The following is a 144,179-nucleotide window of genomic DNA, read 5'->3' as shown; positions in this document are numbered from 1 at the left end:
CTCGTGTTTATCACAGCATCTGGTACACAGTAGGAGCTAAACGGATGCTTATTGACTGGCCTACCAGTTTCCGTCTTGTAGTAATGGACCTACAATGCACAAGCCTCTTGCTCCAGCCATCCCAGGGAGAAGTCTCAATGACAGTGACCTTTAAATTCAGTTTAAAAGGGATGGTAAGAAAAGATTCACTTGGATTTTCAATGAGGGAATGCAGATTCAGGCTTACCTACCTAAACCTCACTTCATACATAGGAATCACCTTATCAGGCACCTTCAGAGGGTCTAACCTTTTAAAGTATATATTTTTAATAACAAAATTTCTCTGGACCCTTTCTTCCATAACATCTGTATGATTGTATTTATTGACTAAAAGAAGACAAAATGACAATGCTTAGAAGGTGCACATATGAATTTGAGGACCTCTTGAAAATTAACTCTAACCCCCCCCCCCCACCTCCAGATTGGGAAATAAAGATTTACCTAATTTAAATATCTGGGAAAGTGACTGTAGGTTTAACCGTCAGACCATGGAAAGACACCAACGACCAAAGAATGCAAGAGCTGGGAGGGTCCTTAGACCATAGAATATCAGACCTGAGTGAGTCCTTAAAACAGAGAATGTCAGAGTTAGGAGGAACCTTAGACCATAGAATGTAAAAGCTGGGAGGGACCTCAGAACAAAGAATGTGAGAGCTGGGAGAGACCTCAGAACACAGAAGATCAAAGCTGGGAGGAACCTTCGACTATAGAATGTCAGAACTGGGAAGGGACTTAGAACAGGGAATATTGGAGCAGAATAGCTGTAAAGAACCCAATGTTAAAGCATATAGAATGTCAGATCTGGAAGACCCTTAGAACACAAAATGTCAAAGCTGGGAGGAATCTTAGGACCCAGAATGTCAGAGCTGGAGGAGATCTTAGAATGGAGAATGTCAGAGCTGAGATGGCTTTAGAACAAAGAAAAATGTCACAACTGGAAGGGCCCTTTAGAACACAGAATGTAAAAACTTCAACGCCCCCCCCCCAATATAGATGAGGAAACTGAGGTTCCCAGAGTTCCAATCAATCAACAAGTATTTATTAAGTGTCTGCCTCAGCTAGATTCTATGAGCACAAATATGAAGACTAAAACAATTCCAGCTTGCTAAGGTGAAGGGCAAACAGATCTAGGACTAGAGTCCAGGACTCTCCGTCCAGTGTTCTTGGCTGCTTCCCACATTATAATTGACACTGTCCACTCTAGAATAAATTTCTGAGTTCTCTTAGTTCATCACTTGCCTTTGCCCTGTTCCACACTTCCCTATCTCTGATGAAAGCAGGGCCATTCTCCCAATGACCTTGGTCCATAACCAACCTCAGAGTGATCATTGATCTGTCTGACCTCAGATGCCACCATTAATACTTTCCACATGGCCTAGAGGGTGATGACCTTGGCCAGGATGCAGCTGCTGCCATTGTGCCAATGATAACAGCCCCAGTTAGGCCAGAGCTCAGAGGGCGGGGATATTCACTTCCCTCCGTGTTCCCCCCTATCTCGGCTCTGTTTACAAAAAAGGGCCTGGACTGGGCAGCTTCCCATCCTCTCCGGGCCTGAGCTGTGCTAATGGGAACACCTCTCTTGTTCCCAAGACTCCCCTCCAGCCCTGGCACCGCTGACTCCAACACTCTGGGTCCCATTAGGTCCAAGTCCATTTTGAGAAACCTTCCAGCATGGATGGATGGCCCAGTTAAACTCACCCTTCTTTCAGAGAATGTGTGGAGGAGAGGAGGTAGGGGAAGAAGGGAAAAGTTAGGACAGAGGTTGAAGGAATTTTCTCTTTTATCTCCTAATGGGCCAGAGAAGATGACAGATGGGGTGTCATCCCTCCTCACATCCATTATATAAACAGCCAATTACCGTATTCTGCAATCAGCTCCTTTGGGTCTTAGACTGTCAATGTTTCACCTCGGGTCATGAGACTTGGGCTGAACTGAGCCTCTCTTAGAGAAAGAAGAAGCCGATGAGTGAAGAAACACTAAGAACTGCATTTCCACAGCACTTTTAATAGTACAAAGCCCTTTAGTCTCCTCTCCAAAAAGGTAATGAAAATATTCTTAGTTCCATCTTATAGATGAGGAAACCATTGCTGTTTGTCCTTTGTTCTGGAAGAGGACCATGACACCAGGGAGGTGATGCCATGACATTCAAGTGAAATGCATTTAAATGAGGAGAGGCTGTGCAAAGTCACCAGCCTCACTTTCTCCCCCAGTTCTGTGGGTCCAGTTGACCAGATAGAGATCAGAACAACTGCAGATGGCCCTGGGAGCAATGGGAGACCTTGACCTTTTTAAACTAAGCTCTTTACAGATTCTCAGTTTTGCTGAAGCAACACCCAGTCAGTGATAAAGGCCAGTAAGAAAGGAGGCAAAGAATGAATACTGATAACTGGCATTTCCACAGTACTTTTAATAAAACAAGTCCTTTAGCCACAACCACCCATAAAAGAAAGTGAAAGTATTCTTACTTCTATCTTACAGTTGAAGAAACTAAGGTTCACAGAAATATGAATTGTCCAGGGTCTCGAAGCTAGTGAAGTGTTTGAACCCCGGTCTTCCTGTCTTCCAGGCCGGGTGCCACTAGCTTGCCCAAGTTGTTTTATGTCCACTTTTATGTTTTAGCCCTAGTGTAGGACTGGATGAAATAAAATATCAGTTCTGAAGCTGGGAATCATGGAGAGATCTGGGAGAAGGAAGGAAGCATAATATCTTTATTTTTACTAATCTTTAATTGAAATTTAGCATTTATTTCCATTATTTTAAAAAATCATTCTGAGAAGGAGTCCCTAGGCTTAGCCAGACTGTCACAAGGGTATGTGCCAAAAAAAGTCTTTTTAAGAAGGGACTATCCTAGGAGGTGAAAGACCCAAATTCAGGACCAGGTTCTGCCATTTATTAGTTGAATCAAGTTAGGCAAATAATTTCCCCTCCCTGGACCTCAAATTCCTCATCTCTAAAATAAGGCTATTGATCCTCTCCTTGTCAGTCAGAATCAAGTCAATCATTTATTCTTCATTCACTGGAAACTATTAGGCCAACATAAGGAATTATTATAATCCTTTGATGTTTAACTGCCCATCAAAGGATCACAGACATTTCTGTGAACTTTAATTCCCTCATCTGTAAAATGGAAGTAAGAATACGTTCACTCCTTTTGCGGGTAGATGGTGGCTAAAGATTGTACTATTAAAAGTACTGTGGAAATGCAGTTATAAGTATTCATTCTTTGCCTTAGAAAACCTAAGAAACCTTAGAAATTCTCCAATCTCGCTTCACATTCTCATTGAAGAGGATAAAAAGCCCTTGGGAGAGTCCATTGAATGGCTGGAGGAGCCTCAGCTGGTTAGCCCAAAAGCTGAAGGAGATTCAAATCCAGGTCCTCCAGATTCTGAACCTCCCCCCCCAACTTTCTGCCCTACTCCACCCCAGGACCTCACCAACACTTGCAGGGAGGGCAATGATCACTCCCTTGGACCCATTCCCAGGCCCCCTAAGTCCAGGCTCCTCCTTGTTCACAAGTTTTTTCTTAACACTCACATTGGACCCCATAGTTTCTGTAGCACAAAGCCATGAGCCCGAGGTCCTCCCAACCAAAGGCCCAAACCACTAATCTGACCTCTAAGCTGTTGTGGTCCCATGACAGAGACTGAGTAGCCAAACCCTGGAGTCCAGGCCCTACCCGGCTCAAAGGACAGATAATTCACATCTATGCGACCATTACCTAACACCCTTGCACCTTGGGGCTCTGCTGCAACCTCAAAATAGCCTCTCTGACCTTCCCCCTCAAACCCACACCCCCACTTGGCTGCTACCCTACCCAGGCTCAGGGGAGGCTAGCTGCTGCCCTCTCCAACCGCCTTCCTACTTTTCTTTCTATCTGCCAGTCCCCCAGCCACCAACACAAGGAGGCCTCTGGGGCTGCCTGCCTGTCAGAGAGAAAGAGAGCTGCCTCTCCTCCGCCGGCCCCCAGCCCCCAACCCCTCACCCTGACCCAGTTTGTATAATGACTGTTGAAAGCTCCCAGGGTTATATCAAAGGTCGAGGACAGCCCATGAGACCCACAGATGCCAAAGCTCTTGGATCTCTCAGAAAGAGAGAAAACAGGGAGGCAAAGATCAGTTGGCCCCCAGGACGCAGCACAGGGCTCCCGTCCAAAGCTTAAGCCTGAATCTGGGGCTCTGTCTGACTGCTCCCCATTCTCTCCCTCTGGCACTACCGTCCTCATTCCTGCTTCAAGACTTTTTTCCTCTCTCCCACTCATCCTTCTTTCTTCCTGCAGTCCCTCCTTCCTTATTCCTCCTTTAAACTCTCCTTCCTTTCTTCCCTCCTTCCCTTATTCCTTTTATTCTCTATCCTCTTTTCCCTATCTTATCTTTTATACTCTCTTCTTTCTTTCTTCCCTCTCCCTTATTCCTCCTTTATTCTCTTTATCCTTCCCTCTTTTATTCCTTTTACTCTCTGGTCTGTCCTTTTGTCTTTTATTCCTCCTTTATTCTCTATCCTTCCCTCTGCCCTCTCCTTTATTCCTACTTCATTCTGTTCTTTTCTCATCTTTCCTCTCTCTCTCTCTCCCTTATTCCTTCTTTACTTTCCCCTTTTCCTTCTTTATTACTTTTTTATTCTCTTTATTCTTCCCTCCTTTATTCCTTTATTACTTTTATTCTCTATCCTTCCCCTCCCCTCTCCCTTCGTCCTCTACTTTCTGCCTTTCTTCTCTCTCTATTTCTTTTGCTCTTTATTCTTCTCACCTTTATTCTTTTTATGCTCTATCCTTCCCTTTGCCCTCTCCTTCCTTTCTTTCCTCTCCCTTATTCCTCTTACTCTTTTTCCTTCCTTTATTCCTTTTACTCTCTATCCTTCTCTTTCCCCCTCATTTCTTCCTATATTTTCTTCTTCCTTTCTTTCCTCTCCCTTATTCCTCTTACTCTTTCTTTCCTTCCTTTATTCCTTTTACTCTCTATCAGCCCTTCCCTCCTCCCTTATTTATTCATTCTTCTATTTTTCTTCTTCCCTCTCCCTTATTCCTCCTTTATTCTTTCTCCTTCCCTTCCCTCCCTTATTTTTACTCCTTATCCTTCACTTTATCCCTCTCTAACTTATTCCTACTTTATTCTTTTTATTTTCTCTTCTTCCATCTTTCATCCCTTCTTTACTCTTTCTTCCCCCTCTTTTATTCTTCCTTTACTCTTTTTATCCTTCCCTTCTTCCTTTTCTCTTTTATTATTACTTTTCCCTCACCACTTTTACCTTTTTTTGACCTCTCTTTCTCACCTGTTGGATTGTTTTTTCTCAGCTGAATTTAATTCATCAATCAATTAATTAGTATTTGTTAAATGTCCATGTATTAGTCCCTGTGCTAAGCCCTGGGAATATAACAAAAACATTCCTTGCTCCCAAATGACTCCCAGTCTTATGAGGAAGAGAACCTGCCAACAACTTCAAAACCACAAGATCTATAGGGATGAATCAAGAGCAGTCCCCCAGGGAAGGTTAAGAAGGGCTGGGAAAAGCTTCTAGGAGAAGGTGGGACTTTAACTGGGCCTTAAAGAAAGCCAAAGAATGGTTCTTGTCCTTCATTATCAAAGAAGACCAAAAAATAGCATCATATTGGAGACTTGGGGAGAGAGAGAAGGAGGAAGGAGGATCTTGATGATGGAGCCTCAGACAGCTTAGGAGGACCCAATGAGGTGGGAGATGGAGTCTCTCCAGTACAGGAAGATAAGGGAGGTCTGTGTCACTGGATCCCAAGAGTACAAGGAGGAGAACATGGTGTAAGAAGACTAGAAAGGTAGGAAGAGGCTAGATTATCAAGGGCTTTAAAAGCCAAATAAAGAATTTTAGATTTGATCCTAAAGCTCCTAGGAAGACACTGAAGTTTACTGAAATATTTATCAAGCATCTACTATGTACAAAGTGTTGGGATAGAAAGGTACTTTTTGCCCTCAAAGAGCTTACATTTCACTAGGGGGAGGTGCAGGAGAAAGAATATGTTCAGAGGCAAATAAATACAAGATCATTTCTAAAAGAAGAGAGCATTCCCAAGTCCAGGGAATCAGTTAAGGCTTCCTATGGGATGTAGTCCCTGGCCTAAGCCTTAGAAGAAACCAGAGAAAGATGGAGATGAGGGACAGCTAGGTGGCATAGTAGGGGAGGCTAGGTGGCGTAGTGGATAGAGCACTGGCCTTGGAGTCAGGAATACCTGGGTTCAAATCCAGTCTCAGACACTTAATAATTACCTAGCTGTGTTGCCTTGGGCAAGCCACTTAACCCCATTTGCCTTGCAAAAATCTAAAAAAAAGAGAGAGATAGAGATGAACATGAGGATGGAGCACCTTCTAGACATGATGGGTAGTCAAGGCAAAGATAGAAGGCTGAGGCTAAGGACAGTTATTAGACTTCTATATGGAAGTTGAAAGTATAGCAGGAAATGTGGATTAAGTAACAAAAGGTAGTCTGGAGCCACACAGAGAAGTATCTGAAATGCTAAAGGGAGAAAAATAAGGGATCATGGATGGTTTTCCAGCAGAGGAGTGAAATGGTCTGGCCTGTGCTTTAAGAAGAATATTTTGGCCACCATGTAAAGGAGGGATTGAGGAAGAAAGAAGGGGGTCTATGGCACATCCAGGTGGAGATGTCCAGGAGGCAGTCAGCTATGTACAAAGGGATGCTTCTCTTTTTCCTCACTCCCCCTATAGCTTCTTAATTTTCTCCTTCCTTTTCAGTGACCTTCCCTCTTATCCTCATGGTTTTCCTTTCTCTCTTCTCTTTCTCTTTGTCTGTCTCTCTGTATGTCTGCCTGTATCTGTTTCCCTATCTGTCTATCCCTGTATCTGTTTCTGCCTATCTCCCTGTTTCTGTCTCTGTCTCTCTTTATGCCTATGTCTCTCTTCTCTCTGTCTCTGCCTATCTCCTGTCTTTCTTTCTCTCTGTCTCTCTGTCTCTCTCTCTCTCTCTCTCTCTCTCTCTCTCTCTCTCTCTCTCCTCCCCCCCCTTCTCTGGATTTCAAGAAGAGGGTAGACTCACCAAACAAAAATCATATGGAAAAGTCTGGAGAGAAGACCTATCACCAAGGAACCTGATGAATGCCTTGGTCTGGGGCCAGAGCTGTTTTTCCCTATGAGGAAAGGGTTTCCTGTACAACACAGGGGCTTTCTAACACAAATCCCTTAATGCAACAGCCCACGGATTACAAATGAGTTGCATTACCCAGGTTCATTTCTAAGTCAGTTTTTTGGAACCCAAAATATATTTTCTCACTGAAACAATGTTATCAAGGTTAGCTAATTTCTCCATATACTTCATATAATCTTATCAAACTTATCAGGTAGTCAAAACACTGTCCATTTGCAATTTTTATTAAAAAAATTGTGGAAAATTATATTGTGGCAAAAAAAATAGTTACTTAAGAGAACAATGATAAAACATGAAGTAATACTTTTCTGAATGCTGTTTGTCTGAGGGGAAAAAAAGCAAATTTAATTGAAGAAAGGTAATGAATTTCAGAATTACATAAAATCCCAGAGGTCATACAACCTGGCCAGATTCCTTTATAAGACCCCAGAAGTCGCCTCAGAGATCTGATACAAGATCTGATACAGACCTGACCAGAAATCCTCTCTAAGTGATCCTTTCATCTCTACTTGAAGGCCTCCAGGAGTAAATGGAGGCTTCACTATCTTCAAAGACAGTCTATGGAATATTTTCATGATGGAATATTTTTAAGAACTAGCAAGTTTTTCATTTCTATTCATTTGGCCCCTTTGCAGTCAAATTGAATAAAGCTAAATAAACCCTCTTCCCACATGACATCCTTCCAACTATCTGAAGACAGTTATCAAGTCTTCCCTAAACCACTAGGCTACACTTCCATTTTCTTCAACTGATTCAATGATAGTGGTCTCTAGGCTATGTTACATACAAGATGTTCTATTTTTCTTAACTCTGGCCATTCTGACTGTCTACTATGTTCCAGCTCTCTCTCTTCCACTACAACTACTGACCTTCCTGGCTTCCTTTAAGTCCCAACTAAAATCCCATGTTCTAAAAGGAAGTCTTCCTTATTCCTCTACATTTTGATGCTTTTCCTCTCTTAATTATCTCTTATTCATCCTGAATATAGTTTACTTTGCATATATTTGTTTACATTTTATCTTCCCCATTTGACTGTAAGCTCCTTGAGGGCAGGAACGGTCCTTTACCTCTTTTTGTATCCTCAAGCATCTGGAATGTAGTAGGTGCTTCGTAAATGTGTTCTGATGGACTGATCTCCCTTTGGCATAATCTCAAAACTTTTCTCAATTTTCATCACTCTCTTCTGGACATACTCTAGTTTATCAACATACATCTTAAAACGTGTTTTCCAGACGTGAGTTCCAGATGTGAAATGACAGGGCAGAATACATTGGACCTAGCACATCTCTCATTCTCTAGGAAGTGAATTAAAATGACAATTATTAAGGGAAAGAATGGAGCTTCTTATGGGTATACTTCTGCCAAGGAAAAAGAAAACCATACATTCTGAAGCAGACTTAGCCAGAATAGAGTGAGGTCTGCCAACCTTGAAAGCTTTCAGAGGTAACATCATAACCAAAAGAAAAATCACAATGGATAATAGTTCTACGGTCTCTATTTAGCCATGCTTCTTCCATTCAGACATTCGATTTCCATTTCTCCATCTGTAAAATGTGGATATTACTATTCAAATTACCTACTTTGCAGGTCGTTGAAAGAAAACTATTTTCTAAAATATGAAGTTCTGTAGAGCTGGGATTAGAATTTGCAATCTATTTCTGACCTACGATGGTCTACTATGTTTCAGGGTCTCCTCTAGGAAGTAGGAAGGCTAGAGACATGACTGGGATGGTCAATACGGGCTACTTTATGGGTCATTCAACTTTCTAACTTAAAAGCATGGGTCAGCTAGAAGAATTTGACTAGCCTCTAAAAAATGATGCAAAGTGATGGTACCTTGAGAGGCATAGCAGAAAAGGTCTCAGATTTAAAAGTCAGGAAGATCCAAGATCAAATCCCAACTCAGTCACTTATTAGCTGTTATCCCTGGACAAGTTACTTAAAGTCTAGGAGCTTTAGTTTACTCATTATACAATTTAGGTTCTTGACAAGGGGGGGGGTGGTCTTTCTGGTTCCTTCCGACTAAATCTGTAGTCCTATGATTCCCATTTCTGGGTCTTGGTTCTTCTCCTTTGAAAAACAAATAGCTTGGCCAAAATGACCTTTAAAAGTTCCTTCCAGCTCTTATGAGTTTATGATGACATAGTGGGGAAGAGTGGGTCTCTAGCAGATCTAATTTACTTCTGAATCACCAGCTGGTCATCTCCTTTATACCCAGAAGATTAAAGCATCACACTTGTATCCTAGCTTCTAGGTCAAGGTATCTTGGAAGGTAAAGGGCTCAGAAGTAGTGGCTTCTCTCCGGTGCACTCTAAATTGACTATACTGGTATATCCAGTCTCTTCTAGTCAATGCCCTAATGAAGACCAGTTTGATAGTTTCAAATTGTAATGTGTACAACACCCAGTACCCACAAACTCACACCAAGTAACCTCACCAACAGGAGAAATAAGGGGCCAACTTTCCTAGTGTCACTGGCTTTATTTGCCAACTGGGAGCCCTGAGACATGCAGTCATATTTGTCAGGCAAGCCACCTCTGAGTTTGTTGGAGGGAGAAAAGAGTCATACTTCAACATCAAAGAGATTTATTTTTCAGTTTGGTCCCATATCCCAAATAGATGATGTTTCTGAGAGGCAGCGGAAAGATTAATAGACTTTAGAATAAGAAAGCAGAAATTACCAAATCTGAGCATTAGAAGGGACCTCAGAGGTCATCTCCTAGAATAAAAATTCCTTCCACAATACCTAGCTTTCACCAGAAACAAGGAATCCATGATCAGTTCTACTGGCCCCCTTTTAAGAGGGATGGAAACAAGATGGCACTAGTTTAGTAGAAAAGAGGGTATGCAGGAGCAGAGAGGAAAGTATGTTGCATGAGGATCAGTTGGAAAAACTAGGGATGACTAGCCTAGAGAAGAGAGAGGACTCTGGAAGAGAGAGAAAATAGCAGTCTTTCAGTATGTGAAGGATTATCACATGGAAGGAGGGTAGGTTTTGGTGCCAGAGGGGTAAAACAAATAGAAAAAGGTATAAGTTGAAGAGAGATAGACTTAGGCTTGGGGTAAAGGAATCAGCTGCTTCCAGGGGGCAAGGGTCTTTCCTCACCCTCTGAAGGTCCTCCAAGCAAGAGGTTCAGCAATGTTGTCAAAAGAATCCTTGGTCCAGGTTCGTGTTGGACAGGATGGACCTCTGAGAATCTTTTGGGTTCTATGATCTCTATCACCTGACATTTCACCATACAAAAATCTAGAAGTCTGTGGTTTTATTTAGTTGCTCCTCCTTCCAGACCCTTTGTAAATTAGTGCATATAAGAGTTCAATCGTAAATGCCAACAAGAAGGCAGATCTACTACAAAATGAAGCCTCTTTTTCTCCCTGCAATTTGCAAAACACCTCTCTAAAATAAGGGAATTGGAAGGAATGATAACTAAAGTGCTCTCTGATTCAAAAATGTTATGATCCTGGGACATGGGGAAAAGTTCCAAAGATATGATAAACCATAAACTGGGACAGCAATGCTGTAGTTTATCAGGCAAAATGATCTTTCTACCTAAGGAAAATCAGGAATAGTAGAGAATTAACATCCTCTATCTCCACCAAAGGTGAGAAGCTTTCTTAGACCCACCTCACTCAACATACAATGTATTCATAGAAATATAGACTACCTTCTAAAACAATTGAAATATATTATCTAGGCACACTATGAAAATAACTACATAAAGTGGAATCTCAGACCATTCTCTGGGTCTCAGTTTTCTCCTCTGTAAATTAAAAAGCCCAGGATACATGACCTCTGAGGTTCCTTCTAGCTTTCAAATTTGCCTTAGAGTCTAAGCCAAGCCCAGACAGCAAAACCAAACCCTAAGGCCTCCAGACTTATCCTGATTGCATAGAAAAGCTATCAGTTTTTGCTCCAACCAGAAAAGAAATGAATGAGTCAAAGAGGAGACATTTAAAATTTTTTGCTCTGTTGTGTTCTCCTACTAGATTTCTCCACAAAGCCTCTCCCCCCCCCCCACACCTTCCCAGTGCCTCATCTTCTAGAAGGGCACAGCGAGTCTCTGGGGAGGCCCAGGGCTGGCTTTCCAGAATGGAAGCCTTAGGAAGAAGGAGAGAGGAGTCCCTGGCACCCATGCCACACTCCAGGCTGCAGAGGACTTTGCCCAGAGGATGAATTCACCAGGATGTGGATTTGGCAAAAGGCTAAGAAAGGCCTACAAGGAATGAGAAAACCAGCAAACGAAAACATTTCCCTTAACATCCCGGGTAATTATTTTTATATGCAGGCGGGCGAGAAAGGATTTGCCACAGACTGCCATTTGTGAATGTGTTACATGAGCAAAACAGGGGTGACATGTGCATGGGGTTTCCAGAGAGCACGGATGTTTTGGGACAAGTTTTCCAAGGGGGCTTCCAAGTTTGCACAGCTGAGCTCTCCACAGGCTGTTCATCCAGCCCTGTGGCCTCTGAGGAGGGGAGATACCTTCTTCTTACACTCCTTCACGCCACCTCAACACAGGACTTGCATAACCAGGAGAACAGATTGTCAAAAAGGAAAATGGACAGCCAAGATCCCCACAAAGTTTTGAGAAGGTGGTGCACATAAAATCCATCACATATGCTGACATATGTAAGACACATTGGGTCTGAGTTTCCTACATTGCAAAAGGAGGGGCCAAATTTGGCTCTGATGTGCTCTCTTGGTGTTCAAACATCCTGTGCTCTAATGTTTTTATGTTTCTTCTAAAAATTATTGATAGCTTTGGTTTTTAGATTAATTTCCCAATATATCTCTACCTTCTGGACACATCCCCAGAGAGCACTCCTTTATTAAAAAAAAAAAAAAAAAGCCAGTTCAGTAGACCTAACCAACAACTCAACCAAGATGCACATCTGAAATATGTTCTAGATTCCTCCACTGCCTCCAATTCTGCCATTCTGGATTCCTCTGTCCTCTCCAGCTCTGCCATTCTGGGTTCCCTCATCCCTTCCAACTCTACCATTCCAAGTTTCTTCATCCCTTCTTTTTTTTTTTTTTAGGTTTTTGCAAGGCAAATGGGGTTAAGTGGCTTGCCCAAGGCCACACAACTAGGTAATTATTAAGTGTCTGAGGCCAGATTTGAACTCAGGTACTCCTGACCTCCAGGGCCAGTGCTTTATCCACTACACCCACCTAGCTGCCCCTCTTCATCCCCTCCAGCTCTGCAATCTAGGTTCTTCCATTGCCTCCAGCTCTGAAATTCTAAGTTCTTCTGTGCCCTGTAGCTAGGTTCTGCTATCTCCTCTACCCCAAATTTTATTTTCTAGTATCTTCTCTAGACCTGGCAATCTATGGGCCTATGATCTGCTTCTAAATAATCTCAGTTGATCATTAGGCAAACATTTCTTCAACTCCAGGGAAGATACAACTATTCTTCTATCCAGGGTGGTTCTACTTTCTTCCATGGACTTCAAAAAATAGACAAATTCCAAACTGTTTTTTAGCCTAGAAGTAGGAATCTATTTCCAGAAGGGCTTGGAGGGTGCTGGGGACCAAGGAGTAGGCTGAGGGTGCTGCAACTTGGTTGGAGAGGACAACTGAGGTAGCAGCAGCAGGCAAAGCATCACTCACCATATCCCTGAGTGAATTAGAACTTGGCTGTAATATCATGGTTGTTACAAGCAGGGACCAGGAACAACAAGGGCCAAATGTGTAGAATGGATTTTAGAGAAAGAGAAACTATGTTTTCTCTTCACCTTGCTGTCCATTTTTTCAGGTGGTTGTCACAGACTCTCAAAGGGAGAAATCTGACTTTGCAAGCTATGGCTCCATCTAATAAATGATACAAAACAAAACTATCACTATTCCAAGAATAGACTGACTGGTCTTCAAACATAGTTACCAAATGTTTACTATAAAGCACAGAAAGTCAGAGTTGTAAGTAAGGACCTCAGAATATAGAACTTTAGAAGCCATGAACATCATTTAGTTTAATCCCTTCATTTGAAAGAGGTCCAGAAGAGGAAAGTCATTTACCTAGGGTTGACACCATCCAAAGAGTTAGAATCTTTATTCCTGACTTCCTGGCCAATGGTCTTTCCCTGCATTATAAAAGCTATCATTCCATTCATGCCAGGCCTTTAATTAAATGTTTTCTGCCTCTCTGCTTCTTCCCCTAGACCCCATCTCTAATTCATGCTACACAGTGTTAGCTAATATGGGTCCAGGAAGATTTCAAGTTTCTCTGTTCCATATCTATTTGAAAATCATATTATTCTGGGAAGGCAGAGAAAATTTCAGCAAGTATAGGAAGCTGAGAAATTACATCTGTCTATCTAATTCTCTCTGCAGGAATATGAATGTGTATATGTGTATATATACCTCTCTGTAGGTGTATATGTGAATATATCCTATGTCTTTGCTTAGCCATTTACAACTTGAGACTATTAGGGAGCAAGGGGGTTCAAGTGCTGGTTCTAGGCTCTTCATGCATCTCTCAATTCCACTCCCTCTTAATTCAGAATATGACATAGTAGAAAGAGCTTTGGATTAGAAGTCAGGCCCCCCATTGGTTCTTGCCTAATTTGACTTCTAATTAGTTGGATGATTTTGAGAAAGTCACTCCAATTTTCCTGTATATAGTTTGTTGCTACACAGTTTTTGTTTTATGTTGTCTACCCATTAGACTGTAAGCTCCATGAGGACAGAGATTGATTTTTTGACTTTCTTTGTATGCCCCACTGCTAAGGACAAGGCCTTGGCAATAGATGGTGTTTAAATAATGCTTCAGTTTCCCCTTATGCAAAATGAGGGAGCAGGAGGAGGGGGAAGACAAAGTAATGGCTAAGGTCCCTTCCAGCTCTAAAACTTAGGATCCTAACAGTTTGGTCTGATTAAGAACTAATTTGACTAATCCTGTCTTCATCTTTTTCCTTCAAGACTTGTCTTTGAAGCTAAATTTGGGGGAGGATAAATAACACTTAATCTTTGTCACCCACTTAAGGATTGAGCAACTCCTTCTCCGCTCCAATACCTTTGCCAAGAAAACCCCAAATGGAGTCATGAAGAGTTGGACACAACTGAAAAAGGGCTGAAGGATTAAGTGTATGAACAGGTGTTACTCCTAAAAAAAACCTTTATTTTACATTCTGAGATGTCCTTTAAAATAACAAAACAATTCTAGCTTTTAAATTCTGTCCCATAGGAATTGTTAAGAAGGTCTACTAAGCTGTACCAAAGAACATTCTATGCTCTTTGTTCTACCATTCCATGTTCTAAAAACGTCCCTTCCAGTTCTATTGCTCTATATCCTAAAGTATCTTTTTTTTTTTTTTTTTTTTAGGTTTTTGCAAGGCAAACGGGGTTAAGTGGCTTGCCCAAGGCCACACAGCTAGGTAATCATGAAGTGTCTGAGGTCAGATTTGAACTCGGGGTACTCCTGACTCCAGGGCCGGTGCTCTATCCACTGCGCCACCTAGCTGCCCCCCAAAGTATCTTATAAATGTAATATCCTAAGTTCCAAGGTCCCTTCCATCTCTAACTTTCTAAATCCTAGGCACAAGATACCTAGTCCTAGTTACACAGTAAGTGGTTCAATAAATATCTGAGTGGATCATCAATCCAATGCCTGGGAGCAGGGTGGCTTGGACACCTGTCCTGTCTTATTTCTAACCTCTTTCCCTATTTTTGCAGAAAAAAAAAAATGAGAACAGCATTATAAAAAACAAAGACAGAAATAGCTATAGGTAGAAATGAACAGAAAAAGAGATTATATATAGAGATAGAGACAGACAGACAGTGTAGTGGGAAGGGAACCAGCTAGAAGTCAGAAAACTTGAGTTCTAGTCATATGGCCCTAGTTAGGTAAGTCATTTGGCTTCTCTGTGGAGCCTCAGTTTCCTCATCTGTAAAATGTAATGATAATATTTAACAGAACCTCACAGTGTTTTTTCTAGCCTAGGGATCAGATTTTGTAAACCAGGAATTCTTATAGAAATGGAGGCTAGTCCTAAATTAATAGGTGTGAGTTAATCATTCCAATGAAAAGCTATTACTAACCATGCTACTTCTTTCTTGACCCTGCATAATTCCAATCAGATCTACTCTGTCCCTATTTGAACTAATTACTGAGAAAATCCTTTATTGATGGTCAATTCTAATGTAACTCAAAGAGAAGACTTCTCTACAGATAGCACAAAGAATGCCTGGATTCAGGAAGATTTGCATTCAAATCAAATTGTAGATACTTCCTAGCTGTGTGACCTTGGGCAAGTCACCTAATCCTCTCTGCCTCAGTTTTCTCATCTGAGGTATGTTGAACTAGATGGCCTCTGAGGTCCTTACAAACTCTCGATCTAAGATCTAAGACCTTCAATGCCACAACACAGTAAAGTTACATCAACAATAAGAATGGGGGGCTGAGGAGGAGAATATATTCCCTATTACTGAAGTCAAAGGGCATTACTATCTTCTCTTCTTTTCCCCCCTCTCCTTTGAGGACTACAAACCTGCCCTGTTGAAAAAAGTCTTATGTAGCATTCTCCATTCCCATTTGCTTTCTTTCTGTAAATAAGGGAAACTATATTTATTAGTCTGGAAAGACTTATAAAAGGGGACTATGGTTCTGTAAATCTTCTGCCCCTCTTCCCGTCTATTCCCCTCCCAAATCCTGCTTTTAGAGAGTCAATGTGGGGAGACCAACTGGCAGCTGGATGTTGTCCAAGGACCACCTAGCAGGCAGTGACTTAACCCTTTCTGACTTACTGTAAAGTACATGTTTGGATTCTTAGAGGATCTGGATCCAGCAAGAAATATGGAAATCCAGGCCAATGTATTAAATGGCTAACGAAGTTCCCAAGGCACTTTGGCCACACCAACCTTGCCACATGTTTTGTTGTTGTTCAGTCATTTCATTTGTGACCAACTCTTTGTGACATCATTTGACAAAGATACTGGAGTGATTTGCCATTTCCTTCTCCTGTTCATTTTACAGATGAGGAAACTGAGACAAACAAGATGAAATAACTTGCCATGGGTCACACAGCCAGCAAGTGTCTGAGGCCAGATTTGGCCTCAGGTCTTCTGGACTCCAGGTCAGGCATAGCTATAGTCACTGCACCATTTAACAGCCTTCAATCTTGTCAAATAGGATGTGCCCATATCATTTTCCTTCTACAGAGAAGGAAACTGAACCTCAGGTTAAGTATCCGTGATCACACGGCCAATAAGCTCCAAAGGTAGGTTTCAAACCCAGGTCTTCTGATTCAAAAATCCAGTGCTACCCCTTGAAAAAAAGACCAAAAAACCCAAAAATACAGAGCAAGTTTTTTTAGAGAGACACTGAGAAGAGGAAAGAAAGAAAACCTAAAATCTCTATACCTGGAAGTTTAAGCTAAGATGTATGCAAGCAATTATCAGCAGCCACCTGAAATCAGTTCAAGCTTAATAACTAGAGAAAAAGAAGAAAAACAACTTTAAGATATTACCTTTAGCCATTAAATTAATAAAGTCAGTTTAAAATAATAAAAATTCAATTCTGGCAGGGCTGTGGATCAATAGGCACATAATTCTGATGCTATATTTTTGGAAATCAATATAAAAACATGTGATCAATCACAAAAGCTACAAAACTCTTGACCCAGTGATCCCATTACTCTAAGGAATTATAAGGATTATACTCTAAGGAAATCTTAGGGTGAGGGTGAAAGGAGAACACTTCTGCATAGTATTATATACAGTAAGGGAAAAAATGAAAACAACTTATGTTCCTAATATTTGCAAAATGTTTGAACAAATTGTGGTTTATAAATGTAATGCAATATTATTATGTCATAAGAAATTACAAAGATGAAGAATATAAGAAAATACAGGAAAACATATGAAATGATAAATTTGAACAAAGTAGATTCAAAAACCACAAAATGCCCACAGACCATATATGACTTTAGGAAAAAGTAAAAATAAAAATAAGAAAAAAATACACAGAAGAATGAGTTCAGAAAAGGAGGAGTCAACCAAGATGTTTTTGTTAAAATATACAATTTTAAACAGACAGTAAAGTTTACAGTTCATATAGAATCATGCTTTGTTTGTGTGTTTGAATGTTTATATTTATTAGTGGTTACAAAATGGAAATTGGAAATAACATACTTTAAGTTTTTAAATGAACAAATACACAAAATCCTTCATTCCCTGCTTCCTATCTAATTTCATAGCAGCTTTCTATATATTGAGTTGGCTAATAATGAAATTGAGATTTGCCTACAACAAAATTACCTCTCTTGATAGGTTTATATTTACATGGCTAATTAGGCAGTTATAGAATTCAGGCTTTGACCTAGAGAATGTTGCTTCTCTGGACTACTAAAGTAAGTAGCAGGCCCTCGACAAGATGGAGACATTGTCTGATAGCAAGGGGGGAAAATCTATTTCAGAATTTCTCCATGTTATTTTCTTTTCTCTGATTTTTCCAAATTCTTTTTGACCTTCAAACTTCTCAATTCTACTGATGTTTTCCCCTTGGAAGATAAAATATACTGGAAGTCCAGGAAACTAAGTCAGTCTCTGTGTCTGTGTGTGTGTGTGTGTGTGTGTGTCTGTCTGTCTCTGCCTCTCTTTCTCTCTCTGTCTGTCTCTGTCTCTGTCTCTCTCTGTCTCTCTCTCTCTCTCTCTCATCCTGTCTTCTCCCTCTCTCTTCCTTTATCTCTCTTTCTTCCTCTCTCTCCCCCACTTTTCCTGTCTCATATATTATATGTTCACTATATGTATGTATGTGTGTATATGTATACACACTCATATGTGCACACATTCATACACATATATGGGGTAGCTAGGGGGCACACTGGATAGAGTGCTGGCTGAATATGGGATCAGAAAGACCCAAGTTCAAATCTAGTCTCAGATAATTATGATCCTGAGCAAGTCACTTAACCCTGTTTACTTCAGTTTTCTCATCTATAAAATGAGTTGGAGAAGAAAAAGCCAATCACTGCAGTATTTTTTACAGTATTTTTTCCAAGAAAAACTCAACTGGCTTCACGAAGAGTTGGACAGAACTGAAATGACTTAAAAACAATATGGATTTTTGCAAAGATTCACATATGCAAATAAATACACTGAATTTATATACATATTATATATGTGTCTATATATCTTATCTGACAGAAGCTGTTAAACACGGGACTTGAAGTTGGATATCCTAAAGAAATCCCAGGAGATGTTACTTGCTTTGCTTCAATGTCTAGGTGTTCTTATTAAAAAGGAAATTGCTCCTGGCCTTCATTTTCCAGATCTTCTTAAGGTTTCTTGCCTTTTCTGAATCTTAGTTCAGTTTCTGGTTGAAGTGGTTAATCACAGGACACCACAGAAATTTCAATAAGGAAATGAGAAATTTTTCTTGCAAAATCTACTCTTCTTTTGATCAAAACCCAACAGAAAAGGCCTCCAGCTGTGAACTGGTCCAGCCACTCTGAAAAGTAATTTGGAAGAATGCCCAAAAAGCTATTAAACTGTGTATACCCTCTGACCCAATGATGCCAGGTCTATATCCCAGAGAGATCAAAGAAAGAGGAAAAGAACCCATATGTACTAAAATATGACTTCATATTTTGTCCTTTTAAAAAAAATTTCTTTCTAAATCCATCTGAATCCTAGAAATAACCCTCTGAGTTATGCAGAGTGGCTGTGACTATCCCCATTTTACAGATATGATAACTCAAACACAGAGGTGTATAATAAGTTAGCAAGAGATACAGACAGAATTAGAATCTTGGTCTGCCAGTCCAGGGGCTCATTCCAACTATTATACAGCATTTGTGTTTATGCTGTCTCCTCTTCAATGATGCCACTACTTTTCTGATCCTTTCTTTGGTTAGTATCTGTCCAATTAAAACAATATGGTAAACAAGGGGGCAATGCAGGGATGGGAATTCGAGTTCTGGGTTAACATATAAGCTGCAGATTCTTGAATAACTGATTTCATCTATCATCTGCAAAATGGGGGCAAAGATATTTTCATTATCTGCTTCACAGGATTTTGGGAGGATAGTACTTCATTACTATCATTAACTTTGCACATCCCAAAGCATCTTAATCTCTACATTAGGAACTGCTTAAATAATATTTAAAAGTAGTTGAAATATAATAGTATAATGACCAATATCTATCCCAGAAAAATAAAGATAAAACACATATATGACTTATTGGAGGATTCAATGAAGGGAATAGAAACTTAAAGGAAATTTTTTTTAAAAGAATTGGTTAAACTTTTAACAAGAAGACATGATAAGATTAGAAAATTGCATTTCCAGGTTTGATCATTCAATAAACAATTATTAAATGCCTACTACTGTATCAGACACTGTGCTAGGTACTATCATGCTTTAAAATTAACCCTAAGAAAGTTATTTTTGATTTTATTATCCTCATTTTACAGCTGAGGAAACTGAGACTCAGAGAAGTTAAAAGATTTGCTCAAAGTCACATATCTGGTTAACTGGCAAAGCTCCATCCAGAAACAGTGTTCTTTCCATTAACATCATGATGTTCCCAAGGAACTTACTCAAAGGCAAATAGAATTAATTGGAACCCAAGTTTTTTTTAAATTCGTACCTTAGCTTTCATTCCACAAAATCATTCTTGGATTGGGAAGGAGCTTATTTTAGGAATCCCGTGGGAAATAATCAGGACCCCAAGCTTAAGGAGATAAAAGCAAGTCACTCTACTGGGAGGCAGGTATGTGATATACAATGAATAGTATAAACCTAGAGAGTCAGGAAGACCTGAGTTCAAATGTGGTCTGACACTTGCTAACTGTGTGATCCTGGGCAAATCACTTAATCCTGGTTACCTTAATCTATTTGAAAATGAGCTGGAGAATGAAATGACAGTATCTTTGCCAAGAAAACTCCATATACGGTCGAGAAGAGTCAGATAGGACCGAAAGGAACATTGTATAAATAAGGTGCTGTCCCAGGTGCTGAGTGAGACTACAAGGTGGTACAAAATATAGTCCCTGCTTTCAAGCAGTTTCCAGTCTAACTGAGAGATGGACATAAAAAAAAATAACCAGCAATTTAAGGTAGTATGAATTCCAGCTCTGCCACTTAATATCAATGTGACTTCAGGCGAGTATCTCAGCCTCAGTTTCCTCATCTGTAAAATGAGGAGATTTGACTAGCTGTTTTCAATCGCCTCTTCCAATTCTAAAACTTTTAAGTCACATACAGCCAAATGTGCATGGTCAGAACCAGGTTAAAATGTAACTGGTAAAGACTGAAAATAAGCATACAAAACATACAAAAAAGTATATATGACATCGCTTTTTAGAACAGTCATTATGTGACCCTCAGGAATCCTTTGGTAGAGAGTCATGGTTTCCATTCCTAGTTATTTGCCTCTCTCAGTTTGGAGCCTGGAATAGGAGAAAAAATACAGGTAATAATCAGTGGCGCTGCCCTCCAATATTGCTAGGACATGATGCCTACCTAATTGAGAGCAGAGAAAAGGAATTAGAGATGATCCACCTGCCCACTTTCACCCTGGGTTCTAACATGAATCATGACAGAAGAGTACTCGAGTTAGCCAGCCCAGCCTGGACTGAAGCCTTCTGACACTGTTTTTTTTCAATCTGATGTAAAAACACAGATCTTTCCTGATCAGACCACATTTGGGAGATTATGTTTGGATGTTAGAGACATGGTTTAGGAAAAACATTGACAAGGTGGAGAACATCCAGAGAAGACAAAGCAGGCCCTCTGAGATCATGCCAGGTGAAGGCTGCCTGGAGAAGAGAGATGCTGGGGTGGGGGGGGAGTAGCATCTGTTTTTAAGCATCTGAGGGATTTTGTAAAAAGAACTAGACTTAGTCTTCTTGGATACAGGGGGCAGGACAAAAGTATTGGGTGTTAAGTAGCAGAGAGATAAAAAGAAATCTTCCTGTAAATTTAGAGAGAATAAGTTCATGACCTACAATATAGGTTTGTTGTGTCCTGGCAATTGAAAGAATTTCCCTCGATCTCCTTGAGAAAGAGGAACTGTTCCTCTGCCCCTCCATCTTTTCCAAGGTTTGACACAGGGTTAGGCCGTCTGGGCCCCTGGCAGGCAGGCCAGCCAAGATGCTCTGTCTGGATAAAGGACGCACAGCTTATCCATCTGCACTGCTGTCACTGCTGAACAGAAAACAGCTGGGAATCAACCTCTTCCCCACCCAAGTGAGACGAGACAATGGAGAAGACCCACCCTTTGGATCTGGCACTGATTATCCAGCCCTGGCCGAGGCAGGGGGTGGCCCTCTGGGAAGCAGCTGCCTTGAACCAAGCTATGATAGCCACTGGTCAGTGTGGGAATAACTGGACCAACCCAGTTTTCACTGTGTGCATGGGTCCCCAAGGATTTTTAAAGAACCATCTCTTTGTCACCTCTTATTTCTTAAAACAAACTTTCTTCTCAGCAATGGCCTCCCCAAAAACCAACCTGCTATAGTCCAGCAGGTACTATTGCCTCTGACTACCTGATGTACCTTGGGCAAACCACCCAGCCTTTCTGGACCTCAGTCTCCCCATCTGCAAAATGGAGAAGGTCAGAACAGATGATTCCCTAGAGTCACTTTCACTTCTAACTGCAACTACTGCTTTATCCCCAGGAATTATTTTCTACTTGAGGACAATATTCGTCTTCCCTTTTTTATATGAATAACCCCAGAAAGGACACTGGGACTGGAGTCAGGAGACCTGAGTCTTTGCCTTAAGCTCTGCATTTAACTCAATGTACGAGTAAAATTAGGATGAGTGTTTTTGTACTACCTACCTTCCAGCAGGGCTGTAAGGATGGTGCTCAATAAATCTAATGGGCTACCAAGATGTGCATTATTCTCTTTGAAATGAATAGAGCGTAAGCTCTGCCCTGTTGACCTCAATGTAGAGGGAGGGGTGGATTATGGAGATAAAAGACTGAGAAAGAGTCTTACAAGGGTCAGGATATATATATATATAGATATAGATAGATATGTATGTGTCTATATATAGAAATTTTTATATGTATGATATAAACATGTATGTATATATTTATCTATAGTGCATATCACATATATTTAATATACATGCATATATTATATATAAACTATATCTTATATCTACATACAAGTAAAGGATAATTACCATTATTCTTCCTTTCTTTCCAGAGGATTTATGATCAAGGAGGTGAATGAGGACTGCCCAGGATGAGAAGGTAGAAAAAAGCCTCCATGGTGTGATCATGGGGCCAGTCCATCACACAATTGTTATCGCCTGTCCTTCATCTTCAACCTAGGTATCTCTTTTTATCCAAGGACATTAAAGCAAAGCAGGCACCTCAAAGTGCCTACAAGCCAGTTTCTTCCAAAAAGCTAAAGGCATTAAGCAGACATGACCCGTGTTTACTTCTGGGGAAGCCAGACCACATGGGATGCTGCTGCTAGTTGCTTCAAGAACCAGTGGGGCCTTTCAATTCCCAGCTTTTTTGCCCTATGCTACAGACTGCTATGCTCCTGGGGGTGTTTTCGAGGATTTAATGCTAAGCACATTTTACATGGGAGCCATGCCAAAGTAATAAAGAAACACAAAAAAATTTACCAAAAGGAAAAGATAAAAGCAGTTTTCTAGTAAGGACTTTCATAGTTTGCAAACCTTGGTACAGTTAAATGAGATTGGAGAAGTAGTCTCCCATTTGAGCCCTGACAGCAGTTACCTTTCCGGCCTTGAGGGGAGTCCTTGGACTCCCCTGGGCCTCAGTTTCCACATCTATAAAGTAAGATAGTTGGACTGAATGAGCACAAAGGTTCCCTCCAGCTTTCACAGCCTACAGTACAGCTATGACAATAGCCTTATGGAGGAAGCAGGATGACCACTTCAATGACATTCCAGGGGATAAAACAGGACCTCTCCAAGGGCCTGGCACAGGATCTTATTTATATTCTTCAACTGACAGATTCTTATTATTCATCGCTGATCTCCCATGTCTTCTACTTCACCAAATCAGACGATGTCAGATGGAAAAGGGACCCCAGAGACCATTTGATACAACCCCACCCCCTCAACTCCCCTAGCAGAAGAAGAAGGAATGGAGGAAGCGACCCTGCCCACACACAGAGCCTGTGAGGGGCATGATGTGTGCCTCTCATCTGGCCCTTATTACAGATCCCCTTGTGGAGCTGGACCATCAGGCTTATAGCCTGGATTCCAGAGGCCCACAGGCAGCCAACCAGGAGGACAAAAACACAGCAGGCTATCTGTTGTTTTGACAGAAATGAAAGAGACAAGTAAAAGAAAGCTGAGTTGGCTTTCAGTGGATCTGCCCTCCCATTCTATGGGACATTAATGGACCCAAGTGGATGAACAAACAAATGGAAGGTCAATTGTCTTTTCCTGTATGTGTGTATCTAGATAGGCTTTGTCTCAGCAGCTAAATTGAAAAGTCCTTGAAAAGTCTTGTTTCTTTGTGTTTCCCTTCCTTTCCCTGACAGATTCCCTAGAATCTTATACATACACATACATAAATTTATATAATATAATATAATATAATAATATAATATAATATAATATAAAATATAATAAATATATCATATCGTATATTATATATTATATCATATCATATATTATATATGTTATATATAGGATTCAGGAATTCTTTCATATAAACCTCAGCCATTATCTAATATTTCAAGATTCACACATGGAAAAAAGTGATAAGAATTACTGGGACATCTCATCAGAGCTATTAAGGAGTATTTGACATTATAGACCCCTTTTTTAAGTTAAAAAGTCATCCTTTATGACAGCTGATGAACTAGAGAACTATCTGTTCCCAATTTTTTTAAACTTCACACAAGTAAAAGTTTTTAACTTAAGATCCATGAACTCATTTTTTTGTGTTTTTAACATTTTGGTAACTATTTAATAGTAATAATCATTATTAATTAAAATTATAATAGTAATAAATAATATTACTTATGCTTCACAATTTTTATATTGGTTCCTGTCCTTCATTTTAGAAGACAAAAATGCCATCACTATATTTAAAACAAATTACAATGTGTCTGTTGTAGCTAATCGGACCAATATTATCTAGAATGCTCTGCCACAGGTTGGGCACAATTTTTATTTATGTTGGTCCTCACAACATGTCTGGGAAGTAGTGTTATCATTATAATATCCATTTGATAGGAAATTGAGGCAAGCACATGTTAAGTGATTTGCTCAGGGTCACACATATAGAAAGTGTCTGGGCAGATTGAAACTCAGGCCTTCTTAAATACCCACTATGTATCTTGATATAATTGATCTTCTTTGGAATCTTAAGTATTTTATCTAAATATTTTTAAAAACATGATTCTTAGAAGGGTTTCATCAGCTTTACCAGCATGACTGTCAAGGGAGTCTATGATACACCCAAAGGTCAAGGGTAAAGCCCTTTGCTGGGAGATAGGAAAAATAAGAGTTGTCTACCACAACTTGATCCTGTATTCACAGAATTTACAGGAGGTCTCATGCCCAGCCCTTCCTTGCTAAGAAAATAATACCAAGCAAAGAGAACAGAACTTGTATACTGACTCTGAGATAACAGGCTCCTCCCGTTCTAAGGCAACTGTCCCTTCTACACCAGCTCCCAGTGACTGAAACTGGCTGATGATGGATGACAGTGGTCAGCCTCACCATCCTGGACCCCAGCACCCAGCCTGGCCACAGCTCTGGGCTGAAATGAGCTAAGAGAGGGATGACTGCCTCAGCCAACACACTGACTCATGTTGCTATTCATTCCATTCAAATGAGGTTGCTGGCATCTTTCTGATGAAACCCAATCTAAGAACAGATTTCCAGGGAGGTTCTCCCCCAAAGCAGGTTTGGGTGGCAAAGGCCTAAGGGTGGGAGGTACTATGGACTGATCCTGGAGCTGATGGGGGAAACCCCATCATAAAGCAATACTTTATTCACAGCTTCCATCCTTCCCCCAGCTCACCCAGGAGGTCCCCTACTTGCTTCCAGGCCTTCTCACAATGCTCTGGCATGCTCATAAGACTCCGTGGCTCCTCCCTGAAAGACACTCTGGCTCCTTCTAAGCCCTGGGAACAAGGCCGGCCTTGGGTGGACTTGGAAGGTAGGTGACTAGTCTGTGGAGCAGCTCAGCCTCCCCCCACAACGCACCCCTCTCCTTCTGTCCTCTCCTGAAGGGCTAAACTAGAAGCTAAGAAGTGAGCCAACAAGAGTTGGTTCAAAGCGGACTCATGAATGCCAGAGACTCAAGGAAAGAAACTCTAAGGGTGAAAGTTTAGGCTACATCAGCTTAAAGGTGAAAATTCTAGCAAGTGGGAAAGGAAGGGAAAAATCTGGTGCCAATTTTTCCCCTGCCCCTTCCCCCCTCACCATGCCCTCCACCTCCCCACTGGCATATAGTAGGTGCTTACATTCTCTTACTCTCCCTCCCAAGATATATCCTAAAACTTGGCTCTAAGATCCTACCCTCTCCCCTTCAAAATCTCTACCCTGTCTTTCCCTTCCAGGAAGTAGAAGAGATACCATGAATTCCCTGAAACAAAGGATCAAAGAAATATTATAAACATCAGAGCTGGAAGGGTCCTTTGAACTCAACTGGCCTTGGGAACCTCACTCTAGACCTCAGTTTTCTCATCTGTAAAATGATCACATAAGGGAGTGAGTAGCAGAGCTGGGATTGGAACCTATGTCATCCTAGGACTTCAGATTCAGGTCTCTTTTAACCAAACTACACTGCCTATCTTCCTCAGCTACCCCACCCTGACACCTCTCCCTCCTCGAGAAGGAAAGCATTAGGCTGCCTTCCTGTTTGCTGGGGTTCAAAGTGGTTGAAGCTATAAAGTTGTTTTGAGGATCAAGCAGGATATCTCTTACTATAAAGGCCTTTTGAAACCTTGAAGCATTGTACAAATATCATCTATGTCTCTGTCTCTCTCTCTCTATCCCCCTCTATGTCTCTCTGTCTCTCTGCCTCTGTCTCTCTCTGTCTCTGTCTCTCTGTCCCTGTCCCTTTCTCTGTCAGTGTATCTCTCTGTCTCTCTTCTGTGTGTTTGTGTGTGTGTTTGTGTGTGTGTTTGTGTGTCTGTGTGTGTGTGTATCTCTCTCTCTTTGGGTCTCTTTCTGTCTCCCTGTCTGTCTCTGTCTCTGTCTATTTGTCTCTTTCTCTGCCTCTCTCTGTCTCTGTCTCTCTCTCTCTGTCTGTCTCTCCATATCTCAGTCTCTGTATGTCTCTCTGCCTCCATCTGTCTGTCTCTGTCTCTCTCTGTCTCTGTCTCTGTCTCTCTGTCTCTCTCTCTCTCTCCCCCTCCCTTTCTCTCTCATTCAGCTCTAATGAATGCTTGGTAGCTCTTGGGTTAACTACAAACTAAATACAAACTTATCTCCTCTGCATATAGAGCCCTCACAATCTGGATCCTACCAAATTTGAAGCCTTCTCCCTGCACTCCAGCCACCCGGCTCTCTTCCCCATATATACCATCCGCCACTGTGTCTTGGCATTGAGGATCTCCCATCCCTAAAATGGACTTCCTCCTCAAAACTGCTTCTTAGAATCAACCAAGAACTGCTGAAATGTCTCCTAGTGTTGGGCACTGCACATGAGACAGAAGTAAAAACCCAGTTCTCAGCCTCAAAGAGCTTACATTCTAATGGGTGACAACAGGAAAATGCACAGAAGTAGCTATGATACTTACAAAATGAGAACAAGATCATTTGGGGAAAAGGGAATAAGCATTTATTTAACACCTACTATATGCTCTTCTTTTAAAAACAAATATTGTCTAATTTTATTCTCATGACCACCTTGCAAGGCAGATTTTGCTGTTATTCTCATTTTACAATTGAGGAAACTGAGGCAATCAAAAGTGAGTGATCTGTATACAGTATAACTAATAAATGCCTGGGACTGAATCTGAACTCATATCTTCCTACTCTAGGTTCAGAACTCTATCCGTTATGCCATTTAACTGGGGGAGACTTCCTATAGAATGGGCACCTCTTTTTGGTGTGTCTTGAAGGAAAGCTAAGATTCTTACAGGTGAAAGGGGAAGGGAGGAGATTTCTGGCATGGGAGATGGAAATGGAGATATAGATGGGAGATGAAGCCTCATGTATGCTGTGAAGAGATCTAACTTACAAACAAGTTTCTATTTGGTCCTAGGAATACTAGGGAGCTTCTGGCATTCATTCAGTAGAAGAGATAGGATGGTGCTGTGTGTAATCTGGTCAGTTCTTCACATTAGGAAATTCACCTTGGCAGCTATGTGAAGAATGGTTTAGAGTGAAAAGAGGCATGAAGCAGGATGTTCAAATAAATAATTATTAAAATAGTCCAGATGAGAGACGATACAATCGTGACTGTGATAGTGGAGAGGAAGAGATGTGTGTGTGTGTATGTGAGATAGGGAGACAGAAATGAGATTTGGCCACAGGATCCGGTTTTCTAGAGAAGTCATGGGTTCCCTCTCCTTGAGAGTCTTCAAGCAGAGGACAAATGACACCTTGTAGGATATATTGTGGAGCAGTGAGGTTGCACAGCAGTGGACAGCACATCCATCCTGGAGTCAGAAAGACTCATCTTCATGAGTTCAAATCTGGCTTCAGATATTTCCTAGCTTTGGGACCCTGGGCAAGAAATTTTACCATTTGCCTCAATTTCCTCATCTGGAAAATAAGTTGGAGTAGAAATGGCAAACTACTCTAATACCTCTTTCAAGAAAACTGCAAACAGGGTTACAAAGAGTCAGATACAACCAAAACACCTGAGCAAGAAAAAGAAGTATCAGGACATAGTAGCAGCATCAAAAACAAGCATGAAGAGAAATCCATTGAGGAAAATTCTGCAGAAAAATCAAGAAGAATGAGGATTGAGAAAAGGTCCTCAAGTTGGGCAATTACAACATCACTGGTAAAGAAGGGTTATTTGAGTGATGAGGTTGGAAATCAGATTGTAGAGCATTTAGAAAGGAATCAGTGGAAGCACTGAATGTAGATGGTTTTTCCCAGAAGTTTGACTAAAAAAAAGAAAGGACAGATATAGGACAATAGTTAGCAAGGATGGTAGGTTCTGAGGGCAGCTAGGTGTTGCAGTCGATAGAGCACTAGCCCTGGATTCAGGAGGACCTGAGTTCAAATCTCACCTCAGGCAATTAATAATTACCTAGCTGTGTGTCCTTGGGCAAGTCATTTAACCTCATTGCCTTGCAAAAAAAATTTTAAAAGCCAAAAACAAAAAAGGATAGTAGGTTCTAATCAGTGGGGTTTTTTTAAGGATATGAGACTTGGGACATGCTTTTACTAACCTCTGTCTCCCTCAAATTATTCATATCCATCTATCTATCTATCTATCTATCTATCTATAAGAGTGTAAGCATATAAGTATCTATGTATTTGCACACATATAAGGATATTTATGTGCATGTATCTTTATATTTTATATTTTGTATACATTTTATATGAGAGACATCGATGTAGTGGTCAGAGTGAAGAGAGCTGAGTTCCAGGGCTCTGACACATACTGGTTATATGACTCTGGCCAAGTTTCTTATCTTCAAAGGGTTTTAGATAACTCTGTACTATTATAATTGCAGAAATTCTTCTGTGGTGCAGAAGAAGATTTCCTCATCTGGAATTCCCTATAAGAATGAAATAATAGGGCAGCTAGGTGGCGTAGTGGATAAAGCACTGGCCTTGGAGTCAGGAGTACCTGGGTTCAAATCCGGTCTCAGACACTTAATAATTACCTAGCTGTGTGGCCTTGGGCAAGCTACTTAACCCCATTTGCCTTGCAAAAACCTAAAAAAAAAAGAATGAAATAATAGATCCAGTCCAAAAGAAATATTTGAATATATTTATGTACATGCATATAGTCTCTTCACTCTGCATACTATACCAGATGACCTCTATTTTAATTCCAACCCAAAAAATGAAATTTCAAAAATGCTTACACCTTATGCTTAGGGTATAAAAGTATTCATTTCGGGTATAAAAAGTTATTCACTACTTTATCCTCCTATAGGGAAATACTTTCCAATATAACCAAAGGAGGAAAGGACTGACAATTCTAGTCTTACAAACAACTAAGGATAAACATTTGGCAAGTCCCTGCTGTGTACAGAACCCTACTAGGTACCAAGAGAAATATAATGTTTAGATAAGGCACTGTTCCTGTTTTATAATCTAGTAGTCTTAAATCTCTGAAGCATCATAAGGAAATTTCAGATCATTTAAATATCCCTGGTTCAATGGTAGAATTCTCTACCTGGGAATGAGGAACAGGATGAGGGTTGGGCTCAATTCCTAGTCAATACAACAGTTGCTCAAATCCTTGTTTGCTCTTTTTTGAATAGAAATCTCCTAAGGACAGACCTGCTTTTATTTTTTTTTTAATCTTTGTCTTCCGAGTTTATACAAAGAAGGTGCTTAGTAACTACTTGTTGAATTGACTGAAGTGAATCCATAATACTCAAGGAAAAAAAAAGGTGAGAAAGTGTTAAACTCATCCAGAATCTACAACTTTTCCACAGATACCAAAAGCCAAAGAGAGTGCACGTGTGTGAAGTGGGAGGAGGGGCGTAAAATGGGGGAAAAGCCAAGGACCAGGTAGTGTTCCCATTAGGGTCTCTGGAAACTGTCCAGCCCTCACAAGCCCTACTGCTGTTCTTGGAGCTATTTATTTTGGGAGCTTTTGACTTCTTTCGTTTCTTCCCTCCCAAACCTCCCAAATCACCTCCAGATTTGGGACAGGCCTTCATCTGGAAAGTTTGTTCAGTTGCTGGTCTCTCAGCAGATGGCTTGCCACTTTGCCAAAATAAGTCTGGAGCTCCCGCTCAGCTGGGGTGATCCCAGTTTGGGGCTGGGGAGTGGTGGGCGGAGTGGAGAGGAAGAAGGAATCTGATAATGATCATTGGTTTTACATGTCTCCTCCCCTCTCTGGGTGCCCACAAGGACTCCTTCCATGATTTCTCACCAAGTGACCCAAAAGAATGAGAAGATGGAAGCCTCTGAGAAACATGGAGCTTTGTTGTCTGTAGATAGCCAATGTTACACAAAGCACAGGAAACAGATGTGTGCATCTGCCCTGACAGCAGAGTGATGACAGGAGGACTCTGGAACAGCTCATATGTCAGAGGGGTTGGGGTTTTTTTTTCATTCTTTCCTTCTTTCTTTTTTAAGAGGGGAACAGCAGCAGCACCTGTTCTTAGTGCCTGTGGCAACAATATTGAGCACTTTAACTAGCTATGTCAACCATGGTAAAAAAAGAAATGAATGAATGACTGAATGGATGAAGTACTGGCTCTGTGAACAGTTTCAGGGAGGCAGTGACTAGCAAACAAGAGGCAGTATGGTGTAGTGGGCAGAGCTCTGGGCCTGGAGATGAGAGCCACAAGTTCAGAGCCCCTGCTCTGCCACATATCAGATCTTTAGGACAAAAAAAAATCACTCTACCTTTAGCTTTCTCATAAGTAAAATGGGCTTAAAACACATGCTGCTAACTTCAGAGGGTTGTAGGGGGGGAACTGAAGAAGATCTAAATGGGAACTATGAGGTTTTGGGGGGCAGTGTGGGATAATGGCCTAGATTTAGAGAGAAGAGTTAGATTCAATCCCTGTCTCAGACACTTATAAACTGGGTGGCTTCAGGATAGTCACTTAACTTCTCTGTGACACTGTTGTTCAGTTGTATTCAACTCTGTGACCCCCATGTGGAGTTTCCTTAGCAAAAATACTGGAGTGGTTTACCATTTCCTTCTCTAGATTATTTTATAGATGAAGAAACTGAGGCAAACTAGGTTAAATGACTTGCCCAATATCACCCAACTAGTAATTGTCAGAAGCTGATTTTAATTCAGGAAGATTAGACTCCTGACTCTAACCACTATACTATCTAAGTGCCCACTTTATTTATTCATCTGGAAAACAAGAAGGGTGGCTTCAGTGACCTCCAAGGTCCTTACACAACTAACAGTTAAGAACACTGGACTTGGAATGAGGAAGAACTGAGTTCAAATTCTGCCTGAGATCCTTAGTAACTGGGCCACCCTGAGTGAGTCACTTAACATCTCAGTTTCAGTTTCTTCATCTATAAAATGGAGATAATAATAATAGCACCTATATTACAAGGATACTGTGAGGGCCAAATGAGATTTTATATATATAAATATATGACATTCTCCAAATCTCAAAGTATTATATAAATAATGATGCTGATGCTGATGCTGATGCTGATGCTGATGCTTCTGCTGCTGATGATTTCAGTCCTAAATCTACAATACTATCATGGTGCTAGGACCAGGGGCCATATCCTTTATACTCTGGATAGCAGTCACTCCATTGAGAGGCAGAACATAAAGGAACAACTAGTCTCACTCCCAAGTGTCATTGGAAGACCCAAAAGTTAATAAACTGACCATGGCTGGGGACCTTCAGTCAAAGACTGGATGATCATTGGTTGGGGATGATGTTGGAAAGATTCTTCAAAAAGAACAAGCTGAACTATATGGACTCTGGGATTCCTTCTGATTCTGAGATGATGTGAGGTCATATCCCCCACTTTCAGCAAGGGAGGTACAGAGGACCAAGAGACCCTGATATCCTTCACAGATGCCTCCAGAAGTAGCCTCTACCTGGTAGTATGGTATACTTAGGCTCCCCCTCTCCCAGCATCATCATTTTCTGAAATAAAGAGAAATCCCATGCCCAAATAACCCCATTCCACCAGGAAAGGAGATAAGGAGCAAGTACAAGATAGCTATTCTGTCTCTTCCTTGATTCTGGAGCTTCTTTAGCTGGGACCCTAAGATTCCTAGTCTTAAACTGGGTGACAAGAAAGCTGATGATCTTAGGGAAGGGACAGTTGTGCTTTATTCCAGTTGCAGCTCCTTCCATGGCACAGATATTGCCTCCAAGGAACCAAGAAAAAGAAAGTGGACATTGGCCTGGAAAGAACCATATCCTATTTCTCTACCCCATTCATCAGAAAAGACAAGGGAAGATGGTTGATTTTGCATGTATGTCATGTCATGTATTTTGTATGTCATGGCTTCATCTCTCTAATGTCATAGTCTTCTTCAAGAATGAAGAACAAACCATAACAACATATAACAATGACAGGCTATGAATATCCAGCACCAGGGGAAAAGAAATTAGAGGCATACTCTTTGCCCTTTGGCGGGGGCGGCAGGGGGGGAATGTAGGGAGAGTCACTTATAAACAAGTTGGGTTGAAAAGACACAGAAACTGCAGAAGATGACAAATATATGTAATTGAACCCTGGATATATTCTTTGATGCCCATCATACCCTACCTTGCTCCCTCCAGGTCCTATCTCTGCTGTTACCCAGAAGTTCAAAGATCCAATTCCACTTTGGTAGCTGAAGAACTTCCAGGTCCTGAGCTATTCTATATAACTGCAGACTCTGTTTCCTTTTTTGCACAAGATAGTGCTGGGCTAGACAGTCTTTTTTTTTTTCCCCAAAGGCCCTTCCAGTGCTATATCATTGAACCTGGAATCATAAAGACCTGAGTTTGAATTTTGACTCAAATCATTGCTTCCTATGTGACTCTGGACATGTCACTTAACCTCTCTCAGCCTCAGTTTCCCTATCTGTAAAACAGAACAGCAAAAAATGTTCAAATCTGACCTTCAGACATTTTCTAGATCGAGTGACCCCATCAAGTCATTTCCACTCTGTCTGCCTTAGTTTCTTCATCTGTCAGATGAGCCAGAGAAGGAAATGGCAAATAACTCCACTATCTTTGCCAAGGAAACCACAAATGGGGTCATGAAACATCAGACACAACTGAATAGCAATAATATAATCAGGATAATAATAGCACATACCTTACAGACTTGATCTGAAGACCAGATGAGATAATGTTAAATGCTTTGCAAACCTTAAAGCTCCTTATTAATGCTACTAATTATTGCTAATCATACTGTTTCCATTTCTCCAAAAGGATTTTTATCACTTGCAAATTCATTTCAGAGAGGATGAGTAACAGAATAGTTTTATTTGCAGTTATTAAACCCTGGAGATTGACCTTCCAATAGCATCCTCACAATTCCCAAAACCAGATTAGCTCCATTCAGGTAAAGATTTTTAGCCCCAATAATTTATCAGGATCACCAAGCAGGGTACGGAAGTGCCACTAGCTACATTGGGTGAGGGAGTACATTAATCCGAGAAATCTTGGGTCCTCAAAGTAATCCAGAAGCTAGAAATCGCTTTCCTCTCCTTTGTCCATCCTCTTATAGATTCAATGCTTCTCCACAAGCCCGCACTGTATCACATCTAGATTACCACAATAGTCTCATCACTCATCTCTCCTGCTTGTATCTTCTTTCCATCCATTATATATACACAGTCCTGCTAGATTAGTCTTTGGAAAATCTTGCTTTTATTAGAAGACCCTCCAGGCTCTGACTCCCTACTGCCTACCAAATGCAAACCCTATGCCTGACATTCAAGGTTCTGCCTTAACTTATTTCAACCTTCTTTCCAAACATTCCTCCAGTATTCCTTCTGCTCCAGAGTGCAATCTGAACCAAATTAAAATGAAATTGGGAAATGTTTAACAAAATAAAAATACAATAAAACACAATGTTAATTTTTTTGCTCTCTAAATCAGTTTATAGCCTGCAGGTAATCTTATTTCTTCTTAAAGTACTACACAGATATTATTATATTTATATCTATATTTCTATATTGTAGTTATATAACTATACCAAATATTTATGTTAAAAGATATGGGTAATATACTATTATGTAATACATTGTATAGTATATATTTATATCTGTTACATATAATTATTATATATTATTGTTGTTATTGTTATCTCTATTATCATTTCATCCATGCTTACTTCCCCCATATCCTTGAGCATCCTTCTTCTCTTCTGATAATATCTGGGTGGACCTGTGTTAAGTCCCTTTTCTGGCCTCCCTCAGTCTTCCCCAGGTGAACTCTGGAGGGGCAGGAGACAAGGAAGACAAGTTTCTCCCTATACTCCAAGGTCTCCAAGGTCTCTGTTTATTTACCAAAATACCAGTGCTTAAATATTTCTCTAGTCTCTAATCCACTCCCACTCCCATGGCACTTAGTAAGATAAGGCGCTGGTACTCAAGGACAGGTGAAGATAATTTACAGTGCTCCCATACACAACAGTCCCTAACAGACCTAGTACTCAAGTCTTCCAATCCCACCCTTATTCATTGTGTGATTTCGGGCATATCACTTAACTTCTCTCTGCCTCAATTTCATCATATGTAAAACCAAGATAATAATAGTGCTTCTACCTCCCAGAATTGTGATGAGGATCAAATGAGGGAGTAATTCTAAAATACCTGGCACAAGTGCTATATATAACTATTACTATTTTCATTACATTGTAAATCTCTTGAGGGCAGGGATTTTTTTTTTTGCTTCTTTTTTTACCTCCAGTGCTTAACATAGTGTCAAACATAGGAAAGATACTTTATAAATGTTTATTGAACTGATTTTATAAGATCCAATGATACCTGTTAAGTTCTCTGCCAACCTAAAACTTCTATATAAATGGTAACTCTGATTTGCAAAGCCTACACATTCTTCAATAGCCAATTTAGGTTCAATCTCCTCTGGGAAACTTTCTCTTAAGGTTTCATAAGAATCCAGACTATACTAACCTTAGTAGTTGGACATTGAACTGTTTCAGAATCATCTCCCTAACTAGACTGATAATAATAATAATAATAATAATAATAATAATAATAATGTTTGTCCTTCATTTTCAAAGACTACAGCCTCAGAGAAGTGATGCCATAACAAACACATGAATTTGACTGGAGTGAGGGGGGTGCTGTGCTAAGTGACCAGCCTCACTTTCTTCTCCAGAGCCATCTGGGTCCAGTGGCCAGATATGAATCAGAATGACTGGAAATGGCCCTGGATAGGAAGCAATCAGAGTTAAGTGCCTTGCTCAAGGACACACAGCTAGTAAGAGGCAAACATCTGAAGCTGGATTCTAACACTGGTCCTCCTGATTCCAAGGTCAGCACTCTATCCACTTCACCATCTAGCTGCCCCAGCCCTTCTACAGCAGGAACGGTAACTTAGAAACATGGCCAAGTAGGGAGTGAAAGCATCTTCCTTCCCATTTTATAGATGAAGAAACTGAAATTCTCAGAAAAGTGAAATGATTTCTGGGATCATAAATCTGGAGTTAAAATGGATCTTTGACATCAACTAATACAACCCCCTCTTTTACAGATGAGGAAACTGAGGCCCCCTCACTGATTTGCCTAAGGCTACAGAGGACTGTACTGGGAATCTAACTTAATGTCCCCTGGCTCCAAGCTCATCTTCCTTCCCCCTGAGCCACGATACCTCATCTGGGACCACCTCCAATCATCCTGATCTATATATGGCCATTAGATCCCAATGACTCCAGAGGGGAAAGAGGCTGGTTAACTTTGTACAACCCTCCCTCACTTGAATCCAATTCATTTGCAAGACATCACCCTCCGGATGTCATTGGTCCTCCTCCAGGAAGAAGGACATACAACAACCACAATACCTGATTTGAGCATCTCCCTCAAGATTCCCAAATCATCCGCTCAAGGACCTAGAATCACACTAGAACCACAAGTGCTCGATATTTGTTGCTGGATGAAAAACTAAATATGAAGAATTCATGTAATGACTTCTTGCTTGTGTCTGAATCATAAAAGAGCATAATGGAGGAGACTAGCTGCAGCCAAGCCTTAAAAATTCTCCACATCCCTGAATGACCTACAAGCTGATGGGTCACCCTAAGATCAGGAGCTAGAGGAGGGGTTGGAGCCACGAACCCAATACAAACCCAGCTTCCTTTGAGTCCTGCTTGAGGGGTGGGTTAGGGCCTGCTGCTGGTTCTCCCAAATCCGTTCTCCCCTAACAAGTCAGATGCAAAAGCTCATTTCAGAAGTTTGGAAACTTTCAGAAATTTACAGATTGTGTGATTCACAGTAGCCAATGGGAGACATCAATTTCTATATCATTGAAAACAAAATGTCCAGAGACCAGGTATGGAGGAAATATGATGGTTTTTGACAAATCATTTGAGTCTTCAAAAGATAACAAAAAACTAGATTTAGGGTAGCAAGGACACCAAACATCAAGACTGAGAGGGGGAATGTAAAAAAAAGTGTATATGTAGATATAGTCAGATATACACATATATTATATATATATATATGTATATACGATGTATCTGTTTCTATCTATGTGTCTATGTATCGATCTACGTATCTATATCTATATCTATATATATGTATATGTATATGCATTATGGGATATCCTATGGCATGATCTTGATGTGCCCACTCAGAGATGTATAGAACATGTATAACATATAAGAAAGACGTGTACACGAAGATTGAAGCTTGCTATCAACATAAAACCCTTCCACGTGGATGAGGAAATTATTTCATGGCCAAAAAAAAAAAACCAAAAACATTTTTTAAGTTCCACTCAACCAACTCCATGGCTCTGTGCTCCCAACCTGGATAAGACCTAGTTCTTTTAGAGATGGATAATGGCAAGACCAAGGGGAATTAAGACAAGCTTTAGAGATTTAACAACATTTACTTAAAAGTAAGCACTATCATAATTTAATTTCAATGACAGCAGGCACCATCTATCCAACAGAGCAATGTCAGCAACTGTCCTGAGTCACTTCATCCTTTTGAGATGAGACTATATTTCCAGTCCTCCTCTCTGCATCTCAGCCCTATCCAGCCCCAGAGTTCTGTCTGATGGCTGTTTCAGATGCAGCAAATCCAGCCCTGGCTGGATGACCTGCGAAACTATTACCAATGTTGCTAGGATGCTCACAAGAGACCCGGTGCTCTCTCCTTTTGACAGGATCTAATGCACACACACCTGACTATGGATTTCAATGCCAGCTGTTATCGGATGAATCCTAACCTCTCTAGCGGGGCCACTTTTTGCTCTGGAGCCCGGGAATTGATATGATCTCTTTCCTGACCAAATGTTGTAAAAATTTTCTGACCCAGTGTTAACAAGGCAACTGTTCTGACATCTTGGCTTCTTGGGTTTTCCCCATCAGGGAGAAGCAAAACACTCTGTTCCACCAGCCTCGAGCCAAGCTTACCCACTCCTCTGAGAGGCCAAGAGCCCGGCCTTCTCTTTCTTTCCCTCCCCTCCCTCGTCATTTTTCCAGAGTCAGGAGCATGTTTGAGATAATCGCCTACCTTCTGGGAAGCAGCCGGAGAGGCCCTGACCAGCACTCCAGGATGCGTCAGAGCTTTGCCAGCAAAAACCACCGTGCCACACTCCACGCAAGCCCCGATAATGAGCTGCTTGCCATCATCCACCAGCAAACTGTGACCAGCTCTCAGGGTGTAGAGAAACATGGGCAGCCGGGCCACTCGCACTGCTTTTAATCCAAGGCATCGCTTCTTCTCCTGCTGGCAGAAGAAGCACACGAAGGTCTCCACTTTGTACTGGCGGGACCAGGCGCTGATGGGGTGGTGGGAGCTTCTCCCTTCATGCTGCAGCCACTGGCCTAGCAGGTCGTGGTAGCAGAGCACACAGGTGGCCACTAGGCCCGTGGAGTCGGCAGGCCTGGCCCGGGGGGCCGGAGGGTAGACGGTGAGGAAGGGGAAGAAAGGTTCCTTCTCCCCGAAGCGACTCGGAGGGTTGACGTTGAGCTGGAACTCCTTGCCAGGCCCCAGCTCGGCCCCACAGATATAGCACACTGATACGGGGCCCCCCTTCACAGAGGGATGGACCACCAGTCCCCCAGACTCGGTGGCCGAAAACACTTGATGGTATCTCCCCAGGAAGCTCTGTACTGAGTTGATGAGCTCCTCATTCTGGCAGGCCCTGTACATGGACCAAATGTCCTCCAGGACCCCATAACACTTGGGGCAGCTGTGGACTTCCCAGTGTCTGTTAAGTCCTTTGGCGTTGGGTGGACAAGGTAGGAGATTCACAAATGGGAAATGCATGGTATTCTTGGCACTACCGTTGAGGATTCTAGTGGGCACCGTCCGGGAATCCCGAGCACAGTCCTCCCCGCAGAGGTAGCAGGCCTCCTGCTGAGGCCCAGCAGGGGCTCCCTCTTCCTTCAGGGGCCTCCTTCCTTTGGAAGGCATCCCTGGGTTCAGAGGCACCACATAAAGCCTCTGCAGGACTGGCACATTGGCCATTTCAAAGCTCTGCCACTGTTGCATGAGAGAGGAGAAACAGCAGGAGCAGACCAGGGTGCTGCCCCCGGGGCTGATGGGCAGGGCCCCCGGGGGTGGGGTATGCAGCCACAGGAAAGGGAAGAAAGGGGCCTGGGAAGTCTTCTCCTGCTTCTGAACGTGAATCTGGTGCTGCGAGGCCGGGCTCAGAAGGTTGCCGCAGATGTAGCAACAGGTGTTATCCGGGCCGGGAGCCCAGGGGTCCTGGGCCGCGGTGGGATTTCTGCCCCCGCCGTTCTCCCTGTCGGCCTGGCAGCCCCCTTTGGGGGCCACCTCCCAGGGGCTGGGGAAGGTCTGCTTCTTGTGGTCTTCTTCATCGCTGGTGATGTTGATCTCACCCTCCTCCGAGGTACAGGACCCCCCGAGGCTCTCAGGAAGCTGCCTGGGCCCCGGGGTTTGGGACGCTCGGCCCTGCGGGGCGGCCAAGAAGCCAAGGCTGTTCTTCAGCCCCTCTCCTGGGGGGCACTGGAAAGGCGGGCCTGGCCAGCCGCCCTGGACGCCCCTGGGCGGGCCGCCGGGGCCGCCGTCCTCGGGGCCCCAGCGCCTCCCCGCTCCCTTTTTCTTCCTCCTGGCGCCCACTTTGCGCCCCGGGTCGGGGGGCGCGGGCGGCCCCTCCTCCCCCGCCTGTCCGGCGAGGGCAGCCTCCGAGCCCGGGTGCGTGGGGGGGGCGGCGGCGGGGGGCCACTCTCGGAAGCGCCCCATCGGCACCCCGGCCCCGGGGCCCCGGAGGACGCCCGGGGGCGGCTTGGCCAGCTGGGGGCCCCCTCCGGCCTCCCTGGACGGCGGCGGGCCGGGCTCGGGCTCCGAGAGGCGGTCGGTGTCCGAGAGGGACGAGAGGTCCGAGTCGCGCGCCTCCCCCCGGGGGCCGCGGGCGCCCCGGGCCGCCGCGCCGCCGGCCCCGGCCCCCTCCCCGTCGTCCTCGTCCTCGTCCTCGTCCTCGTCCTCGTCGCCCGGCTCCAGGGCGTAGGAGAGGTTCCACTCCTGCGGGCCGGCGGCGCGGCGGCCCGGGGCGCCCCCGGCCGCCTCGCACTGGTAGGGCCGCTTGAGCCAGTACATGCGCTTCTCCACGGGGGTCCTGGAGCGCTCGAACGCTGCCCACTGCTCGCCCAGGAAGCAGCGGCACACGGCGCACACCAGCACGCAGCCATCGGCGGGGGACACTGCCCGGGCGCCGGGCGCCGGCTCCTGCTGCTGCAGGAAGGGGAAGAAGGGCTGGCCCTGCGGGCTGGCCCCGGGCCCGGGCCCGGCCGCCTCCGCGCGCCCCGGCGCCGGCTGCTTTACCTGCAGCTTCAGCTCCTTGCCGCGGCCGATGCCCCCGCCGCAGATGAAGCAGGACAGCGGGGCCGCCGCCGGGCCGCCGCCGCCGCCCCCCGGGGCCCCCGCCGGCCCCGGGCTCTCGGGCCCGGCCGCGATGGCTGCCATGAGCCGCTGCTTACGGGAGATCGGCGGCTCCTTGTCCGGTCGGCCCCGCTCGTCCATGGGGCTCTCCGGCCCGCGGCCGGCGCCCGCTCGCGGGCTCGGGGCTGTGCGCGGCCGGCCGCCCGGGGGGCCGCCTCCATGCGCCGCGGGGCCGGAGCCGAGCGGCCTCTCCAAGTTTGCGTCCCGGTGCCCGGCCGGGAGCGGGAGCGAGTGCGCGAGCCGGCGGGAGCTGCGGGCTGCCGCCGGGGCCGGCGCCCCCTCCCCCCGCTCCTCCCCCTCCGGGAGGCTGGGATTGGCGCTGCGGGGAGGGAGCCGACCGCTCGGCCGCCCCGGCCCCGAGATCCCGGGACGCGCTGGCGAGAGGGGCGGCTCTAATGGGCTGCAGTCGGCCGGCCCGAGCGCGCCCCGCCGCCGCGGAGTCTGCCCGGCCCCCCTTCCCCGGAGCCCGCCCGCCCTTTTATCCCGGCGCGGCGGCTAACTTCGTCCATGTGTGCCTCTCGCAAAGTTTGGCGGCGGGCTGGGCCGCGGCGTCCTCGCCGGGTCCGGGCTCCGCTGCCCCGGGGGGCGGCGGGGGTGGGGGGGCGCGCTGCGGCGGCTCCACGAGGTCAGCGCCCGCCCCCTCTTCCCCTCCGGGCCCCTGCCCCGCGCCCCGCGCCCAGCTACAGCGCTCCCGAGACCCGGCGGGCCCGCGGGCAGCGCCGCGCGCCCTGGAGCCGCCGGAGCCGCAGCCGCAGCGGCAGCATGTGCTCGGCCCGGAGCCTGCCAGCGCGCCGGGGCACCTCGCCCGCTGGCCGGCGGGGCTGGGGCGGGGAGCCGGGGGAGGGGAGGGGCGCGAAGGGGGGCCTCTCCAGCCAGACCCTCGAGGCGGCCGCACGCGCGCTGCCCCGCCTCCCTTCATTGCATTAGTATTTTTTTTTTTTTGGTATCTATTTTATGTCTGGCCCCAAAGCTTCCCAGAATGATTCATCGGCCCAATTAGGGGCTCCTTCCATCCGGCCCAGCGAAATCTGTCTGAAGGGCCTTCCCCGGGGAGCGGCCAAAAATCCATGGCTGGGCACAGATAGTCTTTCACTAAAGGTCAGTGAGGACGGGGAGGAACCAGGTAGAAAAGGGGGCCCGCAGTCTGGTCTCTCTGCCAAATCGCCAGGGCCCCGACGAGGGAAGAAATCACCGCATGCTGTGAAAATGCAGAATTTCGGGTGGGCTGCGTGTGTGGATGTGAGTGTGAGTGTGTGTGTGTGTGTGTAGTTTCCCCTAGTGCACATCTGCTTAAACATGGTATTCCAAGGTTTCGGAAGATGCTGAGGCACCAGAACTCTGGGCAACCCTAAGGATTGCTCCTAGGAATTCGGAGATGGCTTCAGATGGGGAGGGGAGGAGGACATGGGGGTCAACCCACCCAGCCTATAGACGAGGAAACTGAGGTCCAGAGGGAAGGGAAGGTTTGGTCAAGGTCACACTTGAGAATAAAGAGCACCAGAACTCGGGCAGACCCTAAGGATTCCTCCTAGGAGTTCCGAGATGGCTTCAGATGGGGAGGGGAGGAGGACACGGGGGTCAACCCACCCAGCCTTTAGAGGAGGAAACTGAGGTCCAGGGAGAAGGGACTGGTTTGGTGAAGACCATACACATAGTAAAGGGCAACAGAACTCGGGCAAGCCCCAAGGATTCCTCCTAGGAGTCCTGAGATGGCTTCAGAGGGGGAGGGGAGGAGGACATGGGGTCAACCTACCCAGCCTATAGACGAGGAAACTGAGGTCCAGAGGGAAGGGAAGGTTTGGTCAAGGTCACACTTGAGAATAAAGAGCACCAGAACTCGGGCAGACCCTAAGGATTCCTCCTAGGAGTTCCGAGATGGCTTCAGATGGGGAGGGGAGGAGGACACGGGGGTCAACCCACCCAGCCTTTAGAGGAGGAAACTGAGGTCCAGGGAGAAGGGACTGGTTTGGTGAAGACCATACACATAGTAAAGGGCAACAGAACTCGGGCAAGCCCCAAGGATTCCTCCTAGGAGTCCTGAGATGGCTTCAGATGGGGAGGGGAGGAGGACACGGGGGTCAACCCACCCAGCCTTTAGAGGAGGAAACTGAGGTCCAGGGAGAAGGGACTGGTTTGGTGAAGACCATACACATAGTAAAGGGCAACAGAACTCGGGCAAGCCCCAAGGATTCCTCCTAGGAGTCCTGAGATGGCTTCAGATGGGGAGGGGAGGAGGACACGGGGGTCAACCCACCCAGCCTTTAGAGGAGGAAACTGAGGTCCAGGGAGAAGGGACTGGTTTGGTGAAGACCATACACATAGTAAAGGGCACCAGAACTCGGGCAAGCCCCAAGGATTCCTCCTAGGAGTCCTGAGATGGCTTCAGAGGGGGAGGGGAGGAGGACATGGGGGTCAACCCACCCAGCCTTTAGAGGAGGAAACTGAGGTCCAGGGAGAAGGGACTGGTTTGGTGAAGACCATACACATAGTAAAGGGCACCAGAACTCGGGCAAACCCCAAAGATTCCTCCTAGGAGTCCTGAGATGGCTTCAGAGGGGGAGGGGAGGAGGACATGGGGGTCAACCCACCCAGCCTATCCATGAGGAAACTGAGGTCCAGGGAGAAGAGATTGGCCTGGTCAAGGTCATACAGTTAGTAAGCTGCAGTAACAATTTAGACCTCCCTCTACGAATCCAAATCAAGCTCCCCTCCCATCATACTGCAGAATGTTGAATACGGTCATGGGACCCAATGCTCAATACACCTTAATAACTACAATTTTTTTTTTAGTAAATTGTGTAGTGTTTTTAAAGTTTGTATTTTAAAGGATAGTTAAGGCATTGTGTTTTAAAGTACAGTTAAATTAAGTGGACAGAGTGCTGAGCTTGAAGTCAGAAGACAGAAGTTCCAATCCTGACTCAGACACTGATTAGTCACATGACTCTGGGAGAAGTCTCTTAATTTACCTTAGTCTCAGTTTCCTCATCTGTAAAACGAGGATACTAATAGCTCCTATCTCCCAGAATTGTTGGGAGGATCAAACAAGACAACATGTAAAGTACCTTGCAAATTGTAAATAAAACTTAAAAATCGGTTTACTTGAGTGTCTTTAGTTTGGTGAAGGAAAATATCCTTTAGGATCATAGTCATCTTTAAAAGTTTAAACTTTGGTCTCATAAATCCCCTTCCAGCTTTTCTCTAGGATTCCGTGATTTTAAAATGGTATTGACAGGCTTATATTCAGCCTAGTGTAATGGAAAGAGCTCTGAGCTGGAGTCTTGGGTTCTAATCCCTTCTACTACTATGTCCATCATCATCATCACCACCACAACTGCCATCACAGCAACAATTATTATCATTTTCACTATCATTTAGAGGCAACTAAGGGGCATAAGTTAGAATATTAGATTCAGAAAGATCTAAATTCAAATTGCCCCAGACACTTACTAGCTGGTTTCCCTGGGCAAGTCACTTTACCACTGGCTGCCTCAGTTTCCTAGTCTGCAAAATGAGAATAATAACAGCACTTACCATGTTGTCATGAGGCTCAAATGAGGTATTTTAAAGTACCAAATGAATTTTAATAGTAATAGTGGCTAACTACTTTATAATATTTTAAGGTTTACAAAGAGCTTGACAAAGGTCATCTCATTTGGTCCTCACAACAACCCTGGGAGATAGGTGTACTATTACCTCCATTTTACAGATGAGGAAACTGAGGCACATCACTCCCTATCTCAAGAGGTTGGACCACATGCTTTCTAAGGTACTTCAGTATCTGAGATTCTGTGCATCTCCATCTCTGCTCCTTCCAAGAAATTCTACTTCAAGAGGTTCCTCACTGTAATCCAACAGCTCATTGTAAAATCACCAACAGAGGTAACGCTTTTTACCTTGAGAACCCACCTTTGCATGATTTTGTGTCCAACACAGATCACTATCCCTCTAAACAGAAGTACCATGATTGTCACTCTGTCAACCAAGGGGAGTCTCCCTGACTTTAGCTAGTTTGTCCTTGGCTAACAGTTATAACCTCCATCACTGGACCCAATCTCAAGCAGCCCAACATGATAGGATTTAAGAAGACTTCACACTGGAACACTATATTTTATCAAGTGATGTCTGTGTGCCTCAGGTAGGTGGTGCAGACCTGAAGTCAGTAGGATCTGAGTTCAAATGTGACCTCAGACACTCACTGGTTGTGTGACCTTGGGCAAGACACTTAGCCCTGATTGCCTCCCATCCAGGGCCATCTCCAGTTGTCCTGATTCATACCTGGCCACTGGACCCAGCTGATTCTGGAGGGAAAAGTGAGACTGTTAACCCTCTTACTCAAATCCAATTCACTTGCATGTCATGGCATCACCTCCCTGATGTTCCAGGCTTCTTTGAGAAAGGACAAACATCATCATCATTTGTAACTGAGGGTACAAAAATGAAAAATGATGTCACCCTTGACTTCATATTCTGGACTTTATATTCTATTGAAAGAGCTGTACCATAGTGTGATGGGGACAAAAATCCCGTCTTGAGAACTCTAGACAAGTCAAGAGAGAGAGAATCAGGGGGATCTGTCTTGATAGAAACAACTGGAACATATCCTAGAAAATTCTGAAAGCTTTAAAAGCTGGCTAATTCTCGAAATATCTCAAGAAGGGACCTTAACCTTCGGAAAGCATTCAGGCTAATAAGAATTTAAAGAATGGAGTAGGTTTTATTTACACAACAAATATATGAGAAAGGCTTGCCCATGAGCCCACAGACAGTCAAGCACCCTGCCCTGCCCCCTATTCCCAGCAGCCCTCCTAATTTATAGTATTTCTCTTTAGAGTTTGGGATCTCTAGCATCAACATTATCTTTGCATCTCTTGTGACTTCCCCTCTTCCGCTGACTTCCAGTAACACCGTTCAAAGTCTCTTTCTCTTCTCTGTCTCTCTCTGACCCATGGGGTTCCTTTTAATAGTAAGCACTTCCCCTCTGGAGCACCTAAGAAAATCCCTACACATGGAAAGAGAGACTTTTCCCTTCTCTCCATGTCTGTAGAGACAGCATATGTAAAGGACTATGCTACAGTAAATCATATTTTCCCCTGTGATGGGTATAACTTGAAAGACCCCAAAGCCACCTCCAGATTTTGAGGCATAGGCAAAGGACTTTACTGGGGAGAGGAAACAGTTCAAAAAACCCTTTTACCTAGTCTTAGATGATTTCATCTGCTCTCACAACCACTCTGTGTGGTAGGAAGTGAACAATAATCTTTATTTTTTAAACATGAGAAAAACAAAGCCTAGGGAGGTGAAGACACAACCTGGTGAGTGTTAGAGATGGGATTTGAACCAGATTATTAGGACTACAAATCCTCACCCTCTACCACACTGCTTCAAGACCCAGGATGAAAGAAAAAGAACTCTTGCTCCTAGGCAAGCATACAAAAATTTAACGGATCAGCAACATTTTCTCCCAATGGAATGTCAGCAAGGGGTTTGGGAGGTCTTTGGTTCTTCAGTGCCTGAAAGTAGGAAGAAATGTTTAAGTGGCCTCTCATGGGTAGCTGTTTTCACTATAGCACTTGGTTCTCTACCCCTTCTAATTCAGTGACTGTATATTATTGTATAGTGTAGTGACTGAAGACCCCTTTGGCCTCTGTGAGCCTCAGCCTACCTCACAGCATCTTTCTACAGAGCTTTAAAACTATACAAAGTACTCATTTCCATCAACCACAACATCACATTGGTAGGTGGGTGGTTCCTTATATCCATTTTCAGATGAGGGGCCTGCAGCTCAAAACTTAGCTGATCCACCATGTGGTTAAATGACTACTTAATGTCTAGAGTAGAATTTGAATCCAGGTCTTCTGACTTGCACTTCAGCTCTCTTGTCTCTTTGCCAAATTCCTTCTCAGGCCTTAAATGTTCAGGTTTAAAGTAATGCGAGCTAGTATTATAATGAAGCCACAGCTCAGGATTTATCCAAACTTTGGATCTTCTTAATCCCCTAGGCGCTTAATACATGTGTGTTGAATTATTTATCTTAATTTACCTCTTAAATAAATGGAAGAAGTGGCCAGGATTCCTGACTGTTAAGAAATGTAACTCTCCTGAAGGCATCCATGGGGTCCCCCATTCTGACACCTTTCCAGTCAGGAAAAATACAGAGAATGTTTCAGATAGAAGTTACCTTTTTTGCCCTGAATATATCTAATTTGTACATCATTGTTTCCAAGTTGTCTCCCCTTTAGAATGTGAGCTCCTTGAGGGCAGCAATGATACTTTGACTTTTTGTATTTCAGTGCTTAGCACTATGTCTTATATGTAATGATGATGATGTTTGTCCTTAGTTCTACAAGTCTTACTAAATGCTGATTGACTGAAGGGCATAAATAAATGTTTTCACATCCTTTCTTCTTTCCCTCCTTCCCTCTCTCCCTTTTCTCCTCTTCCTTTCCTTCCTTTCTCCCTCCCATTTCTTCTTTTCCTCCTTCATTCTCTCCCCCTTCCCTTCATTCCCTCCTTTTTTCCCCTCCCTCTCTTCCCTTCTTCCATTCTTTCCCCCTTTTCTTCCTCCTCTTTCTTCTTTCCTTCCCTTCCTCCCTCTCTTCCTTCCCTCCTTTCTTATCATTTGGGATCCGCTTGTGGATCCAGGCACTCTAGGATTACAGCATAAATAGCCACAAAGGGACATTCAAAATCATCTAGAACGAGGCTATTTCATCTTGTTTGTAGCAGAGACCCTTTTGGCAGACTGGGAAAGTCTATGACCCCCTTCTCAGAATAATACTTTTAAATAATTGAAGGAAGGAAATACTCAATATCAGTCTGTGTTTAATGAAAATAAAGTTAAATTTTTTCCCCATGCAAGTTAATGACCTCCTGAAGCCTATCCATTGTCCCTGGTGGGGGGCAGGGGGTGGACTGTCTGTTAATCTCAGATAAAAAAGCCACACTACTTTAGTCCCATATCTGCTATTTTACAGAGAAACTGGGTTCCAGAGAATAGTTAGAAAGGGCTCATGATGAGTAAAGAACAAGGTCTGAATGCCAATGCTGATCAATTCCCTCCTTTCCATTATATTCTCCCACCTTCTCCAAACCAAGGTGCCTTGAGAAGACATGCATACATGAAACAAGTTATTTCATTGCAAACTGACCAGGGAAGGAAATTGGATTCATTAGTTTTAAAATAAACATACAATTGGTTCCTTAGCTTACCTCATTAGCCTATCATTTGAGACTCATGTGATCCAGAACCCACCAAAAGGAACCTCTCCTTTTTTTTTTTTGCATCTTCATGTTATTTCAGTCTACTTTGTAAAGTGTTGACTTTTTTCTCTGATCTCACATAGAATTTTGGGTTTTTTTCACCCCCCCCAACTTCCCTTATTATGTAATAATGTGCAGTGGGGTTTTTTGTGTTTTTAATCTTACTCTCTTTGCAAGACTATGAACTACATGAAGATGAGACATCTTAAACATTTGTTTGTTTATTTTAAATCCAGAACTTGATACAGTTGGCACAAATCCATCCAAAAACAGGAATGTAAAGAAGGTAGTAAAGAATATACCAAAAATCTTAGTACAGCTTTAAACTTTAATAACTTTCAGGAGTTGGGCAGCTAGGTGGTGCAGTGGATAGCACACTGACTCTGGAATCAGAAGGAGCTGAGCTCAAAACTGGCCTCAGACACGTAATAATTACCTATGTGTGATTTTGGGCAAGTTACTTAATCCCAATGACTTGCAAAAAATAAAGTAACTTCAGGAATATAAATACTGTAAACTTATCCAAAAATCATTTGGAAGGTTAATTATTTAACATATTTGGTTCTATGAATTTGAAATATTATTTTATTTTAATTTTAACAAAACAGCACACTCTATGCATAGATGTCTGTTGAATGTATTGGACTGACTACAAACTTAAGTGTTGAAGTTACGTGAGTCAGAACAGCATTATTTTGGAGAGATTTTATTAAGGCCAGAGAACTTGGGTTCAAAACTTTTCACTGGGATTGACCTTTCCTAAACATGATAAGGAATATATATCTAAAAACCAAGCCCAATATTAAATTCAGTGAAGATAAACTGGAAGCTTTTCCAGTAAGATTGGGAAAGATGGGAAAAATAAGAAAAGATGTCCATTACTACCATTGTTATTTGATACAGTCTGTTAGCCAATAAACATTTATTGAAAGCTACTATGTGGCAGACACTATTATAGTGCTTGAAATGCTAGCTGTAGCAATAAGCCTCCTCCCCTCAAAAAAGAAAGAAATTAAGGGAATAAGCATGGGTAAATAAAAAACAAAATGATCACTTTTTGTATACTAAGAAAACTCTAGAGAATCAACTAAAATTAGTAGAAATAATAAGTTCAGCAAAGTTGTGGAATATAAAATAAATTCAAACAAATTATCATTTCTGTGTAGTATCAACAAAACCCAAAAGTAAGTGATAGAAAAAAAATCCATTTAAAAATAGATGCTGAATACATAAAATATTTGCAAGTCTATCTATCAAGATACACAGAGGAACTATGCGAATACATCTCCAAAATACTCTGCAAAAATAAAGAGCTAAATAACTAAAGAAATGGTAATTGCTTATGGGTAGACCAATTCAATATACCAAAAGGCAATGCTAACCAAATTACTTATTCAGGGCTGAACTATCTAAGGATTACTTTATAGAACTAGTTAAAATAATAAAATTACTCTGGAGGGGGAAATGGTATAGAATTTTAGAGGAAATAATTTTTTTTTTAAGTAGTAAGGAAGGAAGGAGACCTAAAAGTTCTAGATCTTAAGCTATACTGTGAAGTCATATTCATGAAAATGATTTTGTACTGGTTAAGAAATAGTGGGGTGGCTAGGTTGGGCAGTGGATAGAGCACTGACCCTGGAGTCAGGAGTACTTGAGTTCAAATCCTGCCTCAGACACTTAATAATTACCTAACCTGTGTGGCCTTGGGCAAGTCACTTAACCCCATTTGCCTTGCAAAAAACAAAAACAAAACAAAACAAACAAAAAAAAGAAATAGTGAGGTTGGTCAGTGAAAGAGATTAGGTACACAAAATGCAGAAGCAAATGAACACAGGAATTTAGTGTTTTATAAACCCAAAATTGGGATGAGTTATTTCAGCAGGGTTCAATTCTTTGTGACTTCATTTGGGTTTTTTTTGGCAAAGATATTGAAATGGTTTGCCACCTCTTTTTCCAGTCCATTTTACAGATGAGGAAGTAAGGTAAATAGGGCTAAGTGACTTGCCCAGAGTCTGAGTCCAGATTTGAACTCCCCAAGATGTGTCTTCCTGATTTGGGTCACTACATCAGCTGGCTGTCCCTAGCTACTAGAGTAAGGAATCACTCACTATTCCACAAAAATTGCCAGAAAAACTGAAAAGCCTCCTGATAAAACTTGGTAGAGACCACACTATACCAAGATAAGCTACAAATAGATACATGACCCAGATATAAAATTTGACATCATAAACAAATAAGAGTAAGTAAGAAATTTTCAGGTCTCTGGATAAGGGAACCTTTTCCGACACCCCCCCCCCCAGTTAATTTTATTATTTTTTACTAACTCAATAAAACAATCCATGATTTTAATTGTTGTAGCTGAATAAATAAACTCATTTGGATGGTATTATTAAACACACAAGGAATAGAAGGGATAACAGAAGATAAAATAGGCAATTTTGATTAATTAAAATTAAAAAGTTTCTGCACAAAGCCAATATACCTAAAATTAGAAAAGAAAATGGTAACTACAGGGGAAAAAATCTTTGTAACAAGTTTATCTAATAAAAGTATCATTTTCAAGATTTATAATAAACTGATTCAAATTTATAAGAATGAGTTAATTCCCAATTGATAGATGGTCAATAAAAAAAATTGAATTTTCAGAAAAAGAAATCCAAATTCTAAATAGCCATAGGGAAAAAAGCCTCCAAATAATTTTTTTATAAAACAACTCTGAGGTTCTGCAACACACTCATCAGATGGACAAAGTTAACAAAAAAAAAAAGGAAAAATTGCAAATGCCTGAGGGATTGTGGGAAAACAGAGCATATTAATATGCTCTTTGTAGAACTGTGAATTGGGAGAGCCATTCTGAAAAGCAAAGTCACTAAACTATGCATAACCTTTGACCCAGCTATCCTATTACAGGGCCTTAAAGCCCAACAGGATTAAACAAGGCAAGGGCCTATATGTACACAGATATTTATAGCAGTTCTTTTTGTGGTAGAACTGGAAATTAAGGGAATATCCTTTTGGATATTGAATATCCAATTGGACAATAACTGAAAAATATGCATACAAATGTATGCATACAAATATATGCATCCAAAAATATGCATACAAATATAATGGAATGCTAATATGCCACAAAAATGATGAAAAGGATGATTTTAGTGAAACCTAAGGAGACCTGCATAAACTGATGCTGAATGAAGTTAAGGAGACCTGCATAAACTGATGCTGAATGAAGTGAACAGTATAAGGACAACAATTTATGGACACTATAAATAGACACTATAAAAACTAACTTTGAAAGACTTCAGAACTTTAGTGAATGCAATGACCAACCATGTTGAGGATGAAGCCAGCTGCGCACTTCCTACAGAAAAGTGATGGATTGAGGTCAGAAAATGAGATTTATTTTTGGAGATGATCAATGTGTAATTTTCTTTTTAGTTTTGTTTGACAATGTCTGTTTTTACAAGTGTTTTCTTTTTCTTTATTTTCTTCTCAGTGGTGGAAGGAGGTTAGGGGGATCTATTTTAGTTAATTGGTAGTTTCCAATCTTTATAACAATGAAGTGACAGATCTACTAGTCCTTATTCCTAATATTATTATTTTTAAAACTTGAAAGCTTGTCCCTACTAAGATCTTCCTCTACTCTTTCTCATTTTTTATGGATCTCTACATTTTCATTTGTAAATTGAGAGATTAGATGATTTTTAAAGTTTTTCTTTAGGTCGAAAATTCTCTGATTTTAATTCTATGATATAAGCTCCATCTTCATCTCCCACTTTGCCCCTCCAGCCTATAGGACAGGGCATGGATTTGCTTTTATTTCTGTAATTTTAAAATATGATACAGATTGTAATGACCCAGTAACCTGTAGTGTGTTAAGGCATTTTCTAAGACTTGGTTTTTTTCCACATTGTTGTTCAAATTGTTCTGATTTATATTCTGCTGGATCTCTCTGATTTTAGCTCCTGGGGAAAAGGGGCACGATGGAAGAGTTCTCCTTCCAAGAATCCTCATTGAAGGTCATGAGGACTATTTGGGATAGATGGAGGTGCCAGCTCCTCTGCTATCCTCTGGGAGCTTCTCCGGGGGTGAGGGGGAGCAGTGTGGTCAGATGATATTATTGACCAATCAGAGTCACTGCTGATAAATGCAGGCTTTTCACACTCTTGCTTCCTACTTTCCTATAAAAATATTCTTGATGATCTCTTCAGAGATGATGTTGAAGGTCATTATGGGAGGTTATATTTCAGGACTCTAGCATCAGAGAAAAGCACAGCAGGTAAGAAATTGCCTTTCAATATCTATCAATTATAGATTATGAGAGCCAGAAGGAACAGGAAACCATAGCCTTAGAACAAGGAATGTCAGAGTTGGGAGGGCTCTTGGAACACAAAATGCCACAGCTGGAAGGGCCCTTAGGACACTGAAGGTCAAAGCTGGGAGGGACCTAAGACCATGGAATGTCAGAGCTGGAAGGGGTCTTAGAGTGTGGAATGTCAGAGCTAGAAAGGTGTTAGAATGTAGAATGTCAGACTGAAGGAACTTTAGAACATGGAATGTCAGAGTTGGAAGGACTTGGAACACAAAATGTCAATGCTGGAAGAGTTCTTAGAACACTAAAGAAGGGAGCTAAGCTCATAGAATGTCAGGACTGGGGGGAACCTTAGAACACAGAGTGTCAGAGGTGAGAGGTTTTAGAACATAAAATGTCAGAGCTAGAAAGGTGTTAGAATGTAGAACGTCAAATGTCAGACTGAAGGAGCCTTAGAACTTGGAATGCCAGATCTGGAAGGACTCGGAGAACACAAAATGTCAGAGCTGGGAGGACCCTTTGAGCATAGGATGTAATTGAGATTTATAGTCCAGGATTTTTCCTACCACATGGCACTCAATAAGAGGGGCAAAACCATGTGAAAAATTCATTTGCATTTCTCTGAAATTTATTAGATTAATAGTCTAAAATCTCTGAGCCCCTGGGATCGAGTCTCTCTCATTCCCCCCGTCTGCGCCTTAATTTTCACATCTATAAAATGAAGGAGCTAGATTACATGATGTCTAAAGTCTCCTTCAGCCTGAATGTTCTATAACCTATGATTCTATGATCTAATCACGTCCTCCCTTCCCCTTCCCGCTACTCCTGCCCCCCAAGCTTGTATTTATAAAGCACGACAGTCTGCCATGCACTTTACATACATTATTTGATCCAGTTTCCCCGACAACCCTAGGGATAAGCAATGTAAGCATTAATAGCTTCATGTTTATAGGAGGAAACTGGGGCCAACGTGTGAGCCAAGCAGGACTAGAACCAAGTGACAAAGTGGACAAAGCATTGGGACTGGAGTCAAAGATCTGAGTTCAAATCCATCCTCACATGTTTACTAACTGCGAGACTATTGAACAAGTCACTGTTTTCCTCAGTTTCTTCAAGTGTAAAATGAATGTCAGTAATAGCTCCTACCCTCTGGGGTTGTTGTGAGGATCTAATAAGATAATATTCATAAGAAAATGCTTAGCTCAGGATATAGTAAGTCCTATTTAAATGAATATAGTCTGCCACCATTCTCCACAAAAACACACACATACACTATTCCAATACTTGTAATACTTTTCAATGGGAAACATTGAAGTCCCTTTGTATGAGGCCACTGAAACGAGACTGGGCAAATCCAGAGAATATATCTGAAGGTAGTCACCTGGAACCTGTCCTAAGCTAGCCTCCACATTTAACCATCCCATTCTCAGGCTTAGCTCCAGTCCCTTAGCAACCCTAAAACCCTTCCCTGCTCCCTGTTAACCTCTAACTATAAAGCAGAGAGATTAGGGAAGAGCAAGCCAGTTTCCATCTCCAGTTGCCCCCAACCTCCTCTGTCTCTAATTCCTTGGATATTACCAAGCTTATTGGACTTTTAAAAAACCCTGGTGATATACAGTCACAAGGGCTGACCTGACATTTGGAGACGATAAGAGAAACGTCCAACATAAATCTTTAATGCAGCCCTAAGAATCCCTCTGGGTGTGCATCCAAGCAGATCCCTGAATTGCAGCGACCTGAGCCAAAAGGCCTTTGCCAGGAGCTTATAGGAGTCTGCTCTCTCCAGCCTCATATTCTGAGTAATTGAGTCCATTTTTCCATCACTGATGACAACAAAGTGCTCATGGATCAGATACCCACCATTTTCCTTTGGAACCCTCTCCTTTTTCATGGAAGAAGGGAAAGAGACCCAGACTCTCAGCTCCTCAAGATTCAGTTGCAGAATACTGAATTTGGAGTTAGCATGACCTGGGTTCAAGTTTTCCCTCTGATACCAGCTGTGTGATTATGAGCAAGTCATTTAAACTTTCTGAGTTTCCATTTCCTCATCTGAAAAGTGAGGAAATTGGTTTTATGGGCTTCTCAGATTCCCTGCAGCTCTACAGCCATATGTCCTTACAGATGATGTCCAAGTCCATGTGTCTGAATTCCCAAACCCTCTGTGCTCCTTCTTTCTCTCTGGAGATCCCAGTCTGTATCAATTTCTGGCCAGCTGTCTCCCCTAGATGCTCCAGAGGCATCTCAGGTCCTAAGCAGATCATATATTCTTTAAACCTGACCTCCTCCTCCAAAATATTTCCATCCGAGGAACCATCTTTTTCTTCTGTGCAAGATCACAACCTTAGTGACCCACCCTTCTTTCCTTTCCCTCTCCTTTCATCTCCAATCAGTTGCCAAGTCTTGTTTATTCTACTTCCATAAGATTCTTTGGATCAACCCATCTCCTTCAGAAGGACGGCTCTGTGGTACAGCAGGTTCAGCATCTGGCCTGGAGTCAGAAAGACCTGAGTTCAAATCTTACTGTGACCCTGGACAAGTCAAGTAAACCTGTTTGCCTCAGTTTCCTTATCCATCAAATGAACTGGAGAAGGAAACAGTAAATCCTTCCAGTATAATCTGTTTGCCTCAGTTTCCTCATCAGTAAAATGAACTAAAGAAGGAAATCTTAAACTATTCCAGTATCTTTGCCAAGAAGACCCAAATGGGATAAACTACTGAACACAACATCTCCTCCACCCACAGGGCCTCTGCCTCAGCTCATCTTCATCACCTCTCACTAAGGTAATCAGCTCCTACTTGGTGGTATTCCTAATTATAGTCTCTCCCTTCTCCATCCATCCTCCATAGAGCTAACAAAAATAGTTTTCTTTTCCTATTTAATACATTTTTCTTTGACTTCTTATTACCTCTAAAATAAAAGAAAAATTCTTCAGCATTTAAAGCCATCCAATGTTGGCTTCAGGTTAGATTTCCTGACTTATTCCACATTATTTCTTCTTATATTTGCTTCATTCCAGCTTAAGAGTTTTTATATTCTCTGAATGGCAAAGAACAGGATTCTATCTCCCGACTTTATTCCTTTTCTCAATTTCACCCATGCCTAAAAGATGTTCTGTTCTCCTCTTTGATCTCCAGTATCCTTAGCTTCCTTCAAGACTCAGCTCAGATATCAACCATCTTCCTTTTCACATCTTTCTGGGTCTCACAAGTATTCTCCTACCTCTCACCTCTCCAATTGTGTTCATTACTGTTATTTTTCTGCACACTATTGAGGCAGTGAAGGCACCCAGTAGCTAGAACTTGGTTCCTAGAGTCAGGAAGGCCTGATCCAATTTGACCTCAGATACTCACTTAACTGCTCTCAGCCTCAGCTTTCTCATCTACAAAAGAAGCATAATAATAACACCTGCTACCCAGGATTGTTGTGAGGATAAAATCAAATAATATTTTTGTAGTGTTTGGCAAATTTTGAAGTATTTTTATAAATGCTGTGGCTATTATTTATATATGTTGTATCCATCCTCAGTAGAATGTAATCTACATGTGGACAGGAATGGTTAGGCTTCTGTCTTCATAGCTGCAGAGTCTAGTCCAATATTGGGCCCATTAGGGGCACTTAATACATGCTTATTGAATTAATTAGGAATTAGGAGGCCCCAGTTTGAAAGGTTAGTTGGGAAATTAGCTGGTGATTAGTTGCGTGACCATAAGCTGGTTATTAGTTCTCTTAGAATCAACTGATTCCCTTAACTATAAATTGGGGATAGTAATGCTGGCACTGCCTACATTTGGGGTTGTTATAAGGAATATGTGCCATGAATCGGAGAGCATTAAACATATTCTCAAGTCCAGAAAGCCTAATTTCCTTCCTGGATGTTCTTTTACTCCTTGACTGGATTTACCTCAGTTTATCGCAGGTTTGATGACTGGTGTAGAGGTACAAGGAGCTGCAACACTGGGGCACTGATTCCCACTGCCCAGCTGACTGACCTCAGTCCAGCTTCTCCACTTCTGCAGCCTGCTCATATGTAAAATGGGCACAATCCTCCTCTCACTGTCTGCTGCCATGTGGGGTATTATGGGGAATGTGCTTCTTAAAGCATAACTCCATGGGAGTTGATTCATTTTTCTTAGTGAATCCTGCTGAAATCCTTGGTTCCCTTTTGGCTCAGCTCAGATGTTTCCTCCTATAGATTTTCACTCTTTGTTCTCCACTTATTGGGTTTCCCGTGACCCTCAAATTTCTGAAATGCTCACCATGGTGCTTTCTCCCTTTCCTGTCCCCTCCCTTTTATTTATTTTATGCTTTTTGTATTTATTTATTTATTAATGTACTATTTTCCTGTACCCTAATGGAATATATAAACTTCTAGAGGGCTGGAACTGCTCTATTTTTGTCTTTATCCCTATTGCTTAGTGAAGCATCTGTCACATAGTAGGTGCTTGCTCCCTGTCCCTGTCCCTCCCTTTTATTTACTTTATGATTTTTGTAGTAATTTATCAGTGTACTATTACCCTGTATCCTATTAGAATGTAAGCTTTTTGAGGGAAGAGATTATTCTGCTTTTATCTTTATCCCTAATGCTTAGCAGAGCATCTGTTACATAGTAGGTACTTGCTCCCTTTCCTTCTCTCTCCCTTTTATTTATTTTATGTTTTTTGTATTTATTTATCAGTGTATATGTACTGTCTACTCTAGTAGAATGTATGCTTTTGAGGGCAGGAACTGTTCTGTTTTTGTCTTGGTATCCCTGGTGCCTAAAGAAGTGCCTGTCACATAGTAGGGGCTTTAAAATCACTTATCAAATTAACTTGAATTGAAATATTATTTGGAATTTGACTCCTTCATTCTTTCCCTGAAGAGGTTTCCGTTAGTGGAGCGACTCACATCCCTACCAGTGCCTCCCCTGTCCAGAGTGTGTATCTGAACCCTTGGTGGCTTGGATCAAGGGAGCCGAATGTTGTTTTCACCCAAAGAAAACAACATTTCTTGGCTAGCATTAGGAAAGAATAAAGGTGAGCCTGAGGCAAAAACTTGACTCTCGGAGACATAATAAAGATAATAACCCTTTATGCTCCTGTATGGGATTTTGTTACAGAACAGGAAGTTCTAAAAAGAGAACCTAGAGACCCAAACTCTAATCCAAGCTCTCCCAACTAATAAGTTCTTTCTGGGACTTGATTTTCTCATCTGTAAAATGGGAAGATGTTAGAACTTACCTAGATCCATGATTCTGTAATTTTTATATATTTTAAAGTAATTTCCTTTCCATTCTCTTATTAATTCCAACCAGGTGAGGCTAGGAGGATTGATAATATCAGCTTTTGTGGACAGATGAGAAACTGAATTGTTCACATGTCATCAACAAACATTCATTAACTTACTATTTATCAGGCTTTCTACTAAGTGAGAGGTGGGAGAAACAAGAGCAGAGAAGGGATGGCTGCCTTTCTTCAAAATAAAAGTTCCTGAAAGAACTCACCATTGGGAGAAGGGGGCCACAGGGTAAAAGAGAACAGACGTGAGAGGCCTGGGGAGGAAAAAATCCAAAAAAGAAAAACATGGATGATCTTAACCCTTCCTCAAAATGGAGGTCCCATTACACAGCCAATTCATAATGGATCTGGTGGGACTGGAGCCCATGTCTCTTTTGGTTGTTGTTCAGTCATTTTTCAGTCATGTATGATTCTTCATGACACCATTTTGGACTTGCTTGGTAAAGAGACTTTAGGGGTTTGCCATTTGAGTCTCTAACTCATTTGACAGATGAGGAAACTGAGGCAAATAGGGTGAAGTGACTTATTGGGTGTCTCACAACTGTAAGTATCTGAGGTCAGATTTGAACTCAGAAAGATAAGTCTTCCTGACTCCAGGTCCACTGCATATCTGGCTGTACCTGAGGTGTCCTTACTCCATGTCCATTTTTCATGCTACTAAACCAAACTTCATTGTAATTATGTTTATGTAATGAGTACAAAAAAGAGCCTTATCCATTGCAGAAGAATGTAACTTGGATGGCATGGGCACTGCCCTATTTATCTTCTTCTGCAAGTATTCCAGCTTTCAATGTTTGTCTTAAACCATAATATCCAGATTGGTGCAAAAAGTTTAGATTTACCGAGATTCTCTATTAAAAAAGCAAGGAGCTTTGTGATCTTGGGCAAGTCATCTGAGTTCCGTGAACCTCATTTCTCATCTTTATAAAATAAGAGGATGATCTTCAAGGCCCCTTTCATCTCTAAATCCCATGATTCCCTAGAGTCACTTATTTCAAGGTCAAATAAGAGGGTGATCTCCAAGGCCCCTTTCATCTCTAAATCCTATGATTTCCTAAAGTCACTTATTTCAAGGTCAAGGCTTTAGGTCTTAGATGCTGGTTTCTGTTAAGTCCTTTCAAGGATTTTTCCAAGGTCATCAGGAAATCATAGAATGTAGAGCTAGATAAGACCTTAAAGATGATTTTATTCAGTTCCTTCACTTTACAGAGGTGGGGGAAAGACACATGATTACCAAAAGTGAAATGACATGTTCAATCTCCCACATATTCAGTAGAACAGAATTGGGATTTAAAAGCTGGTATCTCATTTCAAAGCAAAATGCTCTTTCCACATCATAATGTTGTCTCTTCAGTAGCCCTACAACAGAGAAGAGACTTGAAACTAGGTCATTCCTTCAACACCATTTATTAAAAAGCCTCTATCCACAAAGATCTAAGGCTTAGGTCCTAAGCTAATAGCTGGGAGTTGGGATGGAGAAGTGGAAATGAAAAATCCATTCCCTGTCCTCATGGATCTAATTGTCTAGCAGAGGAAAGAGGGAATAACCATGGGTTTGAATTTTGACTCCTCTGCTTTCTAATTGTTTGCTTTTGGGCAAGTTACTTTTTTCCCTGGTCTCAGTTTCCTTAGAATAGATGAACTTTAAAATTCCTTTCAGTTTTAAATTTATTCAATTCAATAAATATTTATTAAGTACCAGGTCCTGTGCTAAGTACTAATAACAAAAAAAAAGATGAAAGATAGTCCCTGCCTCAAAGACCTTACAAAATAATGGTTATATCAACATTGCGAGGTCATTTTAAATAGGTATAAATATATATATATATATGTATATATATATATATATATATGTGGGTGTATATGTATTTATACACATTTATACTCATACATATTATAAACATACATATATCTGCAATGCATATCTACAAAGATAGACATACATATTCATGCATATGTCTGAGTAGATGTACATATGCACACAAACCCTTATACAGATGTGTGTGAGCACATACCCATATCATCCATACATGTGCATAAACATTATGTGTATATGTGTGTGTCTATGAATGCAGAAACACATATACATCATGCATACATATATACCAAGATAAACATAGATATATACATGGAGATTTGGGGGATCTTCTACATATGTGACACTCTATTAGTGGAGAGAATAATAAATTGATGCTACATACTTTCATAAGGGGAAGAGTTGGCAGGAGAGTTTAGGAGGAAAGAAAAATCTGTTTTTTCTATCTTGTTTTGGGAGGGCCATACATGATTCCAGGCTTTTTTCAGGAAAAAAATCCAAAACGAGAAAGAAAAGACTTTGGGAGGGCAAACATGTAGGGGAAAGGGACTCCCCATATGTCCCTGATTTCCAACTTGCCTTCTCAAGCATCTGGAGGAATTTCCCCTTGGGAGTGATTTAGGGGCTTTTAGCTGAGCTGAGAAATCTTGCTCCCAGTGGAAGAGAGCATTCTCTTTGTATTGTTTGGAATATTCTAACCTGTATGACTTTTCTGAGTCCTAAATTCTATCTGCTTGGATAAATAACTTTATTCACTATTTATTATGGTTCTTTGTATATCTAGCCTCAGATATAAGCTGAACCTCTTCTTCTTTAAGGGATAGTGGACAAGTAACTTGAACTTAAAAATCATTTCCCTTAGACTAGCAATATCTAAGGAAACAGATCAATATAATTCTAGTCTACTATCTCCTCTATGAAGACAGCCATGTGAACCAGTCTTGTTACCCTTCTCCTTCCTGGGAGGAATTAAAGCCTCCCTTTGGAGATAGGTGAGCAAAATTCCAAAGATATCCATTCACTCCTCCTTGTGAGCCAAATGTGGACAACCTATGTGAGCACATATAATCTAAAACACACCTTACTAGCTAAATGAACTTGGGCAAATCACTTCTCTAAGGACTCCAACAACTGTTTAGAACCATTAGATTATTTTTTTTTTGGAATGTTAGATTGTATTGGTGAAGGGAGTTCACACCTGAGGTATTCCCTATCCCAATGGAATCATAGCTCTGGATCAAACAATCTGCCATCCCTCCAAATACCTGCCAACCTGCCACCTACCTGCCTCATAGTTCAGGTGAGGAAATAGCTTGGGTGGGGATGCATCATTCATTTCCCATGATGTTGTCTGAGACCACATCCTTGACTCCCAAGCATTCATCATTTTCAAAGCTGCCCTTGTGCCCTCAGTCCCTTCCCTTTTGGCTCCCCCCCAGATACATCATTCAAGCCAAAGTTAATCAGACTAAAGTTCTTTTTACATCTGTGATTAAATTCAGAAGGAACTGGGGAGAAAGAAGGCGTATATCCATGTTCTCCTTGACTCTACACTACATAAAGGGTCTTGTAGTCTCAGACCTCTCACAGGCCAGAATTGCTGGTCTATGGATCCATCTTGAATCCCAAGTTTCCAGTATGCAGATAAATGTGCCCCAGCAGAGTTTTTTAGGGTTTTGATTTGCTTTGTTTTGTTTTAAAAATCCAACACAAACAAACCAGCCTCTGGGTCAACCAGTCTCAGTGAAAGTATTTGCTCCTTCACAAATCTGTTGAAAGTCAAACTTCCATTAAAGATGGAAGCTTTAAGTCTGAATTGAGATGGGATTTAAAAGAATGCACCATCCTGCCCTCAGAAAGAGTTCATTATGTCAAAAGATCAATCAGTCAATTACCAAGCATTAATTAAATACCTACTGCATGTATCAGATAGCCTCTCTATTTGCTGAGAATCCAAAGGCAAAAGTGAAACAATTCCTGTATTTAAGAAACTGATAATCTAATGATGGAGGTATAATGCAGTTCAATTCAATAAACATTTATTAATTCTATCATTCTATAAATGAGATGATATGCTAAGTTTCGGGGATAAAAAAAATAAGATAGCTCCTGATTTCAAGGAGTTACAAATCTAGTGGGAGAAGACGACACACAAAGGGAAGTTGAAAAGGTGGGTAGGTCGAGGGAATGAAGAGTAACTTGCAAAGTTACGAGTCTTCTATAAAGGAAGGCTTTTGTGGGGAGTTTGTTGTTTTACCCACCAGCCCTCAAAACACACAAAAACAGATATAAGGCAATTGGATTGTTGATGTTGACATTGGCACTGAAATAACCTTAGAGTTTCTTCCTCCTCCTCCTCCTCCTGTAGTTGTATTTGTTATTATCATCTTCCTTTTCCTCCTTCATCCTTCTTTCCCTTCTTCTTCTTCTTCTTCTTCTTCTTTCTTCTTCTTTCTTCTTTTTCCTTCTTTCTTTTTTTTCTTTCTTCTCTTTCCTCTTCTTTTCCTAGCAATATGGTCACACATTGGGCATTTATTTTAGCTCAGTGGATCTTACTTCCATTCCACTATGTTGCCTTGTTCCCTGATAATAATGCCTTGATCAGCATTGATCCCTTTCTGACAGTAGGTCTATAGTTGAGCAGGTTTGCTCAAATTAGGTCAATTAAGTTGTCTTTTTAAATTATACAGACAAATAACAAACAAAGTAGCTAACATGTTAGTCTAGCTAAAGTCTCACTTGGAAGTTTCATAGCAGTCTATACATGACCCCTGGCTCTCAAAGGATAGGCCAGTAGAGCCCACATTTTGGTAGGTCCTACAAAATTAGAAGACTTTGAATAAAGACATTAGTGACAGATGGTCCCTGTCATCCAAAGACCAGTCTGGCTAAATTCAGAAGGGCTTATGCATCACTAAGTTGATTAAAGATCACTCTGGTTTCCTTTAAGTCCCAACTAAAATCCCACCTTCTTCAGGACATTTTCTCCAACCTTGGTTAATTCTAGTACCTCAGTTCATTGTTTCCTATCTATCCTGTATATCATTTACTGTATATATTATTTGTTTGCACATAATCTGTCTCATTAGATGATAAGCTCCTTGCAACTAGAATCAGTTTTCTGTCTCTTTTTGTATTCCTAGCACTTAACATAGGGTCTAGCACATATGCATTGATTATTATATTTTTTTTTCAGTATTTGCAAGGCAATGGGATTAAGTGGCTTTCCCAAGACCACACAGGTAATTAATAAGAGTCTGAGGTCTGATTTGAACTCAGGTCCTCCTGACTCCAGGGCTGGTGCTCTATCCACTGCACCACCTAGCCGCCCCTGCATTGATTATTAATTGAAGAATAGTGAACATTTTTTAGCCATAATAACTCACAAAGTCTGTCTAATTTGACATGGAAAGATTTCAATCGACATCAGGACCAACATCAACAAAACCTTTCATTCTCAAAAGATGAAATTAACAGGCACAGGAAGCCAAAACAGTAGGGAAAAAAGAGACTCTAAAGAATCTTAAGAAAAAACAAACAAACAAACCTGGGTTCAGATCCTACCTCTGATGTGTATAGATTTTTATCTGTTTAAAAGAAATTTAGGATGTTAGACTAAATATAGACTCTGAAATTCAGCAGTGTGCTGGGAAATATTTAACAACCAGCTTTGGGGTGTTTGTGTGTGTGTGTGTGTGTGTGTGTGTGTGTGTGTGTGTGTGTGTATGAAAATATGCATGATATTTTAAGTTTTACTTGCATTATTAATATTTATTTCTTAACTTAGACAATCAAATGAAACAATAAATCAAGTCCTGATTTATATCCCCGAGGTTCCTGAGGAATAAATGCTCACAATGAAAATTTGTCCATCTGCTCCCTCCCAATCCATCAGAACGGGCTCCAGCACACCCTATGGGGTTTCCTTTCCAGCTCTGAATCTCTGATCATATACTTTACTCTTTATATCATATCTCTCACAAATAAGAGTTTCTGGTCATGTGACTCCCTATTTAAATTTGTTTTTTTTTCCAAATGGATCCCTGGCCTAAGATGTTCCAAATGTTCAGATTCCAATGAATAACATGGAATCTTTGAATGATTTAGAATATTTTAATTGTAATAAGCTCTCAATGGCCTAGGAGATGTAGCTTCTTTGCCAAAGGTTATCAGATCATTTGACTTATTGTAGATACCCCAATTCATTCATGTTACAGTGCAATTCAAAGAGTAGGAGTCCAGAAATAAAAAAACCTGGGTCTAAATCCCGCTTTTGGTGCTTACTGATTGTGTGAACTTGGGAAAGTCGTATGTTAACAATGTCCAAGATTCTATGTTGATGAGCACTTCAGAATTATCTCATTTGATTCTCACAGCACCCATGGGGAGTGGTATTACTGTTATCACCACTTTTGAATTGAGTAAGTTGAGGCAGTCAGAGGATAAGTAGCAGTAATAAAATAATGTTGATATTAATAACTAAATTTATATAGCTAAAGTGGTTTTTACAAATATTCATCTCATTTGATCCTCACAATAACTCTGAGAGGTGGTCGTTATTGTTGTCCCCATTATACAGATGAGGAAACTGAGGCAAGCAACAGAGAAATGATTTGCCTAGGGTCACCCAGCTAGGAAGTATCTAAATGGGAATTTAATCCCAGGTCTTCCTAACTCCAGGCTGAGTCCATTATACATACTATTCTTCAGGAATTGCCTCACATCCAAGGCCATCTCCAGTTGTCCTGATTTATATCTTATTCATTGGACTCAGATGGCTCTGGAAGAGAAAGTGAGACTGGTGACTGAGCACAATTCCCCCTCACTAAAATCCAATTCATGTGCTTGTCATGGCATCACCTCCCTGATGTCAAGGTCTTCTTTGGGAAAGAAGGAAAAACAATAATTAATAACAATAAACTACCTATTACATTTGGGAGAGGCTTTGGAGGCATCTATTTCAATCTCCTTAGGGACAGAGAAAGTAACTTTAATGAGAGAAATGAATTTTTCCAAGGTCACAGGACAAGGTCATAGCAGAAGGGAAGCTAAATTAGGGTCATCTAATTGGGTTTCTTATCAGTACAACAACTTTATGGAAAAATTTGGAAAATCGAAACAAATGGATTTGGAAAATGGTGACATGATAAACAGAGCTTTTTATAATGGCAAGAGTCTGAGACTTCCATTTATAAGGTTACCACTCACGGCTTGGCTTTCTATCTTTCTAGATATAAGACCTTGGGGTAAATTGATTCACCAATCTGAGTTCCAGTTTCCTCATCTACAAAATATGTCTAATAATCTTTACCTTATTGACCTCAAAGAATTGTTGTGAGGGTCCAATGGAATAATGGACATACAAGCACTTTAGCTAAAACAAAATGTGTTATTATTAATCAGTTGAACCAATGAGATGCTTTTTACAAACTATATTAGAGCTTCTTCCCATCACAACTATTATCTTCTTATTATCTATTGGATTTAAAGGTTGATTGCTCAAGGTCAGACAGCTAACCAAAGTCATAGAAAGCATAATGTAATAATAAGAAAAAAATAATAATAATGTTAATTAATATTTATATAATCACTTAATATTTCCAAATCATTTGAGATATATTATTTCACTTGACTCTCATATTAACCATGTGTGGTAGATTCTATAATGATATTACTTATTCCACACTGTACAGATGAAGAAACTGATACAAAGAAGAGTGAAGTGGCTTATCCAGGTCATCCTGATGGTGTCTGGTAGGATTCAAAGTCAAGGATTTCTGCTCCAATTCTGACACTATATTCGATATACCACCTGGCTATCTAGAAGGAATGGAAGGAATGATGTTATTGTTCATTCTTATCAGATGCTCCGTGTCCTCGTTGGGAGTTTTCTTGGCAAAAATACTGGAGTGGTTTGCCATTTTCTTCTCCAACTCATTGCCTCCAACTGAGGCAAACAGATGATGTAATGTAACCATGGTCTCATAGCTAGTGTTTAAGAACATGTTTGAACTCAGGAACATGAATCTTCCCCATCCCAGGACTGGAGCACTGTACCACCTAGTTGCCCTGGTGGAAAGAGTAAATGACTTCTCATCAGGAGGGGACTGGGTTAGAATTCTGCCTCAATACAAATTATTGTATAATTCTGGGCAAATCACTCAGTTTCTCTGGGTCCCATATCTATTAAATGGTAAAAACATTATCTCTGATACAACTATTTCATAATATTATCCTAAGAATCCAATGAAAAAGTTATGTAAAAATGCAGTGAAAACCCCGAGTTTAAATACAACTTCTGATACTCACTAGCTCTGAGACCCTAGGCAACTCATTTAACCTATTTTTGTCTAATTTTACTCTGTCATAAAATGGGAATAGTTAATAGTACCTATCTCCCAAGGTTGTGATGAGGACCATATTATTTATAGACTAAAAAGTGCTATATAAATTATTATAATTAAATAATTATATAAATGTCAGCTGTTATTACTTATAAAGAGTATATTGAATGTTCAAATATCTCTGGTAAGTTTATTCATCACTCTCTGATGCCCTTCCTTTACATTCTTGTGATTTCCTAGGTGGCCTCTTGGGACACCCCAAGGCTTGGCTGGAGATGGGGGCTGGGAACAGGAAGGCATAGAGATCTCAGTAAGTAGAGAAAGGGACTGAGTCCCAAGAGGCTGATTCCAAGGGCAGGAGGGTAGGGTGTCAGATTGCGACCGCTCAGCCCTAGTGACTTCCTCCCAAGTAGCAGGCATTTCAGAAAGAAGAGCTTTCATTTGGGCAAACCAGTAACCCGAGGTCACTCATTAATATTGATTGGGATGGAAAACTGAACTGCTAGAGAAGTGAAGGAAGATCAGTAAACAACCCCTGTTACCTGTTGGCACCAGGGGCCAGGAAAGCCACTGAGAGGAGGGAAAAGTTAGGAGGAAAAGACAAGAAAGGGAGGAGTTTCAGACTGGATAGAAAGCAATGGAAGATGTTGTCCATAAAAGACATTCCTTCATCCTTACTCCACTCCCCCCAACCTCGTTTTTAAGGTGAGGGTGGGTTGGAGACAGCTATTAAAAAAATGACTTTCAAAAAAAAACTATTTCCTAAAAAGAAGAAAAAGAAAAAAAGGGAAAAAAAGAAAACTACTTCCTAATTCGTTTAAATATAGAATCATAGAAAGGACTTTAGAATACAGAGCTCAGAACTGAGGGAGGATCTTAGAACATAGAAAGTTTCTTTTAATGTTATTTTATTTTATTATTTCCAATTCTATGCAAATATTCATCTTTTTGTAAAATTTTGAGTTCCACATTTTTCTACTTCCCTCCCTTCCCTTCCCTCTCCCCACAACAGCGAGTGATTTGATATAGATTTTCCATGTACAAGCAAGAACATAATAGTTAATGCTGGAAGGGACCTTAAAACATGGAATCTCAGAATTGAGAAGGGATCTTAGAACATAGAAAATGAATGCTGGGGGAGGCTAGGTGGCGTAGTGGATAAAGCACTGGCCTTGGAGTCAGGAGTACCTGGGTTCAAATCTGGTCTCAGACACTTAATAATTACCTAGCTGTGTGGCCTTGGGCAAGCCACTTAACCCCATTTGCCTTGCAAAAACCTAAAAAAAAAAATGAATGCTGGAAGGAACCTTAGACCATGGAATCTCAATATTAGATGGACTCAGAACATATTCTGTTAGAACTGGAAGAGATCTGAGAACACAGCTCAGAGGATAGATACAGGACCTGGAGTCAGGAAAATCTCAATTCAAATCCAACTTCAGACACTTACTAACTGGGCAACCCTGGCAAATCTTTAAACCTTGGCCTGCCAGAGTTTCTTTATCTAAAATGAAAATAACAATAGCTTCTATCTCTCAGGTTTGTTGTGAAGAACAAGTGAGAGAATATCTGTAGAGTAAACCTTACAGTGCTATTTAGCATCATCATTATTATTAATTAGCATTATCTTAGAGCCTAGGATGTCAGAGCTGGAAGAGATTTTTGTTTTGGGTTTTTTTTTTGTTTTGGGTTTTTTTTTAGGTCTTTGCAAGGCAGTGGGGTTAAAGTGACTTGCCCAAGGCCACACAGCTAGGTAATTATTTAGTGTCTGAGGCCGGATTTGAACTCAAGTACTCCTGACTCCAGGGCCGGTGCTCTATTCACTTTGCCACCTAGCCGCCCCTGGAAGAGACTTTTTGGAAAGATTAGCCCCACTCTTTTATTTTAGGAAAACTGGGTCCCTGAGAAGGGGAAGTAAGTTGTGATTTGTAGCTTTCCATGTTAATGCTGCATGGCAGAAGGATTCTAGCTGTTCTGAGGACCAGTGATGGGAAGCAGGTCTTCAGGGAATGGAGATGGCTAGACACAAGGCAGGGAGCACACCCAAGGAGAGGAAGGAGGGGAGGGTGAAGCAGAGAAGTTGGAGGAAGGGAGGAAGAAGTGAAAGAAGGAAGGGAAGTAGGAAAAGAGATGAACAAGGAAGTTGATGAAGCAGTGAAGGATGGAGGAAAAAGGAAGGAGAAGAGGGATGGGAGCTTACCTGTGGTTACCTGTGAGAGGGAAGAGAAGGAGACAGGTTACAGAGGAGAAAAGGAGAAGCATGGAAAATAATAAGTGCTCACAAATGAATTGTGCTTTGCAGAATTGATCTTTTTGTCCTTAAACAATCCTGTAAGGTAATTACGGCAAGAATTATTATTTCAAGTGAGGGAAATGAAGTCAGAGGTTACAACAGCTAGTAAATGGTTGAGTCTGGACTTGAATCCAGGCCTCCCAACTCTAAAGGGTTTGCTAAGGTTGGCAAAAGAAGCACAGAGACTACTCGCAGAGGCTGTTCTAAAGAAAACCAGATCTTGGGCTGGACCAGTGACCTCTCAGGGCTCTTGCTGATTGACATAAACCTTCATACTGGAGAACATCTGGAGAAGGACTGAGAAGAGCTGGAGGAGAGAGGTCATTTGGGTAGAATGGTTGGGGCACTTGAATCCGAGTCAGAGAGATGTGGATTCCTATACCATGTCTGACACTTAGAAATTAGATGATCCAGGACAGGTCCCTCTGGGCCTTACTTTCCTTATCTGTAAAATAAAAGAGTTGAACTTGGTGGCCTCTGAGCTCCCTTTCAGTCCTATGATCTCAGGGAAAACCAGACCAGTGGAAAAACAGTTGAATAGGGGCATATTGAGCCTGGAAAAGAGAAGATTTATGGGAAGCTATGATATCTATATTTTAGAATTGAGGGATTAGACCAATAATGTCTTAATCCTCCCCCCAAAAATCCCCAAAAAGAGGCCACAGAGAGGCAGATTTGGGGCTCCATGAATGGAAAAGCTTCCAAAGAATAAAGCTAGCTGAAGGAGAAGGGAATTACTTGGAGAGTAATGTGTTCCATGCCACAGATTTCCTAGGAGCCTTGATTGACCATTTCAGTTCTAGTAATTAAACATCTCTTGTTGTAGAGCAAAGAGGGGCTTTTTGGTAGGGATATTGGAGCAAAAACCTTGGAGCTAGGAAGCCCTGAGTTTCAGTAATGCCATGCTGGCTGTGCAACCTAAGAGAAATCATTTAACTTCTGAGGGATCTAGGCAACCCTCTGAAATGAGAGACTTGCAGAGAGGGTGCCAATCTGATTCCGTCCAGGGAGTTTTCTCAGCTGAGAAATGCCCATACCAATGAATGAGGAAGGGTACTGATAACTGTCTAACAATCACCTCTCCAGGAGGAAAAAGCAGATGCAACCTACTTTTAAATTTATTATTACATTATTAGCATTTTCTTCATTGCTTTCTTAAACCTAGACAAGCAACAAAACAATACATCAATCCCTAATCTGTATCAATTGCTGATTTCCAAATTGTGAAAGCCCATACTGTTTTGTTTTGTTTTTTTAACAATTGCCTCTCCTGTGCTGGTATGTGCTGGCTCTTACACATCCCTGATTGAATTATAGATTTAGAAGCCAATAGTATAAAATAGGTTAGGTAGTTAGGTACAAAGAAATGGTACTTGAACTCATACTTCTAAATTCAGTCGAGAAGAACCTGTGTAAACCAGAGAAAAGCAAATATGACTTATGATAGAGTTTTATTTTGGGGTTTTTTTTTTTTGGTTTGGGGGGGTTAAATGATTTGCCCAAGGTCATGCAGTTAAATAATTATTAAGGCCAGATTTGAACTGCAGTTCTCTTGACTCCAGGACCAGTCCTCTATCCACTATGCCACCTAGGAGCCCCATGATAAGAGTCTTGCGTGGGATGAGATAGGGAGGTTGAATTAAAAAAATGCCCTGAAAAGGAGTGGTCAGATAGGTGAAAGAAGAATCCCTGTTAATTCATGGTTCTGAACCAAAGCTCCTAGTTTACATAAACTTGATTGAATTTTGGGGCATTGTCTCAGTTACCATATTCTTTTAGCTAAGAGAACACCATAATTTGACTCATTTCTAGGTCTTTACAGTGAAAGAACAATGTTCGTTAGTTACCATCCAAGCACTTGGTTAACAAAACATTGAATATAGAAAAGACTTTTTTTACTTTTACACAAAAATCTCTTACTTGGGCACAGAAACAGTCAAGAAAAACTCATTCTCTGGTGAGTGCAATCTGCCCAACAACCTTTATAATCCTTCTAAATTATAGTACAACTATTGGCAGACACTGCCTCAAGCCCTGAAACATGGGGAAAGCAATTCATGTTTCCAGAGAGTCAATCAACTCACCTTTCAGATGAGCCCTCCCTTTCCCAAAGACCTATTAGAAAAAAATAAGGGCAATAAAGGAGTGATACCTTCACTCTATCCCACCCTTCACCATCTTGAATCCAAAATTGTCCCCATAATTAGCAATAATACTATAGCTTCCTCCCTTTGCTGCTCCAGTTTGGCTCAGGATCTCCAGAATCACTTGAATCTTTTCTGCTTATTTCCATGACTCTTCCACTTAGCCCAAGAATTCCTCTACCTTTTCAAAAATATCTATCTGTTGCCATCTGTGGGACTACCTAACTTGATGGGTTTCGTGGATGTTAAAGTTTCTCTCCAGGAAACTGATTCTGACTTTCTGTCCTTGCATCCCTCTTCCTTTCATCCTTTCAAGTGTCCTGGGTATATGACCTAGTCATGAATTATCCATCATAGAGCTTAACAATTTGGTATCTATGGGATCACAATTTTCCAGGATGAGACAAGGAACTCATATTTTGACAAGGAGGCATTGCCAAAGCCCAAAGTCTTTAGTGAGGACAATAAAGACATTACATCTTTTATTAAGGATATCGATACCAGAGCAAAATACTCTGTTAAGGAAGCAACTCATTGACAGTGAGGATTCAGGACAATGTATGGGTACACTTCTGTTCTCCCACTAGTCAAAAATTCAGAAGTCTCTTCAAATTACCCAAGGGTACTTTTGGGAACATTAGCCTATAGCCCCAATTCAGGGATCCTCTGAGAAGATCTAGAGGAGACTCCACATTATCAGACAGCTTGCCCAATGCAGAAACAACATTGTCTTTGCTCTTGAATACCTTCCATCAATTTATATTCCTTCAGAGTCAATATGCATCTGTTAAGTTCATTGAATAATGTATTCTTTAAGTCCAGAGGCACCTACCTCCCCCCCAAAAACAGCAGTCCTTCATGAGGGTCTAATTTTCACAGCTGGATGACCGTGGTGATGACTACTTGCTCTTAACACATAATGAACCAGTGATGAGTCCTTGCATCCCCTGGCAAAGCAGCTTAGAATTGTTCCCCTGGTGAGCTTCACCCTTCCTCAGGGATCTATTGAGTCCTCCAGATTTATGGTGCTACCATGGATAGCCCTCCCCTCATGTGCCCATATCCATGTCCCCTCACCCCCCCCCCACACACACACAGAGCCAGTGAAAAGCTTTCAGGTCAACAGAAAATTGATACAACTTCACCTGAAACTTCACATTTCATAAAATTCACAGTACTAGTAGAGCATCTGGATTTTTTCTAGCATTTTATAACTCTTCTCCTTCCTGATCCTCAGATTCAGATACCACATGGTCCAGGAATTCCTCTTCCCAAAGAAAGAATGAGTATTCAGGAGGAAAGGAGTTCAAATTGTTCTGAGGACTGACCATGAAATTTGGCAGGTAGGAAATGACTGATCATTTTTTTAAATCATATTTATTTGCTACAAGGAAAAGGAATATGGGAGAGCTGAATTAGTGAGTATTGATAGAGATGCAACAAAAAGAAAGAAAAGGATACCAGTGAAACATTAAAAAAATAAACAGAAGGTGAAAAAAGAGTGAATATAATCTATCTTGTTAAATTTTAAGAATCCCACAAGTTGGGGCAACTAGGTGGCACAGGGGCAGCTAGGTGGCGCAGTGGATAGACCATCAACCCTAGAGTCAGGAGGACCTGAGTTCAAATTTGAGCTCAGACACCTAATAATAACCTAGCTATGTGGCCTTGGCAGGCCACTTAACCCCATTGCCTTGCAAAAACCTAAAAAAAAAGAATCCTACAAGTTCAAGGTCAATATGCAATCTTTTTTGTCCTTTATAGTTTGAACTGTGTAGATGTTTATGACTTTTAAGTAAATTATTAAAAAATCTATAAAAAAGATTTTAAGTAAATTTGAGTAAATTATTAAAAAATCTATAAAAACGATCTTTAAAAAAATTCCTGCTACCTTTGAGAGAATCATATCAGCAGAGTGCTAGGATTAATACTTGGATAACAAGTGGTGGAAAAGTGGGTGATAAGTAAATGGAGGCAATAAGAGCAGATAACTCTTTTTAGGTGTTTAAAAATGAAAAGAAAAAAATAGGGAATGACTCAAAAATGGCAGGATCAAGTGAATACTTTGGGGGGATAGGAAGAATGAGGTTTGCTTATAGACAGTAAGTTTGTTGTTATTCAGTCATTTCAGTCATGTCTGACTCTTTATTATTCCATATGGGCTTTTCTTGCAAAGAGACAGGGTGGTTGGCCATTTCCTTCTCTAACTCCATTTGACAGATGAAGAAACAAACAAGCGTTAAGTGACTTGCCCAGGACCACACAGCTGCTAAGTATTTGAGGCCAAATTTGAACTCAGGGACATGAGTCTTCTTGATTCCAGGCTCAGCACTCACCACTGTGGCTTATAGTTAGTAGTATAGTTAGTCTGAAGATGAGAGAATGGGGCAGCACTATTCAATGGAAAGTCAAGTTTAATATGGAGTCAAAGACCTACGAGTTTGCATTCTGAACCTGTGTGGCCTTGAACAAGTCCGTCAACCCTCTGGGTCTGTTTTTTCATCTGTAAAATGAGGAGGTTAAATGAGTGCCATCTAACATGTCTTCTACCACTAAATCGGTAATTCGACAATGAATGATGGAATTGGGTAAATCCCTAGAAGGGTTATTGAGGCAATAGAATCACGGGAGTAAGAAGACGGGGTTGGCCTTAACAAAGACAAAGGATAACTCTTGTTCAGAAACTGAAGCAGAGGAGAGAATGGGGGGGGGGTATGAAGGGGTTTTTGAGATGTGGAGGAGAGTGTTTGGAAAGGGGATGGCCTTGAGTTTCTTTGGAAGTGGGGAAGCAAGGTCATCTACTGAAAAGAAGAATGATGGAAAGGATTGTTGGAGGACTGAGGAGAAAGTAGATTTAAAGTGGGTAAATATGGTGGAGTCTGTAAGAGAAAAATAAAAGAAATTCTAAAAGGAAAGAAAAGGGTTTCTCTGTAGCTCCAGAGTCCAGCTGTGATTAGTCAGCATGGATGTGTAGCAGTCCTGCTTGGCAAGTCTGTATAATTAGTGCTTGTTTAGCAGTAGGGGTAAAGGAGGAGGAGGAGTGCAGGTGACCCAGGATTGACAACTAACTGGCAGGATAAATGTGAGATGAGGGGGGAAAAAAGAGAGTTAGGGGTGAGGAGGTGGGAGAGATGGTAGGAGGCGGGGAAAGGCTTATCAACAATGTCAGAAAAAAGGTTCATGCCTCAGGCAGAAAGTGGTCAAACCCATGCAGCAAAAGGATTTCATGATTCTGTCAGAGGAAGAAAATAGGAACGAGGATAGTGGCAGGAAAAAAGAAGGAGGAAGGGGGATGGGAAGTGGGGATCAAACAGGATCAAAAGAGGAGAGCAAAGAGACCACGGAGATATCATTGCAGAGTACAGCTTCGAATTCCAGACAGGTAAAGACTTCTGTGTTTCCTGTTGAAAGGGTCAGACTTTGAGAGAGCACCAGACTAGGCTTTGAAAATGCAAGAAAAGTAAATGAGGAAAGGAGCAAGGGAAGGTTATACCAGGAATTCTCCACTTTGTCAGAAAGATGAACTGGGAGGTCACCAGTAAGGGACCAGTCCCAGAGACTTTGAAGGGAAGGTCTATGCTGAACTGGGTTATCTTGCTTTTAAACAGGTGAATGATTTTGTCCATTATTGAGGGTGTTTTTGGACAGAATGGTATCAGCTAAACTGCACTGCAGATTGTCTTGTCTATATAGTCTTTCAGGAGGCTTCTCCCTTCCAAGATGTCAGAGATGCTTGGCTATTGAGTTTAATGCTTAAAGTTGCTCCTAGGATGTATCTAGTACTTTGGATGAGGTGTGGCTGAGAGATGAATACACTTATCATTGTGTACAGGAGTTATCCATTATCCAGATATTCTTCTAGAGGAAAGAAGTGGCATTGAAGAGAACAGAGATTAATAATGAAAACGGGTACTGAACTGGACAAAGCCTACCCAGGGGATGGAGGTTGAGGATCTGTGTTTATGTGATGCAATTAAGAAGGTGAAGAGAAGGTGATCCTAAATGAGAGGGCATTGGAAGGAGAGATCCTAAAAAGTATCTCAAGGAGGAAAAGATACAGAAGGTGTGGTATTAATACCAAATTGGCATCAATAACTAACAAAAAAGTGTCCACTTTTCCATTATAAAAAATAATCTATCCAGGAATGGAGAACATCCTTGAGAAACATCCTATTAGAATAGGAAAGGCAGGTTTTCCCAAATGATAGTGCACACTACCCGTTATTACTGAATGAAAGACAGAAAATAGAAGATCTCATTATACTTATTGCTTGTCATCTATTAAAAAGCAAGTAAACATGTGATTCAGTACAGTACAATGCCCCCCTCAAGGCTTTCTTCTAGCAAGGTGCCTCCCCTACAACATATTAAAATATATCATTCTTTGAAAGATAGAAATAACCTTTCTGGTGACCTTACGATCCTTAATATCAGATGAAGCATATAACAGGGAGGTACATATTTGCCAAAGATGCTCACCAGTGTCAGAAACTAAATTGAAGAATTGGTGATGAGGTCATCACCTCTTTGTATTAAGCATACATATGTATACATGCATGCACACACCAGCAGACAAAGCTCTATAAGCTGCCCATTTAACTGTACAGCATTGAGGACAATAAATCTTCTTGTTGCTTGTTCCTGTGTGGATGACTAGATCAAAATAACTCTTGTGGTAGTTATGCATATACAAAAATATTTATCTGGATACATACACACATATATACATGCATTACTAGCACAGAGTGAGTATATAGTAAATGTCTACCAACCATTCATAAGTCTCCATTCATATAAAATTCATACGTGCATGTGTATTAACATATATAGCTATAGATATAGGCATAGACATAATCATAGTCATAGATATGTCATAGACATGGATATAGTCATGGACATGGACATGGAAAGACAGACATAGTCATAGACTGAGATATAGACATATGTATATGTTTAGATAAAAAAGGGACTAGACCTGTGATTTCACTGGTAGAGGGAACCTCCCGGGTAAGGAAACTTTCTCTACAGACTATTTAGGTTATAACTTTCTCTTTGACTTTTAGTCATGGGATCAGCTAGGCTAAGTAACCAGTCTGAAATCAGGAATACCTGAATTCAAATCTGACCTCAATCACTTTTTACTTGTGCAACCCTAGGAAAATCATACATTTATGTATGTGAAAGTAGGTGTGTTTGCATGCAGTTGACATATTTAAACAATATAACACTTTATATTCATACATAGACATACATTTTGTATATGTGTTTAGATTAGATATACATAGAAATGAAAAAGTATTTATTAAAGACTTATCTTTTGCCAGGCACTATACATATAAATATTATATATACACACAGAATATATATATATACATATACAACTATTATCCATATCATCATGATGATGTTTGTCCTTTGTTCTTGAAAAAGATCATGACATCAGGAGAGGTGGTTCCATGACAAGCACATGAACTGGATTTACATGTCGGGGTGCTGTGCCTCACTTTCTCTTCTGGAGCTACCTGGGACCAATAGCCAGATTTGAATCAGGACAACTGGAGATGGTCTTGGATATGAAGCAATCAGGATTAAGTGATTGGCCCAGGGTCATGCAGCTAGTGTCAAGGGTCTGAGACCATATTCAAACTTCTGTTCTCCTAACTCCAAGGCCAGTCTGTGCTCTATCCACTGTACCATCTAGCTGCCCACATGCCCCACATATAGATATAGAATATTACACATACACAATAAAGTATTATGTACACATATAAGATATACATGTACACAAATAGATTTTAAAAAGAAATATATATACACATAAATTATCATTTACATATTTGTGAATGTATAACACATAGATATATACAGATATCCATATATACTTGCAAATTCACATTTATTTTAGACAGCACCTTCCCTGTAAATCACAATAGACTAGAAAGAAGAGAGACATCTGGATCACTTTTGGGAAACCATAGCATTCTTCTAATGACCCTATCTTCTCCTTGAAACAAAGGCCCATCTCTTTAGCATCATCATCTTTATTATGGTAATGTTGTATGATCTTGAGTCACTGAAGTTAGGCCTGAAACCAGGAGGATGAGTTTCAAATCTAGTTTCAGACACTTAATATTTGTGTGTTACTAACCCAGGGTAACTCTGTGACCCCAGGCGCCCCAATTACTTTCAAAAAAAGAGGGAGACTTAGTTTCCTCTGTTTTGCCTTAGTTTCCTCAAAAACAAGGATAGTAATGCTTGCTCTATTCATCTCGTAGCACTCTTACAAGTAATGTACAAAGTGAATAAATATGAGATGTTGCTCTCTCCAACCAGAGTAAGTGCCTGCCAGCTGTCTGGTTCTCTGCAGGACATCCTCTCCCTCACAAATGAGGGAAGCTCAGCCTGAGTGATGGTTCAGGAAGACAGGTTTCCTTGCTCCAATTTAAGAAAGCAATCCAAGTGCCCCCCTTTTTCTTTCTAGACCTTAGATACATACACACACACACACACACACACACACACACACAACACACACACAAACACAAACACAAACACACTCTGTAGGTTTCTTAAGAAGGTTTTGTCAACACCTGCCCTGGACACTAAAGATTCACTGGAAATATTGCTTCTTGGGCAGCATGGGACCAAAACACAGTTATGGACATAAAGTCATTTGGTGAGTCATTTGTCACTGTCAGTGGGTTGGCAGGAAGCTGGCATTGGTTCATTGCTGAGATTCTGAGGTGGAATGAGGCCAAAGCCATAAAGAACCAGGAGTGACCCCGAGGGGTTGATTTTTCTCTTCTGGAGCCATTCATTCAACAGGTAAACCTGCCATCTGTTCTTTCCTTCTGTCCTTGCCATGTGTATAATTCTGAAGTTTAACTTTGGTTGCAGCCAGGAGAAACAGAGGCAGAAACAAGAGCAGAGACTTGAGAGACTGTAGTTAGGAATCTCAGTGAGAGCTGTCTCAGTGCTAAAAAAAAATAGTGACTTAGAGTCAGGGAATTACCCAGCTCAGTCCTAGATTTTTATTTTTTTCTGATTGAATTAAAATTCATTCATTCTTTCTTTCATTATTAGGATTTCAAGCCTTAGGAGAACGTAGTAATCACCAAGGTTCAAGCTTTTCAAGATAGCGAAACTTAGAAAAGGTAGGTGACATCTCCAAGTTACCTCCTAAAAACTTAGTAAACAAACATTTCTTTTTTATATTTTATGTAATATTTTATTTTTTCTTATTACATGTATAGTTTGCAACACTTATTTTTGTAAAATTTCCTCCCTCTCCCTCCCAAGGCAGAAAACAATCTGATTTAGGTTATATATGCACAATCATCTTTAATTAATTAATTACTCATGTTATAAAAGAAGAATCAGAACAAAAAGCAAAGCTACAAGAGAGAAAAAAAGAAAAAAGTAAAAAAAATGTAAAATTAGTATACTTTGGTCAGCATTCTAGATGTGGGTGACATTTTCCATCGCAAGTTTTTGGAACTATCTTTGATCATTGTATGCTGAGAAGAACTAAGTCTATTGTGGCTGATATTGCTGTTCTTTTTATACTATGTTCTCCTGGTTCTGCTCACTTCACTCAGCATCAGTTTGTATAAGTCTTTTGAAGTTTTCCTAAAATCTGCCTGCTCATCATTTCTTATAGAATATTACAATTCCATTACATTCACTTACCACATGTTCAGCCAGTTCCCAACCAATGGGCATCCCCTCAATTTCAATTCTTTACTACCACAAAAAGAGCTGCTATAAATATTTTTGTACATTTAGGTCCTTTCCTTCTTTTTTGTGATCTCTTTGGGATATAGGCCTAACAGAGGTATTGCTGGATCAAAGAGTAGGTAGCTTTATAGCCCTTTGATCATAGTTTCAAATTGTTCTCCAGAATGGTTGGATCAATTCACACCTCCACGAGCAATGCATTAGTGTCTTATAAACAAATATTTCTTAAGCCCTTACTCTATGCCAGGAACTATGATAAGCACTGATGATGATGATAATGATGATGATGATGATGATGATGAAGAAGAAGAAGAAGAAGAAGAAGAAGAAGAAGAAGAAGAAGAAGAAGAAGAAGAAAAAGAAAAAGAAAGTACTTCTTTCTCAAAGAGAACCATGACATCAGGGAGGTGATGCCATGACATGCAAGTGGGTTGGAATTGAGTGAGGGGATGCTGTACTAGGTCAACAGTCTTACTTTCTCCTCCAGAACTAGCTGGGTCCAGGGACCAGATATAGATCAGGATGGCTGGATACTAGACCCAGTGGGAAACCTTGACTTTTAAAAACTAGGTCTTTCCCAATACAAGTTCCTACTCTCAGAGAATAAAGAAATATGCAAATATACTATGCACATACAAGATGTATACAAGGTGATAGAAAGTAGTCTCAGAGGGAAGGCATTAGCAGTGAGAGGGAAATGCTAAAAATCCATTGAGCCTGGTAATCAATCAGTCATCGAGCACTTCTTAAGTCTTTATTATGGATGGAGTACTGTATCAGATGTTAAGAATTATCTCCATTAGGCAAATGAGAAGACTGAGGTATGGAGGAAAGGAAGTATCCTGGCTGAAGTCACGAGGCACATAAGTAGAAGAGCTAAAATTCAAGTCAGATCTCTTGCTTCCATATTCGGGATCTTTCCTATTAAACCAAATTTCCTCTCTGAGAAACAGACACAAATTTTGATTGATAAGAGCATAGCATTTGGTGGGGAGCATGATTAGGATACAAAGGATAAAATGAGCAATTCAAGAGATGCACTAAGTCCACACAAGATTATGTACCTAAAGGGGTCATTGGTATAGAACCTACAGAAACTGGAGAAGGGAGAAATCCCTGTGGCTGAGATGATCAGAGAAAAAGCTTCCTGAGAGAGAAGTAAACATGAGTTGGGTCTTGAGGGATGGCCAAAAAAAAGTCAGGGACAATGCTTTCAGGACTCAGAGGAAAGCATGAGTGAAGAAAGTTAGGAGCAAAGAAGAGTTGATTGACACTCTGAGGAACTCTCATTTCAGCTGATATATCAGGTTCCCCACTGCTGAGGTTTTAGAATGCCACCTAGAATATAGAATTCTAGGTGGCCCATTCTAACCTTCTATTGCAGTGTGCTGTCTATTTTAAAATTGTTTCTGACTGTCTTTGAATGCTCACTCCTATTTTAAGTGGTCTGATAACATGACTAGTCTTTGGAAGTATCTATTTCTCCCAAAACTCTTGTTTTTAGTCCTTGCTAATTTTATATTTAGTTTAATCTTGATTTATGAAGTGCCCAGTGGTAATAATAGGCCCACAAAAAGTGAGAGAATCATAATTTGGAAAATTAGAGCTGAAACTAAGAACAGTAAGGTTACGGGTTTGGTCCTTGTGTAGGTTGGCAAGCTGTGACTCATCGGAGCCATGGATGGCATCCCTGACCCCAAAACCACCATATGCCCTCCATCCCCAAGGGACCATGGGTAAGTATGGTTCTTCACACATCAGCTGAGGCTATTGGAAAACAACCCAGAACCTCTGCCCAACGGAGGCTGGGTCAGGAGAAACTTTGGACATGGAGTGAGGAGGACCATAGGTTTTGAGACGTTATAAATCACTTATTCCACCTTTAGGCAAATTATTTAACTTCTCTGGGGCTCAGTTTCCCTGACTGAAAATAAGAGTGGAAATAGATGTTCTCTAAACAATAAATAGATTTTTACAGAACTGGGGAATCAAACCCATTTCCTTAGATACTGAATCAGATATTGGCCCCTCCTACCTCCCTACACCCCCCCCCCCCCACACACACACACCTGGGTTCTGATTCCTAACTCAGTTGACTCGTGACTTAATTGCTCTGGGTCTGAATCTCCATATCATAAAATTTAAAAGAGTTGGGTTGACTTTCCTATATGTCCCCTGCCAGCTCTAGTGTTCTATGTTCTAATTGCTCATATGTCCAAATTACAAAATATTTGTATTTTTATTGTGGGAATTTTTTGTGTTTGTTTATTTGTTTGTTTATACAGTTTTTCAAAGGAAAAATTCTATAAGTTTACTGGGAGGTAAGTAATTCCAGAGTTTCTATCTTAATTTTATAGATGGGGAAGCAGAAGCTTGGCTGAGATGAGCCTAAGGTGCTAGAACAGGGATTATTCATTCTAATATCCCTTTGACAATCTTGGCCTTCTGGTTCATTTTCCTTATCAATTCCGATTTCCAATTTACTTGAGCAAAACCCACAGAGCTAGTCATACTTTCTGCCTTAATATCAATTATAATCATTCTACCTCCATAGGACCTCCTCATTTTTAATCAAATTTCTCTTGTCCTTCTCTCTCTCTTTGTCTCACTCTCCTTAAACTAGGGATTTTTGTGCTGGGATCCCTTTATCAGTCTGGGGAAGCCTAAGGACATTCATTCAATCATGCTAAAGGAAATCATGAAGGAAAAGTTAAATTATCTTTGGTATAAATAGAGAGGCTATTTTTTCCCATCCAAGTTCATGGATCACTTGAAATCTTGGAAGTCCATGGATTTCAGATAAAGAGTCCCAAATCGTAAACCTATATTTTATCTTCACTGAGATGGCCAGCCCCTCTATCTTTTTCTGTTCTCCCAATTCATCATCCCTGATCTTCTCTCACTTTATTAATTTCTAAGTGTGGACTTTAGAGTTAATTAGTTCAATCAATCAAATAGCATTTATTGAATGTCTACGATGTGTCAACTAGCCTCTGTGCCACTTATGCATCAGGGATACTAACAGAAAATGGTCCCTATCTTAAAGGAAATTCTCTCTCTCTCTCTCTCTCTCTCTCTCTCTCTCTCTCTCCTCTCTCTCTCTCTCTCTCTCTGTCTCTGCCTCTCTCTCTCTCTCTGTCTCCTTTTTCTTTCTCTCTATCTCTGTCTCTCTGACTCTCACTATCTCTGACTGTCTCTATCTCTGTCTCTATCTCTGTCTGTCTCTGTCTCTCTTTTCTTCCTCTCTGTCTTTGTCTCTGACTCTGTCTCTATCTCTGTCTCTCTGCCTCTAACTCTCTGTCTCTGTCTCTATCTCTCTTCTCTTTCCCCTTCTCCCTAGTCTTCCTCCTCCTCCCTCCTATTTTTCTCCCTTCTCTCTTTTTCTCCTCCTTCCTCCTCTCTGTTTCTCTTTCCTTCTGCTTTTCTCTCTCTCCCCTCTCTCTGCACATATATAATATATATATAATATATTATATATATATATATATATATATATATACACAAATTAAAGAACATTCCTGGGGAAAGGCATTAGCAGGTAGGGTGGGGATCAGAGGAAAGGATCAGGAAAAGTTCAATGTAGAAGGTCATTCTTGAGGTCAGAGATGGGAATTCAAGAAGTCCTCTGCCCTTGAATCACCTCTGCTCCCTCTGCTTCTGCTCCCAAGTGTTGGAATGCTTCTGGAGGAAGTTGAGCAACCCTGTTGCTTAGGTCCCCTGAAAATTACAAGTTCTCTGACCTTAAGTGGGCTCTCCCTGCTCCTCAAAGATCCTTGTTATCTTTTCCAATTGACTTTCTACCAAAAATACCCACAAGGGGCTGTTCTAAAACTCTTCTCTCTTCAAATCCCTTGGACAACCCCATTCCATCATTCTTCCTCAACTCCTACCACTCCAACCTCGGACTTGACTGAGAAAACAGAAGACATCTGTCATAATTGACCTTTTCTCTCCTCCACCACATCTCCACACCATCTACGCCTTTACCCCCATTCTCCTTTGCTCTAAAGAGGCTTTTCTTTTAAGGATGTTTTCTCTATTTTTGCTTTTGAATCAGTTGCTTCTGGAACTGATTGTCCTTCATCTTCAGTCTCTCCTTCTTCACCATCTTTTTTTCATGCTGCCTACAAACTTTATCAATATTATCTTATCCTTCATCACTTCTCCACTTTTTTCGAGCTGTATTTCCCCTTCTCTCCCTTTCTTTGTTATACCTCTAGCAGGGATTGTCCTCTATAGCAATTAGTCACATGTGTTTCCTTACTATTTGCTCACTCAACCTCTTTCAATGCGACTCCATCATCTTAGTGAAAATCTCAGAAGTTACTAGTGATCAATTAATTGCTAAAACCAAAGTCCTATTTTCAGTATTCCTTCTGTTTGTATGATTTCAGTCTTCCCTTTGTTTGCTACCTTTTATAGTTTTTGACACTGTTTCCCCAGTCTCCTTAATACTGTCTATTGCTACAGTAACCTTAGACCCAACCTTGGCTCCTCTTAATCCACTAGAAGATACAACATGTACATAGAGAAGTAAATGCAAGATAATTTAGGGAAAGATAGAGCTGGAATATTCACTCAGCTGCCATCTTTGTTGAGTCTATCACTATGAAATTTCTCACATCTATTTAGTGCCCACCACATTCATTCAGATTACATCACCTGAAACTGTTGCAATGGTTTTCTAATCAATCTCTCTTCCCCAATCTCTCCTCTTCCTACTCTATTCTTCCCCACCAAAATTATCTTGTATTCATTTTTCATATATTTTGTATATACTTGTATTCATACAGATTGCCTGCACAGAAGTATCTTAAAAATATTTGTTGATTATTTGATTGATATCCATTCCAGAAATTAGTACATACTAGTGCTTAATAAATGACCATTGATTAATTAATCCCACCTCTGTGTTCAACTGTTCCCCTTTCTGAAATGCATTCCCTCCTCACCTCTTTTGGAATCCTTATCTTCCTACAAAGATCAACTTAGGTGGCATCTTCTACAGGAAACCTTTCCTGCTCTCCCTCCCTCTCTCCCTAATGCAATTATTTTGTATCATCTATGTATGTAGGACATTTCTCAGTAGAATGGAAACTCTTTGAGGTCAGAGACTATCTTTCATTCTTGTCTTTATACATCCATACCTTTGTATGTAGACAGCACTTAAATAAACATTTACTTAATTGAATTGGTCATTCTAAGTTTTGAAAGGCTTATCCTTGGGTTGGCCATTGGATGATGAATTTTTTACTCACTACAATTCTTTGAAGACCATCTACTGGGTGGATGGATAGAGCACCAGCCCTGAAGCCAAATCTGGCCTCAGATACTTGCTAGCTGTGTGACCCTGATTAAGTCACTTAGCCCCAGTTGCCTCCAAAAAACCCCCATGAAGACTATTTACTAAGTAATAGAGGAACTGTGATCTGCTTCAGTGGAGCCCACATAGAGGTTCTTGCAGTATTTCAATATAAACATTCTGTGAAGTGCTGTGGGAAACTTTAGGATGCTATCTTGAAAGGATCAATGCTCTCAGGGCATAATAAAGGAAGAGTTCATGAGTGAGTATAAGGAAAGAACCAACCAGGTTATGTTTGTAATGTAGTGAAAAGATTAGTGAGGTGAGTCCTGGGAGATTAAGGGAGCAGGACACAAATAAAAATTATAATTCCTATGTATTCTTGTTATTAATATGAATATTTGATTCATAGTTATAATAGGAATTATTATTCATATCATTTTATAGTGGTTGGCATAAGACCAAACACATATACTTAATAATCTTATGTTCCATGAGTGAAAGAATGAATGAAGCTAAATGATCATTGAACTAAGAGTCAGGAAGCCTAGGTTTCAGAAAGCAGCAATACTATTAACTGGCTATATGAAATTGGGTGAGTCATGTGATCTTTCTGAGCCTCAGTTTCCTCCTCTGTCAAATGAACCATTAGAAGATAGGAAGTTGAGTGGAAAAGAACCTGTAAGCTCATTTAGTTTAACAGTTTTACAGAGAAGGAAACTGAATTGTCCAAGGACACCCAGCTTTTAAGTAACCGATTTTACTTGTTATTCAGATGCAAGTCTTCTATGCTGGGTATAATAATGATGATCCTGGGTCTCCATGATATTGCAAGGATAGAAAAATAATATACTTTTGCTGTCATTTTTTATTTTAGGAGGAAAAAAAAGAGTTCAATTGACCTCCTAATCTGTTCTTCTTCATGAACTAGGGGCTCTGTAGACATAACTGAAAGCAAAGTAAAAGAAGGGATGTGTTGGAGGGGAAGGGGGGGGAAGAGGATTGAGGGCAATGTGAGGCAAGCAAAGGATGAGAAAAAGGAGGTTCTGAAATTTCAGCCTGAGGCAACTCAGGACTGAGAGGCCAGGCCAGAATGTGAGGCTCTAATCCTCATTCTGAGGACTCTCCATGGCCAAATCTCTTAGTTGGACCAGGTCTAAGTACTCCTATCTATAAGAGGAGAGCTAATGGTAGAAATGAGAAGAGGTGCCTGGGGGAGCTGTGGAATCTGCTTTGCTGTAAATCTCTAAAAATAACTCAGAGCTCCATCTGCCCAGGATACTTGGAGCAAAGTCCCAGGCAGAGAAAGGTAGAGACAGAGGACTGGACTTGGTGACCTCTTGAGGATCCACTTCCTCCCCACCTCCAGTTTTGGCATCATCAACTTCTCACCTTAAGGGGGAGTTGGCAAGAGGACCTGCTAATATCAAAGTGGCCTAGCAGAAGGGTGCTGCTCACTGCAAATGTAGATTGTGATTTATTCTTGGCTAGAGCTTTTGGTGGTGGGAAGGACTGGGGGCGTATGAGGACATGGAGATTGGGGGCAAGGAAGAGGAATGAGAAAGCCTGGGTGCTCAAGACCTGATGTCATTGCCACCATTTTGGGACAACTCGGGAAGATCCTAAATCTCAGAACTGGAAAGGGATGTTCCTTGGGAGGTCAGCTAGTCCAACCTCTTGGTTTTACAGATAAGGGCAGAGGCACAAATAGAGGAGGTGACTGGTCCTGAGTCCTATAGGCCATAAACAGCAGTGTTGGGATTTGACCCTGGGTCCCTTGGCTCAAGACCCAACACTCTTGCCAGCCTATCCCTCAAGCCTCTCCTCCTGGCCTCCCCATCTTAAAAAAACAGCTTCCCTTGCCCAGGCTCCTGATGAAACAGAAAACACTAACCACAGCTAAGCTTCAACAGATTGAACTGAAAGGGGGCTTCCCTCCACAGAGGTCAAGGGTGGAGACTAGAGGAGGGAACAACTTAAGAGGGAGTTTATCTGAAAATAAAAAAAAGATGGCTTGAGTGCAATTTTTTTTTTTTCCATGAAAGGTTTATGCCTCTCTGGAGGCCTCTTCAATAAAAATGCATTCTGGCTCTCAGAGTGTCTGACTACAAATCAGACTCCAGTCTTTTCTCTTCCTGTGCCGACCTGCTGGAGTCGGCTGTTATTTTTGGCAGGCGGCCTTCAGGAAGGAGAAGGCCCTCCCCACCCCCTCTCACCCCCCTCCAAAGCTGGCTCGGGAAACACTCTTGACATGACACCTTCTAACATCCCTCAAGGTCAGGAGGTTGGGGGTGGGAGCAGGAGGGGGAGAAAATGAGGGAAACTATGTTGATGGTTTCAAAAAAAATTGCTGCCCAATGAAGTCCTTTCCCCACCCCCACATCCCCACTTCCATCCCCATCCCCAACTAGACAAGCTGCCAACAGACTAACCAGGGGAGAAAAGAAAACAGAAGAGATTTGGAGTCTGCCCCCCCCCCCCTCTATCCACTGCTTTCCACCCCACTTCCCCACCCCAGGTCGTTTGCTCATTGGTTGGAACATCTGCATCAATCATTCTGCATCCACCAGTTCTTGGGGGAATGAATGAAGCAGACTTTCTGCAGTCCATCCTCTCCGTCCTTGGGGTTAATACATAGAGAACTGGTGTCTTTCCCACCGACTCCCTGCAATGGGAAATTCTTCATAAGGCTATCTGGCCTCAGAACAACAGATTCTAACTTCTTTTTAAAGTTCTTTTAAGTTTGTTACTTATTTGACCTAAAATTCCCCAGATGGTGTCAGATGAACATAACTAAGCTGATGATGTTATCACTGATGCTGAGTGGTATTTTTACAGATATGTAAATAGAGCTACCTAGAATTAACTGATTCATTTGTGTATGTGTATGGCCATTTTCCTTTTTTTTTTCTTTTTGTTTTTGCAAGGCAGTGGGATTAAGTGACTTGCCCAAGGTCATACAGCTAAGTAAGGTATTAAGTGTCTGATACTGGATTTGAACTCAGGTCCTCCTGATTCCAGGACCAGTACTCCACTGTGCCACCTGGCTTCCCTTCTTCAGTTGTTTTTGTTTGTTTGCTTGTTTTTGTTTTTGTTTTTGCAAGGCAATGGGATTAAGTGACTTGCTCAAGGTCATACAGCTAAGTAAGTATTAAGTATCTGAAACTGAATTTGGACTCAGGTCCTCCTGACTCCAAGGCTGGTACTCTATCCACTGTGCTACCTGGCTGCCCCTCTTCAGTCATTTTGCTTGTTTGCTTTTGTTTAGAAGGCAATGGGTTAAGTGACTTGCCCAAGGTCACATAGCTAAGTAAGTATTAAATATCTAAGACTGGATTGAACTCAAGAGGACTCCAGGGCTGGTACTCTATCCACTGTGCCACCTGGTTGCCCCTTTTCAATCATGTCTGATTCATGATGATGTCTTATGGAATTTTCTTGGCAGAGATGATAGACTGGTTTGCCATTTCCTTTACCAATTCATTTGACAGATGAGGAAATTGAGGCAAATAAGAGTTAAATGCCCAAGATCACACAGCTAAATTAGTATTAAATGTCTGAGACTTGATTTGAATTCAGAAGAATCATCTGACTCCAGGTCCACTGTAACACCTAGCTGGCCCTGTTCATTTTTTTTTTTGGCATGGCAATGGGGTTAAGTGACTTGTCCTTAGCTAAGTGTCTGAGGAGAGATTTGAACTCAAGTCCTCCTGACTCCAGTCTCAAGATGATACCATTTGGAATTTTCTTAGCAGAGATTCTGGATAGTTTGCCATTCCCTTTTCCAGCTCATTTGACAGATGAGGAAACTGAGATAAAAAAGGTTAAGTGCCTAAAATCATACAGTAAGTATCTGAGGTCAGATTTGAATTCAGAAGTAGAGTCAGCAGATGACTCCAGGTCCATTGTGACATCTAGCTGCCTTGATTTGTTCATACTAGGACCAAAAATTGGTGTAGTAGAAAAAAGCTCTACATTTGGATTCAAAAGGGCTGGGTTCAAATCCTGACTCTGTTCTTTATTTCCTGTAGGATGGTAGGCCAGATACTTTATATCTCTCCTTATCTATTTAAAAACAAAAAAAAAATTGAACTAGGCCCAAACCAGATTAAAACTTATTTGAGAAATATTTAACAAAATAAATAAAAATATAGATAACATTAATATATAGTTTTTCTAAGTCACTCTGTGACCCACGGAGATGCTTATGGATGGCTTAATGACTCCTGTTTCTATTAGAGTTTAATACCCAGTAACCTAGATGATCTCTAAGGTTTAAATCCTTTAATAATAGAAGTTAGAAAACCTACATTCTTTTTTTTTAATTGTTTAAGGCAGTTGGATTTAAGTCATTTGCTGAGGATCACACAGCTAGTGTCTGAGGTTTAATTTGAATTCAGGTCCTTCTGACTCCACTGTGCCACCTAGCTGTCCCTTGAAAACCTACATTCCAATTCTACCACTAACTTGAGCAAGGTACTGTTACCTCTTTGGGGTTGGACCAGATAATTTCTAGCTTTAAAAAAAAAACCTCAACCTAATACATGTACTTTGTGGTGGTTGTTGTTTGTCCTTTGTCCTTTGTTCTGGAAGAAGACTATGATATCAGGAAGGTGTTGCCATGACATGCAAGTGAGTTGGACTTAAATGATGGGATACTGAGTAAAGTCACCAGTCTCACTTTTTCCTCTGGATCCATCTGGATATAGTGCTCAGATATGGATCAGGATAACTAGAGATGGCCCTGGAAGCAGTGGGAGACCTTGGCTTTTTAAAGCCTATTGTCTTCCCTATTGTCCACTCTTAAGTGCCATGGATGTTATTCATGTACAAACACATATGTGTCATCTAATGAGCATCTTCTGTTTATCCCTTTTTTAATTGATATTTTATTTTACTTTTCCATTACATGTTATAAAAATTTTGCAACATTCATTCATATACATATCCACCCTCCCTTTCCACCCCCTTCCCCAATGGTAGACTGTCTTATGAATATTGTACATATACATTTGTGTTTAACATGTTTTCAGATTAGTCACTTTCTGTATGAGGAATTAGGACTAGTCATTTTCTGTATGAGGAATTAGGACTAAGGGAAAAGAAAGAAAATTATGAGATAGGAAGGAAAAACATGAGAAATGTATAAAGTGAATGTAATATTCATTCAGATTCAGATTTTGTTTTTGTTCTGTTTTGTTTTTCTTCCTCTGGATGTGGATAGCATTGTCCATGACAGGGTCTCCCAGGGTTGGTAGTAGCTCTCTGAACTGCTGAGAGGAGCTGCATCCATCAAGGTTGATCAGCATTATTGTTGATGTTGGTTCTTCTCCCTTAGCTCAGCATCAGTTCATATAATTCTTTTCATGCTTCTCTAGAGTCCAACCATTCGTGGTTTCTTATAGAACAATAGTACTCCATAACATTCGTATATTATAATGTTCAATCTACTCCTAACCTTTTGCTGGACCCTGTCTGAAGCAGAGCTTAAAAAATAGTTCCTGATCTTAGGGAGCTCAGTCTAGTTGGAAGACAAAGAACATGACAAAAGTAATTGAGCATTGAACTCTTTGACCCAGCAAGAGGGAAGAGGAGTTCCAGTCCACTGGACAAGTCTTATGTTCCTGCCCTTCCAATAACCAGGATTCGACTGAGTCAGCCTGCTCTCTGCCCCCTGTTCTCCAATTCTCTTCACACTTCTGCTTTGATTTCAGCTGCTCCCCAGGTCTGGCACAGATCTTGCCCCAATGCTCTATTTCCTCCTGGAAAAGTCCCTCCTTTTCTTAAGAGCCCACCTTGAGGGCCACTTTCTCCAGGAAGCCTCCTCTGAGCTCTCTTTTCATGTCCACCCCCCACCCCCACTCCCACCCCAAGGTCATCTCCCTCACCTCCAATGTCCATTGATCTTGAGTTAATCAAGATCACCCAGGTCAACTCCCTTATTTAAAATATGAAGAAACTGAGTCCCAGAGAGATAAAGTCAATTATACAACATCATACAGGTAATGTGATCTCAACTTTTACAAACTCAATTATTTCCTGGGGAAATTAATGAGTTGACCCTGGGCAATTCATTTCCTCTTCCTCATCCTCAGTTTCTTCATCTATAAAATGGAGATATGGGGCAACTAGGTGGCACAGTGGATAAAGCACCGACTCTGTAGTCAGGAGTACCTGATTTCAAATCCAGCCTCAGACTCTTAATAATTACCTAGCTGTATGACCTTGGCAAGTCACTTAACCCCATTGCCTGACCAAAAAAAAAGTCCCAACTATAAAATGTAGATACTAAAAGCATTTGAATAGCTAGAAAGATAAAGTTCTGGACCTGGAGTCAGGAAGACTCATCTTTCCATGTTCAAATCTGACCTCAGACACTTACTAGCTGCGTGACCTTGGACAAGTCATTTAACCCTGTTTGCCTCAGTTTTCTCTTTTGTAAAATGAGCTGGAGAAGGAAATAGCAAATCATTCTAGGATATCTGCCCCACCCCAAATACAAATGGGATCAGAGAGAGTCAGAAATGACTGAAGAAACAACTGAACAACCATAGTACTTCCATCACAGGATTGTTATAAGATTCTATTATGGGCAAAGTGCTTCATCAACCTTGAAGTGCTCTTTAAATTCTTTCTGCTACTATTAATTATGATTATGAACCTCTGTGATTGTCAGTTTCTACATCTGTAAAATGCACTATTAAATGCATTATTAACTTTGTTAACCTCTTTGAGCTTCAGTTTCTTTATCTATAAAATGGGGTGATTCTGGCACTATTAATTATAATTATTACTCTCAGTGAGCCTCAGTTTCTTCATCTGTAAAATGAGATCTTTCTTGCACTATCTATCCCATAGGATTGTGGGGAGGAAAGTGCTTTATAAAAAACACCAAAATGCTTTTGAAATGTGAATGAGAATGAACAGCTCAGGCCTCCCAATCCTCTAGGGATGCTTTTGCCAGCAATGCACCATTTCTCGGTGCTCTCTCAACGGCCAACAGCCCCTCCCCTTGGCTATACAGCAGTCTTCTACCCCAAAGTCTAGGGCTGGATGTCACATTGTATGAGCAGAGATTAACCAAGGAAACTGCCCTTGGCCCTCTCCTACAGGAGACTCGTCTCCCTCCGCTTGGCTGGATTTAAAATAGATTTCGTTTGGGCAAGAAGCAAACCCACTGAGATCTTGTGGGAGGCTGCCAGAATGTGAGTCTGAACTTGGGAGCCACAGCAGCCAGCTAGGGGAGGCTGTACAGGAACTGTCAAATGTGGGAGCAGGATGTGGGCTGACCTGTGGCCTTCTGAGCAGCAAGGAGGGCCAAGTGAGAGAAGCAGGGCAGGGATTTTCCAGTGGCTGGGAGTTTGGTTTGGCTAGAAGGAAAAAGTCAGCAGGCAAGAAAAATACTGAAGGGGAGGGAACTGGTTGAGGGAAGCTGGAACCCCTTAACTCCTCACTCTCCAGCCTCTCTGCTCCCCACTCCCCCTCCCTACCACTCCATTAGCAATCTCCTCTGGAGTCCTTCCCAGCTCGGCTCCTCAGGACACACTTCCCTAAGTCTCACAGCTATTAGTGTATCTCCCTTCCCAAATATTCCTGGGCTGTTTTGACAGATTTTACTCCACACTTTGGATTATACTCACTTGTGTATGTTTAATAGATTATAAACCACTTGAGGGCAAAAGTTATTTGATTTTTGCCTGTGACAAAGGTGGAGCAGTCCCTGACCTTGAGCTGGTCAAGAGAGTGACCTCCCCCATCCCATGGGGTAGAGAGAGAGAAGGAGAGACAACAGATACATAGAAAATTAAATGCAAATTTTATACAAAATAATTTCAAGGAGGAAGACCCTGGGAACTGGGGGGTCAAGATAGGCATCCTGTATGGAGTTGAACTTTGAAGGGGGTAGGGATGCTAAGAGGCTTATGTGAAGGGCACAGGATGGGTAATCTGTACAAAGGAGCAGAGATGAGAGGCAGAATATTATGTAAAGGGGATGGTGAGATAATGCAGTTCACTTGAATTCCAGAGGTCTGAGTTTCACTAGAGCTAAAGCTAATCAAATTTCTGCAATGAGACCAGTACACCAAGATGGGAGGTCTCAAGAGGATGAGACTACTGGGCTCTTGAGGGAGGGACAAATTGCCCAGGCTAGAAAGGGCAAGGCTTCTGTATCAAAGAGCAGTGGGGTCAGGCCCATGAGAATGTACTTCATGACTGTGGTGGATAAAGGACATCCAGACTCAAAAAACAGAACAGAAGATTGGCCACTGAGCATGCGTTGAGTTCTGCCCATGCAGTTCCCCCAAGCAAAGAGACCAGGGAGTCTGCTTCTGGGAGAGTCGTGAAGATGCATAATAGAGGTACTTTGAAAAAATGTGGAGCATGCAGAGACACACTGTCATCAGTTCCAGGCTGCTAATTATGTGCTGAATAGCAGACTCTTGAATTGGCTGCAGTTGTGGGAACAGCATGGGGCTTGAGTTCAAAAGGTGCTAGCTACCATGTTTTTGATCAGTCATGTCCAACTCTTTATAACCTCATTTGGAGTTTTCTTGGCAAAGATCCTGGAGTAGTTTACCATTTCCTTCTTCAGCTCATTTTACAGGTGAGAAAAGTGAGGCAAACAGGGTTAAGTGATTTGCCCAGGGTCACACAGCTAGTAAATGTCTGAGGGCACATTTGAACCCAGATCTTTCTAACTCCAGGTCTGGTGATCTATCCACTGGGCCACCAAGCTGCCAGCCATAGTGTTGATAATTCTTTTTAGCTGACCTCTCTTGATTTGACCTTTTCTCTTTGTGAGACTTCTTCCTGAGACTATCCTAGAAGCAGGGAACCTTAGGCCCTTTCTTATTCCAGGTATGCGACTCCATGAATTTGGACCTTCATTTTTTGCCTCAACACTTGTTCTTTTGCTTTAGATGAAGGAGGTTGGGGATAATGACCTTGTGAATTTCAAAAGGTCAAGAAAATGAGCCACCTAAAGTCTAGGAGTCTGGTCTTCTAGGAATTGAGTCCAAATTGAGCCCACCCCACTAGGGGATCCTGGAGTAACCCTTGGGCCATAGCCCATGGTAGCTAAAACAAGGACTCACCAGACAGCAATGCCACCTTTAGGTATGAACTTAATAGCACCAAGATTATGGAGAACCTACAGAAAATATAAGTTTGCTTTCCCCCAAAGACTATGTGGTGGAGAGAACGCCTCTAAAGTACTGTGGTTGGGACGGGGGAGATATTTATACTTCAGTTCTTGCTATAGCTTCATATTCCTTGATAAAAGTGGATTGATGATAAAAGTGAATTTATTCATTCAGTGAAACTGGGCTGCCGTTCTCTGGTCACTAACAAGAGGGGACATAGCCAGTATCTCTAAAGAAGAGATGCCCAATACCTCAAGGACCCCCAGGACCCTTAGAGGGAGACATAAACAGACTGAGAGAAGAACACTATAGTAAGGTGAATGGAGAGGCAACTATGGGAACATAGACACATATGTATGCATATGCATACATGCATGCATGGATGTGGGCAGTTAAATAGTATAGTGGATAGAGCACTGGGCTTAGTGTCAGGAGGACCAGAGTTTGAATTTGACCTCAGACACTTGACTCTTACTAGATGTTTGACTTTGGGAAAGTCTTAACCCCTACTCCCTCGAATCCAGGGTCATCTTCAGGTTTCCTGATCCATATATGTTCACTGGACTTAGAGGACTCCAAGGGAGAAAGTAAGGCTGGTGACTTAGCTCAGGCCCCCCCTCACTCAAATCCAATTCACTTGCATGTCATGGCATCACGTCCCTGGTGTCATGGTCCTCAAAAATGAAGGACAGGACAGCAGTGGCTAGAGCACCAGCCCTGGAGTCAGGAGGACCTGAGTTCAAATCCGACCTCAAACACTTAATAATTACCTAGCTGTGTGGCCTTGGGCAAACCACTTAACCTCATTTGCCTTGCCAAAAAAAATAATGAAGGACAAGGCAGCAATGGATAAAGCGCCAGCCCTGGAGTCAGGAGGACCCAAATTCAAATAAGACACTTAATATTACCTAGCTGTGTGACCTTGGGCAAGCCACTTAACCCCATTGCCTTGCAAAAAAAACGGAGGACAAACATTATTATCATATGCATGTATATGTGCATATATGTGTATATATATGTGTACTTGGGATGATGAAATAGATAAAGCACCCTGATATTCAAATTCTCCCTCATACACTTGACTCCAGCTATCTGTGACCTTAGGCAAGTCACTTAACTCTGAGCCTCACACCCAGAGCCATCCCCAGTTGTCTTAATTTATATCTGATCACTAGACTTCGATGGCTCCATGGGAGAAAGTGAAGCTGGTGACTTCACTGGGACCCCTCCTCACTCCAATCCAATTCACGTGCTTGTCATCACCTCCCTGATGTTATGTTCTGTTTCAAGAATAGAGGAAAAACCTCATCATCAATCAATATGTGTACATGCTTAAATGTATGGGAATTTATATGTGTATATATACATATTATATATATAATATAGAATAAAAATATATTTAAATATAGAATAAAAATAAATTAAAATATATAAAAGATAATGTGTATATATCTTTCTATCTATAGATAGATAGATAGATAGATAGATCGATAGATAGATGATCCAAGATATAAAAAGCAGCTGTTGGATTTTCTAAAGCAGTAGAGATACATGGCCAGACCTATGTTTTAGGAATATACCTTTGGGAACTATGCAGAAAACAGATTGGAGGAAAGAGACTTGTATGAGACACTAATTAGGAGACTACCTCAACAGTTCAGATGATTATGACAGGGCCTGAATATGGGGGGTTGCTATGTGAATGGAAAGAGGGGGTGATGTGAGACATATTGGGGAAGGAGATTCAGCAAGAACTGGCAAATGATTGGCTGTGAGGAGTTAAAGGGAAAGAAGCATTAGAGACGATGCCAATGCTTCAGAATTACCTACTGTAAAGATGACTGCATCCTCTAAGGAAACAGAAGGGTTAAAAAAGAGGGGAAAGTTTTATGGAAAAAAATATCAAGTTCTGGGTTTGACAGGTAGGGTGTGAGATGCCCACAAGACATGTGATTGGTGGGTATTTATCTTCTCTTGCTGGGTCTCAGGCCCACCCCATTCGCAGATCCTTTTTATGCTTTATTACTTTATATGCGTGGCCCTCTCCCCTCCCCCCCACAAACCTTTCCAGCTTGAGCTCTGAGAAAATTAATCAAATCAATACCACCATTCCTGGAAAGGTTATGTCAATCAATGACTCTGATTGTTCACTATGATTTCCCTGCCTAGAAGACTCCTCCCTGCCCACCACTTCCCTATGAGTTGTCTTCCCATATTAAAATATAAGCTGCTCAAGGGACTAACTTTTTTGCTTTCCATTCAATATCTGGTACAGAGAAGTAAATGAAAATTTTTTTTTTTGCAAGGCAATGGGATTAAGTGACTTGTCAAGGTCACACAGCTAGGTAATTACTAAGTGTCCGAGGCTAGATTTGAACTCAGGTCCTCCTGACTCCAGAGCCAGTGCTCTATCCACTGTGCCACCTAGCTACCCCTGAATTTTTTTTAAAAAATTAATTTATTCACTTGTTCTTTCATTCCTTTGTTCATTCAGTTGACATCAAATAGGTAGATAGTAATATGGAACTGGAGTTCAGGAGGGAGCCTTTCTATCTGTTTCACCAATCATAATGCCTGATATGTAGTAAGGATTTAACAAACATATCTAAATTTGGATAAAAATATACATAGCTAACATGTATACAGTAATCTAAGCTTTACAATATCTAAAATTTACCTATATTATCTCATTTAGTATCTAATACAATTTAATATCTACTATATAAATTATATATATATGTATTATATATAATAGTTAAGGTTTAGCTATATTTGGTCAATTGATCCTTGAAACAACTGTGGGAGGCAAATGCTATTATTATCAACCCCATTTTATAGATGAGGAAACTGAGGCAATAGAGGTAAATTTACTTGCCCAGAGTCACAAAGCACAGTTTAGAGCAGAATATGTACTCAGGTCTTCTTGACTTCAACTCGAGCCTTGTGCCCCATAGCTACTTCAGTTGGAAATATCCCATAGACAGTTAGTGATGACGAGCTGGAGTTCAGGAGGGAGCCTTTGTGTCTCTAGAACATAGTACAATGGATTTGAATGGCCAGACCAGGGATTCTCATCCTCCTGAACCCCCTCAAAAGCATTTGGTATGGCTGTCCAGTCCCTCTTTAACATTCTCTTCTTCTATGGATACTGCAGAGATTTTGTTCTTGGCTCTCTGCTCCTCTCTGTATGTTTATCTCCCTTTGCTGTTAACTCTTGTGTTTCAGAATGACAGTATGGTATAATGGAAAGAAGACTGGGTTTAGAATTAGAAAACACTGTACCTTACCTTGAATCCTGTGATATGAGGTCGATCCCAGGCCTGTCATTAGCTGTGACCTTGGGCAATTAACTTGATTTTTAGGATCTCAGTGTCCTCATTTTTAAAATGAAAGGTTCAAATTAGATGGACCTTTAAGTGCCCACAAGGCAGCTAGACCTGGAGTCAGGAAGACTTGAGCTCAAATCGGGTCTAGCTGTGTGACCCAGGACAAGTCACTTAACCCTGCTTGTCTATTTTCTCATCTGTCAAATAAGTTGGAGGGAAAAAAATGGTGAACCACCCCAGTAACTCTGCTAAGAAAACCCCAGTGGGGTCATAAAAGAGTCAGAAACAACTGAACAACCAGAAGATTATTATGACTGAGGATGGCAATGGGATCATAAGACTTAGGTAGTGAAGTAAAGCTTTCATTTTACAAGTGAGAAAACTGAGGCTAACAGGAAGAAATTGTAATCAAGTTAGTAAGTTTTTGAACTCAGGTCCTCTGCATTTTCCCAATCATTTATGCTACTATTTGAAAAGATGTTTGGTATACCAGAGGAGAAGGAGGGCAAGAATTGTATAGCACCCTAGGTGGAGGAGACTGCTAGTGGAAATGTAATGGGGAGGGTCCCTGCAGGCAGATAGAATATGACAACATGACTGACCTGTCAGAGGCCCAAGATGTGGCATCAGAGAGGTATGATTTGGAGGATATAACCCATAGAAACTGAAGTCCAGAGCAAGACTCCTGCTTCTGGGAGGACTGGGGAGTACAAGTCAAGGGTTTAGACCTGGTGGGAAGGGGAAGCGGCAAGGCTGTCTTTCAGTCATCAAGTCCTATTGATTCTTTAGTTGAAATATCTTTGGTATTCTTCTCCCTTGTTCTATGGTAGAACTGACATCATCCCCTTTCATTACCTCATGCTGAATAATTTTTCCTGTCTCAAATGTCTACCTGAGTCAGTCCATCCTGAATACCACCACAGAATGACTTTAACAAACATTCATCCTCCTGAAATATGATTTTCATCATTTCAGTCTTCAGTGCAAGAATCTGCAATGACATCCCATTGCCTACAGTTTAAAGTTCATTTCATGTATCCTGGCATTTAAACTATCTGGGACTGTTTCCTCATCTGCTAAAGTGAGGGCTTGGTCCATTTGATCTTCAAAGTCTCTGCTAGCTCTAAATTACTTTTCAGCAGAGTATAGGCTTACTTAGTAGGCACTTAATAAATACAAATATTGGATTAAATTGAATTGAATAACATGTGGAAATGGCCCCATTATGACCCCCATTAAACTTCACAATGTTATCTATTTCTTGTGTAATGGGAGCCTGGCCAATGGAATTCCATCCCCAGGGTAAGCTCAGCATGCTCTACTCACTGCCAGCCCAAATGGCAAAGGCTGGGGAGTTGACTTCAAGAAAATCTCAATGACATGTCTCTACTATATCTCTTCCTCCCGATTGAATGGGAAAGGGCACGATGTTTTGAACTTCAAGGGATCAGAAAAATAAGCATCAGAAGCCCAGGAGCTAATATCCTACCAGAGGAGACTGCGCATGTGTGAGGAGGTGGCCAAGGTACTGAAGTGTAATCTGATTAACCCAGTGTAATAGGAAGAGAAGGCTACTTATCCATTGACTATGTCATGTTCTGAAGTGAATTTGATCAGTAAATGCTTTGTAGAAATTCCTTTAAGTGTGATCCAGGGACTGAAGAGATAGAGGCGACTGGATGGATATTGCCATAGTTGGAAGGGGAGAAATGGTTTATACTTTTCTTTGCAATAAGCATCCCTTTATAAAAAGCTAATTGATGTGAATTGGTTAAAAGAGACTAGGGTGCTAATCACTGGTGGTCAACATTGGATAGAACACACCAGTGTATGATCTTAAGCCAATAGCATTGGGGAAAAACCTTCCCAACTCTTTGAGGGTTTATCCTTTGTACTTCAGAGGAGAGATGTAGTCTCTACTTTGAAGAGTAAGTCAGAGATTCCCTAGCCATGCTAGGATGTTAGACACATTGCCAAAGCTAGCTCAGTGGTTAAGAGGCTTCAAAGGAAAGTGTGAGGTTGCTTACCAACAAAGCAATTGTGCTTCGCTTCTGAAACCTGGACAGTCTACCAGCATCATGTCAGGAAACCAAATCATTTCCATTTGAATTGTCTTAAGAAGATTCTGGAGATCACCTGGCAGAAGACACTGGACGCTGTGGTGGTCCTTTGTTGAATTAAATTGCAAAGCAAAGTACTCCAGAAAGCACAACTCTGATGAGCTGACCACTTTTATTCAAATGCCAAATGTACATTTGCCTAAAAGACTATTTTACAGAGAACTCATACAAGGCAAGCACTCACATGGTGGTCAGAAGTGATACAGGGGACATTCTTAGGATCTCTTTAAAGAACTTTGGACTTGATTGTGTGGCAGGGAGATACTGGCAAAGGACCATGGCATACCTGCATCAGAAAAGGTAGTGTGCTGAATGAATGAAATAGAATCCCAGTAGCTCAAAAGAAATGTGAGGTGCTCAATTTTAGACAAATCTCCACTCCAAATGTTCATGTAGACTGTTTATACCCAACCTGTGGTAGAACCTTCCAAGCTCATATTGGTCTGATCATCTGCTATCATACACATTATACCTTGACCCCAACATAAGAATGTCATTTGGGTCCTGTTGGAGCAGGAACAACAACCAACCAACCTACCAACCAACATGCACTTTGTTTTTTTTTTTTCCAGTAGAGACATTGCCTTATTTTGGATCCTTGTACCCCAGTGGGAGAGATAGGACCAATGTGAGCAGATAATTAATAGATACTGCAGAAAAGATCCCTTTTGGGAAGAGAAGACAGTTCCATTTCTTGATATACAGGAGTAAATCAAAATCTCTGTCAGATTAAGCTATAGTTCCCAGTATAATTTAGTCTTAAGGGCTAAACAAGAGTGATGTTCATAGCAACAATCTAATGTTGGAGCAGCTAATACTAAGTATAGCATGGAAGTACACAAGGAAGGAGAGGGGGCAGCTAGGTGGTGCAGTGGATACAGCACCGGCCCTGGAATCAGGGGTACCTGAGTTCAAATCTGACCTCAGACACTTAATAATTACCTAGCTGTGTGGCCTTGGGCAAGCCACTTAACCTCATTGCCTTGCAAAAAAAATAAAACCTAAAAAAATTTTTTTAAACATGAAGAGGAACAGATATCCTTGAATTGATTATCTCATGTAAATTTTTCAGTCAACACAATGTGCTCTGACAATGATGACACTATAAAGGAACTTAGCTATAGGTCAACTAGTCCATCACTTATTTTAGAGCCAAGAAAATTGAATCCCAGAGAGATGAAGTTTGATCTTCCCAAAGTTGCACAGATTGTCAGTCTACAAGTACTGATTAAGCTTTTTTATCAGAGTGAGTATTCAATCCCACATTCTTTGATTCCAAATTCATTCTTCCTCATTCTCTATCATTATCTTTGTCATCTTTTCAATGTTCATCCAAATCCTACCCATCCTTCAAGGCCTAAATCTCGACTCCCTTCTTTCACATAACTCTGGGCATATGATCTGCCACTCCTCCTTCTGTTGAGCAGCTCCAATTTATTCATATGTATTGAGGTGCTGACAGAAGCATGACAGACTGCTGAACATGGAGTATGGAAGACTTAAGTTCAAATCCATTCTTAGGAACTAACGAGCTATTTGACCCTGGGTAAGTCATTTCACTCTATGTACCTTAATTTCCTCATCTGTAAAACGAGCAGGAGAAGGAAAAGGTTTTGTTTTGGGTTTTTTTTTTTTGCCAAGAAAACCACAAATAGGTTCATGAAGAGTAGGACACAACTGATCAATAACAATAAATCTTGTTTATACATAACTGTTTTCATGTCATCATTCCCATCTAATAGTAAGCTTCTCTCTTTTTTTGTTTGTATTCATAGAACTTAGCTCGGAGGCTGGCTGATAGTATGGTGATTTCCTATAGCATTTATTGCCTGTGCTCTCTCTCTCCCCACCCCCTCTCCATATATGTGTGTGTATGTATTTACATATATATATGAATTTATACACACATACACACACACACATTCAGGGGTTTAATTAGATTCCACCTAAAGTGTCCTCTCTTTTGTGTTTGGGGAAGATTATAAGCCCATCTGAGGCAGGTCCTATTTCCTATCTTTACTTTAAACCTCTATTGTTTCTACTTTGGCACCCAGTACAGAACAGGGGCACAATATGGAGAAGTTGACTGAAAGCAAAAAGAAAAATGGGGAGGTTGACTCAAAGAATGCAGAAAAGGGCCTATCTGAGATACAGAAAGCTCCTTGAGTTCCTCCCCAAGAAAATGAAAGGGATGGATGAATTGATCTCTAAACTTTGATGTTGTCCTGCAATTCTCCCTGGTGGGCTAGGGAGCCATGACGAGTGAGACCAAGGTGGCTGTTAGAGAGGAGAAGAGGCTTGGAGAGAAACAACCCCCTTTCTCAGGCCCTCACCTAACAGGCGATTGGAGGCTTATCCATCTCATGCTGGATCGATTAACTGCCAACCTCTCCGTTATTCATCTGTATCCTCATGATTCATGGTCTAAGAGCCCTATAAATGGTGTGGCGAGTCCAAGGGGAGCTGCCGCCAATTCATTCTTGACATTTGGCTCATTGGATCCATCGTGTCTGTCTCCCTGGTGGTGCAGGCCCACTCCCCTCCCCCAGCGTAGGAGAGGCATCTCTGGTCAGCTGGTGTGGGGGACAGGTGGGAGGGGACCTTCAAAGCTGCTGTTTATCTGAATAACTGTCACCCTTTGCTGAAGCAGACCCTGGGAGGGACCAGACCAATTTTACAGTTGGTTTCTAGGTCATTAGTCAGAGTCATGGACTTTAAAAAAAAAAAAGGAAAGAAAGATGTATGGTTATTGCAGTATATTCAGTGATACTCAGGTCTCTTTTCTCTTCTCCCCAGTGGGTCTAATCTTGACAAAATACAAAGGAGTTCGGGGTGATCTGCATAGACCCCAGTCTTCTTTTCCTGAACCCACTTTTCCTCTTATGTTGCTCCTTCAGACATCTAATAATAGTAATAATAATCATGATCATGAATATTGCTTCGAATGTTGATAGTCAATATGAAGTAAAAAATAATTTATGAAGCACCTAAATGTGCTGGCAACCGTGTTAAGCATTGGGATACCCAGAAAGACAACAGCCAGGAAATGGGGAAAGGATTGAGAGAAAGGGGGAAGATTGCCAGGGTGATAGCTAGGCAGCTGGTGAGAAGATGGGGAATGTCTAACTGCCTGGGACAGACAGCTGCAACTCATTCTATCCCAGGAGTTTTGGGGGTCAATTTATTATTTTTAAAAATATATAGTAGGGGGCGGCTAGGTGGCGCAGTGGATAAAGCACCGGCCCTGGAGTCTGGAGTACCTGGGTTCAAATCCAGTCTCAGACACTTAATAATTACCTAGCTGTGTGGCCTTGGGCAAGCCACTTAACCCCATTTGCCTTACAAAATATACATATACATATATATATATATATATATATATATATATATATATATATATAGTAAAGAAATGTAGTAAATTGGGAAACAATTTTTGCAACTAGTATTTCTGACAAAGGACTCATTTCTAAAATATACAGGGAACTGAGTCAAATTTTCAAAAAGACAAGCCATTCCTCAATTGATAAAGGATCAAAAGATATGCAAAGGCAATTTACAGATGAGGAAATCAAAGTGATCCATAATCATATGAAAAATTCCTCTAAATCGTTACTTATTAGAGAAATGCAAATTAAAGCATCTCTGAGGTATCAACTCACACCTCTCAGACTGGCCAGTATGACCTGAAAGGACAGTGATCAATGTTGGAAGGGATGTGGGAAATCTGAGACACTAATACATTGTTGGTAGAGCTGTGAACTCATCCAGCCTTTCTGGAGAGCAATTGGGAATTATGCCCAAAGGGCAACAAAAATGTGCAGACCCTTTGATCCAGCAATACCACTACTGGGTCTGTACCCTGAAGAGATGATGAAAAGGGGTAAAAGCATCACTTGTACAAAAATATTCATGGCAGCCCTGTTTGTGTTGGCAAAGAATTGGAAATTAAGTGAATGTCCTTCAATTATGGAATGGCTTAACAAACTCTATGTCATGGAACATTATTGTTCTATTAGAAACCAGGAGGGATGGGAATTCAGGGAAGCTGGAAGGATTTGCATGAACTGATGCTGAGCCTTTGCCTTGCAAAAACCTAAATATATATATATATATATATATATATATATATATATATATATATATATATATGTATATATAGTAACACCTTTATTTATACAACTGGATTTTTTATTCTAAATATTTTATTTCATACATTTACAAACATAATTCTGAGGTCATAAATTTCACCAGATTGTCAAAGAGATCCAGGATGCAAAAAAGAGTAAGAATCTTTTCACAAATAGAGCAATGAATTTTGTTGTTCACTGTCTGACTCTTTGTGATCCTTCTTGAAGTTTTCTTGGTAAACATACTCAAGTAGTTTGCCATTTCCCTCTCTAGATCATTTTATAGATGAGAAAACTGAGGCAAACAGATTAAGTGACTTGCCCAGGATCACACAACTATTTAGTTCCTGAGGCCAGATTTGAACTCATGAAAATTAGTCTTCCTGACTCCCAGTCTGGTACTCTATGCTACCCAGAGCAGAGTTCAAATCTCGCTTCAGATATTACTTTTTTGTTTGTTTTTTTGCAAGGCAATAGGATTAAGTGACTTACCTAAGGACCCACAGTTAAGTAAGTATTGTATCTGAGTCTGGATTTGAACTCAGGCTCTCCTGATTCTGAAGTTGGTTCTCTATCCACTGCACCACCTGGCTGCCCCCATCCCCACTTCAGATATTTACTAACTGTGTGACCAGGGGAAAAACCTTCATCACTCTGATTTTCAATGTGGTTTAGGGAATTGAATTTGATGACTTCTAAGGTCCCTGCTCAATCCAGAATCCCCTGATCCCAGCTCTGGCATCCTCAGAGTCTAACACACAGACACTAAGGAAGTCCTGCATCCAAAACACTTCAGTGTATTTGGCTTATGGGAAATTTTAAGTTTTTCTGGCCTGGGTTTAACTCCATTCCGGAAGGGACAGATGCTGGCTGCCCAAGCCCACAGACTCTTCTTACACAACTGAGCAGGGCAGGGAAAGCCCTTATATGGCGATAACTGTCCTTCTCCACTCGTCAGCCAGGCTGCCCTAGCGCAGAATTCCAATGACTGACAACGACAGCTGGGAGCCCTGGTTGGGAGGAAGTTCACAATGACTGCCCCTTGCCCCCTACCCGCCTACCTTCCTAGGGCCTCGGGTTTGCTGGGGTTAAGGAGGGAACTTCTACTTCCCCTAGTTCCATCTGTGTTGCCTCAAAAGACTTCGGGTAAGCAAGCCTCTCCTGATGCCCTTCCTTAATCTGGCCACAGCCCCTGCTGGGGTCTCTGGGGAGAAATCTTACAGAGCCTTGTCCAGCCCACAGGGCTGTTGCAGGAAATCCTGGAAACCAACATTACAATGCATTATTTCCTGCTAGCAAGGGACCCCCAAGCACAGGAAAATGATGCTGGTAGGTCCTGGTGGATTCCTAAGGGAAAAACATCCAGGTAAACTCCCTGACACATGTTAGGGATGTAGCTGCAGGGAATTCCAGTGGCCAGGAAGTCAGGGTTTGGCTGATCCCTGGGTGAGTAAGATGGGGAGCAGCCTTGGGTAACGGTATTTGTAAGTGTCCTACAAACACATTCTTCGTGATTCAATGATGCTACTTCTCAAGAACCATCAATGACTCACCATTCCACATAGGATGAACTTCCTCAGTTTGGCATTCAAACCTTTTCAATCAACTGAGGCAGCCAAGTGGCACAGTGGATAGAGAACTGAAGTTCAAGTAGACCCGAGTTCAAATCCACCCTCAGACATTTGACACTTACTATCTGTGTGACCTTGGGGAAGTCACTTAACCCTGACTGCCTCACATCCAGGATCATCTCCAGTTGTCCTGATTCATATCTGGCCATGATGGCTCTGGAGAAGAAAGTGAGGCTGGTGACATTTTACAGCACCCCCTTGCTCAAAACCAATTCATGTACTTGTCATGGCATCACTTCCCTGATGTCATGGCCTTCAAGAATGAAGGACAGACAACAACATCATCAACCATACAAGAAGCATTTATTAAACACTGTTCCAGAAATCTAAGCTCACAATCTAACAGGGAAGAGACATTTATCCAACTACATACAAGCAAGACAGATACAGGATATATTGGGAATAGCATCTCCGAGGGAAGGCACTAGGATTAATGGGGATCAAAGAAGATTTCTTGCAGAAGGTGGCATTTTATTTTATTTTTTTTGTAAGGCAAACGGGGTTACGTGGCTTGCCCAAGGCCACACAGCTAGGTAATTATTAAGTGTCTGAGACTGGATTTGAACCCAGGTACTCCTGACTCCAGGGCTTGTGCTTTATCCACTACACCACCTAGCCGCCCCAGAAGGTGGCATTTTAGCTAGAATCCAAAAGAAGCAGGGAAGTCAGGATATAAGATAAAGAGGGAGGGCATTCCAGGCATGGGGGGACAGACAGAGAAAATGCTCTGGGTGGGGAGCTGGAGTTTCTGAGATGGGATCTGAAGCCTGGGAATCTTGACTCCAGATCCAAAGCACAATCCAGTAGACATACATTCCATCTCTCATTTCCTTTCAATCCCAAACCTTTAAATCCTGTGATAATTCCTAACCCTTTCTGGAGGGTTGATGATCCCAAGCTAAAATGGAAAGTCAAAGCCTGAGGAATCAGATGGAAGGACTGGTCTCATTTCAAGGACAGAGAGAAGACTGCCAGTGATTCCCTAAGACAAATGATGTCTTCAGGGGCACAAATGCCATATTTCTAAAGTTAAGCTTCCATTCAGAAACAAAAAGTTGAAATGACATTTGGGGTTTCCTTGAATCTCTAGAGGGGTTGCTCTCCCTCAAAGGATAGAAGGCTTTGAATGAGTCTTTCATCAGGAGGAGATGGGGCAGCTGCACATTCAGTAGATGTGGTTCAAATTTGGAACCATTATGTTTGAGCTGAAAAGAAGTTTTTGAGATAATAAAAATCATAAATCACAGCTAGGTGACTAGTAATAGACTGTGGATAGGATTTAAGAATCAAGAAGGCCTGACTTTGAATTCAGTCTTAGACTCCTATTGTCTCTGTGACTCTAGGAAAGTCACTTAACCTCTCTCAGACTCAGTTTTTTCATCTGTACTATAGGAGAAATAATAAGATCTTTATCACTGAATAGTTATGATAATTAAATGAGAGAAACCTTAAATCACCAAATAATTCCTAATTACTATTATATCTGATTTAGAATCAGTATTCCAGGCTCAGATCTTCCAAAACCTTTGTCACTGAATAGTTGTGATAATTAAATGAGATAAGCCTTAAATCACCAAATAAATGCTAATTGCTATTATATCTGACTTAGAAGCAGTATTTCCCATGCATGCAGCTCATCCAACACCTATCTCTGAGACTTTGAGCAGTGTCCTCGTCTATTAAAAATGAGGCAGACCAGATTTCTACTGTAAATAGAGCATCCTAGTGCTTAGACTTTTATGAAGTATTGTAGAGTGAAGAGAGAATTAGGAGAACCTATTCTATGACAGCAACAACACCGCAAAAACAAGAAACTCTTGAAAGATTTAAGATGTCTGATGAAGGCAAGGACCAACCCTGATTCCAAAGGAATGATGATGAAGAATATTACCCCTTTTGGAAAGAGAGGGGAAAGCAACAAGACACCATTTTGGAAGCACAATTTTGGACATGGTCAATGTGGAAATTTGTTTTTCTTGACTATGTAGATTTATTACAATGGTTGGTTTTCCTTTCTGTCCTTCCTTCCTTTCCTCTTTTCTTCCTTCTCTTCTTTTTTCCTTCATTCTTCCTCTCTTCTTCCTTTCCTTCCTCCCTCCCTTCTTCCTTCCTTCCTATAATCAAATCCTATATATGTCAGTGTTTCTAATATTTCTACAATAAAATCCTACACATGTGACTGTATATAATCTATAATTCTACATATGTGAGTATTTATATAACTCAGTAGTGTAATTCTACATATGTGAGTAGATACATAATCCTACAATATAATTCTACACATGTGACTATTTACAAATTTCTATAATATAATTCTACATATGTGAGTATTTATAGAATCCTTTAATATAATTCTACATATGTGAGCACATACATCACCCTATAATATAATTCTACATATGGTAAACATAATTCTACAATATAAGTCTACATATGTGAGGGTATATGTAATCCTGTAATATAACTCTACATATGTGTTTATATAATACTATAATTCCACATATATGTGTTTAGAATTCTGCAACATAGTCCTACACATATGAGTATGTGTGTAATTCTACATGGTAGTAAACTGAGACCTAGGGAAGATGTGAGAATTATTCAGGTTTTCCAGCTAGTTAATGAGGACTTGAGGGCAGAAGCCTCTTCTGCTGCTGCTTCTGATGTTTGATGTACTATCATAGTCTTCTTGCTATTCCTCACTGAAATGTTTTGTATTACTCATTTTCTTCTACTAAAAATCCTACTCTGATATGTTCTTGGTGCTAAAAGATAACCCTGGTTTCTTGGAGCCTGTGCCAACAGAATATCTGCTCTGATAGGTGCTGCTATGAGTATGGACCCAATGATAAATTCTAGTCATCCTTTCCAAGGACCTGTCTAGCAAAGCTCATCAATGACTTAGCTTCAGGGTGATGAATTTGTCAGCTATGGTGAGTCTCAAAGAATCTTGACTAAGTTATAAAGCAAAGAGTTGAAAAGATGGAGGCTCAATCATCATGCCTAGTGCTAAAAGGTTTAGGGTCATAGACACCGTGGCTTAGAGCCAAAAAAACTCAGAAGCCATGCCCAGTGATGATAGGACCAGGGCTTCAGACACCAGGCCCTGTCACTGAACTCAAGTGCATGCTCTTCAAGTCTGATATCTCCTGAGTGCCTCATCCCCACCATCTTCTATTCAGTTTAATTCGACAAGGATTGAGTAAAGGACGATTTGTGGCATTCACTTTGGTAGGTGGGAATGAAGCTATAAATTTAGTACTATGCATAAATTCAGTCGGGGTTGGCAAACTATGACCCAAGGGCCAAATCTGGCACACCACCTCTTTTTGTAGGATCCATAAGTTAAGCCAATTCAGATTTGACTTTTGTGATGTAGTTCACCAATCCCTGGGCTATGGGGAATCTGATCACTCCCCAAGTATTTACTGACCCAGAGTTCTAGTTGGAATTGTATGGTATTTCTGCCCTCAAGTTCTCCATGTTTTAAGGATAAGCATACTATGGAATGAATAAGAAATAAATAAATGAAAGAAAAAAATTACATAGTACCTACCATGTACCAAATATTGTACTAGGAGATCAAAATATGTACATATGACAATCTCTGCCCTTAAAAAAAATCTAAAAAGGAGAGTTAAAACAAAAAGGGAAATGGTGACTAGGAAGAGAATTTTAAAATGGTGAGTGTAGAGCAATTGTCTCTTTTTAGAAGCATTGGTATTACTAGCCTGACTACTATTCCCAGGACAAGAGATGGAAAGAAATGGGTGGAGAGTTAGGGGGTTAATGGAGAAGGGAGGTAGAATTTCAAAGCTGGAAGAAACTTCAGCATCCATGTAAGAGCAACTCTTCACCACAAAAGAATAGTCATTACAAGACTGCTGTGACTTCTACGTGTTCTGGTTGCCTTGTCCATTATAATGTAGGTTCCTTGAGAATAGGGATTGCTTTATTTATTAAATTTATATCTCTAGCACTGAGCACAGAGCCATTTAGTAGGCAATCAATACAGGGTTTGTTGATTAATTGGTTGACTGGGAGGTCTTGCATAGGTAGGATTATCATTTTGATGGGTTGAGGGAGAAAATGTGATCATTACCTAAAGCATGTTATTGACTTGAAGGGGGAAGGCTAGGTAAGGCCTAGTTGAAGGAGAGTCTGAGAAGTCACTTCCAAGAACCAAGATAAAGGTATCACTGAGGGGCAGCTAGGTGGATAGAATACCAGCCCTGGAGTCAGGAAGATCTGAGTTCAAATTTGGCCTCAGACACTTAATGATTACCTGTGTGACCTTGAGCAAGTCACTTAACTCCATTGCCATGCAAAATAAAAACACCAAAAAAGGTATCACTGAAAGGTTTCAATTGAGGCTTTTGTTCCCCTCAGTACTTAGCATTGTGATGGCTACATGGTAGGTTCCATAAATACCTATGTATTGGTTATCAAGACAAATGAAAACTACCTACTTCTGATTACTCATATAGACCCAAATGACATTTCCAGAAGAAACTAAAAAATATTACTAAACCTTATTGAAGTCTTGGGCAAGAAATGAAAGATCTGATTGTGTTTTCCTTGCTCTTAACTATTGAAGATAAGTATGACAAAAAAGAAAAATTAATTTAGAAAGTAAACAGTCTGCTAAGATGTCATCTAAGAATGGGATTTGGATTTCTGGATCATGTATTACAATATAGCTTTGACAGATTCCTGGCCAGAGAGGGAATATACTTGACAATGACAGGAAAGAATACATTTGCTAAGTCTCTTAAAAACATAATCAAAACAACTTTAAAATGTAAGGGGGGGGGGAGAATGTTACTTCTGTAATTTTCTCAAATTAGGTACTATATAGTAGCTGCAAAAAAGAGAGGAGAAGAAGAAATAAATTTATTAATAATAATAAAAAGTAAAAAAAAAAAAGAAGAAGAAGAGTAGCTAAGACACTTGGAAATTCATAAAGAATATGCCCAAAAGTTAGGTTATAAATAGACCAAACTAGCCTAACATGAGAAAGTTAAGTTGATCTCAATGTTATTATGAGACTGAGATACCCATAATTAGAATATTGTTCTAGATGGATTGTTTTTCAGTTTTTCACTGAAACATGTCCACTAAAACATGTTCACATGTTCAACTCTTCATGACCTATTTGGGGTTTTCTTGGCAAAGATACCAGAGTAATTTTGCCATTTCCTTCTCCAGGGGAGAGGTTAAGAGACAGCTAGTGAGTATCTGAGGTCTGATTGGAACTCAGAACTTCCTAACTCCAGGCCCAATGCTCTATCCACTGAGCCATATAGTTGCCTCTATCTAGATGGGAATATTTATTCAAAAGAAATAGCATAGAGGGGCAGAGCCAAGATGGTGACAAGAGTGGATTGTGTCCTAGGCTCTATCTCATAAATCTTTGAAACTAAGGACTCTAACTAAATTTTCAAGGGACAGAACTCACAGAGGGACTCAGGGAGGCAGTGCTCCTACTCAAGGTAACCTGGAAAAGAGCAGAAAGGCTCTGTTCCCCGGGGTCGAAGGGGTGGCCCTCCAGAGGGGTGGCCCACCAGAGCGAAAGAACTTCAGCCTGCTGGAGACAGCCCCAGGGTGCTGGGAGCGGGGCTCACAGCAGCTGGCAAGTTTCCTGACCTACGCCCCGGGGAGCACCAGGCACAAATTGGGGAAACAGCAGGGGACCTCTGCCAGAGTGAGCACTGCAGCCCAGATCCAGGAAACAGAAGCAGGTGGAGCCAGTAAGCGGGAGTCCCCAGGGCATGAGCCCATTGAACCTAGAGAGGGGAGTGAAGAGAGAGAGAGAGAGAGAGAGAGAGAGAGAGAGAGAGAGAGAGAGAGAAATAGAGACTGCAGAGCTCTGCCCCTGGAACAGGACTCTGGGGCTCTGACCACATTCAGATCCTGATCACAGTCTAGCACCCCCATAGAACAGCAGGGCCCCCCCACCTCAGCCCCGTGGCAGAGGGGGGCGCTTATGGTCATTCACAGACCAGGAGGGAGGACAGAGCCTCACACACTGAGACCCTTGTGGGAGTGTCCCAAAAGCCCAGGAAGCACCCCCAAAACAGGCCCAGGCTGGGAAAATGAGCGAGCAGAGAAATAAGAGGAAGATCATTGAGAAATATTTTGCATATGAGTCCAAGAAGGATCAAAACACTCAGTCTGAAGATGAAGAAGCACAAGCTCCTGCATCTAAAGACTCCAAGAAAAACAGAAATTGGGCTCAGGCTATGACAGAGTTCAAAAAAGACTTTTAAAATCAAACAAGGGAGTTAGAAGAAAAACTGGGAAAAGAAATGAGAGAGATGCAGGAAAAACATGAAAATGAAGTCAGCAGCTTAGTCAAGGAAATCCAAAAAAATGCTGCTAAAAACCATGCTAAAAACCAACTTAGGTGAAATGGATAAAACAGTTCAAAAAGTTACTGAGGAGAAGAATGCTTTAAAAAACAAAATTAGCCAGATGGAAAAAGAGATAAGAAAACTCTCTGAGAAAAACAAATCCTTCAGACAAAGAATAGAACTGGGGGATTGATGAATTTACGAGAAATTGGGACTCAATACTTCAAAACCCCAAAAAATGAAAAATTAGAAGAAAATGTAAAACATCTCATTGAAAAAACAACTGAAATAGAAAACAGATTTAGGAAAGGTAATTTAAAAATTATTGGAATCCCTGAAAGTCATGATCAGGAAAAGAGCCTTGACATCATTTTCAAAGAATTACTACAGGAAAATTGCCCTGATATCCTAGAAGCAGAGGGCAAAATAGAAATAGAGAGAATCCACAAATCCCCCCGAGAAAGAGATCCCAAAAAACCAATTCCTAGGAATATTATAGCCAAGTTCCAGAACTCCCAAGTCAAAGAGAAAATATTACAAGCAGCCAGAAGGACACAATTCAAATATCATGGAGCTGCAGTCAGGATCACACAGGACTTAGCAGCAGCTACATTAAAAGCTTGTAGGGCTTGGAATATAATATAACAAAAGGCGAAAGAGCTTAGAATGCAACCGAGAATCAACTACCCAGCAAGGCTGAATGTCCTTTTCCAAGGAAAAAAGATGGACTTTCAATGAACCAGGGGAATTTCAAATGTTCCTGTTGGAATGGCCAGAACTGAACAGAAGGTTTGATCTTCAAATACAGGACTCAGGTGAAACATAGAGATTGAAGGAGAAGGGGAAAATATGAGGGACTTGATGATGATGAACTGCATGTATTCCTGCATAGAAAAATGACACTGATAATACTCATATGAACCTTCTCAGTTAATAGAGCAGGTAGAAGGAGCTTTTATAGTTGAAGCACAGGAGAAAGCTGAATTTGAAGATAAAACATGGTGTAAAAATGGAGTCAATAGAAAAAAAGAGAAATGTAATGGGAGAAAGAAAAAGGAGAGGGGGAAAAGGCCAAGATATTTCATATAATAAGAGTTTTCTTTATTACAATGAGCTATTGCAATGATATGGAAGGGGGAAAGGCAAGGGGGGAATGAGGGAATCTTCGCTCTCATCAGAGGTGGCTAGGAGAGGGAACAGCATATATACTCAATGGGGTATAGACATCTTGAGTAAGAAGGAGAAGGGGGTGACAGGGGGAAGGGTTGGGGATGTGAGTGATGGAGGAGAGGATGGACCATGGGGGGGAGAGTGGTCAGATATAACACATTTTCTTTTTTACTTCTCACAAGAGGCTGGGATTGGATGGCCTGTCCGGGACCATAGGGCCAGGTGGATGCTGGGCCTAAGGGGTGGTATGGGGGCTCAGGGCCTCTTGGCCTCAGGGCCAGGGATCTCTCTGCTGCACCACTTAGCAACCCTACAGCAGAGTCAGAGTGAAAGGAGAGAGAAAAAATATAGTACATGGTAGTGGAGAAATACAAAAGGAGGGAGTTGTGATCAGCAATGGCAACGGTGGAAAAATATGGAAGTAACTTTTGCAATGGACTTACCATAAAGAATGTGATCCACTCACGACAGAGTTGATGGTGTTGGAACAAAGACTGAAACACACTTTTTATTATTATTATTATTTTGGGGGGGGTGCAGGGCAAATACGGCTGGGTGACCTGTCTGGGGCCACATAGCAGAGTGATCCTTGGGTGTCTGAGGCCAGATTTGGACCTGGGTGCTCCTGGCTCAAGGGCCAATGCTCTGTCCACCACCCAGCCACCCCTACTATTTTATTTTTGGGGGGGTCTTTTTTTTTCTTTTTTTGTTTTTGCAGGGCAGTGGGGTTGGGGTGGCTTGCATGTCACACAGCTAGGTGATTGTTGGGTGTATGGGGCTGGATATGGGCTCGGATGCTCCTGGCTCCAGGGCTGGTGCTCTATCCATTGCACCACCTGGCCATACCTACAATTATTACTATTTGTTTAATTAATTTTTTTCTCTCCCCTTTACTTTATCACTCAAGTGAGTCTACATTTTTGGGGGGGAGAGAGTATTTTGTCTACTCTTAAACAAGAATATTTTATTAATGTATAAAAAACATTATTTGTACAAAATGAGAATAAATAAATATTAAATATAAAAAATAAAGAAAAAAGAAATAGCATAGATAAAAAGTGTTTATAAATATATAAATATATATATATATATATTAAGATGGTATATTTATGTGAGAATATTCCAATTTACAATGCCTTTAACAAAGAATGACTCATTTTATCCTCACGACAACTTTGGGAAGTAGATGGTATTTATTCCCATTTTACAGATGAGGAAATTGAGGCAAGCTGAAGTTAATTTATATACCCAGGGTTACAGAAATAGTTAGTGTTGGAAACCAGATTTGAATTCAGATCTTCCTGACCCTAGGCCCCAGCACTGATTTTTATGGTGGCAATTCCTTGGTAATTTCAATGGGATTGCATGTCCACTAAAGATTATTCCAAATCTCAATTTATGTGATTCTGTGACTGATGGATAATTTTGCCTGAGTTTGATCCTGATGGAGAATATGATAGTGGGCACTGAATACTAGGAACTTTTTTCCTCTGAGAGAAGAAGAGTGCCTAGTTAGCATTTTTCTAGAACTAAAGAACTGCTATCCCAGGAAGAAAAGGAAGCCAGAAAGATCTAGTCCCCCCAGGGTTTTTTTTTCCCCTACTGTCTTCCCTAATCTCAGTTTCCTAGTCAGCACCACAGGTCCCATTAGTGTTGCTTGGCAATGTCACTAGTCATTGCCCATTACTGCTGTAGTTCTCCCTTTTCACTTGATTTAAGGAATCTGAGACAGGAGTTTGAGTATTTTAAAGGGACTTTACTGGTTACTAAGGTGAAAAGGAAAAAGAGAACTCATCTAAAGAGGTCACAATTATTGACTTATAAAGTATAGGAATCTTAACTTACATGAAGAAAGAATGGTATGATTGAAATAGTCCTGTGCTTAGAAATAGGAAACCTGGGTTTGAGACAGCTATTATTTACCATAGAAGCCAGTAAAAGCTTCCTTGGCTGGGGCAGCCAGATAGAGCACTGATCCTGAAGTCAGGAGGACCTGAGTTCAAATCCAACCTGACCCTGACTTAATCCCAATTGCCTTGTTTCCCTGCCCCCCCCCAAAAAGCTTCCTGGGCTAGTTGACCCTTTTCTCATTCATGAGGTATCATCATTCTCATCTTCAGAACATTAAGGTAATGAATATGCTTTTGAAACTATAAAATGAATAAATAGGAAAATATCCTAATAAGATCTATACAATATTAATAATAGCAAAATAGTTAATTATTAAATTTAATTAAATAAAATAAATAAAAAATAAAATGCAGTTAGCACTTTTATAGCAAGTTTAAAGGCTTGCTAAGTAAGCACTTTGAAAATCCAATCTCACTTGATCCTCACAAGAACCCTGGGAGGTAGACACAATTATTCTTCCAATTTTACAGATGAGGAAACTGAGTGGAAAGATATTAAATTATTTTCCAAGGTTTTACACAGATAGTTAAATGCTTGAGATAGAATTTGAACTAGAATCTTTCTGATGTAAGGACCAGTACAATTGTGCCACTAGATGCAGTTACCTATATTATTAGTGAAATTTAGAGCCTATCCCCTTAAGGCAGTTATGGAAAGATTAACACTTCCTGATCAAGAAAAAGGAGGAAGATTGATTGAACATATGAGAAATGTCTGAAAATTTAGTGACAGACTTTTGGAAAAGACAGACATCATTTCCCTGAGCAATAGTAAAGGACAGCAAGAGGTATGCTATACGCAATTTATCAAATAGAGCCAGGAAAGGTTTACCTCTAAATGGAACCCATTAAATGGCCAAGATCCAAGAGTAGAATTAAAAGGCCTCTGAGGGTGACAGCTGCATGGATTCCACCAAAAATGTGTCAACAGAGACAATTTGTTTAATAAAATGAAACTTTAGAATAGCAATCCAGGATCGGGTCATTGCCACCTCAAATTACAGATGGGATATTGTGAAGGGGCCAAGATTTACACATCAATGCAAATTATTCAAAGAAGTGGTAGAAACTGTGTAACTCATCATGGTAGATTGCAAAATAGATTAGCACCTATTGAATACCTAACAAGATGTGGCTAGAATGATATATTGGAGAAACTCTTCTTTTATAAACTAACAGAAAACAAATTTCCTTAATGACTTCAAAATATTCTTGATGATTCAGCAAATAAACTCTCTTGGAATCAGACCAGGTCCCTCACAACAACAGCTAAGCACTTCTACTCCTACTATCTGGTATGAATTCCCTGGTTGAGAGGTGTGAATTGGCCTTGACAGAAAATTTTATCATCAGAGGCAAATGAAGGACCTGGAGTCAGGAATCTCTGAGTTCAAATCCATTCTCAGACACTTAACAATTGTATGACCCTGAGTACATCACTTAACTTAGGCCTGAAACGTGAAATGAAATAAATAATATCTACCTTTCAGGTTGTCATGAGGATCATATGAGTGTAAAAAGCACTTAGCATGGTGCCTTGACCCATAGTAGATGCTACATAAATGGATTTAAATTTATTAAATTTATAACAATTTTAACTTATTAAAATTGTAAAATGTATAGTTTATTAATATTATGAGGTTTATAAAATTATATGAATTATAATTTATAAGAATTATAAAAATTATGGTTTATTATTTATAAAAATTACAAGTTTTGACTTGTAAAATCATAAATATATAATTTATATTTGAAATTTATAAAATTTTTAATTTATAAAATTCCTTTCCCCTTTCACCAACCTTGTCCTGAGTTCAGTGTCTCATCAATAACTTTGTTTCAACAGCATCTCAAGTTCACAGCTATATAGCAATTGGGAGGAAAAATGCATAGAACCTTTGGGGATGATCAAGTTCACACGTCTTCATTGGCCTTTAGGCTTGAACTTTTCAGAGGAGATAGGGAATCCCAAAGAAGATATTCTACACCCTCAGAATCAAAGGAGAGGAACATAGATGGGGAGACACTGGGCTTCACATGAACCTGGAGAGAAGTCTATACACCCACTTTGGTCTCAAAGTATCTGGCACCAGACAGAGACAATAGAAAGAACAGGAAGACTTGAAAATGCAATATATTCACCTAGATTAAGATTTATTAAGTTCCTCCTCTGTTTCAGACAACGTGTTAGGTGCTGATACAGACAAAAAGAAAATCCTGTCCCTCAAGAAAAGATTTTGATCCTTGACCAGAAAAGAGTAGAGAAGCAGGGACTCAAAATATTTGGACCCAGTAGTGCCATGCAAGCTGAAGGGGAGTTATAAACACTGAAGAACATCTCTTCTTTGTGTTCAATAGTATCATTTTCTGGACTACAGGTCCAGAGGGAAGAGTTGCTTGATGCCTTCTGAAAAGAAGGGAGTATTTTTCTGACCATTAAGGGACTCTTGTGGAAGTCTGTTCTATATTTTTGGTTGTATTAAATAAAACCTGTCCTTTATCTAATGTCTTGTTAGCCTGAATAGGGAATTTGTCCTCCCTATCCCTAGTCCCTAGTCCCTATCCTGATCCTGTCCCTCATAGGGAAATTGAGGTTTGTTTTCCTTTAGGGAGAGACATGAACCAAATTCTGTTATTCCCAAGAGGAACCCTGGGTAAAGGACCTGAGCCAAAGAAATTTTGTGAGTAAAACCCTCATTACCAATGGCATCAAGATTGTATGCATGTTGGTGGTGTCAGGGACTAGGGTCCAATATTTAGGTTACAAAGATCATACAGTGAATGAGGTTTGAGGGAAACTATTAACTAACATTTCACCCTTGGCTTACCACTCCATTTATAGGCTTCAACTCTGAGGTTTTTCATTTTCAGAAAAGTCAATGTTTGAAAAAAATAAACAGGTCATAAAGTAATGAGTATCTGGTAGACTTCAGAAGTCCATACGGCTCTAAATTACCCTAGATGTAGGAAGAGACAGATAGACAGGTAGGCAGACAGACAGGCAAGAGAGGGTAGAGATCCCAGCCCGGTGAGGATGATATGTTTATGACTTAGCTTGGAAAGTCTTCTGAGAAACACATCGACATGATTTATTGCACTTCCGATGTATATGAAGCCTTTTCTGTTCCAGCCTCCAACCCATAAGAAAACATCTGCAATATGTCAATGTCAAGAAGGGTTTTTTTGTTTGTTGAGGTTTTTTTTAAGTTTTAAAAGGCAAAAAGAGTGGGAAAGGCAGAATGAGGTGGGGGAGAATGGAAGGGAGAGGGCGTATTGGGACCACATCTCATATCAAACTTGCTTTTTTTGTTGTCTTCTTAAAGAAGAAAGAATCAGACTGTCTTGAATGCCCCCTCCCCACATCGTTCTCTTTTCTAAGCTATTGTCATCATTATTGGCAAGCACTATTCCAAATCCTAAGTACCAAAAATATAGTCCTTGCCTTCAAGAAACTCACAATCTTTTTTTTCTTTGCCATTCAATTAACATTTATTGAATTTCTACTATGGGCCAGCTAATGTACTAAACATTTTGAAAAATTATTATATATTTTCCCCCAATTACATGTTAAAACAATTTGAAACTTTTTTGTATAATTTTGAGTTCCAGATTCTATCTCTCCTCTCCCTGAGATGGTAAGCAATCTCATATAGGTTATGCATGTGTAATCATGTGAAACATTGGTCATTTTGTAAAAGAAGAATCAAATAAAAAAGAATAAAAGAGAGAAAGGAAGGAAGGAAGGAAGGAAGGAAGGAAGGAAGGAAGGAAGGAAGGAAGGAAGGGAGGGAGGGAGGGAGAGAGAGAGAGGGAGTGGAAAATTACATGCTTTAGTCTGTATTCAGATGGTATCAGTTTTTCCTTTGGGGGTGAATATTATGAAGAACCTTACATTCTAATGGGAGAGACAACAGGTAAATATGTATTTAAATATATATATATATATATATATATATATATAAATAGAAGGTATGAAGACATTAATCTGTTCCCTTTTAAATGTGAATATGACAATAAAATAAAAATATAATTTAATTTGAAAAATAAAATATAGGGAGTAGGGGAGTCTAGAAAGGAAAGCCTTGCCTTGGAATGGGGTAAGGACTCCATTATACTTCCCATGGTCATGTTTTTAAGCAAGAGTTAGCAAATGTGGGAAAAGAGAAAAAAATATGGAGAAAGAAGGAAAGAAATGGAAAGAGTAAGGGGAAAGAGAGTTGGGGAGGTAGGGAAAAGGAGAGGGGAGAAGAAGAAAGGTGTGAGAAAGAGTCAAAGACAGAGTGGAAGGAGAAAGATAGAAAAAGAGGAAAGAACAGAAGAGAGGAGAAAGTGGAGAGGGGTAAAAGAAACCAATAGTGATGGGGAGGGAGGGAGGAAGAAAGAATTCTCTAACACTTCTAAAGCTTATTTTAAAGAAAAACATTGTCTTTCCCACCAAACCTAATTAAAGATACTGTTACCCGAGTTCAGTATTCTATGAGTTCCCCCCCATAATCCCCAAGTTTGCCAAAGTGGAGCCCACTGGGGAATTATGGAGGCCTAAAGCAGACCTCGATGGGATGCCCCACTATTTCTTCCACTCTGTTCTCAGCCCTCCCTTTTCTTCTCCTCCCCACCTCATGTCCAAGGCCAAATTACACAATCTGCCCTGTGTATAGCATCCAGATGTGCTGTTCACCAGTGAAACTCGGGCTTGGTCACAAGGCTCACCTTGGGAGGAGAGCTCTTTGCAGGGGGAAGGAACAGTCTATCACTGCCACACCCCCATCTCTCTTCCTTCTCTCGTCCCTCTAACCCCCACTCACTTCTCCCAGCTTCCATTAGCCTGGCTCTGACTCAGGTTCTCCAACCAACTGGCTCAACCCAACTGATTAAAGAGTATTCCCAGATGTAGCATGTGGTTAATAAAAAATATAACTGGTTTCTGTCAGCAGCAGGAACCTCCAGGAGGGCAGCCTCCACCAGCAGGCCTGTAGCAGATGTTTATGATGTCCCAGCAAGCAAAAACAGTGGCCCAGAGCAAGAAAACTAGTCCAAGGGGCAGGGGTGGGGGGGTGATCTCAAGAAAAGAAGGCAGAGAGTCCATCTATGTGGGCAAGGCCCAGAATATTTGGAGTGCCTCAGTCAACCACCTAGTATGTCAGAGAGTTGACTTCACAAAAGGGACCAAATGCAGAGAAGAGGTCATTCTTGTCCTTATTTCTCACCCAGAGGATTATCTTCTGTCAAAAATATCCACAGAATATTTTTCCAAATTTTCCAGAGTAGAAAAAAAAAACAGCAGAAGTTTCTGTCATATCATTAATGACACTTTAAAAAAAGAATACAGATGGCAAAGATGTCATTAGGAAAGAAAGACAGAAAAATTCACAAGATTTAGTTAAATAGGACTTGAGCAAATTCTAGAAGGTCTAACCCTCTCCTTTTAAAGACAGGGAAACAGAGGTACAGGTAGAGTGACAAAGACAAAGGAAGAATGACTTGCAGGGGGACAGGAGATAAAGAAGGGTAAAATGGAAATAACTTGTCCCTGGTCTCACAGGTAAATCAAAATAAGAATCCAAAGTCTTTATAAACTTGGGAATTTTATATCTTTTTTTCCTTATTTCTAAAGATTTTTATTTTTGAATTTTTCATTTATTTCATTTCTTTTCCCTTCCTCTTCTCTCTCCATTTAAAAAAAAAATTCAAAACAGCACCCTTATAACAAACATGCATAGTAAACAAAACAAACTCCTCCACTGACCTTGTCTTATTCTGCTACTTGAGTCTACCACATCTCCGTCAGGAAATTGGTAGCACGCATGCATCATCCCTGGTTGCCTGGAAACCTGAATGGGTCATTTCATTGATCAGTGACTCAAATCATTCAGAGTTGTTTTGTTTTGTACAGCACTGTTGTTACTGATTAAGTGCTCTTCGGGGCTATTTCTTCTATGCCCCATTGCCCCACTGGGGTGGGAGTAGATTACTAAATGCTTTCCCTTCATCTAACGATTTGCCCTTCTCCCCTAGATCCAATGGCAGATGGACTCTCCCTCATCCAAAGCATTTTGGACAGGAATTTAGTAGACCTGAGATCTAATCTAACCTAATCTAATCTTGATTCCTACTCAATCAGATGTGGGATTTGGGGCAAATAACTTTCCCTCCCCGAGCCTATTTCTCATCTATAAAAAGAGAATTTTGGACAGGATAAATTGCTGAGTTTTCTACCCAGATCTCTAGCTCTAGACCCTCTTGGTCTATTGAAGTGCCCAGAAGTCGAGAAACATCTCATCATTCACTTGAGATCATCCAAAAAATGGATAAGATTTTTGCTTTAGGAAACATAAGAAACCTATGAAAAAATGCCAGACAAGAGATTTCAGCCTCATGAAAGTAAGTGAAGACCATGGGGGACAACCATGGAGTATGGAAAAATAAAGAAACTGTATTTCTGCTTAGACATATTGAGGCAGGAAAATAGACCAGGGAGCAAGATCAGGAACCAATAGAAAAATGATGGGACCCAGTCTCTTAACAGACCTTAGCCCCCTGAAAGCACCAGAATCTGTCTCCAAGTCTTCGTGGATGTATGTGTTCTCCATCTATCCTTTGCAAAATACTAGAAAATAGGCTCCACTTTAAAATCTAAACAAACTTCAAAGTGTGGTGAATTACTTTGTGAACAACATCATATGACCGGCTTATCTCAGATACTCTGTACACAAAGCAGCCCACAAACTTGCTAGTTTGAGGTTACATACCTCTCCCCTGTACTAAATCCACCCTCCCTCACCTCCAGGGAAGCCTGCCCTAGACATCACAGAGACATCTGGACTCCAAGTCTTGATGGGTAAAATATGGCACTCTCCCAGGCAAGCTTTGGGAAGAAGGGGACAGTGAACAGCCGCTGGTCTCCCTGTAAGGACTGTTGTCTGGGGGAGGTTGTTGTCTCCAAAACAAGCCCAGTTCTTCTGTTGGCTGACAGCATGAGGGCCTTTTGCCAGAGGGTCCTTGAGTGGAAGATGTTTGACAATGGAAGTCGGCCAAGAAGCTCAGCTGGATGTGTTCTGGGAGTAGAGGGCTTAGGAATGAGCATGGGGAGAAAACTGATGCATTGTAGGAGTCCGGAAAAATGTGAGAAAATCTAAGAGTTGTATTTAACTAGTTAATCCCCTAAGCCTGCATTTATTTATAGAATCATAGAATATGAGAGCCTGAAGGGATCTTAAAGTTTAGGTCCTGTGTGAAGGGACCTTAAAATGATGAATGGCAGACCTAGGAAGGATCACAGAACACAGAATGTCAAAGGTAGAAGGGGCTTAGAACATAGAAACTCAGAGCAGGGAAGGATTTAGAATGCAGAAATTCAGAGCTGAAGAGAATTCTTAGAAAATAGAATTTAAGAATTTTAGGAGGAATCTTAGAGTAAAGAGTGGAAACTAGGAGGGACCTTAGAGCAGAGATCAGTGATGGGAGGGTCCTAAGAATTCAGAATGTCAGAGCTGGAAGGGACCTTAGAACAGAGAAGGTCAGTAATGGGAGAGTCCTTAGAACAAAAAAAAGTCAGACCTAGCAAGGACCTTAGAATTCAGAAAGGGAGAATGTCAGAGCTGGGTGGAATCTTAGAACACAGGCTATCTGAACTGAGAGGGACTTGAAAACAGAGAATGTCAGAATTGGAAGGGACCTTAGAGCACAGATCAGAGCTTTAAGAAACCTTAGATTATCTAGTCAAAACTCTCTCCCTTTATAAAGGAGGAAATTGAGACCCAGAAAAAGTAATCAACCTACCTAAAGTCACACAGCTCCATAATAGCAGAAATGGGACTAGATTCTTGGCTTCTTGACTCCAACTTCAAAGTCCTCACCATTATATCACCCAGACTCTCTAAAGGACAGCTCTCTTTTGAGGAAAAAAATCATAAGCAAAATATTTTTGAATGAAGAAATTAGTCAAAATAAGTGTTGTTGTACACACACTTCTGCCAGTATTATTAATTTGGCTAGATTTAATTTTTAAACTGTTATAATACATCAAGGATGTTTGATTTCATCACTGCAGGAAGCACCTTCACCAGTGCAGATCACAGCTTTTTCATATTATCATGGGTGTGTCTCAGTTGAATGACTTGCCCTGGTTCACACATTCACAAAGCATCTAAGTCAAGCTTTAGTCCCACTCTCTTCTGGGGCAATTGAACTTGTATTTTTAAAGTGTTTTGATAAGTGTATTTCAATTTAATTGGTTCCTTTTATAATCTCATGTATTTTATCATTTATATTTAAGAACATGATTCTGGGGAGTGGTCCCCAGACTAGAGGAGTCCAGGACATAAATGAGGTTAAGAACCCTGGCAATTCACCAGAATGCCTCTTGTGGTATAATTGGGTGCTAGCTCCCTAGTGAGGAAACTTACTCTGCTAAGGCAGATTAATTAGCTGTTCTCTGTTCAGGAGTAGTCTAAAACATTGAGAAGTTAAGTGACTAGCTTAGAGACTCCTGAGCAGTTAGTTCATGAATAGAGCACTGGGCCAAGTCAGGAAGATGGGAGTTCAAATCCCCTTCAGATACTTACTAGCTCTGTGACTCTGGGCAAGTCACTTAACCCTGTTTGCCTAGATTCTTTTCTCACTGATAAAAAAAAAAAGCTGAAAAAGAAAATGGTAAACTACTCCAGTATTTTTGCCAAAAATACCCCTAAAAGAGTCAGGGAGAGTGAAATATGACTGGAAATGACTATACAACAACAAAGTCACACTGTCCTGTATGTGTCAGATGAAGGAGATGAACCCAGGTTGTCCTTAGTCTGAGGTCACTTCTCTGTTCACTAGAGGAAGTTGTTCTTAGCTAAATTGTTCACTCCAAAATTTCAGTCATCCACATTTTATGAGTGAATGCTTTTGTTTGAGCATTTTAAAATATTACACACATATTTATTTAACTAGAATTGTGCTTTCATTCCCAAGAAATTCCTCCTACTAGTACCTATGGGCAACTCCTCTGAAATTTATTGTTTTGCCTAAGAGTACTAGCAATGTGTCTTGCCCAGAGCCACACAACACAGACTTTTAAGCCAAGGTCTTTCTGATGCTAAAGTCACCTTTCTATCCACTGTACCAGCGGAGAGAATACCAGGAAGTTGCGTACTAACTTTGAAAATCACAAGTTAGCATTATTTGTGTTGTCTTGTATTTTTATTTATCTACTAAACATTTCCCTATTACATTTTCACCTGGTTTTGGCTGCACTCTGGAGTTTTCCCTGGGGTGGGCAGTGAGTTTGATGCCTCCACACTATACTTTGTTGCCTCCGTCATAAATAACTAATCTGTTATTATAGGACTCATAAGTTAATAAAATAAGATGATCATTATCCTAAACTATTATATCCCACCTGGACTAACTTGCTTGACTCATACTGCCACCGGCCAAATGAGTTCCCTGAAGGGTGGCTAGGATTCCAGGGATAGGGATCCTCATGAATGTGCCCCCCCCTTAAAATCATTTGGTAGACCTCTCTGTAGCAAATGCAGCCATTGAAATGCCATAGCAAAAATGGTTATAAAGTATTTTTCCTAACACAAGAATTACACTCTTCCACCAAATCACCTAGAGATCTGAAGGGGAGGAAGATGGAAACAAATTGAAAGTTCATGATATGTAGAGATGTTCCAGTAAGTGAAAGTAGTTCACTAATCTGGAACTATAGGACTGGAAGTCCTTATCCCAGGGTATACTTTAGACGTTTATTGTGGGTCACTGCCATATTTAGCCAGGCTGATTTTTTCCCAGGTATCTCTACATTAGTGTATTCGCTTCTTCCAGGGTTCCAGTTCTCAACTGGATGAACCAATCTGCTGTTGACTGGAGTGCCATTGAGCTCTCTTCAGCTGAAATAGTATTGTTCTTTTCAGATATCATGCTGCACTGCTCCTTCACCCAAGGCAATGACCCCTAGCTTAGGATCAGCGGAAACTTCATCCCTAACTAGGACCTCTGACTCCAAGCAAGAAAGGGAACAAGGCATGCTTCTTTTCAACCAATTTTTTTCTTGCTCAAAAACTTCTACTACATTTTACCTTAGGGTGATTTGTTTCAATTCAGTCACTTTTTTACTTACCACACTCCTATATAAATATATATCTTAAATAAATAAAAATAAATTAGTGACAAAGATGTGAATTCAATCTGTGCTCAGGAGGCCCATTCAAAGCCCTTCTGACCTCTTCATATAAAATGAAAGGGTTCAAACCTCCCTCTCTTTCTAGGGTAGGTAATATCTATTTTATATCTAAAGACTTTCCCTTTTACCTTTTGAAGCCTTTCCAGACTTTTCGCTTTGCTGAAGTCTCAGTGGGCCAACACCACCTCCTCCCTAACAAAAGAATAAATCTATGCAATCAAAAGAAAAAAAGGAAATCAAAAACCATCCCCAACAATAAAAGACCTTTCTATATGACCTATCAGTAAGAGCAATAGGTTTGAAGGCAGAAGACTTGGGCCCCTTGGTGACCTTCACTAGCTGGATGACTAAAAACTCTGTGTGTGTCTATTTCTTCACCTATAAAAAGGGAATGGGAATACTTAGTTCACAGGGTTGTTGTTAGGACTCAAAGAGAAAATGGATGCAGAGTGTTTTTGTAAGCTGTAAAGGGCCCTGCAAGTGCAATGCCATTAACATGATTATAAGGAGTGGAAGGAGGAAGGTGATTTTGTCAATGTGGGGGCCCTCCCTCTGCTAATACAGATTGGGCAGGGTCATAAAGCTAGCTGCACAGTCCAGGAGAACAGAGTGTACAAACACACCCACGTAGTAAAGATAAACAGCTCAGCCAGATTTAAGAACTCTGATCACCACAGTGATGAACCAGGATTGGTTGTTACCTTCTTCTTGACAGAGGGGTGGTGGACTCAATACGCAAAATGAGGCATGCTGGACAAAGCCATATGGAATTGGTTTTGCTTGATTATGGATATTAGTTACCAAAATGTTGTTCTTTCTTCTCCCTCTTCCCTCCTCTCTCCTCCTCCTCTTCTTCTTTCTCCTCCTCCTCCTTCTCCTTTCTTCTCCTTCTTCTTCTTCTCCTTCTTCTTCTTCTTCTTCTTCTGCTTCCTCTTTCTTCTCCTCCTCTTCCTCTTCCCCCCACCCCTCCTCCTTCATATTTTTCCTTCTGTAGTGATGGGGCAGGTGAAAAAGAGAAATTTTGTTGCTATTCAGTCATTTAAATTCCACTCTTCATTAACCCCATTTGGAGATTTCCTGGTTAAGATACTAGAGTTTCTACTGAGTCTCCTTTCCTACTGAGGCAAATAGGGTTATATGACTTGCCCAGGGTCATAAGTGAGACTAGATTTGAACTCAGGAAGATATTTTTCTGAGTCCAGGTCCAATACTTTATCAATTTTTTCACCTAAGTACTCTGAGAAAATAAATATTCATTGAGGGGGAAAATAAGATGAAAGGAAAAAGTCAAAATAAGACTTTATTTTTGTCTTCTTGACTCTATGCCCAACATTAATACACTCTAATAGTTGTTATTTTAACAATCAGTCGCTTTTTTCAAATTCTTTATAACATCTAATAAAGAAGGTTGCAAAGGACTTAAATAAATTCCTTAGCACAGGTATTTCTTTCAAATTTTCATTGAAAAGTGATGCAAGGGGGCAGCTAGGTGGCGCAGTGGATAGAGCACCCTGGAGTCAGGAGGACCTGAGTTCAAATTCTGCCCAGACACTTAATAATGACCTAGCTGTGTGGCCTTGGGCAAGCCACTTAACCCCATTGCCTTGCAAAAAAAAAAAATGATGCAAGATATGGAATCTGTTTTTAAAAAATGACTAAATTCCATACTCTTTAACCTAGAAATCCTCCTAGATAAGGAGTCTAATCAACCAATTCTTCTGTTGATGAGCATTTATTAAATGATTGCTCTGGGGCAGACACTGTGCTAAGCAGGGATGGAAAAAAGAAGGGAAGGGAGGAAAGAAAAGGGAAGGTAGAGGGAAGAGAAGGGAAGGGAGGGAGAGAGAAGGGAAGGAAGGGAAGGGAAGGAGAGCTGTGGAGAGGGAACCAACCCCCACCTTCAGGGACCTTGAATTTTAATGGGAAAACAACATACATAAATCAGAGCTTTCAAGATAAAGAAATAATTCTCAATGGTACTAGCTAAAGGTGGTATCAAGGGTGGCATTAACTTGAATGTTAAAAGAAGTCAACATTTTAAGGGTCAAAATTAAAAGGAAGAAAAAAACTGGGGAATGGTTCATGAGAAGATATGGGATGATGATTTGTTGTGTGTAAAGACCAGCAAGCAGGCCAATATAGCTGGATCATAGAGTGTACAGAGGAGATTAAAATGAAGTTAGAGGGGTGGCTAGGTGGCGCAGTGGATAGAGCACCGGCCTGGAGTCAGGAGTACCTGGGTTCAAATCCGACCTCAGACACTTCATAATTACCTAGCTGTGTGGCCTTGGGCAAGCCACTTAACCCCATTGCCTTGCAAAAAAACTTAAAACAAAATCACTTTGGCAGCTAAGTGATAGATGGATGACAATAGGGAGATACAATAGGATATTACAACAGTATCAGCAAGAGGTGAAGGGAGCCAGAACTAGGGTGGTGCCTAAATGAATGGAGTAGAGGAGTGTATAAAAGATGGAGAGAAAGAAATGTAAAATTTCACAACTAATTGAATGTGTGAATGAGGAAATGATCAAGAAACAGGTTGTACAATTGGATGAATGAGAGGATAGTTGTCCCCTTGATAACTATAAGGAAGTTCAGAAGGTGGCGAGAGGGTAAGCAGGAAAAAATAATGCATTATATTTGAGATATGTTAGTTTATGGAATATCTAGTTTGAGATGTCCAAAGGGTCTTTGATGATGTGAAATTGGAGCACAAGAGAGAAATCGATCTGAGAATCATACACATAGAGATGATAGTCAAACCCACTGAAGTTGATGAAATCACTAAGTAGAATAATATAGAGAGAAAAGAGAAACCCATGGGATGATAGATACCATGTATACCAAAATACTTACAATATCACTTTTGTGGTAGCAAAATTGGCAATAGGTAGATGCCCATGCATGGAGAAATACATAACAAATTGTGGTACTTCAATGTAATGGAGTATGACCGGGTTATAAGAAACAATGAATATATAGAATTCAAAGAAGCACAGGAAGAATTCCATTAACTAATTAAGGGTAAAGTAAGTAGAAACAGGAAAACAATAAATGTAATGACTCCAACAATACAATAATGAAAAGAAGCTAAATGCTACAATAATTATAACAACTAAGCTTGACTCTAGACCAGAGAGAAAATGCACCCTTCTCCCTTCATTTGCAGAGTTGGGGAATTATGTAGAGTATTTGTTGCTTATACTGCCAGTCTTGGTTGATCTGTTGATTAGTTTTGCTAAATTATCTCCCCCCCCCCCCCCTTTCTCTTTTTACTGTTTATTACAAAGGATAGCTCCACTGGTCAGGGAAGATATTTTCCAAAAATAGTGATGTCAAAACAAAAAAGAAAATCAATTCAAATTTAAAAGAAAGAAAAAATGATATTTGCACAACTCTACCTAAAAGCATAGTAGCCACAATTGGGTCAGTTGAGGTCATCATGATGCAGTAATAACAGAACTCAATTAGACATCAAAGGACTTGATTCTGGTCCCAATTTACTGTATGACCTTGAGTAAGCCAGTTTCTGGATCTCAGTGTCTTCATCTGTAAAATGGGGGGAGGGGGGTCAATTCAACAAACATTTTCAAGTGGCTAATATGTTCCAGGGCAAGTAAGGGAGATGTACAGACAGAAACAAAACACATCCTGCCTTCAAGGAGTTTATATTTTACTAGGTGACAAAATGGATAGAGTGTTCTAGGTGACAAAATGGATAGAGTGCTAGGCCTGGAATCAAGAAGACTCATATTTCTGAGTTCAAATCCAGCCTCAGATATTTACTGGCTATGTGATCCTGGCCAAGTCATTTCATCCTGTTGACCTCAATTTCCTCATCTGTAAAATGAGCTGGAAAAGGAAATGGCAAACCACTGCAGAATCTCTGCCGAGAAACTCCAAATGGGGTCATGACAAGCTGGAAACAACTGAACAACAACAAAAATACAAGCTTTAAGATTCTTTGTATCTCTGATTTCTGATCTCATGAGTTCAGCTAGGAGATTGCCCAAAGGAGTCTAGCTGAAGAGTCCAAGCCGTCTCCGGGTGAAAAGTAATATTCTGTTGAGAATAGTCATCTGAAAAGGCCGTCATGATTTCAGAGTTTGGGAAAGGACTTTGTGCCCTTTGAATGTGAAAATAATAACAGTTGACATTTATTTAACCTTACATTGAGACTCACAGGTTCCTAACCTTGGCATTATCCTTCATTCCTCACTCTCCCTCACCCCACTTATCCAATCAGTTACCAAGTCTATAGCATCTCTCAGATCCAAACCCTTCTCTCCACTGCCCAGCTACCACCTTCTTTCGGGTCCTCATCACCTCCTGAAAAGATTGTTGCAAAAGTCTCTTCACTGGTCTCCCTGCCTTAATACCCCAACTTTGCCAGTCCATCCTGCACACTGCTGCCAAAGTCATTTTCCTCAATTAAACATCTGATCATGTTACCCCTCTACTCAATCAATTCCACTGACTATTTTTGCTTTTAAGATAAAATATGTCTATTCAGAGGAAGAAAAACAAAACAAAACAAAAAATCCTTCAGAATCTGAGGAACACTACATTCACCTTTTAAAAAAAATCTCTTACATATTTCTTTCCCTAATCCTAATTCCTCATATGAAAAATGACTTATCTGTAAACATGTTTATCAAAAATATGTATGTACAATATTAACCTGGCTGTTTGCTGCAAAGGGGAGGGGGGTGGGAAGGGAGGATGGAAGGAAATTTTGTAGCTTAGAAAAATGCATAGGCATATGGATGAATGTTAAAAAAAAACTTTCATAACATACATTTGGAAAAGTAAAACATTAATAAAAATTTTTTGAAAAGATATAATATGGGGACGGCTAGGTGGTACAGTGGATAGAGCACCGGCCCTGGAGTCAGGAGTACCTGAGTTAAAATCTGACCTCAGACACCTAGCTGTGTGGCCTTGGGCAAGCCACTTAACCCCATTGCCTTGCAAAAACCTAAAAAAAAGATAAAATATGCTGTCCTCTGTTTAGTTATTAAAGGCTTTCATAACTAGACACCAATTTAGCATTCTAGTCCCATTTAACATTTCTTCCTTTCCCCCTCTGCATTCCATCCAAACTAGACTTGTCTCTGTTCCTTTTCTAAGGCATGGCATTTTCCACTTCTGAGGTTTTGCTTTACTCCTTCCTCCTCCACCCCTATCATATACTTTCTCATCTCACAGAATTCCCCCCTTTCCTTTAAAATCCAACTTGATTGCTATCCTCTGCACGAAACCTTTCTTGATTGCTCCCTCCCAACTGTTAGTACTTTCCGTCCCAAACCAACTTACATTTAACTATGTGCTTTGTACATATTTGCATTTATTCACTTTATATTTTATATTTATTTGTTTATTTTATCTTTTATCTTTATATTTTATATACTTATGAAGCAGCTAGGTGATTTCATGGATACAGCATTAGATCTGGAGTTAGGAAGACCTAGTTCAAATCTTGCCTCAGATACTCACCAACTACGTAATCCTGGGCAAGTTACTTATCCCTGTTTGCCTCAGTTTCCTGATCTGTAAAATGAGATAGAGAAAGAAATGGCAAGCCTTTGCCAAGAAAACCTCCTAAAGGTTCACAAAGAATCAGACCCTACTGAACAAAATATATTTGTCTATTTACATATCATCGACTCCATTACATTATAACTTTGTTGTAAGGATTATTTCATTCTTTGTAAAGATATTCCAGATACTTGGTGTACAGTAGGTACTTAATAAATGCTTGAGCTCTGATGGACTGGAAGATTGTCAGCAGTTAGGGCTACTAGGAAAGGTCTCTGAATGGAAGGTGGATAGACTTAAATGAATAACATCTCTTCCTCTTTTGACTTGCTTAGGTTGCCACCTACATTTATGTTTGTGTGACTTCAATAGATTCTTACATTAGGAAGGATTTGAACTCAGGCCTATTTGTTGTTTGCTGTTGTCACTATTTGTCTTTCATTGTTGGAGAGGATCAATGACATCAAGAACTGATGCCCTATTATGCAAGTGAACTATATTTTAGGGAGGATTGTGCAAAGTCATCAATCCCACTTTCTCCTCTGGAACCATCTGGGCCTAATGGCCAGATATGGAGCAGGATGACGGGAGATGGTCCTCTCAACATTATTCCCCCTGCCATCCCATTTCTGCCACTTATTGGCAAGGTCACCTTGGTCATATCACCTGCCACCTGTGGTTCTCATTATCTCATCTGTAAGATGAAAAAGAGGTGATTAGAGAGTCCTCTAAGGCTCTAAATCTATGGTCCAGGAAGCTGAGTTGTAGGAGGGATCAGAGGAAGAAATTCAGAAGGCCTGAAGTCCATTTGGTGTTTGTAATTATTTTTTGTTGAGTGTTTCCTTTGGTTTAAAAACATTATTATGAGAAGGGGTCCTCAGGCTGAGGGAGACTGCTGCAATCTCATCATGATGTGGAAATGATCAGGTCTTGAAGGCGATGCCAGTAGAGCACAAATTCTGAAGAGTCATTCCAGGCTGAAGGAAGAGAGGAAGGAAAGGAAGGAAGGAAGGAAGGAAGGAAGGAAGGAAGGAAGGAAGGAAGGAAGGAAGGAAGGAAGGAAGGAAGGAAGGAAGAAAAGAAAGAAAGAAAGAAAGAAAGAAAGAAAGCAAAGAAAGAAAGAAAGAAAGAAAAGAAAGAGGAGGAAAGGAGGAAAGGAGGGAGGAAGAAGGAAGGAAGAAAGAGGGAGGGAGGGAGGGATGGTGGGAAGGAAGAAGGAAAAGAAGGAAATAAGGAAAAGAAGGAGGGAAGGAAGCGAGGAAGGAAGAAATATGTTTTTGTGTGTGTGTGTGTGTGTGTGGTGTGTGTGGTGTGTGTGTGTGTGTGTATTTAATTTGGCCAGTTAAGGGAATGTATTTTGCTTGATTGATGCATTTTTATTTTTATTTTTAATAATTTTATAAATATAATTTATTTTTATTTTTCTCTTTTTTCCCAATAGGGTAAGGAGTAGGAATAGGAGAAAATAGATTTTTGTTAATTGTAAAAAAAATTAAAAATAGAAAGGTTGGATAGGAAGTACTATATATGTGGAATGTTGCATGCTCTTTCAGATGAGGTCATTTTATTTTTAATTTTGCTTGGCTGCTTTATTTTGTTGCAAGAGACCTCTTGGGGAGTAAGGGTAATCTATAAATGTTTGTGATGTAAAAACAAAACACATCAGCAAAACTTAAGGAAAAAAAAAAGAAATTCAGAGACTGCTGCTTGTCCTGCTCTCCAGGGCTGATATCTAGTGCCAGCTTTGCCTACCAGGTAGCTTAGAGCTGAGAGTAGACACAGAGAGCCAAGGACGATGTGGTGACTTCTCCTTCTACCAAGTTGATTTTGGGCAGGAATTTAAATATTTGAAGTATTTCCTTACAAAGATCTGTAGGTATGCCAATGAAAAACCAGATTCAGAAGACTGAGTGGGGAAAGTTGACTTTTCAAACCTTCCTAGGAACCAGCAAGATGTCTGCTACTGAAGAACTGTAAAGCCAAATGGTTAATTATTTTGTTCTCAATGTGCTAAAGATTCCATTTAATCAATTTATGAATGAATAATCCATTTGGGACCACCTGCAGTTGGAAAAGAAAATTAAAAGCCTGTGGGAATGGGGACTAGAACCATTTGATTTTATTATAATCATTATTTGGAATACTAATATTCCTAGTTTATATAGAATAGGCAATTTGGTGGTACAGTGGATAGAGGGTAAGGCCTGGAGTCAGGAAAACCTATCTTCTTGAGTTCAAATTCTGGTCTAATTTATCTGTGTGACCCCAAGCAAGTCACTTAACCATGTTTGCTTCAGTTTCCTCATCTGTAAAATAATCTGGAAAAGAAAATGTTAAACCTCTGTCTTTGTCAAGGAAACCCCAAATGTGGTAATGAAGAGACAGGCATGACTAAAACAACTGAATAACAACAAAAAACAGATTATATAGGGAATCTGGGAAGAAACGAAAGAGAAAAAGTGGGGGAACTATAAACACCAGGAAGACCCTATGGTGCCCTGCCCAGTTAATGAAGCTGGTAGCTCAGAGCATGAAGTGCCATCTGGTGGCTTGCCCAGCTAGAGACAGGAGGCTAGGTCCTGTTGGCACATGCGCAGTGGAAGTGAGCTGGAGGAACTCGTTTGGAGTGCCACCAGTTGGCTTACATGGATATTATCACTCAAAGTAATTACTCACTCTTTGTGCCAACATAAATCAGTTGCCCCTGATGTGCTTTATGGGATCTGTTACACAAGTTATTATTTAATACTTGAGATTATTATGCCAATGAAATTCAAGAACTAGCAGTCCTACCAGTCTGGAAAGACTTCCAGTCTAGGTCTTCCTGATAGACTGAGTTTTTGAGGATCTGTTCAGCTAATATTGAAAAGGTCCCCGCACCAGAAAGCTGGCCATCAGTTGAGGACAGCAGTTGGAGAAGACAGCCTACTCATTCATTTTCACCTGGGTTCAAATCCCAATTTGGAAGATAACTAGCTGAATGATCCTGGGCAACACGCTTAGCCTCTTGGTGTCTTAGTTCCCTCACCTGTAAAATGGAGGAGTTGGGAATTTGGATGCTTCTAATTCCCTTATATCTCTATATACCAAAGACTATGCGAGATACCAGGGATATTAAACAGTCTTAAACCTCAAGAAACTTATTTCTTCTTAGGGGGAAAACAGCATACTCATAAATAAGTAAATACAAAATTCATTTTTGTGGAAAAAAGAATTAGTAACAATGGTTAAGGCCTCCTCCTATGGGAGGGCATTGAAGGAAGCTAGGGATTCTAGGAGGCAGTGATGAGGCAGGAAAGCATAATTATTAAGGGGTCTTGATTTATCCTGGTAGAATGAGCACTCACATTGATGAAATCCTAGACCTTGAAAGTTGCAAATCAAGCTTGGCCATCTGCGATCTTGTGAAGAGTTCTGAGCAGTTTATAATAATAATGTTTGTCCTTCATTTTCAAAGAAGATCATGACATCAGGGTGGTGATGCCATGACAAGCACATGAATTGGATTTGTTCCCAAGCATTCTGTGAATTGGGCAGGAAAAGCTTCATCCATTCATTTTACAGCATGAGAAACTGAGGCAAGGAGAGCTGCAATTGTCCTATGGTAGCATAACCCTTAAGTATCAATCCCAATACTTGAACTCACAACTTCTGACTAAGTCCAGTTCTATTTAGCACCCCACTTCTCAGGTAAGGTCACTGTATGGTGCTTCAAAACTCAGTTTTTATGGTATCAAAGGACCTTTGTTCAAATCCTAGCTTTTATTGCCTGTGTGATCTAAACAATTCACATCTCGGGGGTGGCTAGGTGGTGTAGTGGATAAAGCACCGGCCCTGGAGTCAGGAGTACCTGAGTTCAAATCCGGCCTCAGACACTTAATACTTACCTAGCTGTGTGGCCTTGGGCAAGCCACTTAACCCCATTGCCTTGCAAAAACTAAAAAAAACAAACAAACAAAAAAAAACAATTCACATCTCTTTAGACTTCTCAACTCTATTTTATCATCTGTAGAATGATAGAGATTGGATTTATAATTTCTAACATCCCTTCCAGAGCTAAATCTGTGAGCATTTGAATGAGATCCAATATTTATTAGTAACTTTTGATTCTGATAGGAAGACTCTCATTTTAGAACATTTACTTGTAGTTTTGTTATGAAATGTGTTGCTGAGGCCATGAGTTTCTCCATATTTGGTGTTGACCTTGGTCTCAGCCTTACTTCCTCCCCCCCCCCCAATTATTCTTCCTGCTCTCTCCTCCAACTTATGGAGAGGTCACTAATGGGAGTCTTCCCTAGAATTCATCAACAGCAGCCCACAAAGGATATCCTCTTCCTCTCATGTTGCAAGTTGGAAATTACCCAATGTGACTTTAAAGATCGCTTGACTTCTATGTTGCATCAAGTCCTATCCTCATAAACTAAGGATCATCTCTTCTTTAACCTGGAAACACCATGTCTAAAGGTATGTTTAGAGTCTGTGAGCATCTCCAATGCCTCAAGATCCTGTGACTTCATTAGAGTGCAGACAGCCTTCACTACTGCAGATCTCAGCTCCTCTTTGCCTTAATGATTATTGAGAGAGAAAAAGTTCAACACTTTGTATAACCTCCAGAATCTAAAGGAAGTAATTCTCATGTCAAATGGAGCTAGAAATGCCAACTATGATTGGAAGTGACTTGCTTAAGGTCACCCATCTAATAAGAAATAGATCCAATGTTTGAACCCAGATCTCAAGGCTCATCTTCTAGTTATGAACCTTGGAAGTCATATATGTATTCCAATCTCAAGTCCATGTTCAAGATCTTTTCAGCTCCTTAGGATCTGCCAAAGTGTGTGTTCTTTTGGCACAAGCATGAAATAATATAGGATCACTTCTATACCACAAGACTTGATCAAAGTCTAAAATGAGTTTCTACATTCTTAACAAAACATGCTGAGAGAAGGCAGCTAGGTGGCACAGTGGATAGAGCACCCTGGAGTCAGGAGGACCTGAGTTCAAATACAAACTCAGACACTTAATAATTGCCTAGCTGTGTGACCTTGGGCAAGTCACTTAACCCCATTGCCTTAAATTTAAAAAAAATTAAAAAAGGAAAAAAATATGCTGAGAAACAAAAGGAGTTTGACTTAATATCATTGTCTACTGCTGGGTATTGACCTGAAATTAGTTGCTTTTCATGAGAAAGACCATAGGCTAAGCACCAAGAACATAACTATTTCTAAAAATAAGATGAGAGAGCCACAAAGATGCGATACCTTGTACACACTAAAATGATGATGGGTGGGAGGTCCAGGGAGGCTCGTTGGAGTTCATGAAATCAGGTCCTTTGAAAAGAAAAATTGAATTCTGTATTCATTTTGTTGCCTACCTTCCCTTCTTGGCAGCTGCATAATTAAATATTCATGCATTTTCTCCTTCCCTTAAGAAAGTGATAAGTTAGAGTTCTGCACACACACATTTTTATTTTTAAATGCCCAAAGGCAAAGAGGTTGAGCCAACTCTGGGTTGGAAACAAAGCCTCCACTTCAAATTATGAATGAAAACACCTTTTACCCTTGCTTCTGCAAACTTCCTAGATACACATGGGCAAGACAATCCTAGAATTATGAGGCTCCAAGGCCAATTAGAGCTGTTTCTGTTGACGTAAAGTCTGGGAGATTTTTTTCCTGCCCCTTGCAAGTATTTATGACACTGACAGATACAGAAAGAAAATGAATATACAAATAAATCTAACAGAACTGCTTGGATGGGAATTAAGTAATTGGTTTTCTTTTACTTATTTATTTATTTTTAGTAACTTGACCCTTCTTTTATTTAAGCAGCCAGATGACTATGAAGCAGATGATAGTGATTTCAGAGAGGCCAACCTCATCAAAGTTGTCCATTCCCTGGTTTAACTTTCTTTTTGTGGGAGACTCTCATTCCGAGCTTTACTATTTTGTAAACTGAGTGACTTTGACTTGTTTACTTTCTCTGAGGCTCAGTTTCTCCCTCACTAAAATGGGCATTACATTATAATGTCAGATACACTGCTAAGTGTCGGGGAGACAAAAAGAGGCAAGAGACAATTCTTGTCCTCAAAGAGTTTATGTTCTAATAATATACAACCAATATCAGCACTGGATTTGGCTGGAGGATCTGGATCCAGAGTTAAGCTCTTTGGCTTACTGTCTGATCATGAATCAATCATTTCATTTTGATCAGCCTCAGTTTTCTTATTTGTAAAATGAGGGGATTGGACTAAATTTAAAGTTGTTAATTTGGGGCCATAGAGCCACAATTTTTCTAAGGATGGATGTCAACATATCCATTAACGTGGATGGGGGAAAAAAACCTTAGATCTTAATTTCAATATAATTGGTTTCCAAGACTAATATGGGACTATGTTAGACATGATTGTACATATACAACATATCAGATTGTTTGCTGCCATGGGGAGGGGGGAGGGAAGGGAGAGTGATAGAAAAATGTGGAACTCAAAAGCTTGCAACAGGATGAATGTAGAAAACTATCTCTGCATGTAACTGGAAAAATAAAAGGAAAAAAGGAAAAGTGTAATTGGTTTCCTTTGTAATCCTATACATTTTATTTTTGTACAGTTAAAAGCATTATTCTAAGAAGGCTTCCCAGACTGCCTAAGGGGGCCATGGCACACAAACATGTTAAGAACCCCTGGCTTAGATGCTCTTCAAGATTTCTACTGGTTTCAAATCCTGTAAGCCCATAAATATCAACCACAATGGAGATTTATTAAGTGCCTATTGTGGGCCAGAGGAGAAACACAGTTTAAATAAGACATGATTCTTACCTCAAAAAGCTTACAGTTTCTTAGAGGGATAGGACTCATATATGCATAATTATAATACATAATATTACATAAGTCCATGTTTCAAGGGTATATGATTTCCTCAATGTCCCTGCCACACCTACAATGCATTTCCTACTCATCTCTACCTCTTGGAATGTTGAACTCCCTTCACTGTTCAGCTCAAGCGTTAACAGGTCTTTTCCTCATCTTCTGATGGCTATAGTCTATTTCGCTGCTTCACCCTTACCAGTCACTATTTACTTTTTTTACATATTTTGGATTTATGTCTCTCTGCACTTATTCTTTTTCCCATATAGAGTAAACATCTCAAGGACAAGAGGTACTTCATTTTCCCCCTCTTTATTCTTAGTTTGACCCTGGTACCTAATATTTATTCAAAGCCTGTTGAATGAATAAGAGGGAGTGCCTGCATACAGAATAGAAAAAAAGACCATGGACTGTGGCAATAGCCTGCTGGTTGGTCTCCCTGCCTCAAGGATCTTCCCACTTTGTTCCATTCTCCACTCAACAGTCAAATTTATCTTCCCAAGGTACGGATATGACCAAGTCACCTCACCCCCCCCCCAGGAAATCTCATTGGCTCCCTATCAACTCTAGAATCAAATAGAACATCCTTTCTTTGCCATTCAAAGCCCTTCCCACCTTGTCAGACTCCTCAGACCCCTCAGTTCTTCCATGTACCTTGTGACCCAATGACACTAGCAAGCCTTGTGGTTTCTCAAACTTCATATCTAGATTCTGGGTACCTTTAATGCTTCTTCCTCATGCTTGGAATGTTCTCCCTCCACATCTCTGCTTCATGACCTCCTTAGTTCCTTCCAAGTCCCAACTTCTCCAAGAAGTCTTTATTGATTACCCTTCCCTCTGAAAATTATCACCAATTTATCTTGTATATATTTTGTTTTTACACAGTTGCTTGCATGCTAACTCCCCTATTAGATCAGAAATTTCTTGAAGACAGAGATTGTCTTTTTCCTTTTTTTTCTTAATATAGTACCTATCATACCAGAGGCATTGACTGAATATGGTGCGCTTGAGGGATTAATTTTTCCATGAGTCTGGAAAGATATGTTGGGTTCAGTTTATGAATAGCTTTAAATATGAACCAGAAGAATAGATTCTTTTTCTTAGAGACAACAGGAAGTAAGTTAGAGTTGACTGAAGAGAATTTCATGATGTTTGATTCAGATGTTTGATTCAGGAAAATTACCTGAATAGATAGGGTGACCCTAGAATGCAAAAGACCTTAAATGCCAGTCAAAGAAATGAAAACTGTGGTAGGCAATAGAGAACCACCAAAGGCTACTGAGCAAAAGAATACCTACACCACCTATTTCCCAGAGTTATTTTGAGAATCAAATGAGATTATGCTTTACAGAATATTTGAAATTGCTGTGAATAGATATTCTGCAATATAATGTAGGAGAAAAAACTGTTTAATCACAGAGTATCAAAACTGAAAAGAATCTTAGAATATAGAATAGTATCTAGTAGGGATCTTGAAACATAGGACAGCAGAGCTGGGAGGGACCTTTGACTAAAGAAGAGGTGAGAGGAGCCTTAGGACATGGGCTATCAAAGCTGAAAAGACTTAATGGACCATATAACTAAGGTATTTGAACATTTTAGGTATCACATATCCCTTTAACAATCTGGGAAAACTATGAACATCTAAGAAGGATATTTTTAAATGTATAAAATAAAATACCTAGGATTGCAAAAAAACAATTTTATTGATATTTGGATATTGAAAATATCCAAAAAAGAGGGTATTATGGACCTCAGGTTAGAAATCCTTCATACAATTTAACTGACTTGTTTTAGAGGGGGAAAAATACTGAATCCCAGAATTGGGAAGTGATTTGCCCAAGGTAATACAGGTGATAGTAGAAACTAGCATTCAAGCCCACATCCTCTGACTCCAAAGCTAATCCCCCTTTTAAAAAGGGGGGAAAAATCATTTCCATGCACATAAGAAAAAAATCAATCTCTAATATTTGCATCAAGGAATATTCTTATTTCGTCATAGTTATTTTCATGTATTTAATTTTCTCACATAACTCTTTCAAAAAGTTAATTAAGCTGAAAGTCAAACTTTATCATAGCATCATAATTTTTGAGCTAGAAAGGAACTTTAGAGAGCATCAAATCAAATCTCCTGGTTTTATGGATAAGGATATTCAGGCCAAAGAAATGAAGACGCTTGTGCTAGGCCATCTGAATGGAAGAGGTTTATCGGAGTCAGATCCCATGAGATCAAATTATACCTCAGTCTCTGTTCCCTCTCACCCCTGCCCCCTTCTCATCTCTACTTCCTGTCTTCCCTGTCTTGTTCCAAATCCCAGGTTAAATCCCATTTTCTGCAAGACACTTCCTCCCTTGATTCTAGCTATTTTTGTTTAGACATACTTTTTAATTGTGATCTATTCTTTGTGATCCTATTTAGGGTTTTCCTGGCAAAGATCCTGGTGTTCTTTAGAAACTGAGACAAACAAGGTTAAGTGATTTACCCAGGGTCACACAGCCAATATGTATCTGATACTGGATTTGAATTTGGGTCTTTCTGGTGATCCTTCCACTGTGCCAAAGATCTATGTATACATATACACACAAATATATATATATATATATATATATATATATATATATATATATATACATACAATCTATAGATAGATCTTGAGAGAAATCTATAGATTTAGATGTATATATTATATTTATATACCTACAGTTATTTATAGATATGTATATCTATAGAAATAAATGTATTATTTATAGAGAAAGAAATAGAAATGTTCAGGTATATATACTGTGTATGTGTATGTAACTACATAAACTAGTATTACAAAGGAAATCAATTGTATTCAAATAAAGATGTGCCTTTTCCCATCTGAGTTCATAGACCCCTTGAAATCCTGGGGACCTCAGGGTTAAGAACTCCTGACCTAGTTCTTTTTTTTTTTTTTTGCTGTATAGTCCCACCTGGGTTTACCCCAAGTTTTCTGGGTTTTTTAATTTTTTTCTGAGGCAATTAGATTAAATGACTTGCCCACAATTACATAGCTAGAAGTATAAAGTACCTGAGGTCCGATCTGAATTCAGATCCTCTTGACTCTAGGGCCATTGCTCTACTGCATTTTGCTTTAAGTCTTAAAATATTAGTAGTGACACCTACTTTCTTTGCAGGCAGTTTTTGGGGAGGGGGCACAGCTTAACATAGTTCCTACTACTTGGGTGCAACTTCAGATCACCAGGCTGGGCAGGGGGAACCATACCCACTATACCCATCAATGGGCACCTCCATAGAAAGATACTTCAGCCCAGGTATATTTAAGGAACTTCGAGTGTAACAGTCAAGGGAAGAGTTAGGCTGGGAACCACTTGCAGAATGACAGCTTTTTTTTTTTTACAATTTATTTACTTATCTATTTATTTATCTTTTTATTTGCCTATTTATTTATTTCCATCTATTTGTAAATGCATATTTCCAAATTATGAAATTTTCCTCCACACTCCCTTTCCATCCTCCTCCCTTCCTTCCCACCCTCCTCCCCTCAGCAGGGAACAGTCAGGTTAGCATTTTACATACATATTTTGTTACACATATTTATAAATTAGTAAATTTTGGCATGAGGAATTAAGATTAAGGAAAAGAGATACATAAGAGATAATTTTTATAAAGTGTTCATCATATTAGGAAGAATTGGTTTTTTTTCTGTGTGTTTTTTTGTTGGGTTTTTTTTGTTTGTTTTTCTACCTCTGGTTGGGGATAATCTAGTCCATAACCAGTCAAATACAGTTGTCCTAACAATGACGATGGCTTCTTAAAAGAACTTTGCAGAACCCAGGGAGGAAGACTAACTGAACTGGAATTACTTGGAACTATGTAGAGCGATGTCACTGTGTGTGGTTTGGAAGGAATAGGATCAGATGCAAAGCTTCTTCCACAGGGAATGGCAAGATCTGAGAGCATCCAGCCTCATGGTGGCCATGAGCCAGAATTCGCTGTTGTTCTAAGATCCTAGGATTTAGAATTAGCTGGGAACTTGGGGATAATCTAAGCCGAATGTCTACTCTTACAGAGAAATCTGAGCCGCAGAGAAAGCAAGGAACAGGCCTCAAAGGTAGGAAATGAAAAAAAAAATCTCAATTTGAACCTAGATCTTTTGACTCCAAATTAAGTGCTCTTGTCACTATCAGTGGGCCAAAACACATCTTTTTCTTCCTCTTACAAATTTGCCATATTGAATTAATTTCCTTTGCTGAATAGGACCAGAGGATGTGTGCTTTCTGTCAATCCAAAGAATATATTTTCACAAACGACAGAATAATATTAAATATTAGCTAGCCTTTATATGGTACCTACTATGTGTCAGGCCCTTGCTAAGTGTTTTGCAATTGTCTCACTGAATTTGAGAATGAATACATCATGCAAAAACATATTTAGAAACTGGAAAGCATAGATGTATAGATCACAGGATGATGTAACTGGAAGGCTTCTTAGAGCTAAGTCCACCATTTTTAGAGAAACCTGAGTGCTACAATAACTTGGCCAAAGTCACATTGGTAGTTAATTTATAAAACTAGGATTTGAACTGTACTTTTTTTTTTTAGGTTTTTTCAAGACAACAGAGTTAAGTGGCTTGCCCAAGGCCGCACAGCTAGGTAATTATTAAGTGTCTGAGACCAGATTTGAACTCAGGTCCTCCTGACTCCAGGGCCAATGCTCTATCCACTGTGCCACCTAGCTACCCTGAACCATACTTCTTAAACACCAAAACAAGATTTTTTTCCTCAGAAAAGTAGAACCTCAGACTCTCATCTAAACATTTTCACTTCACCATATTCCCTCTTAACAGATAATAGATCACAGAATCTTAAGTTTACTGTTGGAAAGGATGTCAAGGATAATGTAGAATAACATCTTCATTGATTGCTAAGCTCATTAATGTTTAGGATTGGTAATGCATGAATTCTGACCCATTGTGACTCTCAACTTGTCTTTCTTCTACTTGTGGGTTGGCTCACTCCCCCAACATGCAGTCATGCTAGAAGATTAGGTTTTCCCAGAAGAGTGTCCTTTTGGCTCTAACATACTCCTAGGGTCTTAGGAGTAAGTCTGGTATTAAGGTAGATATATACTAATCACAACTATAGCTACTGAGCCCCCACTGGCATATTTTCCATTTAAAAGAATAAATCAAGATGACACCATTAACTTTTCTATCACAACACATTTTACTAAACAGAAACAATGCAAGAATGATCATATCATGGCAGTGTACACAGAAATATGGGTTGGTCTCCTATAAAAGTAGACAATATTCATGGGTTTGAGAAATCAGAGTCTTACAGAAACCTAAGAGGGAAGTTGTTGTCTGTGCTCAAAAAGAACCAAAATGACATCACCATGTTGGGGTGACAGTGTGTCCAACTGTGGCTAATCAAACCAGTATGAGCTCAGAAAACTCTCCTACAACTTGGGTACACATAGTCCATTTTAACATTTGGAGTGGAATTGACTCTAAATTTGCACATCTACTTTTTTTTTTGGTCTACGTTAATTCTGCTTCACTCATAGAACTTCACTTCTTCTTTGAGGCAGGCATACCATGTTGGGTGGCCCTCTGCCAACATCTTTCTTGCCATGCAATTGATCCCAAAGTTGTTCAAAAAGTCATTGAGTATTGGGGCAGCTAGGTGGCATAGTGGATAGAGCACCAGCCCTGGAATCTGAAGGATCTTGGGCAAGTCACTTAACCCCAATGCCTTGCTAAAACCAAAATAAAAATAAACCAAAAAGTCATTGAGTGCAACTTGTATTACTTCTTCTGACATCCATGTGAGCACTCGCCTTGCATGAGTCCTTTGTAAAACATTCAGGCAAATAGACATTTGATATTTGAACAACACAGCAACCATCAGAGTTCTGCGATAGAGTTTGAATGGTTTGGCAGTTCAGTTTAAAAAACGACTTCAGTGTTTGGTACCTTAATCTGCCAATTTAAATGGAAGTAATTCTATATCCCAGCATGATGTTGGTAGACTGTCCAGGTTTCACAGGCATACAATGGCTCTGTAGACCTTCAATGTGGTAGTCTGTCTAATATCTCTTCTTTCCTACACTTTCCTTTGGAGCCTCCCACACACTGGCAAAATGTGAGTCAGCTTCATCTTCTGTGTATTCATCTCTGGAAAGTATACTTCTAAGGTAAGTGAACTTACCCATAGCATTCAAAATTTCTCCATTTTCCACAGCTGATGGTTCCTCATTTCAATAATACAGTACTGGTTGGTGGAGAACCTCTGTTTTCTTGGTGTTAGTTGTCAGGTCAAAATTAGCCCCAAAGGCAGAAAATCCATCAACACTTCATTGTATCTCAAACCCAGAGACTGGATTGAGTGCAAAATCATTTGCAAACAAAAAGTTGCACAACTCTCCCGCTATTTTAGTCTTGACTTGTATGAGGAAAATATATGAGTTGAGAAAACCATGGATCCAGGTTAATTAATGATTCTGGGCTTCAGGTCTTGATAACCTTGATAACCTTTTTGTTTTTAGAATTTCATTTAAGGGGCAATGGGCTTAAGCGACTTGCTCAAGGTCACACAGCTAGGCAATTATTAAGTGTCTGAGTCTAGATTTGAACTCAGGTACTCCTGACTCCAAGGCTGATGCTCTATCCACTGCACCACCTAACTGCCTCCAATAACCTTGGCCTTCTTAAAGAATACTCAACAATAAGGTTGTGGCTAGGTAACACAGTTGATAGAGCACCAGCCCTGGAGTCAGGAGTACCTGAGTTCAAATCCAGACTCAGACACTTAATAATTACCTAGCTGTGTGGCCTTGGGCAAGTCACTTTAACCCCATTACCTTAAAAAAAAGAATACTCCATAATAGAAGTGACCTGCTGGACAGAATTTTAGTCTAATTACTCTATAAGTGCCACTCCTTGGGTGGGGTTTAAGGTATCATTATGCTTTTGGGTCAGTTCTCTTAGCTAAGCTTTGAAAGATTTCTCCTTCTCAAGCTATAGATGGGAATAAATGGGAAAACAGCCACACCCTTAAGGAGTTTCCCTCTTCTTAAACCTAATGGGATACTAAAGGACAAGGCAGACAAGCCTTTCCTTTTCCAACCAGCTTTGTTAGGCAGTAGGGAATTATTTTCCTCCAATCAGCTACTAGAAGTAAAGACAAGTTGCCACCTAGAGATGGACTGGTTGGCTATAGAAACTGGAAAAGTGATAAATTAAGGAGCAAACGGTGATAAGGATCACTATGTCTATGAACATGAATGTAGCAGTTGGAATTCCAATTGTAGACATCTTGAAATCAGAAGACAGAAGTCTAGCTAAATGGAAAGACAATTTACTGGTTCTCCTTGGAGAGAAAATTAAAGACATAAATTGGTAGAGATGGTTTTAATCATGTATCCAGAAACAAAAAGAAATATAATTTCATGAGATTTTTGGTCATTACATATACCAGTGTTCATAATAAATAATTTACAAAAAATATGAAAATAATAGTGACATATGTTAACGTCTATTGCAGGTAATGAAGACATAGAAAAATTCAACAAAAATTCAATGAGATCCTCTATATTAAATCAACATATACTGAGATCGTCAGTTACTTTAATTTAAGAGTGGGCAAAGTCATTGAAAAAACTATTATAAAACATGACTCAGGAAGAAGAAAGGAGGGAGGTCAAAGATCTGTAGATTACACAGAGACCTCATACACAGTCAACACGAACACTTTCTTCAACCACAGAATCAGAGGATAATGGACAGGGTGAATACCACATAACATCACAAAAAATGAAATTTATTACATTTTAACTTATAGAAAATGATTCATTATGATAACAGGATCAAATTTGAATCAGCTATCTATATATAGTCAGATCACTGACTTGTTGGAGCAATGATCACAATTATTGCAAAGGTGGGAAGCAACTAGGTGGTACAATGAATAGAGCACCGGCCCTGGAGTCAAGAGGACCTGAATTCAAATCTGACCTAGCTGTGTCCCATTGCCTTGCAAATAAAGTCACTTAGCCCCATTGCCTTGCAAAAACCAAAACAAACAAACAAACAAACAAATTATTACAAAGGTATAAAAAAGAATAAAAATGAGGAAAAGATGGATTAAATTAAAAGCAAAAATGTAAGTAAAGTAACTTCTATGAAATTTAATTAAATGTGTTATTGACACTCAAAAATTAGACAATGAAGAAGAAAGGATAGTGGCATTTCTTAGAAAAATTTCAGATGGGAAGTTTAGCCAATACAAATCAGTTAGCACAATGAGACCAAAATAGCCCTCAAATTTCATTTGAACTGTATAAAAATTGATTTCCTAGAGATGTAGCGGGATCTCCTTCCTTGATGTCTTCAAGAAGAGGCTTTTAGAAATTGCATAGTTCTTTTCAGGACACTAAAAACTTTTCTCTCATACAAAGGTCCACTCTCTAATACCAGTACTCTTCAGTGTTACTGGAAGTCTTTGAGTCATAGCCACCATCTTGGAAGAAGTGAAATTGATGATCACTTGAGAAGTTCTGGAGAAGTTTATGGTAGACACAAGCACCCTGCAGCACATTACAAACTACAAATAGTGTACAAAGACATAAGGTAAGGGATGCTATCTAAAAAATGTATGAGTGAAAAAAGATATGGGTTGATCATATGGGGAGAGTGAGAAAATACTGATGAACATCCTTAATGACCCATTGCTCTCCTCACAATGTGAAAAGAACTTAGATTGGGTGGATTCCCTGTGAAGGGCAAAAATGAGAATAGCACAACATGGGCAGGCATGGATGGATTTGCAATCTGCATCATTGGAGGGAATGCCCACATTGAAGAGATCACAGATTCATTGGAATATTCAAAAGTAAATAATAATAGCTAACATTTATAGATTATTTATTATGTGTTAGACATAATATTATGTGTTAGATACATATTATGAGCAAAACTTTGCAATGATTGTTTCATTTGATTCTCACATTAACCTAAGGAAGTTGTCTCCATTTCACAGATAAGGAAACTGAGACAAATAAGTGATCTCCCAGGGTCATATAGCTAGGAAATATCTTAGTCCACCTCTGAACTCATGTCTTCTAACTCTAGATCCAGTGTTTTATCCACTTGACCACCTAGTGTCCCCACGTTAAGCATAGGAACATAGATCTAGAACTAATAGGGGCCATGTTATTTAGTTGTTTAAGCCCTGTTCAACTCTTCTTGATACCTTTTGGGGGTTTTCTTGGCAAAGATACTGCAGTAATTTGCCATTTCCTTCTCCAGTTCATTTTACAGATGAGAAAACTGAGGCAAAGTAAAGTGACTTATCCAGGATCACACAGCTGAAAGATAAGATTTTCTGAATCCAGATCCATCCCTCTATCCGCTGTGTCATCCCCAGACACCTTAGAGGTTATCCAGTATACCCCTACTTCATTTATAGAAAAAACTTACTCAAAATCACAGGATTTTGAGAAAACTGGCAATCTCTAGTAATATCATGGAGATTTTCCTTAGATCATTCAACCAGC

The sequence above is a fragment of the Macrotis lagotis genome, chromosome 1 (assembly GCF_037893015.1).
Source record: "Macrotis lagotis isolate mMagLag1 chromosome 1, bilby.v1.9.chrom.fasta, whole genome shotgun sequence".
Taxonomy (NCBI): domain Eukaryota; kingdom Metazoa; phylum Chordata; class Mammalia; order Peramelemorphia; family Peramelidae; genus Macrotis; species Macrotis lagotis.
Note: the sequence above shows the minus strand (reverse complement) of the source record.